This window comes from Paramormyrops kingsleyae, chromosome 22, assembly GCF_048594095.1.
Source record: "Paramormyrops kingsleyae isolate MSU_618 chromosome 22, PKINGS_0.4, whole genome shotgun sequence".
Lineage (NCBI taxonomy): Eukaryota > Metazoa > Chordata > Actinopteri > Osteoglossiformes > Mormyridae > Paramormyrops > Paramormyrops kingsleyae.
In genome coordinates, this window is record NC_132818.1 from 13,215,842 (window position 1) to 13,358,091 (window position 142,250).

General features: G+C 47.3%; 8 protein-coding genes across 16 annotated transcripts in view; 4 read left to right on the top strand and 4 right to left on the bottom strand.

The window, feature by feature from the left end:
• Positions 1-34,692: 34,692 nt before the first annotated feature.
• On the bottom strand, positions 34,693-41,491 carry LOC111849367 (ras-related protein Rab-40C-like). Of its 2 annotated transcripts, none has more exons than XM_023822182.2 (7): positions 41,053-41,491; positions 40,461-40,749; positions 38,633-38,693; positions 37,916-37,976; positions 37,677-37,754; positions 37,199-37,421; positions 34,693-36,487 (listed from the first exon to the last, which is right to left on the bottom strand). In XM_023822182.2, exons 2-7 carry the CDS (start codon positions 40,612-40,614, stop codon positions 36,198-36,200), a joined length of 867 nt encoding a protein of 288 aa, XP_023677950.1. In that variant the 5' UTR covers positions 40,615-40,749; positions 41,053-41,491; the 3' UTR covers positions 34,693-36,197. The 2 variants fall into 2 exon arrangements, with proteins under 2 accessions (XP_023677950.1, XP_023677949.1); XM_023822181.2 differs by having other exon boundaries at positions 40,932-41,491.
• A 1,375-nt stretch (positions 41,492-42,866) lies between these two features.
• On the bottom strand, positions 42,867-50,075 carry pigq (phosphatidylinositol glycan anchor biosynthesis, class Q). Of its 6 annotated transcripts, none has more exons than XM_023822070.2 (11): positions 49,979-50,075; positions 47,138-47,863; positions 46,739-46,870; positions 46,410-46,530; positions 46,099-46,225; positions 45,848-46,001; positions 45,502-45,613; positions 45,254-45,334; positions 44,784-44,898; positions 44,321-44,382; positions 42,867-43,876 (listed from the first exon to the last, which is right to left on the bottom strand). In XM_023822070.2, exons 2-11 carry the CDS (start codon positions 47,830-47,832, stop codon positions 43,724-43,726), a joined length of 1,752 nt encoding a protein of 583 aa, XP_023677838.1. In that variant the 5' UTR covers positions 47,833-47,863; positions 49,979-50,075; the 3' UTR covers positions 42,867-43,723. The 6 variants fall into 6 exon arrangements, with proteins under 6 accessions (XP_023677838.1, XP_023677839.1, XP_023677837.1 ...); XM_023822071.2 differs by lacking the exon at positions 49,979-50,075 and adding an exon at positions 49,806-49,860; XM_023822069.2 differs by lacking the exon at positions 49,979-50,075 and adding an exon at positions 49,281-49,406.
• Positions 50,076-50,173: 98 nt separating this feature from the next.
• eef2kmt (eukaryotic elongation factor 2 lysine methyltransferase) lies at positions 50,174-52,165 on the top strand. The gene is made up of 8 exons (XM_023822073.2): positions 50,174-50,396; positions 50,493-50,555; positions 50,675-50,755; positions 50,851-50,952; positions 51,044-51,177; positions 51,306-51,550; positions 51,799-51,945; positions 52,029-52,165. Exons 1-8 carry the CDS (start codon positions 50,280-50,282, stop codon positions 52,127-52,129), a joined length of 990 nt encoding a protein of 329 aa, XP_023677841.1. The 5' UTR covers positions 50,174-50,279; the 3' UTR covers positions 52,130-52,165.
• Positions 52,139-56,920, bottom strand: alg1 (ALG1 chitobiosyldiphosphodolichol beta-mannosyltransferase). Its single transcript, XM_023822072.2, has 13 exons — positions 56,637-56,920; positions 56,163-56,240; positions 55,655-55,758; positions 55,160-55,308; positions 54,989-55,078; positions 54,628-54,738; positions 53,900-54,021; positions 53,456-53,494; positions 53,293-53,352; positions 53,087-53,197; positions 52,873-52,987; positions 52,687-52,762; positions 52,139-52,407 (listed from the first exon to the last, which is right to left on the bottom strand). Exons 1-13 carry the CDS (start codon positions 56,884-56,886, stop codon positions 52,279-52,281), a joined length of 1,434 nt encoding a protein of 477 aa, XP_023677840.1. The 5' UTR covers positions 56,887-56,920; the 3' UTR covers positions 52,139-52,278.
• A 706-nt stretch (positions 56,921-57,626) lies between these two features.
• Positions 57,627-62,669, top strand: c22h16orf89 (chromosome 22 C16orf89 homolog). Its single transcript, XM_023822142.2, has 8 exons — positions 57,627-57,911; positions 58,468-58,620; positions 60,557-60,707; positions 60,987-61,104; positions 61,206-61,368; positions 61,487-61,591; positions 62,092-62,181; positions 62,272-62,669. Exons 1-8 carry the CDS (start codon positions 57,737-57,739, stop codon positions 62,373-62,375), a joined length of 1,059 nt encoding a protein of 352 aa, XP_023677910.1. The 5' UTR covers positions 57,627-57,736; the 3' UTR covers positions 62,376-62,669.
• On the bottom strand, positions 62,467-72,044 carry ift70 (intraflagellar transport 70). 3 transcript variants are annotated; one of them, XM_023822139.2, is made up of 19 exons: positions 71,905-72,044; positions 71,193-71,258; positions 70,838-71,047; positions 70,338-70,394; positions 69,778-69,913; positions 69,126-69,230; positions 68,778-68,906; positions 68,525-68,574; positions 67,672-67,824; positions 67,191-67,256; positions 66,624-66,677; positions 66,346-66,411; positions 66,118-66,188; positions 65,535-65,745; positions 64,280-64,351; positions 64,071-64,174; positions 63,776-63,854; positions 63,183-63,312; positions 62,467-62,998 (listed from the first exon to the last, which is right to left on the bottom strand). In XM_023822139.2, exons 1-19 carry the CDS (start codon positions 71,932-71,934, stop codon positions 62,862-62,864), a joined length of 1,926 nt encoding a protein of 641 aa, XP_023677907.1. In that variant the 5' UTR covers positions 71,935-72,044; the 3' UTR covers positions 62,467-62,861. The 3 variants fall into 3 exon arrangements, with proteins under 3 accessions (XP_023677907.1, XP_023677906.1, XP_023677908.1); XM_023822138.2 differs by having other exon boundaries at positions 66,118-66,194; positions 71,905-72,043; XM_023822140.2 differs by having other exon boundaries at positions 66,118-66,194; positions 71,735-71,964.
• A 3,018-nt stretch (positions 72,045-75,062) lies between these two features.
• Positions 75,063-77,881, top strand: LOC140581666 (uncharacterized). The gene is made up of 4 exons (XM_072705116.1): positions 75,063-75,213; positions 75,871-75,985; positions 76,494-76,623; positions 77,139-77,881. Exons 2-4 carry the CDS (start codon positions 75,877-75,879, stop codon positions 77,374-77,376), a joined length of 477 nt encoding a protein of 158 aa, XP_072561217.1. The 5' UTR covers positions 75,063-75,213; positions 75,871-75,876; the 3' UTR covers positions 77,377-77,881.
• Positions 77,882-120,641: 42,760 nt separating this feature from the next.
• The window catches only part of gsg1l (gsg1-like), a 23,857-nt gene continuing 2,248 nt past the window's right edge, over positions 120,642-142,250 (top strand). The window contains exons 1-5 of the mRNA XM_023821705.2: positions 120,642-121,287; positions 131,169-131,216; positions 135,700-135,852; positions 140,440-140,551; positions 142,183-142,250. The exon at positions 142,183-142,250 is cut by the window's right edge and continues 2,248 nt beyond it. Of these exons, the coding sequence (XP_023677473.1) occupies positions 120,999-121,287; positions 131,169-131,216; positions 135,700-135,852; positions 140,440-140,551; positions 142,183-142,250 (670 nt within the window). The 5' untranslated portion in view covers positions 120,642-120,998. The remainder of the gene's footprint in view (positions 121,288-131,168; positions 131,217-135,699; positions 135,853-140,439; positions 140,552-142,182) is intronic.

Consider the following 142,250-nt stretch of genomic DNA (forward strand, 5'->3'; position numbering starts at 1 on the left):
AAAAACTCATAATGAGATTCTCCTTTTGGCCGGATGGCGAGAGTCCTCAGCTGTTTTCATTCCACGCCGGGTAATTACTGCTAATGAAGTGGCGGGCTGAGCCATGTTCCGCGGCTTCACGGAGAAGGCCCGATGTCTCCAGCATCCTCACACCCAGCTGTTTTCATTAGGACGGCGCTCGTTACAAAAACCAAAGAACAAAAAAAAGGTCCCCCCACCCAACTATGAATACATCCCCCTCAATGGCATCAGACAACCCTGGAACAGCCTGACAGTTCTCCGTAGCTGATGTGCACTCATGTTCAAAGTCCAGGATGTATCAGACTCAACAGCACCCCCTGCAGGGCAGGTCTGGAATGTCTCTCCCAGCCTGGGTCTGGACCTGCATTGGGCTGGCCTGGGTCGAGCTTGAGGGAGACTGAGCTCAGTATCTGATACTGCACTGGCACCTCTGCAGGGTTTGGAACCACGCTTGATAAGCCTCCCCAAGTTAATCAGCTAATCAGCTTTTTAAATTCCACCCTGCATACCCGGGATGGAAAGATACAGCCTTCAAATTAGGCTGATATATTTTTTTTTTCATTGTCCTGATACCCAGTGCATCGGTGCAAGTTTTTGAAATGTGACTTTTTGAGTCGGACCCCAGACACGATGGCTCCGCCACTGGCTATAAACCATCCACAACTTCACAAAGGCTCGGTACCCAGTCTCCGAGCGCTTGGTGGGGTTCTGCCAAACGACAACACAGCACCGTGCCCCGTGACAGGCTGGAAGCCACCGGGAACTCTGGGTAACAACCACATGACAATAATGCCCCCCCACTACCCTACAATGAGCTGTCCCAGTGCCAGGGAAACGCGAGCAAGTCAGCAGCTCTCTCCGAAGGCAGCTCTGGTTACCGCACCAACAAAACAACTCACACACAGTATTTTAAATTATGCATTTTGCTTGTGTTGTGTTTTTTTTTTTTGGCAGCTGTGGAGCCTTTTATTGCCATTACTGGCTACATCAGTGGACAGGAATGATAACTCGCTCCATAATGCAAATGGTCCCAAAACAGCTTTAAAATATGTCTTACCATTGTTCATTGTTCCTGCCATATTCACTCTGACTCTGAGAAAATGATTAAAGTGACTTGTTAATGAAGTTGCCAATTTTTTGAGGCAAAAAAAAAAATGAGAGTGTGTTTATTTTCTACACCCATGGTCCCAGCAGCACACAGCTAAGATTCTGCTCGCATGAGAAACGGGGTCTAATGATCTGTCAAACGCACTGAGTGCTGGACAGATCCATCTCCTGAGAACCTGGGTGCTAACCTCACAGGCATCCCCCCCCCCAACACCAGAAAGAAATCCACTGCAGGCCTAACATCCAGAAACAGAGGCATCAAACTCAGAAGCAGGATGGGAGGGGGGGGGACAAATCCCGACGGGCAGTGTGCTGGACGGCCTCTCGGGGACCTTAATTGGTCTCTGGGGAAATGCTCTCATTCATAAACTCAATTGCAGAGCACTGGCCCATGGCGGTTTGGGAGATGCAGGGAGCCCGTGCTGGTGGCATGCACCTCCCATTAGGGGGCGACGTTACTAACAATGCGCCGAGGAAGGAGACGGAGTGCGGGGCCCCGAGCAGCGAGCCGCTTGGGGAATTCTCTGGGAAAGGGGCCACACGCCAGCACTTGTACAGCTATGAAGGTTATTCCTGCTTAACGCAGAGTGGAAGCTCCATGGAGTCGAAACACATTTCCTCACATCTGTTCCGCTCGATTCGATCTGCTTCCGAGCGGCGCGCTATGAGGGAGGTGGGGGGTCATGGTGGGGGGTCATGGTGGGGTGTCATGGTGGGGCCACATGAAAAGCGTCTCCCCGGCTGGGCGCGACACGGGAAGCTTCCCTGGATGCCGGCCAGCTGACGTCAGCGCGCGGCAGTGAGGGGCTCCTCGCTAGCCAGGCGCAAGCTGAGCGTGTGCGTGTCTGTGGGGGTGGGGGGGGGGGGGCTGCAGCACATCCTGTTTCCAGCCAAAATTCCGTGTGCCAATCTTGGAGAAAATGTCACTAATTACTGACTAGAGCCCTGTGGACGTGTGAGTGATGCCTTTTCATTCACACAGTCACGGCCTTGGGATGGGAGTCGGGTAGGACTTGCCATCAGATGGTCGCTGGTTTAAAGCCCAGGGTCAGCAGAGTGATGTCACCATTGGGCCCTTGAGCAAGGCCATTAACCCCTAATTGCTCCAGGGATCGCCTGAGCCTGCTGTCTCAAGAATGCACCTCGTAAATGAAAGAAAATGTAACGTAAATGAAAACAGGCAGGAGAATGGGTGGTTTCTGGTAGAGAGGTTTCATGAAGCATGTGAAATGACCCCCCCTCCTTTTTACGGTTAAAACGACCAAGCAGGATAAAAACGCAGTTTATCTAAAGGCTTTCATTACGCGATTTCACGCCGCGGTTTGGAGTGGACCAGCTTTAGGGAGGCGGTGTGGATCAAGCGAGCCACCCCAAGGTATAACAGCAGTTCTGCTGCGGAGATCTTCACCCCTGGCAGCAGGGTGCCGTGTCGCCCCCCCCCCCATCGTTTACCACGCCGCGATCCCCAGCATTTACCCCCCGAATCTGGCCGTGTAGAGGACGGGGCGTGCACACATGCAGTAATGCCGCGACTGTTTGTAGCTGTAAAGCAGGATGCACACCAAAGCAGTGGCAAGACACTAGAACGGACCAAAACCAACGAATGATCCGCTCCCATCGATTGTGAAAATTTGCACTGGAACACGTCGGCATGACTACAGGCAATGACAAGCAGCCCAATCAGAGAGCTCAGTTTCACCGACTAGCTCTGATGCCGAATCAGCATGCTCAGTCGGACAAAACAGAGCCCACAGGGAGCGACGTCATCCGACCGTGCCGCACGCAAAGACGCGACAGGCCGTCAGCGATGCTCACCGACGCCCTGACGGCTTCCGATTCGCTGTGTTCCAGGCTTGACAGGTTCAGTGGAATTCTCCGGAAGTTACACACCACATGATTTTACCACTTTTCTATTTATTTCATAAAGTACAGATTTTTTTATTCTTGTTAAGCGTTGGAAAGTTGAGTGAACAACTATAAATGAAAATATAAGTCAAATTAAAAAGTTTCCTTTATAACACAGAAAGAGTGTGTAACAGTGCATGTCTGACGTCCTATTAGCTGGTTGTGTGGTGATGGCATAGTCAGATTCCAGACTGTCTTTTAACTTTAAATACACTAGTTTCATCCCATGAAACACAGCAGTAATTAATGTCCCTTGTGGAAAGAATGCCTCAAATTTTCTCTGCTGTTATAACTGCTACAGGAGGTGACTTTGATGAATCAAAGATATGACATTTTCTTGCTAATAAAGGTACTCAAATGGTGAATATATTTAAATTTATTTGTTAGTAAAGAATATTGAGTGCATTTTTAGTAAGCTAGTGTTTTGGTTTTTCCAAATGAAGCTACAACCAAGGCCAGACACAAAGTGTGTCCATTACTGTTTTACACCAATTTTTATACATTTTCTCATTGTGTAACAATACCTCGCCACTTTTGCATCATCATTCCCTCGACCAATCACCATCGTTGTTTTCCCCCTTAATCCACACCCCTATATGATAAGTTTTGTCAATCATCTTTTTTACTGTTTGGTGCCTCGGCTGAACATAAGGGTGACGTGACCATCTCTACTCAGTTTTTTAAATGCCCAGCCATGATTGATGAACTCAGACGAATCCCTTCCTTGAGTAGCAAACCTTGGCAGCTTCTACTTGTTGCAAATTGTCTGGCCAGGCGGTTGTCCTTCTACATAGTGATAAGCTGCAGCACTAATAAAGTACATATTCATACACTAAAGGCTAACAAAACGGCTAACAGATACAGAAACTTCTAAGCCAACACAAGGTGCTCATTCATACTTGTTTTTTATCACAATGTGCACAGCAGTAATTGGTCTGCATTCTCTAAAGATTACAAGGTCAGTCTCTGCACAGTGTACATCAGCTTTTTAATAGAGTTCTAATGATTATATTCTCTATGCATTATGAAGTGCTGAATAATATTCCATACTAGTAACATACAAATGTAGAAAACGTCAGTGTGTGCAAAAACGTTTGCCTGGTAGTGTTTGTGTCTGCAGGCATCCTCCTCACACGTCGCGAGGAAAGTGCACTTTTGCAGGCCGTGTTTCCATGGCTCAGAATGAGTATTTATGATTATAATTACACTGATATCTAGATACGCCTGATTCTTCCTGGAAGGCCAGTAGCTGCAGTTCGGCTAAGTACCATCTCTAAATTGCTGTCGATTATATGCATGTACGTGCCCTTCAATGCACCGGCATCTGATCATGTGTGTACCCCTATCACAGTGCCCCCTGCTGTCCGGGATAGGCTCCTGCAGCTCTTCACAGTTAGATCACGTTGCCATGAGTGACTCGGCACGTCTTTCCCGGTCAGGGAGGCCGACAGCCAGCCATTAGCGGTAATGAGGGGAATCAGCGAGGGGAGCGGACCGGCGCCAAGGTGAAGGAGTAACTGAGAGCTAACGGGCCCCCTTTGCCCACCCCCACCCCCCGCCACTCCCTGTCACACACCTGCCAGGAGGAGACAGTAACATCAGGGCTCCATGTGTAATTAGGCGTTTGCTAACAGTTTGTTAACCATTCGTTAACTGGTCATTAACCGTTAAGGCTGAGCACCAAACCCAGCAGGCGGTGTACCGTCTCATTCTGGCAGGGTCACTCAAGGTCACTCAAGGTCGCTTTTCTGTGACGTGCCGGGATGGCGGGGCCTGGCCACGCCAGAGGGCCTCTGGGGCAAGGGGCTCTCTGGAAACCTCTCAAGGGGTTATGACTTCATCCCATAGACATACTTACCTCTGTTTCCACTCGCAGAAGCCCACCACTGATCATTACCCCCCCCCCCCCCCCACACTCCATGGGGTAGCTGCCCCTCCCTCCACACTAATTACACGTTGGTGGCACCTGCTGGTCGGCCTGTGGCTGATCACAGCTGCCGTTCGTGCTGGATTCAGCCCCCGCGGGCGTCCTGGTTAAAAATACCCAGCCAAATGACATCTTGCTAATAAAGGACCTGTCCCCCCCCCCCCGCAGATCTTCATAAGCCTGCTGAAGGTCCCTGCTCGGTGAGCCATGCGCTACTGGCAGGGCGTTTACCAGAGGGGGGGTTACCGGCTGGGTTCGACGTGTCCCAGTGCCACTGTGCTTCAGGGGCAAGTTTACCGCCCATTTATTCTTTGCGACTTGGATTAAAATGCCAGATCCCATGCCTTCTTCATCGTCCAGCCTTCCTCTTCCTCACTCGCTTGTGCTACCGTGGCGTCTCGCAGCACTATGTGGGCAGTGAAATACAGTAACAAGGAAACAGGGATAAAAACCAGGAGGTTCAGTAGAAGTCGCATTTTTATAGGATTATTATCTTTGATATGAGGGCTTGTCTGTACATGTGCGCCATGACACCTGACCAGGCGGGTCAAAGGTCAAGCTGTGCTCCACGCTACGCTGACACAGAAGGTCACAGGGGATGTGTACTATCAGCTGACTGTGTAAAATCCCTGATCTGGGGGGAGTCCACAGCGGGCTGGGGTCACTGCAGGTCAACGGAGAGTAGAGTCAGAGACAGATCCCCCAGCACTGCAGGGTGCCCCCCCCCCAGCCTCACGGGGATGTGACTCTCCTCCAGGTTGGCCCTGAGCTTGGGAGCTGATTTCCATGACGAGCAGATGCTGTAGGTTACCCCAGTGAAAATCAATATGTTAACCAATGAGAAGCCAATGATTGGTGATCTCACCTCCCTGTAGTCCAATCACTGACACTAATTCAGTGTTCTGTACATTTGTGTCTCCCATGGTGCTGTAAGTCTCAATGTCATGGGGCTTCAAACCTGAACAGGATCGGATGTGGTTCATCATAGGCTATTATGGAAACAGAGCTCTGGGGTCTTTAAACATACTTCAGAGTGACAGTCCAGACTCATCTGGGGCAGCTTGGCTGGGAAAACCGGGGTCGATGCTGGGAGCCCCTCTCATTCCCAGCAAGGCGTCACCGGCATCCAGCTTACCCTCCCCCCCACTCCATGGCGACGAGCTCAACTCGAGTGACATCCCATTCACCCCCATGTGAGACGCCGAAACGAGGAGCCCGTTTTCACCGCAAGTCCCCCGGTCTGCTCCCCGCATGGCAGTGTGGCTCATCACAGGGCTTTAAGGGAGGGAACGGTGATAACAGGAAGCATTCCACCACAATACGGCACAACGAAGGCTTTCGTTCATCGCACTGAGGCCATTTGAGAAGGAGCCCTTTGTGGGAGCGATCAGCACGTCCTGGACACCTTCCGTCTGAGCCGAGGAGCCGCCTCAGCAAAGGGGAGGAGTGACAACAATGACAACAATGACAACAATGACAACAATGACAACAATGACGCTTCACCATACATGGAAGAGGCGGCAAGACTCGCAGCCTGGTGCAAGTGCAGTAATCTGTCTCTTAATGTTGAAAAGACAAAAGAGATGATAATAGACTTCAGAAGAACAAACACTGTCCACCCACCTCCCACCATTTATGGTGCCGCCGTAGAGAGGGTCAAAAGCACCAAGTTCCTGGGTGTCCACGTCACGGAGAACCTTACCTGGTCCCTAAATACAGCCTCCTTAGCCACGAGATTAGCCACGGCGTCTGCACTCTCCTCTCCAATCCTCACCACATTCTATAGGGGAACCACTGAAAGTCTGCTCTGCAGCTGCATGACTCTGGTACGGGAACTGCATGCTTTCAGACTGCAACACTGCAGTGGATAGTGAGGGCAGCGGAGAAAGTCACTGGGGTGTCCCTACCTCTCCTGGGGACATCTACCGCAACCACTGCTTTCACTGCGTCAGTAACGTTGTGGAAGACCTACTCCACCCACTACATGGACTTTTCTCTCTTGCCGTCTGGTAAACGGTAACGAAGCTGTGTGACCGCTTCAAACCACAAGCCGTCAGAATTCTTACTGCATATTCATGCTAAACTCTCTTCCTAGCCAAATGCCATACTAGTTCACCACCTCACTGTATTCTTCCAAATAATTCCATTAAAATCTCAATGGCACTCGCGCTTCACCTATAACACTCGACGAAAGCCACAATAATTTCCTTTTGTGCGATAACTGATGTCCAACATGCTGTTCATTGTCCTTCTATTTAAAGCATGTGTACAGAAAGTCTTCTATCGTATATTGTTGCGCCGGTTAGTGTCGTTTTTGTCCTTGTCATATTCTGTTATATGTTGATGTGTTTGTTGCTTTGCGGCCCATGGAGAAACGCCGCCTCGTCTCACTATGCACGTGCGCACAGCTGCCGATGACAATGAAGCACCTTGAAGCTTGAACGGGGGGGGGAGTAAGGAGGCTGGGAAACGGGCCGGAGAGCATCGGCGTAGCCTGACGGCGAGAGCTGGGACACGGCACCTGCTCCCAAGATGCTATTATCCTCTTAATCTGAATTCCTTCTAATTAACGAACGGAATGTTACAATAATTAAATCAGTGTATGCAAAATTAATGCTAATGTTTGCTCAGAGCTATTAAGGAGCTTTTGCATGTTTTATCCTCCAGGTTTTCCTGATTGTGGCACCATTAAGTGTGATAAATACAATTAAAAAAATGCTCAAATTACCTGGCGTTTAGGGCGCGATATGGCAGGGGGACGGAGGTGTCGCGCGTTACGGAATTAAGGCCAATCTAATGGCATAAGAATCAGGACAGTAATATGAGGTTTGTTTAGTATTTTCATGTGGTTTGAACTGCATTGATAGGGATGTAGTTTGGTGCTCAGAGAGATCGAGAGTGAGGAAGATGACAGGAGCTGTCATGTGGCGAGACAAGGAGACCCTCATCCCTCGTCCGAGGCCAGCAGCTGTGCTCATGGGGCCCAAGATGGCCAGACAGCACGGTTCCGGTGACAGGTGTGCATGATAGAAGTCACGCAGTGCTCCCCAGATGTGGCGCCATCTGCTGGAAGGTAAAGGACAGACGGGTAGCGGTTCACGAAGGACAAACCAGCACACGAGCGTGAGATAACAGACCAGCCGCAGAAGGAGGAGGTGACGCTGTATCTCTGACATGTTCAGTGCTCAGCATGGAGTGTCTCTAATACGTGTCTGAGCAGAATCGTAATGCTGCAAAACAGCCTCCTTCTCCGGGTCGTGCTGACCCATGTCACACGTGTTTGCATTTGTTCCCGGTCCCATGATTTATGACCCGACTTCTCTGCCCTCTCGCAAGCCATCAGCCCCACCCCCAACCCCCCCTCCCATGCGCTCCCATCGATTCCCATTTATATCTGAGCATTGCAGGCAGGATAACGACTGGCCAGCGACGACAGAACCAGACAGACAGACAGGAGCAGAAGAATCACACTGGCCACACAGAAAATGTCAGTGCTGATTCTGTGTGCGACACTAGGGACGGAGCGGCTTTGGAGATGGAAGGGGTATGAACCCCCCCCCCCCCCAGGGCCAAGTACAGCTGTTCATTGTGAGTTACCAAACTTCTGCTTCCATGGCATCCCATCTGCACTAACAACCCCGCACATCTGCCAGTTAACAGCCAGGGGGCGTCAGAGAGTCCGGCAGTTAATGGGCAGGAATTGAGGGACGCGACCCCGTGCCATGAGCAGATAGCATCATGTAGATGCCGCTCCAGCATCCTCTGCCATGCAGGCATCACCAGAGCTGCCTCAGAAGGTGGACCGGTCCCACTGTCCAAATGTCATGTCTCCAGTGATTTCAGACTCATGACCTCTGACCTCTAGGCTCCGCCCCCACCTTGTTTACACTACAGGCAGCTGCGGATTTTTTTCCTTCATAATTTATTCATCTTCTACTCCTTTCTCCCTCTCTCCTTCTAGCCCAGATGTTCATCCACCACCCTTTTCCTGTTGAGGATCCGAGAACCTTCTGGATTAAATCTTGGACGTGGAAACAGTTTCCACTCCTGTGTGGTGTTTCCACCCATTCGTGTGCTGATGGTGTGTATCTTAAGGCTGACACTGTTTTTAAAAACCTTGCTGAATATCATTCCTTCATATTCCAGTAGTCAGATGACCGTCTGTTTGGTATTTAGAGTTTAATGTGTTTGAACGACTTTAAAAATAGACATCTGAAAATAAGACTGACCCCAACCTTACCTCTCTCTGCAGCAGCAGCAGCAGGGAGCCTATCAGTATGTGCTATTCTGCTCATCACACGCACTCACGCAGACAGATTCAGCTCCCAGCCAATGCCAAGTTGAATAGCACTCCCTCCCCCCACCACAGAGGGCGCTCTAACCAGAGACACACCCTGAAAGTCATTATGGAACGACCCCAACACAGCTTCCCCACAAACAGGCCATGTTATTTTGATATTGTTCATCTCTGGAACACAAAACAAGCCCTGTTAATTCAATGTAATAAACTCCTCTTTTTATTTGCATTAGTACAGAACGTTTACCATATTCCTTCGAATAAAAAGTGGGATTCAATTAAAACCCAAGTCTGAGATAATGACCGGGGGCCTGATCAATATAAATAAATAAAGGCAGGGCCCCAAATGCAGGGTGGGGGGAAAACGAAGGTGGGGGGGGGGGGGGGCTCATTCATAAAAGCTTCATAAGAAGGGAAACATTCGTACGGACATTTATACGAAGATTTTGGGATTTATAAATAAACAACATAGATAAAACATATGCTTGCACAGTTACAAACAGTCCAGAGCAGTCGCACGAACATTTTGGAAGAAACAGAAAAAAGCTGAAACACAAATGTGTATCTAAGCTGCATTGATTCAGTTTTAGCTCTTAGTGAAATTTAAGTTAATAAATACTGGATTGTTCTTATTACAAGCTATCAGCCAATTGTTTTTGCACACACTGACATTTTCTATATTTGCATGTTACTCGCGTAACATTTACTAAAAATATGCTCAATGTTCTTTGCGAACAAATAAATTTATGGTATGTTCACCATTTGAGTACCTTTATTAGCAAGGAAATGTCATATTTTTCATTGATCAAAGTAACATCCTCTAGCAGTTATAACAGCAGAGAAAATTCAAGGCATCCTTTCTACAAGGGACATTAATTACTGCTGTATTTCATGGGACGAAACAGTTAACTAGTGCATTTAAAGTTAAAGGACAGTCTGGAATCTGACTATGCCATCACCACACAACCAGCTAATAGGACGTCAGACATGCACTGTTACACACTCTTTCCATGCTATAAAGGAAACTTTTTAATTTAACTTATATTTTCATTTATAGTTGTTCACTCAACTTTCCAAAGCTTAACAAGAATAAACAATCTGCAGTTTATGAAGATGGTAAAATCCTGTGGTGCAAAAACTTTTCACTGTACTGTATCTTACAGACAACTAATATTCAACATCTGTTATATTGCTTTAAATGAAGGTCTATTCACATGTATTTCGTAGAATTATGTCGAGGCTGGGTACTATAAGGCAGGGTAAGCTGTCATGTTCTTTGTTTAGGTCATATCCTAGTTTTTCGGTTCAGATTTTGCTTGCAGCTACATCTGTCTTTTTAATACTTGTTAATACTTTGTTAATACTTTGTTAATACTTGGGTTATCTCATGTGTTGCTTTTATGCCGTGACGCCTGGGCGTATTTGCAGCAAACTCCGGTACATGACTGGTCATACTACGCACAAGTTAAACTGATCATATGGAATGGATGAAAAGTAAACTTTTAAAAATACTCTTTAGAAATCAATTACTGCTACCGCTAGCCAGCTGTTAAAATTCCAATGGCTTTGCAATATTGTAATGTGCCGTTACACAGTTCAAGAGCACATTTCCAATAAGTGTAGCCAGTATGTTTTACAGGGTTCAAACTGAAACAACGGTAGCGTTTGATTCATTCATATATAGGATTTGTACTAACAGCGTAATGCAGTAAAAGAAAGAGAATTAGAAATAAATTCTGCCTCTAATATAAGCCTGCCTCAAATAAACCCTTGTCCCTTCTGCATCTTAAGACCTGCTTGTAATACAAGGCTGACTCAAATAAAGGCCTGTCTCTTCAAGGCTTAGGTAAAATAAAAGCCTGCCTCTAATACAAGCCTGCCTCAAATACAGACTTGTTCTTCCTGCAGTTTAGGTAAATAAATGCTTGCCTCTAATTCAGTCCTGCCTCATATAAAGGCCTAACCCTTCGTGGCTTAGGTAAAATAAAAGCCTGCCTCTAATACAAGCCTGCCTCAAATACAGACTTGTTCTTCCTGCAGTTTAGGTAAATAAATGCTTGCCTCTAATTCAGGCCTGCCTCATATAAAGGCCTAACCCTTCGTGGCTTAGGTAAAATAAAAGCCTGCCTCTAATACAAGCCTGCCTCAAATACAGACTTGTTCTTCCTGCAGTTTAGGTAAATAAATGCTTGCCTCTAATTCAGGCCTGCCTCATATAAAGGCCTAACCCTTCGTGGCTTAGGTAAAATAAAAGCCTGCCTCTAATACAAGCCTGCCTCAAATACAGACTTGTTCTTCCTGCAGTTTAGGTAAATAAATGCTTGCCTCTAATTCAGGCCTGCCTCATATAAAGGCCTAACCCTTCGTGGCTTAGGTAAAATAAAAGCCTGCCTCTAATACAAGCCTGCCTCAAATACAGACTTGTTCTTCCTGCAGTTTATGTAAATAAATGCTTGCCTCTAATTCAGGCCTGCCTCATATAAAGGCCTAACCCTTCGAGGCTGAGATAAATAAAGGCCCCAGCCACTATTTCAGTAAATATGTTATATTACATTTATTTGTCAGATGCTTTTGCTCCATCCAACATACTAGTGATGAGCGCTTGGGGTCAGGGTGCAGGGTCAGCCAGTGACCCAGGAGCAGATGGGGTTAGGGGCCTTGCTCCAGGGCCTAACGGTGACATGATTACTCTGCCAGCTATGGGATTCGACCCCGTGACCTTCCAGACATGGGCACTGATCCCCACCCCACTACGCCACACACTGCCAACAATGTGCCGCATATCCACACCCCCACCCACCCTCTGTTTTTTCCTCTATATCTACCTCTAAACCTCTGGTCAAGCAGGAGTAATTAACATTCAGACCGAATCAAAATCAGAATAGTCTGAGAGACCTCGGCCAATCGGATGCTGTCGATCCATGCACGTGGAAGTCGTGCACGTTCATTGAGTCGGGTGGATGTCTGGGGTTAACTGTGTGGACTCTAGGGGTCTCTGTCAGAGGCCCGCGTCCACTGTGGGATGGCGGGGCTGTACATCACGAGATGTGGGGGGGGGAGGGGGTGTTGGCCTGTAGTGGCAGAGAAAGCGTGACGCATGAAGTGGGGCCAGTGTGAAGCTGTTCAACCCCCCCTCCTGTCCACGGGAATTAATGAGGCCAGGATCGGCGTGCTAAATCAAAGAATTAATTTGCCCTCCCCATGCATCGTACACGTCTGACAAATCCAATTTCCGACACTCCAGCCAGTATCCACCACACCCCACTGAGCACAGGACCAACACCAGCTACTTGGGGGTGGACTTATTGTTTCTGGGGCCCCAAAAAGTCACCCCCCCAGGAGATAATTCAAAAGCTAAATCAGGGTCTTGCGAGCTGAGTCAGAAGACAGCATCTAGCTAGCTTCAGCATCTCCTAAATACGGAACAAATTTATTTAATATTCGGTGTAGTGACTGTTTGTCACCAACAGGGGGACCCCAAACCCCAAGGGCCCAACACAAATGCGTGATTTGAGTGCCGGCGAACACCACCACTGCAGTAACAGGGGACTCCATCAAGAACTGTCTGGAAAAATGAGCCGACCTCATGGCGAGCTACCCGATGTACGTTGCTGAGGATCTCATTCCCGCCGGAGGTGTGGTACTTTCCGGAATGAGAGGAAAAGGGAACTGAGGCATTTGGTACGACCTGCGTGGGGCGGCAGGGTGTCATCAGTGGCCCCATCTGCTCCCGGCTAGTTTTACTCTTGAAAGGGAACCGGCAGCAAACCTTCTCAGCCTTGTTCTTAACGAGCCGCAGCCCAGAAACTTCTCCCAGCCGAACCACTGACTGCCACCCTCTCCAATTACGGCTCCCGGCCCACTCCGACTGGCCCCCCCAGTCTGGCTCTGCTCCTTCCTGTCGTCTTGTCCACTCACCAGCATTGGTCATTATGAAACACTGAGAGGAGTTAGCAAGACAATGCCGCAGGCAGTTACAGCGGGGTCCAGAAGCGGCACCCCTGCCGCCATGTCTGCCTGCTACCCATACAGATGCCGGAATGGGACCCCATTTAACCTGACAGCCTGCTGCTACAGGCCAGGAACCATACCCTAACTACCAGTGTAGCCCTCTCCGAGATCCAGGACTCGGAACCTTCACATGATTTGCCCCGCAATAGCCGTAATGCGCATATTTACCTGCAGCAGAGAGTCAGTAGCAGAGGGAGAGGCACCCGCACACACTGGCGGTGTGGGGATAAGCCGAGAGAACCTGGGATGCCAGCGCAGTAACAAGTAGCAACAGCCAGGGGGAGCCCTTAGTTACTCTGAACCTGAAACAGGAAGAACAGATTAGAGCAGGGGTGGCCAATCTTATTGGCAAAGGGCCGCTGTGTATGCAGGTTTTTGGGATAACCTGTAGGTCAGCTGTTCAAATCCAGGTGTGAGGACTCAGCCAATCAGTCCTCTAATTAGTGATCTAATTAGGGAGCTGCAGCTGCAGCGGCCCTTTGCGGATAAGATTGGCCAACCCTGGATTAGAGACCAAATTCCGCCAGAGCTTCATTCAGGATGCAAAACAAAAGCAGCTTTCATCAGAAGTAATGAAACCGATTAGGACTTGAGATGACTCAGGTGGGGGTGTATGTTAAAGGGTGACACGTCCCCCTCCCACAGGAAAATTCCCATCCCTTCCCAATCCCACAATAGAGTTAGAAAAAATCCAGTGCCATTCCAATCCCGGGTGAGGGAAGGGGGGTGATTTTAGGATTGCAAACCTAGCTAATCAACTAGGCTAATATCACAGGAAGACCACAAACACAGCTACAACCATGCAGCAACACTCCTTGCAACTGAATCCACACCCGCCAAGCGTATTCTAACCCGAGACACAAGCACACCTTTCTGTCACTGTATGACCTTTCACCTCATGTGCAGTGCACACGGCAGGTCCATCACCATGCATCCGCAAATCGAAAACTATTCTCTTACCTTCTATGTTTCACCTCACACACGTCTGGTCGCGCTTAATGTGAGATATTCCATAACGTCCATATTCCTAACATTTCGGCTTTGATTTTCACCAGGAGAGAGTCATTATGACCAGACATGTCTGAGAGAGATTCATTGGTTATTGGTTGCTGTTTTGGAACATTTAGCCACGTTTATAATGACCAATTTTGGGAACTTAAAAAGTCAACGACACAGATAGCATTGTGTTCAAAATAAAGAAAACAGCGTTAATTTACATTAGATCACCATGTAAAAACTGGCCTGTTAATATATTTCCCGCTTCCTCTAGTGTTTATGTGTCCCCATATCTGACACCAAACCACAGCAAAGAGGAAGCAGCCCATCATCAGCTCCCCGTCTCGCCACAATGACCATTTGCAACCTGAGTTTCTGGCTAAATGAATTGCTAGCGAGTGGCATTGGAAGATGCTAGCTAGCTAGCTGGTTAGCAGAACATGTCACTTCAGCATCTCCTAAATAAGGAACGTGATTATTTAATGTTTAGCGTAGTGACCGTTAGTGGCCATCAGGGGGTGCAAATCTTGGGGGCCCCACACGAATGCCTGATTTGAGTGGTGGTGAATACCACTGATGGTTACGCCTCTACCCATGGGACAGTTTGGGCATCAAACATGTTCAATGCAGGGTCTTCCTCCCACAGAACCCAGCTGGAGTTCTCCTTGTCCTCACTAGGCCTGGCTGCTTTCATCCACTCCTCTCTCCTTGACCGACTCTGCACTCGCTAATATCAGCTGGGAGTCCACAGTCCAGTGTACTGTCCGTCTGAAAACGCGTTCCATACAACCCAGCAGCATGAGGAGACAATATAAATATAATGAAAAACAGGAAAAGAAAATTGTTCCATGAAAAACACCTACGAGCAAGAACAACCATTTCATCTGAACATATAAATTAATTTAGCGTTTATTCCATCTGGCCCTGCGGAAATCCACACATCGATCGTTATGTTCATATCGAGATTTGCATGCTTCTTACATTTCAATAAGCAGATTCTCAAACTCAGCTGAAATCTGAGGGAAATCATGCTGCTGAAGCATCTTGTCTCTGGTGCGACTAGGATGTCAATGCAGGGCAGCTTCGCCCGGGAACCTCCATAAACCTACCGGCCCTCTTCAGAGGCGGCAGCTTGTTGGAGTTGGGTGACTGCGTCTCTGCATGTAGCTATGTCTCTGTAACTAACTAACGGTGGTAATATTGACCCCATGCACCAGCCAGCTGAGGATGAGAGGGACTTACAGGGGGAGGGTGCTGAGGTGGCGCAGTGTCTCTGTGGTCGCTTCACAGTTGGAGGGCTGGCGTTCTGAATCCCTTCCCTGCCCTGTACATGCGGAGGCGTCGTGTTTTGTCGTGTTTCCTCTGGCTGTTCCGCTTACCTCCCTCAGTCCAACGATGAACTGGCCTCTCTACTTGACCCGCCACGTGCGTTTGCCCCGTAATGGAGCAGAGGCAAGGGTTTAATTTGTTCCCTTTAGAAGGAAAGTCTTAGCTTAGTAGGCTAATCCTCATGGTTACACTCACTGACAGGAACGGATACAGCAGTCGGTAAACAAAGGGATGTGCGGGTTTAACCGGCCTGATGTACGACGGATGGAACCACTGCAAATGGCTAAGGGGGATGGGCAGGGGCAAGTGAAAAGTTGGATGAAACCACTGCAAAAGGCTAACGGGGGTGGAGGGTACAGGGGAGAGGCAGCCTACTCCTCAGCAAAGAGAGCTCAACTGGAGGCATGAGGGAAGGGGGCTGTGGATCAGTGCTGGGCCTCCACGGCGCTAATTAGCACTTAGTGGTGAGTTTCTCCGCACTGACGGTCTCTACAGGGAGGGGGCTTCCTGGTCTCTCCGTTCACTTGCGCTCTTCAACTGGGTCAGAGGTCAGTCATTAGTAGAGGCGAGGAACAGCGCAAACGGCGGGCCGAGTTGATGATAACGGCACCGGTGACGTTAATGAGGACGGAGGATGACACGAAGCGGCCCGTGAGGAGAAGCAGAAGCCCGCAGAGAGAGCCCTCACAAGAGCCTTAATTAGGATTACTGCTCTGACTCGGCCAGCCTTCAGAGCGAGATAATGCCGGACGCTAAACCCCCTGGGGCTCCGGTTCCACTAATTACGTGGAGGTAATCAAGGTGGCCAATCATCGACCCTTTCGTTAACCGAGCGCTCAAAACGGCATCAATTAAGCGAGAGAATAAGCAGTGAAAGCACTTACAGGGAACCTAGGACCGTCCACATCCCACAGGGCCCCGTGACGACTCGTGTGGCAGAATATCATTTCACCGCTTTCCCCAAAGAGACTTACAACTACTTTGATGTAATGATGATCCACAGGCTGTATGTAGCGTCGTTGTACTGACGCAGCAGAGATGTTGCAGGGGCTGAATTAGCATGTAGCCAGAAAGTGAGCCAAAGTCAAACATTCCTTTGAAAAGGCTTAGCAGACGTAAGCAATTAGCAAGTTTAGCGTCGTCAGCATTTAGCGTGTCGTGAAGACGAACTCCGCCGGGCAGGAAGCCGCCACGTGACACCGGGCCGCTCACAGGAAATGCTTCTATTCGTCTGAGCAGTTCCCTAATAGCTGGATTTGGGCCTCGTCAGAGGGTTACCCCACGTGGGCCGTCAGTAGCTATTGGGCTCGGAAAAGCAACTCATGCTCCCGCTTGGTGGCTCACATGGCCGATCTCCTCTCCTTCTGGATGGCTGGACACCCACAGGAGCAGCGTCCTCCTGATGTTGTGAACATGGAGCCAAAGAAAGCTGGTGACGGACAGCCACCTATCAGAGGAGGGGGCGTGGCCACAACACCAATCACACACAAGCAGGTGCCAAACACACGACAGCCTCCCACTCCCACGTTTGCTACCCAGACACTGCTCCGCGGTGCCCTGCCTCACATTACCGCTGGGCCCTTTCATTCCATCTGCTCCAACAAAAGCAAATCAGAAAATATACCCCAAAGCGACTCAAGTATTACGGACATAAGCACTGAGAGGAGGCGGATAGAGTTTGCAAAGACACCCCCCCCCTGTTTTCCCCATTTCCCACATTACGTAACCAGTGAGGTGTTCCGGAGCTTTCCGGGTCGTCACAGCAGCACTAAGCTAGCATTAAATTCAAACGTATAACGCCGCGATGCACATGGCATCATACGTGGAACTTTCCGGGCTGCGTTCTCGGCCCCGCAAGATGGCGAATGCCTCCAAAGGACATTTATTCGATGGGGGGGGGGGGGGGTGCGCTCATGTGTGGATGTTCGCCGACACAGTGACCAGACGCCATCCTGCCGAGAGCCTCGGAAGGGTGTCTAGGCAACCGGATAAGATTAAACGGAAATAACGAGAGTGCATTGCGTTAGCGCTGTATTAAGGACATGCTGGCGCTGCACTGACGCTAATCGCCCGTTAATAGACTGATGGCGGGAATGCAGCGTGTGGTGCTACGTCCTAATGGCCGTGTGAATCCCGACGCCCTTCAGGAACGTGTTTCAGTCAGACCGAACTGCCACAGCCAAGCTGCACAGCACTAAATAAAATCCCAAACCTCCTCCTCAATCACACTGACCCAGCAAACATGCCAGGTATGGCTATAAGTTTATTCACAACAGCACAGATTAGACCGGCACACTTCCTGTGCCTGTCGGCCTTTGTCAGATCCAGCAGCCACGCAAAAATAAGGTGGGAGGGCAGGTGGTCTTAAGCTGGGGGTCTCCCTGTCGCTGCCCATCAAACAGCCGTGGTTCTCCATAGGCAGGGAACGCCTGGATCATGGGCTAAATGGATGCGGAGCCAATTTCCAGGGATACAAGCCGATTGACTGGACTGTGCCGCTTCTTTTCCGATGCTCTTACCTTACATAAAGACAGGAAGTGACATTGTTTACGCCACTGTTCCTGTTGTCATGGAAACCCAAAGACACATGACAGGTGACTGAGAAAAGTGGTTCGAAAAACAAATTAAAAGTCGTAAGGCAAAACTTGAAATGAAGTAGTTTTGCTGTGTAAGCATTCCCCTGCCCCGCTCCTAGCTAGTGCCAGTTAGCGCTGGTTGTCAGACGAGGAAGCTGTATACGTGACAATTTAGGTGGCACCAGCATCACAAACACAATCAGGCACCCCTTGTTTCGTCTGGCCTCGTCTCCAAGCTGTTTGCCCCCTCCGTCTGTGCCGTAATTGAAAGCCACTGTGAAAAGGGCAACAGTTCAAGACTCCGGCTACGGCCGCGATACCTCACTCCAGAGAACCAGCCGGTTTGGCCTACCGTTACCATGACAACCCTCAGTCCGGTCACCATGGAAACGATGCTCTTTTCAAGCGAGGGAACAAGATGCACGAGAAACCCTTCAGACGTCTGAGTCTATAGCTTCTTTAATAAACATTCAAAACGTGCCTTTCATTCGAGATTTAACAAGAAAACCAGGCTAGGACATTCATTACAGAATGCTTTTACTCACACTCGCATGAATTCATGGGATTTCAAAAGGACATTTAAACATAAATTCAAGGGGGATTAAGAAAAGAATAAAATGATCAATTGCACCTCCTGCCTAAATAATAGAAAACTATGTTTCTCCCAGTGCAGCTCCCCTTTTAAACAGAGCGGCAGCACGGCTGTAAGTCATGTAAATCACCTGCCAATCTCTGATGTCCGTCCACACAAGATCGATCCAGTACGGGCCACTGAACTCATGCCATTGATTTTTAGGTGGCATCAACAAATGCCGTTTGTTAGCGTTGCTCCATCAGGCTAACGCATGCGGAAAATTCCATCGGAAAGCCGTGCTTCTTTGTGGGCTCTGTTACGGAAAAAAAACCATTACGGACTATTAAGGACACAAATCAACGACTAGTGTAATATAGATTTTCTTAGCGCGTTATGGCGACATATTAAACCAGTTTGAAAGGCACAGCTTGTCACATATTAGGTGGAGCGACGGAGGCAAGCTTTGGCTAATCACACGTGCGGCAGGCGAGCCGTCTTGGGGTAGAAATGTCCGGAAGATAGCTGAGGGAAAGAAGGGGTGCTGAACCTTCACCTCCATGACCTCAGGTTTCATGGAGGCCAATAACTGCATCCACAGGAGCATGTCGTGCCTGGGCGAGGACCTGGGGGAGCCGTCTCTTTATATTCCCTTGACTTAATGCACCGTGGCCCCCTGGTGGACAAGAACCAAACACACAGGGGAGGCTGAAGAGACAATTACAATCCTCAACCTCAGATCAACGCTTTTCGACTGGAGTTTCCTCCCAGAAACCCTCCCGTTAGTGTTTTTAATCCAATAACTTGCATGGGTGGGGGGGACGGGACAATGTGTGCATAAGTAAGTTAAGCTTCTACGCCTCTAATCAGAAGGTCGCTAGTCTGAATCCCATGCTTGACAGAATCAGAATCACTTTATTTCGCCAAGTATGTGGCGAGTATCGCACGATTGACATGTAACATGTTACACAAGCTAGATAAGTACAGATTATTTACATAATAATTTATAAAAAAATAAATAAATAAATACAAATAAAGTAGTCCGCAGAGGGGGGGTGGTGGAGGGAATATTATAAAAAAAAATTAAAAAAAGATAAGTACAGATTATTTACATATATTCAAGGAAACGAAAATCAAAGTGAAGGATAAAAACAAAAATATGACAGAACAATCCTGTCACTGTTGGGCTCTCGAGCGAGATCCTGAACCCCCCCCCCCCAGGTATACTTGGGCTCACCTTGCTGGGCCCTGCTGGGGGGGGGTCCACCGCATGTGCATTGCGCTGTATTAAGGACATGCTGGCGCTGTACTGACGCTAATCGCCCGTTAATAGACTGATGGCGGGAATGCAGCGTGTGGTGCTACGTCCTAATGGCCGTGTGAATCCCGACGCCCTTCAGGAACGTGTTTCAGTCAGACCGAACTGCCACAGCCAAGCTGCACAGCACTAAATAAAATCCCAAACCTCCTCCTCAGTCACACTGACCCAGCAAACATGCCAAGTATGGCTATAAGTTTATTCACAACAGCACAGATTGACTTGCACCTGGAAAATTAATCACAGAGCACAACATGATATAATAACAAATTATTAAAAATGAGCCAGAAATTAAGGAGTTCCAGTTCACAGATTTAGACAAATTTATCAAATGAGAACGGTGTCCCTCTCAGCGACTGCTGGTCCGCATCTGTGGAAGACCGGGGCCAGACCTGGACCCACTCCTGGCTGACCTGTGAGTGTCGGCCAGCACGGATTTCACCTCAAAAACACATAAAAACACATTTTCATTTTACTGTGTCCACATATTTATCTACATAATTGTACTAATTTATCTACAAAATAATACATATTTTTTTGTATTACTGACTTACTATTTAATTGTACTTTGTTTTCAGCATGTTACTTGGTATTTGCATGTTTACTGGTGCCCAGAAGGACATGCAGAGTAAGATTTCCATTATATACAGTAGTGTGACTGACTGTTTACTACACAAATGGCAATAAACTCTTAAATCTTGAATTAAGATATTCTGACGGTAAAAATGTCTAGGGTGAGTTCTTGAAAATTATCTCACTCATTCACTGGTCTAATTAGAGCAGGGGTCTCCAACTCCGGTCCGGGAGAGCTACTATCCAGGAAGTTTTCTATCCCACTTGGCTTCTGATGAGCCACACCTGCTCCTGGTATTTACCTGAGAACAGGTGTGGCTCATCAGAAGCCAGGTAGGATAGAAAACCTACTGGATAGTAGCTCTCCGGGACCGGAGTTGGAGACCCCTGAATAAGAGAGTGTAATAGATAAAATGATCATTCCTGTTGCATAAATTTTTTATTACTCTGTGGTCTAATAAAAAAAAAAAATCACCAACCAATCTAAGCGAAGGAATCACAGACCTCTGATCACGAATGAGAAGGAAGTGTGAAGATGTTGGCTAATCAGCACCACCCTTCGGCAGACACACCCCTCGTCTAAGGTGTTCATTTGTTTACCTCCGGAGCTCCATTTCCTGGGCCTCATCTATCTTCCATAACCATTATGTAGCACAGGGTCACGCTGGGGAACTATACTTTTAAACTTTCATTCTGATGAAGTTTCCTGAGATCTTACAGGTTTCTGGGGAAGAAGCTCAGGTCTTGTTTACAGTTCCTCCTGTCAGGAACAGCCATCAGCTCCACGGTGATTAACAGGTGACCCACAGAACGGGGGGAGTGACTCGGAGGAACCAACATGCCCTGGAGCATCTCAAACAACCAAAATGAACAGGCTGGTGGGCTGAGGGAGGCAGAGAGCACGAGAGGCAGTGGACGCAGCTCAGAGACCAATTTGTCAAGAAGGAAGATGCTGCTCCCGTCCCAGAGGCCCGCCCACACAGTCCCCACTCATCAAGGCAGGTGGTGACATCACTTCCTGTCAATGTTTTGCAAGCCCTACTTGTAATCTGTGCTCCCCCCCCCCCCCTATTGTTCTCCACATTGTTCTGGGGTTAATTCTTCCTTCGCTTTGTTCGCATTTCAAATTCTAATCGGACTTTGCACAGAACGTTCCAGAAAACAAGCCCGCAGCACGACAGTGTATTTCTGTGATAGATTTTGTGTGCTGATGCTGCAGAGAGGGGTCTGGTATCCAAGGCACACAGGATGGGCCCCAAGCAGAACTCGGATGCTCACACAGGCGTCCACCACCGCCTTACTGCAAAGGATGGGGGGCCATGGGGGACACGGCTGCTGGAGGGGGGCGATGCAGAGAACGCCTCTCACCTCGTACCTGCACTCATTTAACGCCCGGCCACCTGACGACTGTCAGGAAGCCTGTGGATGATCACTGGAAATGACTCTGCAGACTCAGGAAATGAAGTCATTGCTAATTGGAGTATTTTTTACCAGGACAAAGCAGGATGAGGGCGGGAAATTCGTTGTGTAGTCCCAGAGCACACCCTGGCCAGCAATCTCCGAAGGACCGAAGTCTCTAGCTGCAAGATGTGCTTCAGCATTTGGTCAAACCACATCTGGAGCATTTATCTCTGTGCTGTGCTGAGTCTGTGCCGGTGTTCTAATAATTAAGAATTAGTAACAGATTAGTCGACGGGTGACTGGCACATGACAAAAATCACAAACACACACCAAGGAACTGATTCAGCACAGAGTGAAACGCGCCTCTTAAAGGGCCGGCTCACCTTTTGGAAGCCTCATCCCGATTCGGCCTCAAAAACATTGCAGACCTTGATAGAACTGGCCCACATGTCTAACAGAAGGAGGTACAAGGGCCCCATGGGGGGGCGATTGCTGATATGCATCACTCCCGCCCACTTCAAACCGACAGGATCCGATAATGTGGCCAATGGATGCATTTAATTGGCAGGTTGCGATAATCTCACACGCCATGGGTTTCAGTACCTCGGCCCACTCAGGATGGCCTCATTAGCCTGTTTACTGTTCCTTCCCTTATAAATGACCCCCCTCCTCAGCACCATCCCACCCTCCCCACAGCATGGCCCCTGGCTCGTTCCTGTAGGCGACCTGATAACACAGACCCCCGTAACTCACAGCCTGTTTGATGGCAGCACACCAGCAAGTCTTTTCACACTGCAAATGTTTTGAGGTAAAACACCATATCTAGGTGAGGAAGCACTGATTATTCAGTATTAAAAATGAATGATTTGTACAAACGTGACAAAAGCAAAAGCATGTCTCCAGCCACCGTGTCCTGCTGGATGCTAGGTGAGGTTATCTCCATGGTGTTGGAGTCTCTCTTTCAACTGCTGCACAAGCCCCTCCCACAGAGCACCATGTGACTTGAATGTAAAGAAGCTGATTGGCCCAGCAGGGAGTCAGCAAGGTAAGCTTATGGCAGTTAGTGTTAAAGACATGCAACACTAATGCTGGGTAAGAACAAAAATCAAAAGGCATGTCAGCAAAATGCTAATTTGACAGGAACCTTCAAAAACAGACCTTACCAGCTTCTAGACCATATATTTGTTAATTCCACAAGGGAAAGTGCACAGACACAAACACTCTCTCTCTCTCTCTCTCACACATACACACACACACACACACACACTCACACAGAGGAACTGCCACAGGAATGATAGCATAGATCATCACACAGTACTCAGTACTCATGGTGTATTCTGTACTTGGGAAGGTACTCATTGTGTACTCGACACTTGAAACAGTAATCCCTCACTCTCTTCTGCGTTTCTAAGAATTCCATGGGACAATGGGGTGGTAGGGGCGGGGGGGGGGGGGGGGGTGGTGGTGGTTGGGGCTGAACAAGACAGAAGGTGAGGGGTATGGAGATAGCAAGGAGAAGCTCGACCCGTGAGTTACAGCTTTAGAAGCAGGAACAGAGAGATAAGTGAACAGTAGTCCCTCTGCTCACAAGGGACACCAGGCCTGGAATGAATATGAAAACCACGGAAAGCATGAAAAGGATGAACGTGAGAAGAAGAGTAAAGACAGGCCTGGCGTTTCCCCAGGAGCACAGCCATGCTGCCTGCGGGCACCTCCCTCACACAGCCATGCTGCCTGCGGGCACCTCCCTCGCACAGCCATGCTGCCTGCGGGCACCTCCCTCGCACAGCCATGCTGCCTGCGGGCACCTCCCTCGCACAGCCATGCTGCCTGCGGGCACCTCCCTCGCACAGCCATGCTGCCTGCGGGCACCTCCCTCGCACAGCCATGCTGCCTCGGGGCACCTCCCTCACACAGCCATGCTGCCTCGGGGCACCTCCCTCGCACAGCCATGCTGCCTGCGGGCACCTCCCTCGCACAGCCATGCTGCCTGCGGGCACCTCCCTCGCACAGCCATGCTGCCTGCGGGCACCTCCCTCGCACAGCCATGCTGCCTGCGGGCACCTCCCTCACACAGCCATGCTGCCTGCGGGCACCTCCCTCACACAGCCATGCTGCCTCGGGGCACCTCCCTCACACAGCGGCGCTGCCCATCACCACCAGAACCACGCTGAAGCTGGGCGGCTCCCTACTGGCCACAAACAGTCACTGCACTAGGGGGGGCTCTAAAGGGATTTTTTGGAGTGGAGCCTCAGAGGTGCTACCACAGAGCGGCCCGAATCGTCTCGTAGGGGGCGGGGGGGGGGGGGTTCTACAGCCGAAATGGCGTGCATCCCTGCCGACGGGCCACATGCAACGTCCTCTGGCTTTTCGTCCGCAAATTCTGCACCATTATCTCCGCCATCATCAGGCAGGGAGGCGGCCCTCAAAGACCCGGAGAGGTTTACTGATGTGTCAGAAGCTATAAAGTGCGTCGGATCAGATATGCATGCTCCGTGTCGTTAGAGGCATGAATTATTCATGAAGAGCAGTCGATGGCGCCGGCCGCCGCCCGGCTCTGACCCTCAGCACCGAGATGGGGCTCCGGGGAGGCATTCATCCTGATTAGATCCACCCCGCAGATAAACAGATAAAGCACAAATCAGATCCGTCCGTGTGCCAGGAAGGTTACAGTTAACGGGCATCTGCAAAGTAGCACAAATAGCATTAATGGCTTGTAAGCAGATCAACACCCCCAACCAATGCTCACATGTTTCCTTAACGTGTCAGTGTGCAGTTTAGGGTGGCAGAGAATCAGCTCCGAAATTGGCACCTGACCTCTATTCAGTACCAAGGGCCTCTGGCTGGCCCTGGGCCCTCGCACCCCCCCTCTAAAAACTACCCCACCCCCTGGACCAGGTCAAACCCCGCAGCAGATGTGTGCCATCTTATTTGTTTTGGAGAGGAACGTAAAATACAAATTGGTTGTAAAATTGCCTCGTTGCTCCGGGGCACGGCCTGGCCACCGGCCATCTGCAGCAGATAAATTAGCGGGATCTGATTACGGCATGATTCGGACGCTGACAAAGTCTGTAGAGGAGCGGAGTAAGGTCAGTGCATCTGGGATGGGGGGATTTATATACAATCTGTCCCCCTGCTCTTTAGAGGAGAGGAGTCTGCCCTCTGCTGGCCGGGCAACGCAGATCAGCACCCAACAGGCAAGTGACCAAAACAAGGCAGTTCCCATGATCTTAGGAAGGCCAGCCGGAAGGAAACAGGCCGAAACCGCCCACATCCAGTTCTCACCCGAATCAACTGTCCCCAGTAATGGGTCTGATATCCCCATTTTGTCCGTTATTGCCCAGCCGCTGTTATAGCGTCTCTCCAGCCCGCCGCTGACAGAACCTCATTTCTAACAATCCAACCTGGGTAAACAGGACGGTCAAATAAACTCGACGTGCGAGGGTCCAGGGGATGCCCAGCGGCTGTGGGCAGGAAGCATAAGTAACAGCAAGAAACGGACCTGACATCTCATCCCAGTAGCCAGTAATCATAAAGCTGGCTGAGGCAGATCTTACTACCATTAGTACCACTGCAAACGTGCACCTTTCCAGGGCGATTTCGATACCCAGCACTGTTTAACAGGCCCCCGCCTCTTGGAATGCGGAAGCCGTGCCCAGACAGACATACACAATTGATATTGAGCCCCAAGCACATTTGGTATCAGTAATATTATTGCCTCTGCAGCATTTCTCCTAAAAGAGAGCAGCACGAGAGGTTACCATGGCGGCCAGGGACACGGATACGCGACGCACCAGCGGGGGGGGGGGGGGGGACTGTACGGGCTCACAGAAAGGCAGTATGTTAATGTGAGTGTTGGGGTGGGGGGGTGGATGGCGGTTTTGGGAGAGGTGCCGGATAAACGCCGATAATGAAGCAAGCACTGCCCTCAATTTTGGTGCCGGGGGGATGTAAACTGTGATCGGAAACGGGGGGGGGGGGGGGGGGGGCTCTTTAATTCCGGCTTTCTAAACACTGGGTAGGAGTGCAGACACATTATTAACCGTCATTCAATTAGGCCGCCACTGCAGCCTCTTTCTGTCTAACAGTCATTAAAAACCCTTGCAGAGGCACCAATAGATCCTATTAATTGCGGCCGGCGCCGGCCAATTAGCTCTGGCGGCACTGGCGAGGCCGCGGGGGCTGGAGCGGGCGGCGTCGACCCATTTCCCCTGCGCCCATTCACCACCCTAGCTCCCAAAACCCAAAGACCCAGGCCATGGCTCCCCCTAGAGGGTGTGTTCAGTAGTGCAGCTAGTCAGCTGTGCTGACAGTCTGTCAAATGGGCTCCGCTTCTGGCCTCCCCCCATTCATACTGCATACAGCAGGCGTCCACGACGATAAGGCCACTCGGCAAGCAGGGCACCGTGGAAGGGCCAGTACACCTGACACAGTTCACGACAATGACATTAAGAAATGTGTAGCCCAATTCCATTCGCCACCAAGCCATGACATGTGACAGGATCAGTAAGTGTGCTATATCTATGGAAAAGTTCTATTTTGAAAAGCTCTCAGCTGCAATTAAAATGTCTAAAGTAATTTCTGGCGCCGAAAATGAGCTGCTAGTTCACTGGAGGAGAACTGAAAGTATAACAACAGAAAGCTGCGCATGTACACGTGTCCAGATGGTTTGATTATACCTGGATGAAGACAGTGGCCATGTGCGCTGTCTGCCGTGGGATGTTTACCTCACGCGCTGCTGTTTTTTTTTTTTTTTTTTTTACCGGGATGCTGCGTCGCATTCCCCCAGAGCCGGATTCCGTGTCCAATCTGTTTTTATTATTATTATCATCATCGTCATCATCATTTATATTCTTTTATCGTGAAAATCTTTTAAACCCCCTAAGGCAGCCACTGAGACCGCGTTGAATTACACTGCGGCTAAGCCCTCATCTAATCGGGTAGCACGCGGGAGGAACCGTTCGTGTGGGCGGCGTCGGGACAGACGTCGGGCTGGGGACCCGGGATTAGCCATACTGAAATGAAGACAATGAGCCCCGATGTATGCAACTGCGCCCCCTGGTGACAGAACAGCGGCGTTCAAATAAACGGGCATTGAAATGTAGGCTTTAAACATGAAGTCAAGGTAGTTCCGAATGAAGGGATCTGAGGCCCCCAAATATCAGTGGTCACTGAAAGCCCTGAAAGTAGTTCTTTATCAATAAGCACTGCAAAAATGTGTGAGATATCTACTGGAGAATCCCAGCATCAGACTCTAACTGAGGTGATGGTGCGTCTACCTCAGACACGCAATGCAAGGGAAGAAATCATGCAATAACTGCATTATATCAATCAAGGACAGAAATCACCACCGAATGCGTCCTATCCTGCCGCAGACCCGGTCCCCTCTCCCATGCAGGGCAAAATTACCCATTCTGATCTGGTCGCACTGCACTAAAATGATCCTCCCTAATATCCCCATGAATATTTCATGTGGCGTTTAGCGCAACCCGAGTCAGTGCGTGCGGTGTTTTCATTCACCTCGAAGCGGATCATTTTGCGCCTTGACTGAGAGTGCTGTGACTGATCGGGTTAATTCACGGATCCCGGGACCACGTCCCCTCCCCACGGAACGGCCAGGTCCGCATCTGGCAGTAAACCTCGATTAAACTACCATGCACACAGCTGTTATCTCACCCGAACACTTAACAGCAGTCTGCAGTGCCAATATGGAAAATGTTCCCCTTTTTTGCTAAAAAGGCAGAGTTTCTATCTCCCTTTTGCGCTGTTAATTTACACTATAACAGACTAAATTGCGACCCGGGTCCGTCGGGCTCTAAACAGCGTGTCTCACCGCTGCCATCTACAGCCATCACCCTATAGCACGACGGACGTTTTCCAAAGGCGCTATAGAGACACATTATTCAGCAGGTTTAATCTTGACGCGTGTTATAGTTTACGTCTCTGCCTTTTCCACTTCCATATTTTACAAACGTACCTCTACTCCCCGTGTCCGGCTTCCTCTCTTTCCTGCGGTAGTTACACGCAAATCACTCGCACTGGCACCCGATCGCAACACAAACGCTTGTCCTCCAAAAACACAATTATTAGACATTAAAGCTGGCAGGATTTTCTGGCAGTGATGGTTTGATTTTTGCCAAACGATTGCGCAGCACATTTGGATCTAGCGGAGCGGAAGGACTGAAACGGTTTATACACGCAAGATGATTAAATAACATTTAAAACGAACAAGGTGTATTATATCTCCAGGTGAAACAACTCAAAACAGTGAGAAAGACAAATAGGTGTGCAAATTTCAGTTTACTTTTGCACTGTTTATTTCATGGTAAACTTCCCTGGTGTTTTTTCAAAGGTGTGCCTAAAAATACAACCTGAGCTGGGTGTTTGATGTTAGGCCTACCTTTTACTACGCAGCAATATGAATATGTAGGATTATCACAGACTTGGGGAGGGGGGTATTTTGCACCGCAAAGGCTGCATCTGGTTTGAGTCGTGATATAAATGTAACATACCGCTGGAGACTCTCCTTGCCTGTAGTCACCGTTCTTGCCCTGCCTGCTGAGCACCTTATCTCTCGTTGTTCACGAAATACTGTCCACAGCTGCGAAGGAGCGGGAGGTGCAGGATTTAAAAATAAGTATATTATTACAGCGCATATGCGGCTATAGTTTCATATTTGCCAGGGAAACAATTATAGACGACCTGAAAGTATTTGAAAATGTAAAATAGCCATACTGTTTAATTCAGGCAGACATTTATTTCCCTCTCCAAATGCCCCGCACACTTAGAAAAGCACATCGAGTACTTATAGCCTATGGAATAATTTATTAAACCAAATTATGCAATTTCAAAATGTCAACACAATCCGTTCCGTCGGTGTATCTTCCAGAGGCTCTGGATGAGGGTCGTTCCTATTGCACCACCTCCTCTATGGCTGGGTCATGAGGGGGAACGGGGGGCTGTCAGACTCCGATCAGTCACCTGTCCCCCCATTAATGGACACCAAAAGCATGTCCAGGGTAAGTACGTGGGACAAGATCCAGAGTACCACGTTGGTGCTAGCAGTCGATACTTAGCCTGAGAAAACGTATTGCAGTTTAATTATATAAGTGACCTGGCTTAATTTCATTGTATTCTGTGTGAAAATGGCTACACCAAATATAGGTAGGGTAGATGTGGGGGGTGCAGAGACACGTCCACCCCCAGTCTTGCAGGGAAAAGACTCATTTATATGGGGCAAAAGTGAAGGAGAGAGACATCAGAGAGAACTATCGTGCTCACACACTGGCAATAAACTGTATTTTGAAAGCACAAATATGAACCATACAGTGGCCCCCAGATAAAATTATATATCCACTGAGTATTTCTCTCTTGAGCTGGGTTAATGAATTGGAGATTATAAGGTTGAAGTTCAATATATTTAGTGCTGTTTGCAATGGAAATTCACTCTTAATATATATCTTCACTGGTGGGATTACCGTGTTGTATTACTTGTAAACAGGTCAAATATGGTTTACGTTTTTGTCAGGGAAGACAAAGACGTCTATTAATTGCATAATGGTTACGTAAAGTACTCCCATTTATATTTAGTCAGCGTCTGACTTTTGCAAAGGGCAGCCGAAGAGGAAAATGCAAATATGTACGCTGACTGCAGCGGCGCTGCGCTTTCTGCCCCCGTCGCCCCGCGCATCCAGCCGCCGTTTCCTTGGGAACGCCGCGCGCTTCCGTGTTTAGCTTCCTTAATCATTCGGATAAACGCGGGCTACGTCATGGCCGCCGGCCAGCGGCTTAAACAGGCTGGACCGCGGAGATTATTTTTAAACAAAGGCTGTTCTTCCAAGAGCCGCGGCGCCGCTGCAGGCACAGTCTCTGTGTGAACAAGATATTCACATATACTGTACGCTTCGTTTTCCTATAGCCGGGGTTCCGCTATGGTGCAGGAAATGTACTGCGGAAAACCGAATACTTAAATAAACGGTGTCTATTGGTTAGGGTTCATTTTAAAAATGCATTATAATAATGTAATAAGTAGTCACATTTCTGTTTTAAGAAAATGTGTGTTACAGGGGCCCCCCAAAGGTTTGGGGGCCCTCTTTTGGCCGCAAACAGTAACCCAACCCTGTTAGACATAAAACACAAACATACTATTCAGACTGTAATGTTCAGAGTTTTGAAATTATGTTGATGCATAACTAGCGCAGACTAATTAAAGATCCTCAATTTACGGCAGTGAACCGTTGGCACTGTACAGTCTCCGATGCTGAATCTGCGTTTGCCCGCCTGCCTACGTCAGCAGAGGTGGAGGAGTGAGATTTAGCCAGATGCAGCCTCACCTTCCACCCGCCGCATGGGCAGAGACACCACGTCGCCCGATCGGTGCTGATGGGGGGGCTTTGGCTGGCTGACGTCATGGAAACCGGCACCACTGGAATCAGTAATGTTAAAAAAGCTAAATGCAGTGTCTACCTGCATGCTTGGTCTTTTAGTTTAAACGTGCATCAAAAGCGCACTGCTTGGAGAGAAAAGCAGTGAATTCTGAATCTGCCACAGTCACATGTCTCCTTTTTGATAGCAAACTGCAGTTATTGTAACCAGGTAAACATCCAGGTTTATGACTTGGTCCTTATCCCGTGAGGTCAGTGTTTGTGACACACCGAGATGTAATGTTGTGATAATGCGCTATACAAAAATAAATTTGTTGTTGTTGTTGTTGTAATTTGTTTTGATAGAAGGCACATATTGAACATTAGGGTAGAGTAGACGGCACACCAAAGTACTGTGGCTGATGGCACGGCCGATGTTTCCAGAGAGAATCCTCAGTCTTTGGGCTGGAGACGTTCACCAGGTAACTGCTTACATGTTTGGCTGCCTTCTGCTGGGTATTTCGGCACAGAAATCAGTCAGCGTGTTTATTCTTTCGGTTTTTGTGGCACAGTACAATGAACAATTATTTTTGCATCAAAAGTGTCTGGCCACTTGCCAAGCGTTTGTTTAGAATTTAATCAGCCAAGGGAATGGCTGACGTTTTTGGCGTATTGCTACAGAAACGCTGTAGAGGTATCTTAAAGCAAACAAATAAGCGGCGAGACCTTGCACAAGATCAGTCGTTCAGACCAAAAAACACCGGAATTAAATTGTGAGAGACGTAATGGCAGCGCTTGAGTATCTCCTGCTTAATGACCTTAGTTTTGTCATCCGCTGTTAATTAGAAATGATTAAACGTAGAAGCTGTAACTGAGCAATGACCCCGGAGACTTATTGTGGCAGGCGAATCACACTTCGGTTTACATTCGCAGAACGATTCCTTTTTTTTTTTAGCCAGGCCTGTGGATCACAAGCAAAAATCCGACAGATACACGCCTCATAAAACTCCCGCTTATGAATCTCTGCCATTACGCGGCACGTTAGTTAAGCGAGGAAAACTCAAACCAGGCCGTCAAACCAGCCGTGGAAGACGGTCGTTACGTAAGCAACACATATTGCGCGCAGATTTCCAATTATTAGCCATGGTTGAGGCGTGTTTCCTAGATGAGGGGAAATAATTATGTAGTTTGATGCAGGTCCAAGGGTGTGGAGATGTTTGCTGAAGCCACGGTAGTTTTTCTGCCTTTGACTTTTGCTGGCCCCTCTTGGCCTGGAGAGTGGTCAGGAAGATCGTAAAACTGTGAAGCCAGCGGATATGGTGCAGCTGTACAACCCAGAAACCGAAACAGTGTAGCTATTAAAAACCCCACAAGCGGCTGCGAGGAGCCCCTCCCTCACCTCCAGTCCACACGGGTGTAGAACCAAAATGGCTTCTGTCAGGTACACAAAGGGACAGTGGCATAATGACAGAGGGGGATGCTGGACTTCTCGTTGCCAGTGAGCTTCGGGCTTATCGCAGTGGCCCAGGTACCAGGCAGGATGGGGTCTGGGGGCCTGGAGTTCAGTATGACGTACAAACCGCAGAAGTGAAAGAAAAAGGGAAAAATTAGAAACATCAAGTAAATTTCGAGCTGCCTCTAGAGCTGTGTTTCCCAATCCGTTCCTCGCAGACTCACAGTCAGTCCACATTTTTGCTCCCTCCCAGCTCCCAGTAGAGAGCAAAAACATGGACTGTCTCTGGATCTCCAAAGACCAGACTGGCTAGAGACATTTGAGATTTTCTTTTTGAGACTACCTGAGATTTTCCCTGGACATATAAGCTTAATTAAGACGTCACATATCTGTCCTCGACTAACAGAACATTTGTTTTTAATTACTGCAGTAATTTTTGGATAGTTGATTAAATCAGAACAGAACTGTCTCCTCCGATCAGTGGAGCGGCCGTCAGCCCCAAACAGATAAGAACTACCCTTCTCAGGCTGGTGATTTGCCACTGCCACATGGGGACGCTGGCCGTACCATCAAAATTAGCAGGCCTACAGTCAAGAGAAACACCCCTCCATAGTTTAGGGGTGTCCCTCCCCACCGGCCAAAGGTTTCCCAGGTTGGCTGGATCTTGAGGAGAGCATTATTCCCCAGCTGACATGACAAACCCCATGACAGATCCTCCAGCAGTCTCTCCCACGCGGCCTTTATACCGAGAACATCAAGACTCACAACGCACGCCTGATGGTGGGAATGTCTTCCCTGACAGATGCCACATCTATAAAGCTCTGAGGAGAAAGAGACCCTTTGATCTTTTTGGAGTTGCACCTTGTTCCGAAGTTCAAACATTTGACACTCTACATACACAGCTATAAATGTCTGTCTATTGGAAGAAACGTAGACATCAATCTTGCCACAGTGTGCTAAATACTATTAAGGCTACAAGACGCCAAAAACAGCTCCTGCCTGATGCTCTGCTCCTTGTTCTGGTGTCTCAGCGCGTTTACGGAAAACCACCCAGGAACAGAGGTGCACAGTCATTTATTCATGCCGGTGATTCTCAGAAACCGCACCGTGTCTCAGTCATTCCATGTGTGTTATATCTCATCTGCAGCTGACTGTCACGGCGGTCATTATTTGCCTCAGGTGGAACCTAAAAATGCATGGAACGACTAGAGATCTTCAGAGACTTTGGGAATCTTCTAGATGATGTCCCCACACTGCTTGGCGGACGTAACTCACATACAGCCACCTGTTGTGTCCTACTGTGGTTCTCCACTCACCTCTCCTGACCTTCTGTGTGGCTCAGCAGCTCGGACCTCATCCCTTGTCCTTCTGGGATCATTACAAGATGAAGGACGTGCCTTAAGTTCAATAAACTGCAGAACCCGAGGGGCAAAGACAGACCACCATGCCTTTCACTCAGAGAAGTGCTCCGACACACAATGGATAATTTGTCCTGAACATTCTATGAGCAGGCAACATGGGCAGGAGACAGGAAACATGGGCAGAAGAATCCCGATCATGTCCGGACCAGAGGGGGGTCAGGCCTGGGGGATACTGGGGCTCAGGACTGGAGATGCAGACCCTGATCAATGTGGGTAAAAGGTACAGATTCAGGAAGAGACTAGGACTTGGTAGACAAGCCCAATCTATGCAAAACAGCGAATAAGTGTAATCCGGTCCGAAATCACTGTAGACCTTCACAGAATCCCTTTTGGAAACACGGGGACAGGACACCTGGACAGGTACAAGAATGTTCTTCAGCCAGCGGAGCGTGACCACCTCCCCCCCAGCCTCGTAAACACCTGAGGCTTTTCTGAATGCCCTTCATCCTGACACAGCAAGGTCACGTCAGCACAAACACTCCTATCGCAACATTCCCCAGAACGCCACAGGCCCTCAGCGGAACTTTGAAGTGGAATTAACTGAATTTTAATTTAATCGCAAGCGCCGGGAAGCTTCAGGGCCACAAAGTTGTGCAATGGCGGAGGTTACGAAAGGTCATAAGTAGCTACAGACCGCGGAGGCCTCCAGCAGATGGAGCTCAGGAACGGACTTAAAACCAAGGCGTCAGCATCTGAAGGGTGAGCAGGGCCTGCAGAGGACAGACCGATTTCATGCACCAGTACATCACCCGACCAACCAATCAATCCAGGGTCAACAAGCCCAAACGGATCAAAGTGAACGCAAGTGTTGCAGAAAGAGGTGACAAGATGGAGATTCTGAAGGGTAATGTAATGAAACTGACCTTCTACAGACACACAAGCACGTCTTTTATCAGACAGCTGCTTATATGCTTAAAGACAAATTATATTTTTATGGGGGGGGGGCTTTCAAATGTGTTTTCCCTGTTTGAGGTAAGTGGTTGGAAGCTGGATAAGAGAACATGCCACTCGAAGTGCTTCTACTCCAATGAGGTGACAGCATCATCTAGGAGTGTAGCTCCCTTTGCCCTCCACCAGATGGCAGTCGATACTGGATCTACTGACCAATCAACAATTCCTGACTCTGGATAAACAGCGTGTTACCAGTGTTCCTGTTGGGGTCTTTTCTGAAATGATTGTCAGCAGTTGCAGTGGCTCACATCTGCGGGGTATTACTGCCACCTGCTGGCTGAGAAAATTACAGGCAGCAAACGGCAGAACACTTGCGAACTCTGCAGTATTGTCTCACTACACCTGCCGTTGTTTGTTGGGGGTGGGAGAGGTTGCACAAAGAAAGAGTTTTACCCATAACTGGGACTTCCTAATATAATACAGAAACAGCCAGATCATCCATGACCTATCAGGACAGACCAAAAGACAGCTGAACAGTGTCAAACATTTTATTGTCGAAAAACTTTCTTACAGATATGAACTGTACAGTTTAAAATTAAAACGTTTCCCCATTAAGATGTGAAAAGCACCTTTGAAAGTCACACAGCAGTACAGATGTACAGACTAGTGTTTACAGTTAACATTTACACGTTACCCTTGAGGAATATGATGGCACCCTCAGAGCCAAATCTCTGTTTGACCGTCCTATTACTGTTAACCACACCTGGTGGCGGTCAAGCTTTACGTAACTAATGTCGGCTTCGGCCAATGAAGCTCCGAGTAGATTTAAAAAAAAAACTGTGAGAGAGCCAATCGTAACATGTGTACTTTAATCTGCTCACACACCACTGGATGAGGGACACTAGGGACCGAGGAGTAGCAAAGCAGAGGTTTGTTTAGTAGAAGCTGTTAAAATCATCCAGGACACAACATTCCCATGTTCAGAAAGACCCCCACAAGCCAGCTGCCTGTACACACACACACACACACACACACACACACACACACACACACACACACACACCAAGGTAGACAAAAACACACAAACTCCACACAGGCCAATCAGCAACTGAATGAGATGGAGCTTCATTTGCTGGGCTGACAGAGGGCGGGGCTTGTCCCTGAGATTGACAGCAGGGGGAGTGACTGTTTCATGGCTGGGCATAATCTCCCAAGGTGAGCAGATGCAGTGGCAGGCGACTCGGGATAAATGGCAGCTGCGTGAAGAGTGAAGTGCAGCACAGAGGAGAATGCGGCACACAGGCCAGCGTTCAGGCACAGGAATGGCAGGCGTTCAGTGCTGGTCACAAAGCAAACAGCTCGCCGGCAATGAAGCATGTCAGCCTGAAACGATGACAGCAAGGCATCTGTGAGGCTGGCAGAAGCCGTATAGGAATGTCACACAGCCCATTATGCTTGCCTGCAGGGGGAGGCTTCTGGGAAATTCAGTGGAAAGCATGAACGCCATCAGCTTGGTTTAAAAAAGCTTAACACAGAAAAAAAGTTTAAAAAAAAAAAAAATCCGGGAAGAGCTTCACAGAGTGGAACCTGCATTGTGTGTCATCCGAGCGTGATGGATATGGAGAACGGGCAGTGGGCTCTGCCTGCCATGAGGAAGGAAACACAACGGAGCCAGAGACCCAATCCGGTCCTCAGGGAACCACAGACAGTCCACAATTTTGCTCCCTCCCGAGCAAAAATGTGGGCCGTCTGTGGTTCGCAGAGAACCGAGCTGGGATACACTGTCTTAAAAGAATCACGAAGGGGGCAGACTTTAGGGGGCAGGCTGGGATGAGAGCTGTACAAATTCCTTGTCTCAACTGACATGACCAGATTTCACTAACACCACCAATAATAAATTATAAAAAAAAAGACCCAAAAGTGATACACCAAAGGCCATTGTTATGGTCCGGAACAGGAGGCGGGGCTTTACAGTTCTAGCTCTCCCATTGGTGGGGCCAACCCGACACAAAGGTCTGGGCCTGTGTGCTCCACCCACTATGAGATCTTGCAGTTGCCCTTGGTATAGTTCTGGGGGGGGCTCTGGGGCAGCCGTGTGGATTTGGAGCGCTTCAGGCTGCTCCCCTTGCTGCCCCCGCCCCCGCCGCCGCTACCCCCGCTGGCCAGGGAATACGAGCGGCCGTGCATCATGACCGCGTTCATGCCGTTGACCATGGAGAAGGACTTGAGGTGGCTCTTGATGGCCACGGGCAGGGGCAGCTTGTCGATGAGGTGGACGGGGGTGCAGGACACGATGGCGCGGCAGCACAGGTCCTGCAGGCTGAACACTGGGGGGGGGGGGAGGGTAACCGGAGGGTCACACACCCATGTCCATCCGAAATCATTCAAGCAATAGAACAATCCTACCCATAATGCACTGTGTCAGAGTATTAGCCACACTCTCACAGGACATCCTTTACAGTATAGAGGTGATAAAGAAAAAACAAAGACCTAGCAAAAGTTCCCCCCCGGGATAGACCCACTATACCACTGATGGAAGTTACAGCATTACTCATTAAGATTACGTTTAATTAACATTAGAGATTAATTAAGACTCCAGCGCTAGAAAACCACCCTGATTGGCACAAAGAGACATTGACATAAACCGCCTCCCACTGCAGCCAGAAATCTCTAGACCTCCAAGCACTACTGGGACCGCAAGGTCCAGACCCCCACCCCCACACATCATCACACTGATGTAAAGTTTACCTAATTCAGGAGCCAATCACTCACCTGGGATCAATAGTAATTTAAATCAATTTCTCACAGTCAATTACTCAAACCCCTTCTGTCCTTAAGTCCCACTCTACAAGAAGGGGGATAGTTACCCCCCCAGTCCACGTACAAATCAGATGCGAGGTAAGCACACCGCTCACGAGGAGCAGGGTGGTGCCACCAGGTGAAGGCAACATGGACGCCGGTCTACATCTTCGGCAAAGATACAAATACAGACAGAGACACACGAGACCCGGTTTGGGAGCTGAAGGGGCTGGAGATACCTCGGTTGGGCCTCCAGAACTTCTCCATGCCATGCCTCATGAGCACGATGCGGGACAGCTCGGTGAAGGACTCGATGACATTGAAGTTGCAAAGCGGGCTGACCTCGAAGAAGGTCATGGCGTTCCGCTCGGCGTAGGCGCGAGCCTGCTCCGTGGGCACCCGCCGCTTGAACGCCAGGTGCAGCCGGTTGCCCACCAGGATGCGCGGGACCCCCGGGGCATGCTGATCGACAGGGGGCGGGGCTGTCATTTGGGGGGCGGGGCACAGGGAAACAAACACCCACCACACATAGGACAGGCGGGAAATAAACCCACCCAAAGCTCTTTCCAGAAAGGAGGTAGTGAGGTGGCCATAGGTATTCTAGCGGTGGGGGCATTTTCCTCTAAAATGAGGATACTGCAGAGACCATCACCCCTTCCTCTAGGGGGGGTTTGTATGAGGACCTCTCCAAACAGGAAAAAAAAACAGTGCCCCTACCTCATCGATCTCCCGGATCCAGCGGTCGATGCCATCAAAAGACCAGCGGTTGGTGATGTCATAGACGAGCAAGATGCCCTAGAGGAGGCAGCGTGTGATTTACTGATCCGGGGCTGACGGCCATCAGCAGCCTTAAAGGCACGGCGCCCATTTAAAGGTCACACTCTGGCTGGAACAACAGAATTCAGGAAACATGGAAAAGACAGCACACACACAGACACACACATGGGGGTCCTCACCTGCGCGCCGCGGGAGTAGGACCGGAAGATGGTGCAGAACCGTCCCTGTCCAGAGGTATCCCTGGGGGGGAGGGACAAACCACCATGACCCCCATTTCCTCCATTTTACTCACACAGACCTCTTTTCACTCGGAGGCTGAACCGAGATGGCATTTAGCTGCAGGTCACAACCACCCTCAACGGGTGTCGACCAGCACTACATTGTTGCTATGACAACAGCGTTGTCTAAGCGACAACACAAGAACACAAAGAGCCGACCGAAAGAATCCGTTCGCAACATGTCAGCCAGCATGCGAGAAGATCCGGCTTGGTAACTTCATCTCTATCTGTCCACAGGAGGGCTCAGCTCCTGTCCAGGACAGTCACCTGTCTTTCCCCTGTGGTCCTGCACCTTGCATGGACATTATTAAACTCCCTCTGCCTCCCTCGCACCAAGCAGCCATTTGGAGCTCGTGAAGGTGCAGCGATATATACACTGAGCTCCAGGAAGAGCCAAAGAGGATATTAGAGAAATAAATGAACAGACCATCATGATACAAAGGTCAGTGTGAACAGAATCAGCCCAAAGCCAAAACAAATTGCTCTGGAATATTACAGTATCTGCACAGAGGTCTGGTTTAATTTACGGTGTCCTTGAAGGGACACACAGCACCTATCCTCAGGCTGTTTTTTTAAAATGGTTTGCACACACTGAGCATGTCATAGACGGGGTCCTACCACAGCTCCAGTTTCACCCGCCTCCCATCCAACAGGATGGTAGTGGTCTTGTAGTCGATCCCTGGAAAGGAAAAGAAATCATGACGACTAAAAAATAAGGAAAAGACAGAAGTGGAGAGTTCAGGTTCAAAGTACAAATCCAGACCAAGATTTTGTTTCAACCAACCAGTTGAGTATAAAGTCACAGTCACAGAGTACTCAGCTGGTTGGTTGAAACAAAATCTTGGACTGGATTTGTACTTTCTAGACCCGAACTTTCCTCCTCTGGGAAAAGGCAGGACTGGTCACCTTCAGTCTGCCCATCCAGTTCAGAGAGCGCGTCAAAGAGGCCCCCACTAATTGCCGTTGCTTAGCACACCTGTGAGACCGGCTGTCATCGGGGTATTTATAGTACCGTCTCAAACACCTTGTGACGTTTCAGACAGTTGTCACGGTAACAAACAGTGTTCTCTGCCACATGGCCTAATGAGGATTTCCCAGCTTCTGCCAGTGAGATGAGTCAGAGTCGACTTTCTGTCATCCCTGGTGCCTCACAGGAAGTCATATTGCTGCTTTTGACAGGCAAGTGGGCAACCGCTTCACAAATAAACACAGAGCAGGAGGAAAACGAGCGTGTTAATCACATTTATTTATTGATACTCTGCTGTAACAATGCTAGGATCAGAGCTTTATTATTATCATCATCATCATCATCATCATCATCTTCAGCAAGAACAACAATAATAAAGATGTCCCATAAAGTCTTGCGAGAAAGAACTGACAAAAAGTCAGTAAGGGATTAAATGTGTAAATTAAGAAATATCGGAAAGGCTGAAGTATTGCAAAGACTTTACTTTGAGTAACACACTGAGCCACAGTGTGGCTGTCTGGCAGGGTTTAACTTTCCATCCTAATATGGCCAAAAATGCACAACTCATCCAATAAGAGCAGTCTAAATTCTTCACGTGTACACCAAAAACAAATCATACCTATGAGCTGTAAACACTCAAGTACATACTGAAGGCAACGTCATCGGGCCAAGTGAGACGTTAGTACAGCACTGTGACCGATTAAGTAAGCAGATCTCGCTGAAGCTGAGCGACACAATCAGGAAAGGACACGCAGGAAGTGCATGAAACGAAACCAAACTAATTACACGCGTGTTTTATTTGAAAAATCTTGCACAGACAGCGCAAAGTGGCACCGAGCACAATACAGCTCCACAAGGGGGGGATGAGCATCGGCAATGCTTCCACTTCCCCACCCCAAAACACATTTACCCCGTGAGGATGATGATATACCAAACGCCAAACACCTGATCCCCCACAAGCAAGCGCGCTTTGCCTCTCAGTGGGGCATCTCCAACAATTATGTCTGGGTCCCGACCATGGTCGTAAATTACGGGGGAATTGTAGCCGCCCCCATCCCCCAATAATCAAAACAAGCCAATACAACCCCCTGGACCTCCTTAAATGGGTGGAGACCCCCCCCCATCACATGCATTTACTTTATACAAAATGCGTGGTTGGTCACATGCATCAACACACACGTCACACCGTGAAAAAGAAATATGTGCATAAAAACTTGCGAAACGTGGACCGGAGCCTAAGTGTCTGAGTATGGCGGCCACACAGGGGATTAGGCGGACGGCACGGCGAGGTTAGTGATGCCACAGAAACACGGTGCAGCCGTCGGAACAAAGCCGTCCTCTCCAGGAGCCCAGTAATAAACGGCGTGATAATTGTCAAGTGCCTTGGGGCAACTGTGTTGTGAAGGGTGCGATATGAAAATAGTGAAAGGGCAGTGAACACACACGCGTAAGGTGCCTGTCACTGTGCGAGATCCTCACCGCTACTGTAGGCATAAGGGGACTCGGCCGCACTATCCTGCAGGCTGTCCAGGATCTCCCTCTTGCCCACATCGCTGTCGCCCACCAGCAGGAATTTCAGCAGGTAGTCGTAGCTCTTGACGGGGCTCCCCTGCGTCCCCATCCCGTCTGCCATCCCCCGGAGTGCAAGGTCAGGCTGTCCTCACCCGCAGGCGCCCCGAAGGCACCAGGGCAAGACAGAAGCAGCGCATCTGCGCTTAGAAACCTCCGTGAAAACCCCAAGCCTCACTGCGCGGAAATGATACAGACTCTGCGCAAAAAATAACAAATAAGTCGAATAATTAATATACCAGTTTATAAAGGCGGAAAGTTCGCATTAAATTGTTTGATTTACAAGCCTACGGTCATATAGTGCCCTAAAAACTCAAAAAATAAATACACAGTTAAAAGCCAATAACTAATTAAACGAGTCCCTAGTGGCTTGGATCGCACCTCCCGATGTCGCTGCCAAGCAAAAAGCGTGGTTGATGGAAAAAAAACAAGCGGGGAGGACGCGGGCGGACTGGTCCTCCAGCCGCGGTGAAGGTGCCTCCTCGAACCTCACACCACACACCTCTTCAGGGAAGCAAAGTGGCAGCAGCTTTCAGGTCGGCCGGAGACAAAGAAAGGGGAGGGGGGTCTGCTCCTGTATGATTCCGGAGACACGGGATCCAGCCAGAAGCAGGCATCAGACACCACGGAATCGGCCGTGCGACGCGGGGAGCCGCCGCTGCTCCCGGATCTTAGGACTAAGCTGCGACTCCCTCCGCAGGGCTGCCGACCGGACTGTTGCCCGTCTCACCCGCCCCAGGGGGCGCAGTCAAGGTCCAGCGCTGCCTCAAGCGTATTCCTCGCTTCTCGACACGCTGAATCAGCGTTCACCCTCCGGTTTATTGCCAACCGAACCCGATCTGGCAGAAAAAAAGTGCTAATTCCGGTACTCAGTCACCCCGCTGTCTTCCCACGCCGAAGCGACTTCTGTTCACTGTCACGGCACGAGGACCGCCCCCTTGGCAGACAAGCCCCGCCCCTTCTGCTTCCAATTGGTCAACTCTGTCCATTAACCACCCCATGATTGGTTAGTAGTGCTGGCAATCAACCGGAATGACTTGCTTGCGTTTCTGACACAGACGTGTTGGAAATCCGCGGCGCTTTATTTTTCTCACGATATTGTCGACTTGTATGTGTAATGTTTTGCTTCAGGAACAGCATCTATACGAAATATCATTTACACATACGAAGGAGATAAGTTGATACGCTATGGAGAGTTTAATACACATGTTGATTGATTCACTGCATACTACGGATACGTTTCAAACGCTAACGGAAGGTGAGGCAGAAGGGGTTAATGACTTGCGTGCAATAGATCGCAGGCACTCAGGTCAAACCAGTTTCACCCAGAAAAAACCTCACACCGAGCCCTACTTTTCCTTTGTGGGTTTCCTGTTGCCTCCACAAAGGTTTAGTATCGGAAAGTAAATCAATTCATAAGGAAATCATCGCAGTTATTCCTATAAAGAAACCATTAGTAGCATAAAATGTATTAAATTGAAGCAGCTGATACAATACGTACGGTGATATGGTGCAGTTACTCTACCCTGTCTCTACACAAAGCAGAATATAGACTGACACCACACCAGGACTCCAGGAGAGTAGCATCTGAGTCCCCTGGGACACATCAAGTGGGTTTTCTCCTGAAAGGGTGGACAGATCATGGTAATGGACAGCGGGCTTCAGCACTTAAAGCTAAATCTCACCATGGGGAAACCCTCCCAGACCAGATTAAAATGCAAATGGGTATCACTTTCCTTTGTGCAGGCCCATTAGATTACAGAAGAGGCAACCATCTGGCTAGGGGGTTTCTAGCCATTAAAAAGCTTAGGCAAGATCACACTCGGCCAAAACGTGCAAAGCAAAATCACACACAAGAATACTTCTAATTCCATACCATTCCAACACTCAGCGATGAAGACAAGCCATTTGATCCCAAACAGAGAAGAGAACCAAAATCAATCATTTCCCGTTTCACTGCATTCAGAGGTTTTTGTGGGTTTCACAGATAAAACGCGATTGTTAGAAACACAGGTGGCAGCAACTGATGGTGTATATATTTTAAATTAACATATATTAATGAACTTCAGCCTCCAAGCAGCCCACAATTAGACACAACTGTGAGCATGGGAAACCTCACTCAAGCTAAACATCAGTATGCAAAGCTTGTCCGGCTTATTCTCGGTGCAGGATGTTTCTCAGATAAATTCCTTGATCGGAGCTTCTCATGAGAAACCTGCTCCTTCCATTTGCCCAAAATGAGGAAAAAATTTAATAAAATATATAATAAACAGATCATAGATTTATATACACATTATAGAAAAAAAAGATCCAGAATAAACTTTTTCTTTCAGAAATTTTTATTTATGTCCACCAAAGTCCAAGGGGGAGGGAATCAATCTAATTTACTTTATCATCAAAATTTCTAATCAAGTAGGAATTTTTTTCACAAACAGTCATGGTCATATGACATTTTGATTTCTATAAGACATTCTTTAGCATGTTTGAATGCATAATGATTGGTTGACTAACAACTGCACACAAAACAGGAATCTGTCATTGAATATTCATTAATGAAAAAAAAACCACACACACAGCTGACTCACTTCTTGCGAGTCAGTTTCAGAGCTGTGGGTGGCCCTGTCAGCGAACTCCATCAGGAGCTCACAGCAGGTCTGTATGGGAGCCCAGGCTTTACCAAAGGAGGATGGAATGCAGCAGAACCAACATTCAATCCTTAATAATCAAGTAATAAAATTAATGAATCATCTCATTGGTTCTAGCCAGTGGTTCTATGTCCCTAGAAAAATCCAGTATTTCTGGAACAAATGCTTCTCCCTCTTGCACTTTTAGTACAAAAGTCATTCTCAAAAGAAAAAACCCCACTAAAAATCTAAACAGAATATTCAAAAAGATGGAAATAACTTTTAAGTTAGAATTTGGCAAAATGCATTTAAGGTTTAAAAACTAGACAGTGCAGCAGTATCCTGTTATGTAGATTCCCACTATGAGTGATTGCCAGTGACATCACACTGTCGGGATGGACAGTACTCATTCCACTAGAAAGAGCCAAATTAAAAAGCCCATCTGGGACAGCTGACAGGACGCCTCGCAGCCAGGGGTCCTATCAGTGTTTGCTGGTGTTTTGTTGCCTGCTACCCCCAGGGCCGACCTGACCCCCTCCCTGAAAGGGCTCAGTCGGCCTTACTGCCCTTGTGCCTCCAGGGATAGACCAACTCCCCCACAAAGAGCTTCTTGCACAGGGCCCACCAGGAGTCTCTGGGGTAGCAGCTGTAGGTCGGCATTCTGTAGGACTTCAGCACTTTGCTCAGCTTCAGCGGGTTAATCTGGGAGCAACGAGAGATGGAGACAAATCTCAGTCCATACCTGTGTCTTCCACCAAGGCACCCGGCACAGCAGCCAGTCAGACATGGATAAGCCCCTCCCCACCGGCGTCCACGGCACAATAAGCCCCTCCCCACCAGCGTCTACGGCACAATAAGCCCCTCCCCACCAGCGTCCACGGCACAATAAGCCCCTCCCCACCGGCGTCCACGTCACAATAAGCCCCTCCCCTCCCCACCAGCGTCCACGGCACAATAAGCCCCTCCCCACCGGCGTCCACGTCACAATAAGCCCCTCCCCTCCCCACCGGCGTCCACGGCATGATACAGCATTCCAATTGCTGCTCCATCGACTCAAGCTCTTAAGTTGCCCAGTGATCATTTACAAGTGACAGTTTTTATGTCTGAATAGAGCCGCCTTTGTTGTGGCGCAGAGGGAGAACTTACCTCCATCATGAGATGCAGAGGCTTCCCCGACTCCTTGCACAACACCCTGAACTTCACACCTTCTGTGGAGCACATTGACAGGCGCGCACAGGAATTAATGCCTCTTCTGTGATGTCGATAGGATTCACGCCCAGAGCAGCCTTTCTAAAACTGTCGCTGAGGTTGCTGTCAGACCTCATCGGCATTTCCATGCAAACGTAAGCAGAGCCATGACAGCTCAGGAATGATTTACAAGTAATACAGTAACCATTCTCTAGAATGCCGTCCCATTTACAAATGCCAACATAGAGGTTAGTCATCAAGAAGATCCACGCCCAAGAATTCACCGTTATTATTTTTTAATTGCCCGCAAAGGTCAGCATACTTAAGTTGGCATCACCCGTCCGCCAAGCAAGAAGCCAAGTATTTGTCCTAAAAACACAAGCGGCTAAACCTGACGCGGGTGTCACCGCCGGCTGCTTACCAGCCAGTCTGTAGGGGCGACAGACCCGCAGTCCCACAGCAAACAGCGGGAAGGAGTTGATCAGGTCCACGCTGAGGTGTATCACACCCTGAAACAGCACCACCACCAGGCGGAGCTGTGAACAATGGGGACATTAGGGAGATGTGATGAATTCTCACCCATATTTCCTACATGTTGTCCCCAGTGCAAACAATGTCTCAGAGCGATGTCCTGTATGGTCTACTTTGTTCTGCTGGCCGTACTAGCATGTGAAAACAAGGACTATAAACTGACACAAATTGCTCTTTTTGTCACTAGACAAAAATAATAGCAAATACTATATTCATATGTAAAATTTCCTATGGTCCAGTGTAGATATCAGGTAAGACTCTGGGCAGTAAACAAGTTCTGTTGTTTCCTGTTCATATCTGTTGACAAGGCTCATGTGACCTGTGAACCCAATTGCTCGCTACGCCCCCTGGTGGACTCACCAGAGTGAACACCAGGTAGTAGAGTGCCGATGTGGGCAACAGGAACAGCAGGATGGTGAAAAGCAGGGTGCCAATGAACAACTGCAAGACCAACAACGCTGATTTGTCCCCTGAGTAAATGCACATTCTGCTGCTGGAATAACATGACCTCTGACCCCCCCCCAAAACCCATTCAGTGATGCGATGAGAACTTCATATGATCCGTAAAGCAGAACCCGTCATTGAGACACACAGCCGACAGTGGGCACCTGGTCCAGGTCGTAGGAGCACGAATCAACACGCTGCCTCAGGACGTTCCACTTCTTCCCCCTGAAGAGACGCCACAGCGCCGACAGCCCGTAGATCTTCAGACAGTACAGCCTGGGGAGAAAACCACTCTTACTGCCCTTAGTCTCCTTCTGCTGCTCTCCACCAGGTTCTTCATAACCAGGATTCATATAGCAGTGTGGTTTTTTTTTTTGAGAAAAGGTGCGATGCTATTTAAGCGGGTTAATGTAGTGTTAAATAAACAACACCGCAGATTCCACTCATCCCTGGGGAGGCCTGTTAAGCTAAACCCACACGCAAGGAGGTTTTTGCAGAACAGGTTCTTACCTCGCTCCGTACACATAAAAGCAGTAGATGTGGAAGGTCAGCAGGGCCACGATGTCGGACAGCACTGACAGGGCGAAGGTGAGCCCCAGGCAGGCCGTGAGTCCCAGGTACCACAGAATCATCTCGATGAAGGGTGACAGGAGGTGGATATAGCCTGAACGGGACACACCAAACACGACGGCGTTCAGAAACAGTAGGCCGGAGCCTTCGTGGTCCGGCTGCGATGGCGACGGCGTGGCCACATCACTCACTGATCCACAGGTGGATGTGGTAGAGGAAGAAGCGGCCCAGCACCTGGTCCAGAGCCCGGTTCATCTTTAGGCCTGCTGGTACTCCCATCAGCCACTGCAGGAGCTCCTGGAGCTCTTTGGCAACATGCTATGATACACGCAGAGAGAGCGGCCAAGATACGGGCCCCAGGGGAAAAAAATCAAACTTCAGACAGTTCGTTTCTACTGCTCCATCTATGAACTTACTTTGCCTGGCCTACAGCTCTGCCTGATAGATGCATCTGGAAGCATCAGAATAATCACGAGTCAATGTGAAGTGAAAGTGCACTTACATCTGCCGCTGGCACGAGAGTGTTAGCCAGCCAGCCAATCCGGTTCTCTCTGTAGAGCCAGGAGACAAGCAGGAGACCAAGCGCAACATCCAATAGGAAGGACACGAAGATGTTCGCTTTTCTGCGAGAAAGAGCATCACTTTTCACAAAGCTACATGATTCAGCACCTCTGTCTCCCAGTTCTGTTTCGTCTACTATCAAGTACGATTCCAGTAAATTAAGTACAAATTAACCAACATTAAATGCTTGAAGAGGAAGGATTGGTATAATATGAACTTCTCAGGAGATCAGAGGAACGGGTCCTAGCGAATCAACAACCCATCACCCACCTCATGAATTCTGTGTGCCGCACAGCCCTCGATGGGGAACTGATGGTCTGAAGATGGTCCGTTCTGTAACTCAGCTGGACGCAAGTGGACAATTTACTGGACACGAAACGCACAGGCCACACGTTCAAGATGCTACAGGGAGGAGAGAAAGAGAGTAACTACTCAATTTATTTATTCCCATAAATAAAGGAAATACTTTGTAGCATTTAATAGGACAGCTCCTGACTGAGGATGAGAGAGACAGCATTGGGTGTCCTCCTTACAAGAGAGCAAACAGACTAGCTGCTTGGCTGAAATAAACCAATGCAGCAGGAGAGGGGATCCCTGAGGAGAGACGGGGATCCCCCTGGTGCCAGGTGGGGCGACGGCAGCACAGTGCGGGTTCGAGTCTGTCCACACCTGGCGTTCAGCAGCCGGTTCCAGAGCGACAGCATGCAGGTGAACAGAAGGCAGACAGGGACAGAAGCCTGCTTCACGAGCTCCGCCACGATGCTGGCCTCCCGGCCGTCCGACTGCCAGTGCGTCAGCTTCAGGGGCCCATCGTCGTACCGGTCCAGGTGGTACAGGGGTTGGCTCTGAGCCACGGTCCAGAAGAGCTCGTGCAGCTCCGAAGGTCCCGCCTGGGCGCCCGGGTCATGCCCGTCAGCATCGTGCAGCTCTGCCAGCATGACCTTCCTCTGGTCATAGTGGATGAAGATCACCTTGTCTTCTGCGTCACAGTCAGTATCATCACCTGCACCCTCTGGGGCAGGAGGCGTGTCTCTGCGCACCACCTGACAGCTGAAGCCCCGCCTCCCAACCTCCCTGCTCAGCTTCAGCCAGCGACCCCGGGGGAAGATGGCGCTCAGGTCCTCGAGGAAACTGTCCATACCCTCCTGGCCATCCTTCGGCAGGCTCCAGGAACCCAGCACTGCCAGATCCACCTGGGTCTGGCTTCGCAGCTCTCCCAGGTAGTTCTTCACCTGCGCTGGGATGAACGGGAAGTGTATGACGGCCAGGACCACGGCAGACTGCTGCCCCGGGAGCCAGCGGCCCACCAGGAGCCCGCTATCTGCCAGGTTGCAGCACTGAGGGAAAAAGATCTTCAGGACCATGGCTCTCTGTGGCCAGTCACCAAGGGCAGACCTGCATGGTGGGGAAAGCAAGTGCATTTTAATACAAGACAGACATAGCCCTCTTTGAAATAGCAACTAAATAAATATGCAAGAGCTGTGAACATTTGCATGTTTTGCTCGTTGTGCAAGTTCTCGCGCATAACATAATATCTAAATATCATAACATAGCTAACAGTGACAGATATTGATACCTGGTTACGAAACTGCTTAGAACGTGTACTGCATAGCACGTGTTCCCTTGGGAAGCAAGCAGTACTGCGTGCATGCCAAAATGCGTTAACGCACTTTAGCTTAAAAGATAACTTCAGTTGGTAAGGAGCCCACCGACGGTCCCCCGGTTTCTATGACAACCGCACGCCACTGTGCCCTGATATCTTTACACGAGTAGAAGTAGAATTAAATAGTGCATTAATACATTTTATGGAGATTAATTCATAAATGCCCTTCCTTACTGCATCGTACTACAAAACTGTATGCTATTCAAAATACAGATTAGCCAACTAGCTAGTTAGCCAAATTAGCTAGTAGTAGCGGCCCTTGTCGCAAACCGAGCTCTACCCCAACTACTTACACCTTCAGCTTCTTATTAATTACTTAATTAATGCGTACCTGGTTAACGGAGGCCGTGACACTTTGTCGAAGAGTTTCTGGACTAGTCGGACCAAGCCGCAAAGACGCTAGCTAACCTCTCGTCTGCAAACACATTTAACCGAACCGCACCCAAATTAAGAAACCAAAAAACAAGTACCCAGCTCATGGCGCAGCCTTCCACGCTCGCCGAACGCGTCAGTCTGTCATATTTAATTATCCAGATTAAGATCGTGGCACGGCTACCAGCACAAGGTCCCTGTCGCCAGCTACGCAACTCTTACGGAAACCCCGCAAGATTATGCGAAATAAGCGTAGCGGCTGAACGATGAAGGACGACGCGCCGATACGCAAAGCGTAAGAATACGTAAAGAGCGTAGCGAAGCCTCCCTGCTTCTGCTGTAATGCTGCTTTCTTACAAGTGGTGTTCTCGGTTAGTTACATTGGCACGTGGTTCACGGTTTGCACCAATTTTGTTCAGTCATTCTGGTAAAATTGCTGCGCAACCCTTATATTAATACAGTCCCTAAATTATTAAACGTCCTGCATCTGTACTCCGTTGGACTATATTGTGTGTGACATCTAAACACCTCAACCACAAAAATTCTAGCTGAAATTATGCTCAGACATCTTGCACTGTGTTGCAGTTGTTTTCATGAACTGGTCACATCATTGGTGGTGTTCATTTCTATAGTATCTGATTCACTGTGTTCAAAAGTTGTATGAGCACAAGGAAATTTTTCAAATGTGCTGTATGCATCTCAAGGCCCCATACATGTACTCAGATTTTCTTTTATATTAATTTAATCTCAGGTACTGTTAATATGCTCAGCACTCACCCTTTCCGTGTTCCTAGGTGCTCTGCTGCTCCAGTGAAACGGACGACTGTCTCTAACAAGTGACAAAGCACGAAAAAACGCGGGCTGGACCGAGAAGCATGCTGTGGACCCTGATAGCAACCCTCACTGCCCTCATGATAAAGAACACTCTGTTAGAGCAGTGGAGATTCCCTCCCCAGTAGTCGTGTTTATCTAAAAGCACAACAGAAGGCCAGTGCATAGCATGTTCTGTGCTACAAAGGTGGAGTAGGCTGAACAAAGTGGAATTCCACACCAAGGACACAAAACAATGAGTGGTGACACTTTTCCAGAAAACACTTTTCAAAAAAATCCAAGAGATCTTTATTGTCAGCCCCTCAATTATCAGCCCACAATGTATACGACTGGGATTAAATCTCCCTGAGTCCCATGGTGCTACATTTACACATTACTTAAATGACATTTTACATACTAACATGTACACACTGACTAGACAATAGCCTTCACATTATTATTATTATTATTATTTATTCACTGCATGCTTACTGGGTGCTGTTGTGGCCTCACACTGTCGGGCCTGCAGCGAGGAAGGTTTAAATCCCTTTAGTTTGTTCCTGTTAAGTTTAAGTTTTCTTTCTGTCACGTGGGTTTCCTTACGCAATCCAAAAACACAGTTAAAATAATTAACGTATTGAAACTGTGCATAGTACATGACTTACTGTGTAAGCGTATGTGCCCTGTGATGGACCCCATCCGGGGTGCAGCCCAGCCGTGTGCCCTATGCTACCTAGGATGGGCTCGAAAACCACAGTGAGCCTGACCAGAATCGATGGATGGACGCATACCAAAATGTGAGGCACGGCAATATAGATGTCGCCTGTTAAACTACATTTCCCGAAATGCACCACAAATGGGCATCAATCACGGAAATGAGAACCGCATTCAACACATGCTTAGCAGTCAACACTTGTGTCGTGCTGCAATGTTAATAGCTAGGGCGCATGCAAAAGATATAAAGCAATGAATGATAAAAACGAACGGAACCATTATGTCGACGTTCCCACAAAGGATAACATTATATCGGGCTTTCAGGTCTCCTTCTTTGCGATGCGAAGCTTGGCTTTTTACCCATGGCGTGTAAGTAGTGTTCTGCTGTCTGTCCAGCATAAACCGTTAAAGCCCGGTTTTTTCGGTACGGGTTCGGTAATGTAGCGCTCTGTTCCGTCTCCCCAGAGCCTTGAGATGAAACTGCAGGGTGATGGATCATCAGATATCCTCGTAGAAATTCTAAAACAGGTACCGAGGCTATCCTGTTGCCTGTCCACAATGTTACGCATTGTCTTGGAGATAATAAAACATGCATTGTCATACACAATGCACATTGAATAGTTTTTTTCTTTCGTTTCTTTCCACAGACATGCTTTCATAAGCTATGCCGGAAAACACCCCCATCGGTTAAATACCGGAGACTGTTCCTCACAGAGCTGATCAAAAGGGTTAGAGAATAACTAGATTTCAAATTTTCCTCTTTGTAAATAGGATCTGTATTATTTGTGTCTTATCTAAATTTTTGTGCTTTATGTCTCCATAGCACGAAGCTACAGGCTCAGAGCCGTTGGACGATCTGTACTGTGCGTTTGCTGATGTATTGGGTTCGGAGGATGAATCTGTGTGCTACAAAAGCTATTTTCTGGTACACGTGCCAAATAATTACTTCATTCTTTACAGCAGCCATAACAGGCTCGGTGTTTTAAGTGAACGCTGGGTGCTGTTTTCTTCTCTAGCCAGCAGGGGACGCCATCAGTCTTTCTGAAAGCGTGGCCGCCATCTCCGAAGGTACCACGGGCCTGGTCACGTGGGAAGCCGCTCTGTATCTAGCGGAGTGGGCTCTCGAGAACGCGCTGATCTTCAAGGACAGGTAATAGAAATGGGAATGACACAGGCCTGTTTTTGTTTGTTTTAAACGGACTCTGATGTGTTTTTTTCTTACTGCTGTAGCATGTATTCTGTCTCACCTGCCCCTCACTCCCCATCCCCCACCCCCAGGTCCCTGCTGGAGCTGGGCAGCGGGGCAGGCCTGACCGGGGTCGTGGTGTGCCGCTCTTGCAGCCCTGCTCGCTACACGTTCAGCGACTGCCACCCCTGCGTGCTGCGCCGGCTGCGGGACAACGTGCAACAGAACGGCCTGGGGGCCCCAGGCGGCCCCCATGTGGCTGTGGAGGAGCTGGATTGGGCGGCGGTCACAGACGAGCGGCTGCAGGAGCTGCACGCCGACACGGTCATCGCTGCGGGTGCGAGGCACTCTAATGATGGGGGGGGAATGTTTCAGAAGGCCAGCCAAACCATTCTACCTGTGAATAGCTGCAGGGTGCTGTGTGGCTGAGTGGGCCAGGGTGCTGTGCCTATGAAGGTTGTTGGGTCAAATCCCAGGGTTGAATTCTCTGAGCAAGGCTCTTTGTAAATATCGGAGGGCTACAGCCCCCCCCTTTTAGAGCCAATATATGTAACAAAGACTGACTGGTTGCTCCTCTGGTTGTAGATGTGGTCTATGACCCTCACATCATCAGCAGTCTTGTGAAGCTGCTCCTCAGGCTTTTGCGGTGTCGGGTTCGAGTCCCCCCCGACATCTATATTGCCTCCACGGTCCGAAATCCCGATACGTACGACCGCTTCAAGAGTCAGCTGGGTGAGCTTCCGACGGAATCTGTCCGTCTGCCAACAAGAGCCGACCGGGAGATTAATGCAGAAACTTTTTTTCTCCCCTTGCAGACGGAGCGGGGATCCGGTATGAGGTGGTTGCTGGGCCCAGTTCACAGCTTTTTCCATACAGCAGAACCTCACAGATAGAACTTATCAAGCTGTATCTATGAAGCCAAACGTGTAATAAAGTATTTATTTACATTTTATATTTCCTGTGGAATGCTGGTCTTTTACTGGGCTGGAGGTGGCCCCCGGTGCTGGCTCCTATCACTGCAAGTCCTTCTGATTATAACCCCTGTCTTAGGATGGGGGGGGGTCTTCAGCTGGCAAGGAGAGGAAGCACTGTCTGGTCCCAGCTCTCGTCCCACCGCTGCTGCCTGCTCTCCTGTAAATTTTTCCGGAACCGGGCCAACCGGCCCTGCGCGTTGGGGAGATCTGACAGCAGTGACTGGGGGGTAGAGAGAGTCTTGGGGTCAAACTCTGACACTAACATACAAATACCAGTATAATGTTGAGTCTACACATTATAGAAATCCACATACCCCATAAAGAGATACATTTCAAAGTCTGATAACCTGTTCCGTTTCCACCCAGAAAAAACACCACAGTTAATGATTCTCAGGCTCTTGGCCTAGAAAAACACCCTCTCCCTTTGACTGATGCCCAAAAAATGCCAGCCAGATTCGCAAAAAGACCCAGTAAACATCTCCTCTGTCGCAGACTGTACCTTAATCTGCTGTGCCAGTTCCTCAGAGTCTTCGAACATGAGTCCATTCTCGTCGTGTTTAACGAGCTCATGGAGGCTGTGAGAGGCAAACTGGTTATTCACTGGCAGTGACAATCACAGTGACCCCCAAAACGAGGGTCAGCTCAGCCGAGAGGCTGCCATGCTGGCTGCAGTGAGGGGACCCACCACTGGAAGCGTACGGCGCAGACGGGAAGGCAGCAGCCGAACATGTCCACGACCTTCATGGGCAGGTCCAGGCCGCTCGAGGACGTGTGCAGGCAGACGCCCAGGTCAGCGGAACCTGAGAAAGCAGGTTGGTCTAGCTTTTTATCGGGTATCGACTCGTCGGGTCTGGAACCCAAAACCAAGACGTTCTGTCCGGCAGGCGGGAAGTGCTTACCGAGGAGGACGGGGTAATCTTCCGCTTCCAGCCACGGCGTGCAAATCTGCACGTGTGCAAAGCTTAACTGCTCGATCAGCTTCCGGTAGTGCTCCTTCTGAGGACCTTTCCCTGCGTGCGGACACCATGCTGTCAGGAACTCGGCCGCCATTTGCGGAGACGGAGGTGATGTCACACGCATCTCTCAGGCGTCTGTACACACCTACCTGTGATGACACAGACAAGGGCTGGCAGTGCGGCCCCACCCTTGATTGACGCCTCGTAATCTGTTCAACCAATCAGATTAAAATTTGAGTTATCCAATCAGAGTCTGTAAAAGTTGAGCTCCATTCACTACAAGCGCAGTGCGGCCATTTTGTCAGTTATTACCTTCCAGAGCTTTCAGCAGAACAGCGAAATCTTCATCCTCTGTAAAATGACACATTCGTGAGCTGTTAGCTGTTCAAAATGCACAGATACTAGCCTATTATTGGACAATAATGTTGCATGAACCACAACCAAGACAGCAAAAACAACCACTCACAGACAAAGGTGGATACTTCAGGTACAGGAAGTAAAAATCCAGACCAAGATTTTGTTTCAACCAACCAGTGGAGTATAAAGAGTCAGTTACAGAGTACTCCACTGGTTGGTTGAAACAAAATCTTGGTCTGGATTTTTACTTTCTGAACCCGAAATATCCACCTCTGCTCACTGTAAGGGAGCACCATCAAAGATCATACTTCCTCAAAGACCCCAGATACAGGCCCCCTCTAACCCCAAACTTCTCATTTAGGACCTTTAATCAGTATGCTTTGTTGAGGTGGTACTGACCCGTCCAGCTGGTGCTACTCAGCAACAGGGCAGGCCGTCCGGCACTGCGGGTCACACGGCCAGTAGTGAGGTTACGCTCCGTGAACGCAGTCCGCTCCACGCCGTCCCCGTCAGAACAGCCGCTATAAACACACACCATGAGTCTTCATGGGGGCAAAGGCCCCTTAATGAATGGTAACTTCTCCGATGGCGGGAGACTCGCCAGAATATCCTGAGCCTTCCAGTAAGTTCTTCACATCTAAGAGAAAACCACGTGTGCAATATGGTAGCCTCTGGGTAGAGCTGCTAACATGTAATATACATCAAACTTTCTTTATCTAGTTTCAATTTGGATGAAAGTTGTCTCTGGTACAGCAGCTAATGCTAAAACACATTACGGGAAATTAGCCCTGATTTTCCACTTGGCGGCAGTTTTTGGAAACCGGCGAAACCCCCAGATTGGAGGCAAATCGGTGTTTGCTCAATGCTGACAAATCGGCGCTGGATCACTGTATGTGAATTGTTCAAAAACATCACCCACTTCTCGCCTGTGTTTTCATGACAAAACGTAGTTTGGAGTCAAGACAGACTGTGTGATGTGACGCCCTATACACCACAATGACTTCAAGATCCCCAATTACAAGACGACAAGCTGTGTAGTGTGAACAGTACAGCGATCTGACGACTTCGAAAGTAGTGTGGCGTCAGCTTAGCATAAGGCCGCTGGCTGTAGATCACGGCAGGCCCACCGGGGCTGGAAAGGGCTGTGGGTCTCCCTCATCTTCACAAACAGCCGGTGCTGCTCCTCCAGGGAGGCCTCCTGAAACATGGCGGGTGGCTTGTCGTACAGCGTCGTAGCCCTGAGGAAAAAAAAAAACACCCTACAATGATCTTACGGCTTCGCAAACACGTTGCTCGGTTACCATTGTGACATCACCAGATTGAAACCCCTAAATAATTAATTTACGGAATGTAGCCACAAAGGTTCTAAGAACAGTTTTTGACAGACAGATGGAGTGAATCGGGGTTTATCACACGTTCATTGTAGACGCATCCAAGCCACAGTGCTCTCGTGCGTCTATACATCTGCACCAATCTTTGGCTGCTTACTTAATGCCCCAGTTCCTCTGCAGGTCATCCCTCATGGCGTTGGTGACGCAGAGATTGTCGCTCGACAGGCGCCCAAAGAACTTCTCGTACCTGTCGGCGAGAAAGCCACGGTAGCCAGAGAGTCTCTTTCGAATCCAACCCCATCCCCGGCCGCACAGTGACAGCGCTCACCATCTGGCGACCCTGACGATGGGGTGGCCGTCCCCGTGGCTGAGCGCCATGATGGTGTAGCCGTAGTTGTGCCAGTCCATGATGAATCTGCTGCCCCTCAGGGAGCAGACCAGCCAGCAGATGGCGATGCTGGGCAGGCCAGGTGGATTCTGGGAAGGGAAGGCCACAGCTGAGGTGAGGTGCCAATGAGATCATGGAAATGACTAACATCTTACACCAGTGCTTCTCAACCCAGTCTACTGGGACCCTGAACACAGCCAAACCAGACAATCAGAAACACCAAACACCTGGTACAGGGGTGCGGGGAACTGGGAGGGAGCAAAAATGTACACTGGGGATCTGAGAAACACTAACTTACACCTTCCAATAGGACACTAGCACAAAATGTGAAACTTAAAATCTGGAAAGTTGTGCTCTGTGGGTTAGGAGTGCATTAAAGACTAATTATTTTAATTCCTTCCATTTAAGGCAGCTTGAAGAGAAGGGAAGACGCACCTGCAGCAGCACATGCGAGTGTGCGCCGGTCTTCAGCAGCACAAACAGCAGCTGCATCGACTGCTGCATCACCTTGGTAACGTACTGCAGGAGTTTGGGGCCAACTGCAATATCACAGCACATCCAGTGAGACCTGCTACCAGAGGGCTTCAATCCATGTATGAAGACTGAACTGGAACAGGGGATTAACAACTAAGGGAAACAGTTTAATGTATTTTTCATTGGATGTTAATTTAAAAGTTATTAAGAGTGACAATAAAGCGGTTAACTTTCTGACCAGGCTATACACATGGGTGTAAATTACTGGGGGGATGGGGGGGGTTGTAGCCCCCCCCAATAAATCAAAACCAGCGAATACAACCCCCCCAATCATGTTTCCCCCATAATGGGTGGAGACCTCAATCCCCCCCCCCCACAAAGTTCCAGCCAAAGTTACACCCTTGGCTATACATACAACAAGCTGTACTAACAGCCCATCTAAGAATTTATGTTAAATAAACCACTGCACCTGCAAGCCCTCTCATTTCCGAAATGGGAACAATCTTTATTTTCTTGTTTTCTGCGATGTCTCGGTGAGGTTTGGTTCCTGAAAGTAAAACACCTTCAATTAAACTCATCATCGTTCAAGTTTTATTGCCACGGGTGTTCGAAGGAGCACAGTTTAATTTTTATGGCAAGTTGCAGGGGACAGGACAGGTGCGGATGGGCGATTGGGCAATAAGACAAAAAGGTAAGAGTGGAATATAGGAATACGTGTACAAATTAGTAAAAAATACTACGCAATGGGGATAAGGGTGTGGAAATAATCACAGAAGTAGTTTCCCATGCAAAGTTGTACCTTCATTCACTCAACACAAACAGACCTAATTATTATGGTTAACAAGACAAAGAATAAGCAGGCATCGATACAGCTGTGACATTAAGTCGCCTGTTAATATGAGCGAGTGTCAGCAGATCCAGCACTGTTACGGAGACCGTTTACCGAGGTAGCCGACGAACGACACGGTGTAGCCGTGCCTGGCCAGGGACGCGGCGTGGTACTGCATCCGCGGACTGCGCCCGATGTCCCCCAGCACCAGGACGCACACGCAGCGCCAGGGGCGGCCGGCCAGCCAGAGAAGCAGCGCACATGAGAGGGAAGCTACCGCGACGGACGAGCACACCGAGCAAAGCCCGGCGAGCCATAACGCCGACACGCAGCCCACAACCAGGACAGCTGACAGCGGCGCCATCGCTGTTTTATCACGTGATCGAGAGGTGCGCTTCTTAAAGGCGCAATACACATTTATACCCCAGACAGTCAGATCATTCTTAACTACGCCTTTATTTCGAAACAATTTTACGAAAGGCTTTTCTCGACACTTTTAGAGAGTGTTCGTGATTTGAGTACTGACCAACATTTTTGAGATACTTCGCTTCTGTATTACTGATATGAAATGGATTGTACACCATTTTCAATCTGTTTTACAATTCTAATCCAACTACAAAATGTTTAATGGGTGTTTTTTCCCCGTAATCAATATTTCATTGTTTTTAATGGAAAATATTTAAGTCATCCATTAATCTAAAATTTACGCACAAGTTGTGCTGTTATTGTGTAGTTCTGAAATGCGTGTGATCATTAAGAAATTCGGAGAACTGTCCACAGTCCACAAGACAGTACCCACAAAACTTGGCATACTTATTAATATTACGTGTATAACTTGTAAATGTAAAAACAAAATTCAAATGAAGTCAAATGCATAATATACTGTTAATTACATTACATGTAGGATATATTAATGTTTATCATTTGTTTTTATAACGATTAAACTTTTCTCGTCTTTTTCTTCGGGATAACTTTAAACATAGCGCCATAACAGAATACGTGGGTTGTGAAAATAAACTGTTTAATTAAACATATCCAGTGAAGAGTGACTCGATCCCGCACTCCACACGTGACACCTGCTTTCTCGGTTCAGTTTTCACAAAAAAACGGAGAGGGCGAGGGTGGGGGCGCTACAGGACGCGTGAGGTTACACTGAGCACAGACCTCCGCTGTTCTACTTTACTTTATTAATAATTGGAAACATCAGAGAAAGTATGGGCGGATACAGTTTGGTCGCATTTGCAGCCTTCCTCTCCGCTACGGTTGTCGCATCTAACGGAGAGGCAATAGACGATATTCTCAAAAGCTTAGATAATGGAATAGTTTTTTTCGAAAATCGGTTCAGACACATAAACCTGGATGGTGTCGCTGGGTACACCATATTGCATGGTAAGTACTATTAGTACACTTGACTGGCGTTAAAATAATTAAAATCAGTTTTGTTTATCATAAAACTTTTTGCGGCACCAATTCTAATGAATATCTGCATCATTCGGTTTAATGAATTTATGAATGATCGAAGAGTGTGACTGCTGCTCGTCATTATTCTAAAAATATCAATTTGACACAGTTACATGGAAATAAAAATGATGTGGCTTGCTTGTAACCCGGCCTTCTTCAGCATAAAGAAAAATAGTTAAAAAAAAAAAAGTTGTCATGTTTTGGTCACTCTTTTAATAGATATGGTATTTTGAAATTATGCTCATTTTGCACATTTTTATGATCTGTGAATGAAAGGTTGCGTAACAAAGGCGGAGCGCTTTCAAAGAAAACACTTTACATAATTGCAACCATCTTCGTAGGTCTAAATCTATGGTCTATTGCATGTTGTAATAGCATATGTGTAAAGCACCAAGACATAACGCATATACTGTAAAATTGACAAGAATAACTATGAAACTAAATATGGTTAAACTTAATTATGGTGCATGAAAACTTGCCGCAGCCAAGCTGAAGGCGGCTGTCCGGGTGTGGGAAGACACGGAACTCGCCGGAGATCCGAAGGTCGCCGCCGCGGCGGCTCTGACCGAGAGGTTGGACCGGGTCCTGCCGCTGGCGTACCAGACACTCCAGGAGACCGAGCCCAAGTACTTCAGAGGTGCCGTCCGCTGATGCACTACACATCCCACTGACTGGTGCTGGTACTCCTGACTGGATTTCTAGTTTTCTGTTTTAAATGTTTTTTGGACAGATAAACTGATATAGTGCTGCCCTTCATCTCCCTGGCTCTCCCAGTAAAGACTGTACCCAGTTTAGCTGTCAAAAAATCTGTATGACACTAGCTGATCATTTATGTTAGATTGAAAATGAATTTCACCAGGGGCTCTTTCCAAAATATACACTCAGTGACAAAAAAAGTTAAGCACCCAGAAGTAATGGTCCGATTTGGATGTAATTTGGGACACGTGCAGACCAGTGATGGGTAAGTGAATGATTTGATGTGCAAGGAGCTGGCACGTCTAGTCACCAGATGCAGAGGATGCCTCGTAAACACATTAGACAGCATTACCAGCACTTGACGGAGTTTGATAGGGGTCACATTCAGGCTTTGCGTGAAGCCAGGTGGTCGTATTGTGCAATTGCCTGGCATATGGGGCATGCAGATGTCACAGTCACTTGATGTTAGAACCAATGGGCACGTGAGAGCACCCACACATGTCATGAAGGTTCCGGTCGGCCAAGACAGACCACACCAAGGGAGGATCGTCGTATTGTGCGGCAAGCATTACAGAACCCCATGACATCTGCGCCTGCCATGCGGACACAGGTATTGGACTCTCTACAAAACTTCACGTCATCCCGCACCGTGTCTCGACGACTGGCATCAGCCAGACTACTGGTTCACCATCCCATGTGTAGGCTGCCGTTAACACCAGCACAGAGTCGGTTGCGTTTGGAGTGGTGCCGTTGTTCTGACCAGTTTAGCTACCTATCGAGACGTGCTATCGAGCCTCTCTGCGCATGTGCAGTTCCACCGTTTTAGGATTAAGGTTAGGTTTTAGGGGTTAGGGTTAGGGTTAAGGTAAGGGTTTTTGGGGGGTTAAAGTTAGGGTTAGGGCTATCGATTAGAACTACGGTAGCCTAACTTGACAAAGTAGCTCAACTCGACAGAACACCGTAAACTGGAGGCATGGACTGATGATGAGTGGCGTCGTACCATGTTCAGTGATGAATCTTGGTTCTGCATTACTATGGATGACCATCGTGTGTGCGTATGCCGGCGCCGAGAGGAGAGGACTAATCCTACCAATGATGTGAAGATACACATTTGCATTACTTCTGGCATTATGGTTTGGGGAGACGTAGGGTATGACTTCAGGTCGTCTCCAGTAGTGATTCAGGGGACCCTGACAGCACAGCGCTACGTCAGTGACATCCTGCGTCCGCATGTCTTACCCCTCCCGAGACAGCACCCTGGTACAGTCTTTCAACAAGATAACGCCCATCCACACACGGCACATGTGTCTATGGATTGCCTGCATCATGATGAGGTCATCCTGTGACCAGCCAGGTCCCCCGATCTTTCCCCAATCGAACATGTGTGGGATCAGCTTGGACGTCAACTCAGACCCAGCGTCAATCTGCAGGATCTCAAGGGCCAGTTACCACAGCTGTGGGCTGATTTACTGCAGGAGAGGATACAACGGCTGTACGACTCCCTTTCACATCGTATCGCCCAGGGTTGGGCCATTCTGGACTGCATTCATCAAATCCAATCCAAATCAGGAAATGGAACTGGAGTTTGGACTGGAAAAAAACTATGGGAAACAGAATTGAAATTGAATGCGCATTTCAGGGAGAGAACTATTCATTCAATTCCAACTCTAGTTCCATTTCCTGATTTGGATTGGAATTGATGATTACATTCCAGAATGACCCCAACCCTGGTACCACCACATGCTGATTCATTTCAGCACTCCGTCTGGGTGCTTAACTGTTTTGTCACTGAGTGTATTTATTGTAGGAATCGTGTTTGCTATTTCACAATCTCAGATCGTCACTACTTGACAGTCTCTCTCTCGCCGTCTGTCCAGAATTCGAGCCTCTGATGGATGCTGGGTTCTGGACAATTCCGCGAAAATGGAGCAGCACGGACCCCTCGCTGGCCTACTCAGCGTTCAGAGCCACGGAATGCTACAACGAGCGGCTTAGTGACAAATGCATCACCCTCCTGCTGGGGACATGGTACTGTCACATGTGCCCTGGTGTAAATGACAGCCCTCCAGTACCAGCAGTTTAGTAACAAAGCTTGTATTAATGCCATTTTATAAAAGGTCACTGGCTTCTTATGTACAGCAGATATGGTGTGCTTCAAATGTGTGTACTTTACCCACAATGATACGTCTTAGAAATCACTTATTTGCAAACAATAGTTAAAATTAGGATTAAGAAGTTTGCCAGCAAAATGAGGTCTTGATGTTCAGGTCATGTCTGTAGAACCTTCAATGTTTTTGCCATTGCAAGGAAAGACAATGGCACGCCCTGCATTGTGACAGAGTCCTGCAGGGACACGATGACAGTGTTTGGCTGCCCATATTACTCGCTGTCACACCAGCTGCTCTACTTCATGATTGGGAAAATGGTGAGAGCCAAGCGACGAGTCTCCCCATCGTTTGGGGACGTGACGCACTCTCACACGGCACCGGCTTGAACTTCCTCACTTTCTCCTTCCTTCCATTCCAGAGAGGATGCTCCAATATCCTGCAGGGTGAGAAGAGGCAAACACGTGCTAATCTGACAGATGAATACTACCAGGAGATCTTCTGCTCCAACATGATGAAGACCAATCAGGAGATCGCGCGGAAGAACTTCTCGGGCCACACTCGCGATATCTTCATTGAAAACAGTTAAGCGCTTGAGTTTTTCCACATCGCTGCAATGGGGGTGGCTCCTGGTTGCCGGGGGACCTATTACCATGGAGACCCTTAAAGGGAAGCAAAAATCTCTCACGTGGTGTTTTGCAGTCATGCTGTGTGGCGTGACCGGCTTCTCCGACTTCTATAACTCGGACTGGCTGCGGCACATCCTGCTGTGGCAGGACCCAGGAATGGGCTGTTTCGGGAAGGATGGTGAGTGGGATCCGGAAGAGGGGTTTTTCACCTCAAAATCAGCTCTCTACGGGAATCCCGAACAAAGAGGTTTATCTTTTAAAAGACACTGTTGGGCTCCTGCTTGTGGTACCACTATTAGTGTTTCCCAATCCGGCCCTCGGGGACCCACAGTTGGTCCATGTTTTTGCTCCCTCTGAGCTCCTTACCAGACAGTTCACATTTTTGCAAAAACATGGACTGTCTGTGGATCAGATTGGGAAACACTGAACTATTACATCCAGATTAACCTACCTGGACTTAATTCGCTGCTGCAAAAATTTGCAGAATAATTTAAATCTCTGAACGTTTTTTTTTTCCAATTTAGCTGTATCCTACAAAAGCAACAGCATGCATTTCAATTTAGAAGGGGGGGGGTGGGGTCGCCACGGAAACACTAGGCATGAAATCTGGCTTGTGGGCGGGATCTGCTTGGTGCGGCCACAGGGGCTTCACCCCCTGGGCTCCGCGTTTCCTTCCAGAGGAGCAGATTTCCCAGGCGCTGAGCCGGGACCTGCTGGAGGCCCTTCAGCAGCACAAGCGCGTCAAGAGGCGAGAGAAAATGCTGGGAGGTAGGAGATCGTGCCCCCCCCCCGCCACCGGTCGTGGGCCCCACTGCCTGGAACGCACCCCCCTCACCCCTCAAATCTTTTTACCCACAGATGGCTGTTCGAGTCACATGACAGGAGTGGCGGTGAGCGCGCTTGGCGGGTACCTGAACTACTACCTGACGGAGCAGGACTCCACAAAAACACCTGTCCTTTAAACAGAGCCCCCCTTCTCAGAGCCCCATGGCATGTGAGCCCTGTCCCCACTGTGTGTCCTGTCCCTTTAAGATGCATAATAAATAGTCACACTTTGTCATTTATGCATTTTTTTTTATTTAAAAATATACTAAAATGAAAATATGTAACTTGTTGTACAGTGTATAAGGATATACCTACGTGTTAATGGGTGTCTGTGATTCCCCCCGTAAATACATGTGATAATATCTAATCGCTGTCAAATAGTGCGAGTCCAACCAAAGGACAGCTGGTGGAATAAACATTTACACACATGGCTTTGTGTGCCGCTCTTTGCCCTATGCTGGGGTTACTGGGGACGCTGCCCCCTACAGTGGGAGGGCACCAGCTGCTCAGAGCACAAACATCAGGGCGTATCTTCCAGCTGCTTGAGGCGGGCAAGCTGAGACAGGAACCGGGACAAACCCCCACGAGGGGCTCTGGGGTGGGGGTGGGGCTGTGGGTGGGGCCTAATGGTTCCATCCGATGATCTCATACACGAGCACTTTGAGCAGACGGGCCTCGTAGGTGACTGTGTTCTTGCCGATGTGGACCCGGTCCTCCTGCAGGGGCTGCTCGATCATCGCCGGAACGTCCCTTCCATAGACTTCAGAGTAGATGAAAAAGAGTTTGGTGTAAGAGCTGATTGATAATTAACACCCAGCAGAACATTTTAGCATTAGGACAGCTGCCTACCCAACAGCAGCCGTGTTGTAGTGAACGACACCACACCGCCCCCCCCTGGTTAACTTGGCGTCTTTCTTCACCCTGCCCCCCCCCCCAGTACGCACCCTCGCAGTGTTCCAGGAACTGCACGCACTCCTGCACCACGGAGTCACGCAGCATCAGCATGTGCTTGGACATGTTCTCCAACAGGGACAGGAAGCATCGCTTGGCGTAGAACCAGGTGTCCGTCCCCAGCTGCCAGCCAATGAGATGAGCTTCAGTGCCTCGCCCCCCCATATCAGTGCCCCGCTTCCACAGGTCACCTGACACCCCCAGGAATCCTCTTGTTTGTGGGGTGTTTCCCCAGAGGTGACCATTGCTGCCAGCTGGACATGATTAATGCCGGGAACATCAACGTACTGAAAGACTACAGAGCTGCAGTGGGGGGGGGCGGTTTCCCCACAGCTGTGCTGGAGTAGTGCGAGAGCCCTGCGGCACTTAGCCTCGCTAATGATGCAGAGGGGCCTTCCACGGCTCCCCCACCCGCAGGGCCATGCCATTCCCCCCCTCTGCTTCTGCAGTAGCACCGTCTACATCACAGATGACAGCTTAAGGAGGCGCCAGAGCATTAAGGGGGAGTGCATCATTTAAAGTGTCACCTACAGTCAGGGCCCATTATCCATTTAAAGTGATACTAATGGAAAAGACGCTTACGCACCTTCTTATTGTACGGTTCCAGGCTTTTTATCACGCGGGAAATACCAAAGTCATAATTTCCTTTGGCACAGTACAGCGTCCTGCAAACACAGATGAATGACATGAGCTTGCAGCTGGTCGTATAATCCTTTTCACTTCCCTACTGACCACTAGGGGGCACTCTGTTTAAAAAATGGGCCCCCTAGACCCTGCTCCGATGGATGTACTTTACCACCAGACTCAAAAAAGTGATTTCATAGGCTTTCATTGCCATACCTACCCCCTACTCCCCCCCACCAGGCAATGAGCCTACTCACCCTATCACCAGGTTCACGATGCACAGGTGGAACACCTTTCTGTCTGGGTCGTCGTACGATATCTGCTCCTCTTCCTTCTCAATCTTTCTCATCAGTTCTTCGGCCTGCAGCAACAGGAGCAGCGTCACCCCTCAACCACGACGGCTGGGACCCCGGATAAAACCATCATTAGGGTTGAGGTCCTAGGCTTCCGGAAGGTTCTGCCATACCTCCTCATTCTGGCTCGTCATGATGTACGACACACAAAGGTTGGCCAGGACGATCGCACTGACATTGAGGATCTGAGGGACACACAGGAAACAGGAAGTGTGCTTCACTGAGCTCAGATTAAAAGAGTCAGTCGATGGGTCACAGAGATCCATCTCAAGTTGCAAAAAATCCAGACTAACACACTGGCTGTTGGATTCAGAGCATCACAGACAAAACCAAATTGACCAGCACTTAGAATTTACTAAAGCTCATCAACAATTATAGGCATCCAAAGGATCGTTCATCCCGAAACTGCAAACCAAGAGCACAGCAATGCCATGCAGGAACTTCCCAGGCGGGAGACAGACCCTGACAGAGAGCAAAGCGTCACACTGGGCCGGCAGGTTACCGATAGCTTCCTCCCGCACAGGCAGTCCTGGATGCTACACTGCTCCAGCTAGCGGACAGAAGAGCAAACACGTCTCTCACCATGGCCCTTGACATTCATCTGAATCGGACAGCAGCCGTTTTGCAGGCCACACGCGGAGATATCATGACAGTGTAGGAGGTGCTGGTGGGACAGGTGCTGTGCGGCTGTGTCTAAGACCATTTAAACCACGCATTTTGCTGAGGCCCCCTGAAATTCCGGGGCCACCTGCTGGCCGCAAACAGTCACTGCACTGAGTGGGGGATGACTTTTTGAATGGGGCCCCAGAGACAAGAATGCAGCCCCTTACCCCCGCTGTGTAGAAGCCATGTGGTCTATATTTATGGCTTAGCCACATGAAAACCATATATATACACTTCATACTCTGATATACTTGCCCCCCAGGTCAGATTCCCCCCACCGCCTTGTCAGAGGGCGTGCTGAAGTTATAGCCTCATTAGTAGCGAAGAGGCAATTCATTCATATTTAACGAGAAAAGTGGCACTTACATACTTCAAATAATGAAAACTATTCATTACAGAGCATAGATAATGTTTTAGAAAGTATTAAAACCAAAATTAAGAGATGACCCATGTGAGGATCCATCTGTGTGGTTACAGTGTTCTGACAGTCACTTTGACAGATGCAATCTGTAACCCTAACCCATCAGAACAGCGCCGGGTACCAAACGGGCCGTGTCCTCCAGCTTCTGCTTCTATCCAGCCCGCATGGAAGACTACGGTCTTCCTAATGGTTCACGTTAATGAGAAGGCGGGACGCAGCTCGACATAGACGGAAGACACACTTAAGAAACGGGGGGGGTATTACCCCCCATAGGGGGGGCTCACGTTGTCATAGTGCTTCTTGACGATGGGCTCGTAGAAGCCGATGGCCTCCCTGTATTTGTTCTCCTGCATGAAGAGCACATGAGCCACGTTGAGCTTCCAGGTGTCGTGCTCGTTGCAGAACTCCACCGACTTGCGGAAGATCTTCTCCACCATCTGGTAGTCCTCGCGGTTCCAGTAGATCTTGGCCTGGGCCATCAGGACGGGGATGTACCTTAAAAGCAGGTACGGAACAAGGTCAGGAGGTATCGGGCCACAGTGATTGAGCTCAGAACTCAAGGCAGGACAGGCTGAAGGGGAGTGCAGGAATGGGAATATGGGCTATGGCAGGGGTCTCCAACTCCGGTCCTGGAGAGCTACCGTCCAGTAGGTTTTCTATCATACCCGGCTTCTGATGAGCCACACCTGTTCTCAGGTAAATACCAGGAACAGGTGTGGCTCATCAGAGGCCAAGTGGGACAAAAAACCTACTGGATAGTAGCTCTCCAGGACCGGAGTTGGAGACCCCTGGGCTATGGGGATGAGTGAGCGGTCACTGCACAGGGTGAAAAGCTGACCGGCATGTTACCGTTCATCGGAAACTCACTTTGCGAGGACTTCATCGTATTCCTGGAGGGTCTTCTTCAGAAACTCATCTTCACGATTATGTCTTGCCTCCTGCACCTTGGAGAAGGACAGTATCAGAGCACTACGGAGGCCCACCAGTAAAATCCTGCTAACCCAAAAAAGGCAGAGCACCCCCTGTAGGCAGGGCTAAGAACTGCATGAGCGCCTTTCCTAATGGCCCTGCTTTATCTGGGGGAAGGTGCTTTACCTGCTTGGTCAGCTTCCGCAGCTGCTCCGTAAGTTTCGCTGCAATCTCATCGAATTTTCGAAAGGCCTGCCCGTCACAAAAAAAATGAATGCACAAAAAAACTGATGTACAGGCAAGGAAATGAAAAGTGCTCTGCGGCATCGCCGACAGTACTCCGACTGTTCTGCACAGGTAATTCACTGCACCATTTTCAGCGAATCGCCGAGGCTCAGAGAATAGTGTCGATTACTTGACAAGCCTTTAGGATATTAACAGGTCACAGCAACACTGAGGCTCACCTCCTCAGGAGCAGTCTGACATGTTATCATGGCATCCAGGAACTCGTAGAGGTACTGAAAGACAAAAGGAGGAGTCGGGGAAGGAGGAGGAGATCTCTGAGGGCATCTCCCAGTGACCAGGGCACCAAAGAGGAACATCAGAGTCAGCAGACACCATGGAAACGTACCTCCACAGTGCTGTTACATGATTGTGAGGGAAGCAGCAGACTTTCCCATAAAGACACTGTGTGGCTCAGTGTGTTAGGATGCTCTGTCTGTGATCGGAAGGTCAGTGGTTCAAATCCCAGGGTTGGCAGAATGTTTTCACTATTCAGGCCTCAAACCAAGGCCCTTAAACCTCTAATTGCTGCAGAGACTATCTGACTCTGCTTTCTCCAAAAATGTATGAAGCTTTGGATAAAAGCGCCTACTAAATAAACGCAGCGTCCTCCTCTGTAACTTAACATATGATACAAAGACTAACGGGGTGTGTATACAGGGGGGAGGTGAAATGTGACAGATGGACTGCCTGGGGTGCTTTAGACACACAACATGAGAGATTTCTGTGTGAGGGAACAGGCCTCTTACTGGACACAGGAACTTGTAGGTCAAATGAGCATTTTCAGCCAGGACATCTGCAGCCAGGTCAAAGTACTGCCAAAACACACAAGCATGTTATTTTAATTACAGTCACATGGGGGGAGGGCTGTTCCACGCGGGACGTGGGGGGGGGGGTTTAGCGCTCAGCACGCACATCCCTTTGAAGCTGAGAGAAAGGGTGGCGTGTGCAGAAAAACAATGCCTCACAGCTGGGGCCCTACACAGATCCACCATGTGCTAAGCTTTGTTTTTTTTTTTTGGGGGGGGGGGGGGGGGGGGTGACCCCCTGCGGGACAGCGGATGTCCTGAACACCACCAGAGGGCAGTATGAGAAAAGTCAGCGTGAGGAGCAAGTACGACCTGAAGCTCTCAGGGCTTCAGGGGCCTCCGTGGTAAATTAGCACAGTGTGCAATCATCTGCTTAAAAACAGACCCGCTCCCCCCCAGGGGTACAGAGGGGCGGACCCACCTCATATTTACAGTACAGCAGCAGCAGGTTTCCGAAGGTCACTGGGGGAAAGGGGTTCTGCTGCAGGAGGAAGGCCAGCTTCTCGAAACCCTCGCTGGGCTTGGACTCCATGTTCATCAGGGCCTGGTTGTGGAGGGTCACCGGGTCCAGCTCCTGGGAGCGGAGAGGCGGCATTTACACAGACGGGACTGAGGGCGCATGTGCAGCAGAAGACATGTTCATGCATAAAATCCCAGGAAGCAGGACTTCACTAATACTCACAAAGCAGGACTTCACTGACTGTACCCCTTTAACATTAGCAAAACAACAGCTGCCTGCGTCTGGGGCTGTGAACAACCCTCAGGGACTGAAGCACAACACCAGCCTGTTTATACTGTGCATAGTTACAGGCCACTGGGGACTTACGTTACAACATGCTCTGAATGGAAAGCAGAATAGGCTTGTGTGTGGGATCTGAATTTTGTTTTTCCACTGAAACCACCACTAGAGGGCAGTGAATCACTGGAATAGTCATATCTGTTATATTGATCATTATGCGGTTGTGCTGGTTATTACAAAATTTTAATACAGAAAAATTACATGAAACAGGTCAAGGAGAAAATATTTACATTTTCGAGAAAATACAATTAGCAAAAAGTAGCTGCTTGAATGGAAGTCAACTCACCAGTAAGCTATTATCACCTGGCAAAGCCATGTTATTTTTAATACAAAAGATAATTAATTTCACTGAATCAGTTCGGCAGGGAAACAGAATGGAAATCAGCAGACCGAGCAGCTGCATGGCAGGCAGGGCTGCCTCACCCTGGTTTGGACAGTAAGAGTTAGACTCCAACTGATTCGGAATCAGACTTACCTCTTCTGATCTAGGGGGCATATCAGTCAGAGCCTCCTGGGCAGCCTCAACTGAAAAGAGAAGGGGGGGGGGGCAATGCTGAACAGACAGAGACCAAGGCGCTTAAAGGCCCCAGCCACCAGGGGGCTCCCAGCACAGGTATTGTGGCTGAAGTCACTAGGATGTCACCGCACTCTGCTTACAAGGAGAAAGTTAGGCCACATTAAGAGGAAAAGAACACAGGCGTAAAGAAAAGGTCCTTAAGGACACTTACAGTTCTTCAGCTGGTATTCAATAGCCGCCTTCAAGTTAAAAGCCTCGATGAGGGCGGTTTCGTGGAGAACGAGCGTGTTGCCGACACTCCTCACGTCGATGCCCTCAGTTGTCATGCCAACACTGAGCTCTGAAAATATTCCAAGACGGCACACAGCACGTGACAGTCGGCTCAAATGATTTGTGTTAGTATTTAAAGTCTTTTAACAAGATTTATCTGTAGTGCGCGCTTTGAGAACTCATGAATCACAAGTGTGCGATGTTTTAAAATGGAATATCAAATAACATCGAGAAAACAAAGAAAATTATGACAGAAGACGATAAAACAGGGCAGACGGGTGCGGCATACCTGGGTGCTCCCTGATCCCGCGTTCAATGATGTCTGCGATGTATTTCATAGCCGGGCCATACAGTTTCTGGCTGTAGTAACAGAGGGCGATGTTGTACGACAAATCTGCGAGGGCAGACCAAGAGGAAGAGGCCTCAGTGCAGTGCAGAAGGTCACAGGCCCTGCAGGCCAGTGATTTCTCAGTACGTCTATGGCTTTTGTCCTGGTAGCCAGTAACCACATCCACCACCACTTAAGCCACACATTCGCATGGGAGCCCCGAGGCGTGGGGGGGGGGGGGTCCCCTGTTGGTCACAAACAGTTACTACACCACAGGAGTGGGGCGTTTAGAGGTGACATTTGAGTGGCACCCAAGAAACAGCAAAGCCACCCCTGCAGGTATCCTGACAATCTGAGGGACAGTTTTCATTGCCTGCACAGTCATGTGTGTGTGTGTGTGTGGGGGGGGGGGGGGTTACTTCTTAGCTTGTGGAGACATTATTCAGGTCCCCAAAATAGAAGTGTCAATTTTCTAAAAATCTGAATCCAATCAAAACACTAAAAATGCCAAAAGTCTTGTATCTTGTTTGGTTACTTATGCTTAAGGTCAGGGCTGGGTAGGGGTTAAAGCCGGCATTGCTAATGCGCAGGTTACCCCATAAAGCCGCATTACCTGGCCGGTAGCCCAGCACTTGCATGGAGGCTATGGACTTCTTGCAGGCTTCCTCATAGTCTCCTTCTCTGTAGAGCAAACAGCCCAGGTCCACTTCATAGTCGGGGTCGTCCGGGGGCAGCTGCTCCACCAGGCTCTGCAGCATCAAAGATGGGACCGGAGGGGGCAGAGGGGTCAGGCTGCACAGCTTACAGCCAAAGGACTGCAGGCTCGAGTCTAAGAAGGGGCCTTACGTTCACACCGTGGAACAGCAAAATTAACACATATAATTTTAGCTAAATATTCAGCAGCAGACATGACTAAAGTACCAGCAAAAGGTGGAAAGTTTCAGTCCAGAAGGTAAAAATCGAAACCAACCAGACCAGGATTTAGTTTCAACCCACCAGTTAAGTACTCTGTGACTATGACTCTTTATACACAACTAGCTGGTTGAAACAAAATCCTGGTCTGGATTTTTTACTTTCTGGACCTGAACTATACACCTCTTATTACGACCGGATTGTTTGCAGCACAAACCAAGGCTGCCGATTTTCGTACACAGATCCTCTATTTCTTTTTACCTTCGCTCCTGCAAAATCTTCCTCCCCATATTTAATAGCAGCCTGCAGTTTAATCATCTGTAAAAGGAAATAAAGCAACAGTCAAGTTATAACAGAATGAAAATAAGATTGTTTATCTCCCTCTATCTTGAAATATTAACGTCAGTGTCAGGAAGATCAACATGCATTCATGACAAACACCACAATGAAGATCAGCAGGAAAAATAAATTGGACAATATTCTGTAGCAAACAGTGACACAGAAGAGGACAGACATTGGAACAGAAAGATCTAACCCAGACCAAGATAAACCTAATTTTCACCGGGCACCGTGACAACTCTGAAAGCTGGCAGGTGACAGTAATGTCTGGGACTCTGATTTCATTTAACTTATCAGATCATAGTCTGTGAAGCCAGTGGGTAACTTATCAGCAGACGCACTCCGTGCTCGGAGCGCCGCACAGTGAAAGACATACTGCCATGATTCCGCATTGCCGTGAGGAAGGGCGGGGAGATTCGCACCTTGGTTTGGCTGCTGGGGTTGTCTAGCTGGAAGGTGGCCCTCATAGCCTCGGGGAATGCACAGGCCCCGTACAGAGACTGGGCGTAATACACCTTGTACTCCTCAACTTCGGGGTGCAGCTGGGTCAGCTGCTCGTAGCACTCAGCGGCGTTGATGAAGTCCTGCATGTGGTAGTAGCAGTAGGCCAGCAGAGATAGGGCGGCCCTGGACTGGGCATAGAGAAGGCCATCTCACAGAAGGCAACCATGGCGACCACATTACCCAGACACATACTGATAAGTATACATCTAAAGTCTGTCCTCATTTATACTCATGCGTTACGTGAGCATGTTGGCGGATTGTTCGTCGTCTTACTTTAAGGTGTTTCTGCAGCTCATTGCTGAGGATGTGAATGGCCTCCGCGTAGCGCCCGTCCTTGATCTGTGCAGGGTAGACACACAGCAGACACTCCGTCACGCACACTAAGCTCAGACATCCCAGCTCTCCCGGAAGTTACAGGAGTCTCCCGCATATTGACAGCGGCTCCATGACACCCGCGAATGATGCGCAATGTCCCGGAAATCTGTCGTTCCGATATTCAGTGGCGGTACAACTACACGGCAAGAAGTCGCCCCAAATTTAACCACCACTGTCTAGCCCCGATCATTAAATTTTAGCCGTGTAGTTGTACCGCCAAGGTAGTTGTACCCTAAGCTGGGAACTGGGATGTCTGTAAACTTCCCGATTAAAAAAAAAAACCCGCTTGAGTAACTAGAGACTTAGCTGCTTGGTCAAGAAAAGAAACTCCACATCTTTTTGGGAAAGAAAGCTTAAAAACCTTTAATAAGCCCAGTCGTGAAGCTAACCGTGGTTAGCAAGCTAGCCGACTAGCCATCTATAATATGTCACGCACTCACCATTTTGTAGATTGTGGCTGTGTATTCGCCATCCTTAATATTTGTTAACGTCATGGTTCATAACTAGGATGATTAGGGTGCAGCAGACGAACACTGTCTTTCAATAAAGAATAAATAATGCTTCTGAAATCCTAGTGTTACTGTCCATTCGACGCCACGTTAACCGTTACCTGGCAACGGCACCGGAAAAGGAAGTTCATGGGATCCGATCCTGGATCAGTTGAGCCATCGCAGCTCCCACAGGGCAACGAGCGCGCTCCTGTCCGGGATATAGACCTGCACCGACTCCGTACTCGGCGTGGACGTTTTTTTCTTTGCTAAGAAAAATATGGAAAATATTAGAAAATTATTTTATATTTTAGGTCTATAAAAAAGACAGGAGAATATGTTTTTGTTTAAAAAGAAAATATGAAATGTTATTTAATTTAATTTTAAACAAATATTTGACTATTAGTGAGCATCATAGATTCTAAAAATGATGCCGTTTATATTGAACTCTGCATTGTTAGTAATTTTGCCAGTAATCCTTACTGTGTCAGTAATCTTTACTTCAATCAATCGTTCTCAGGAATTGTTAGGTGTTGCTTAACCAAACTCAACAGAAATTAAGCTCACCATGCGGTGTCAGCCTGCTGTTATTGTAACCTTATTAACAGGAGCTGTTTTCTCAAACTTTAACTGAGGTGGGGCGGAGGCAACTCCAGGGGCGTAGTTAGAGAATAATGGATAGGGGGGCTGAGTCTTTACTGGAGGGAGGGGGGTCGATGACAAACTTATATATAATATAAAAAACTATTAATGACTTAAGCAAGTGAATGCACATTTAAAGCCCCCATAAAATAGGCCTAATGATGCTCCTGGCAGCTCAGATCAGACGACATCTGCCCTCAATTAATGTCTGCGTTAACGTGGCAGTGGGGAGATCATTACTCAGAGTTACAGACATAAACCTCAGCCCAAACAATAACCTGTAAATGATTTGTTAGATAAATCCTTACAACAAACCCAAAAAAAAATTGTTTTTGAAACAATCTGTGTAGTTTGTGAAGAACAAGTGGCTTTACAGTTTTCAGGAGATGCATCCTGTTGCGTAAATAGTATTAACTCATACAATATAGTTTATGGTGTACTATTTAATATGTAATATGATGATTTAATAGTAATTATACACAAACATTCAGAGCATCTATTCATACTAGATGTTTAAAGTTGCCTTTGGACATAAGTGTCCCAAAAGTTTGCACGGCAAGGGCGTAGATTTGGGACTTGTCCCTACCAATACTGTGGCAGTACCATGTGTGTTTATAGGGGTGGGGGGGTTCGCGGCTGATTCGGTCCCAACCAGACCTAATCCCTTCAGGGTTGCCAAGTCTCATGCATCTGGTGTGACACTCATGTTTTCAGACTCTCACTTAAGCAAGAAATGCTATGGCAAATCTATATCAATTCTAAAACCTAACAATAGCTATATCAACAACTTTGCAAATCCTATAGACTATTTACAAGGTAATAAAACTCACATACATGTAAATGCGTGTGCATGTGTGTGCAAACTGAAAATCTCACGCCTGGCCAAAGTTTTGTCAACTTGCCGCTTGTTGTAAGTATGGATGTAAATGTAAGCATAAACTGTTCCTGCATTAGTAAGGTACTGTGGGAGCCGGTCTGAGCCCAAGGAGAGGCATGTTGTACGAAGGCCTGGTGCACGCCACACAGAGCCAACATCCTGACTCCTCATTTCAGCTAGATCTCCAGCACCGGGCCCCCGCTTCAACAGAGAACGGACCCTCAATGGGGAGAATGGGTCCCATGGCCGGGCACGTCCTGGCGGCAGCCCAAACGACAGCGGGGAGCCAGCACCTAGCTTCAGCCCTCATTAATGTTAGCATGCCACGGGCTGCTAATGAAGGTGAGCCAAGGTATGAATTATTGGCTTTAGGCAATTTTGGGCTGGAGCGTTGGTTCCGCCCACTTCCAGGACGCCTTTCCCTGCCCGTCTGACCCAACCCCTCCGGTTTTTCGGCAGTAAAAAGAGCCAGCGGGTGGTGAGGCCAGATTTCCCGAGACAAGGCAGCAGTTTTGCCCAGAAGGGAGCACCCCGGGCAGCTCTGTAATCGCTGACAAACACGCTCAGCTTCCAGGAGCGGCAGAGCACGGCCGCTGCAGGCTTTCAGCTTTCGCTTTTATGAATATTTGAAATCTTTGTCTCCGTCGCACTGAAATCATAAGTTCAGGCCCATCACCACCTGCACAGTGCACACACATCCTAGCCGTACGTCTCATCCTAATGAACTAACGGCAGCCAAGTACGCGTTAGAATGACGCCCAGCTCGGACTTTTCTCCGCTGCCAGTCCCGTGTGAATCGTGTCATATCTGTTTAACCGAAGCTGGCTCGCCTTCCTTTATCACGCTTGGCACCACTCAGCGGGACGGCAGCTTTGGATGTGCTTGACAGGAGCGATTCGAAATGACAGATTAAAGAAGTTAGACACATAAAAGAGGAAAGGGGAGGGAGAAAATTGGATTCCAGGAGGAAAAAAAAACAAACACGAAGAAGGCTGATCTGCAGTATTAGTGGCTCCATCGTGATTAATTTTTAATAGCCTGCAGTATATGAAGCAGCATATCTGGGCAATCGAGGTGGTGTTTGAGTGTCAGCTCCCACCGATTATGTGAGTCAAGCCCCCGTTCTACTCAGAGCCGCTAAACCTTTCGCAAAACCGTTGGCTGATGTGCACGACGGGCACTTCCAGTGAGCTGTAAAGTACCGCCGGCTGCTAACGATCTGCCTCGCTTGTGAAATTACCGATTCACAGGCACACCGGCGCTGCGCATCCAGCCCGGTAATTATTTCACTGCTCACAAACAATGCTGCCCCCCGGACTGAGCGTGTGAGTCGGACACCCCTTCAAGTCATTCCTTACTGTTCCCAAAAGGTAATTTATGGATGTAACCAAGCTGTCAAGAGCATTGCTATTTTTGCTGCAGAATGTCTAAAAATGTGGATCTCCTGTATGAGGCGACTGTACCAAAGGACTCCTCCACAGAATAATAATTTTGACCTTTTGTCTAGTGAAAATGTATATATTATTTCTGCTAGCAGTTATGACTGAGTGTTGGAGCACCTGAATTTCCAGAATGGAGAGTGTGTTTCTGTACAGCTACAGTATAAAGTTATAATACTGTACTCCCTTTCCACGGACCATAGACTTTCAGAGAAGACACCTCCAAATCTGACCAGAACATACTGGACGTCAGGACTGGAAGTGTGGCTGTAATTTAAACCACATCACCGTGCTCCAATGAGATTTCTGCGCTGAGTTTTGGGGCCAATGAGTTTTCCTCTGGTGTGGGTGTGTGTGCGTGCGATTGCGCTGATGTGTGTGTCTGCTGTTGGTGGACGTTCACTCTCAGCAGAGAAGCAGTGTGATTCTTCAGCTCAGTCAGACGGACGGCACTCTCTCACCTCAGGAATCAGGTAGGGCCACGTCGGCCGGCCTCTCTGGCCAAATCAACTGTATCTTAAGCAGTTAAGTTTCACAGTAAACTTTAAAGTTAATGAGTTAATTAGGAAAGGCAAAAAGTAAGAGGAGAGGTGTATTTCACGGAGACAGCCTGAAGGAATGTTTTGGATCTTTATATTTACCAATGAGAACTTTAGACTAGTGTTTAGGATATTGTAACCCTTTTTTACCACCTGTTTCAGTAGGTTTTGTGTGATGCTGTTTTGCATCCCTACATGTGTATTTTGGTTTTAGTCTTCGCTTTGGGTTTAGACTGTATTCGTCCTTCTCTCAGAACGCCGTCAGCTGACCTTGTGAGCTTCGGAGCTGCTTTAAGCCCTTTAGACATAGGGGACAGATGTCATGTGAGACCCAATAATGTTCGAAAGCGAGTCCCATAAAAGTGGGATGTACAGAAGAGAACTCTGTCCCACACCGTCAGATCTTGTCCAGAAATTTAACCTGAGATTGAAAAAACAAAGTTCAGACTCTGCGCTGGGGGGGTGCTGGGGCGCAGGGAGCCCCCCGTGAGTGCACGTGGACTGGGGGGGTGGGTGGGGTGTGGGAGGGTACGGTGTTCTGTTTTTTTTTTAAGCCAGGGACTTGCGCGCTTGTGTGTTTTGGCCCTGCAGGATAGCATGATCATGGAGTTCAGGCTGTGCGTCCTGCTCCTGGTGCTAGCCGCAGTGGCCGTCACGGGCCAGAGGAGGCGCCCCAACACAGACGAGTGGAACTACCGCGACGGCTGTGAGTCCCTCAGCCTCGACGGGCACCATTAGCGCTGCCAGACCCCGACCTGCAGGACGCGCTCTTCCACAATACTATCTGTCGGATAATGAAATATACATTCATTCATTTTTATTCTGTTGCAAGATTTTATCATTCTCTTAAGACCTTACAAAGTTTCGGTCTTGGAAAAAAACACCCTATCCTAGGTTCTGAGCTACTGCTTTAATAGTCATTACTTGCATTTGGCTTTAATATTCAGCAAAGACATTTATACACAAGTTAGTACGAGTCACACAAGTGCCAACCTTGTGCTTATTATGGGCTTAGGAGAGGCTTAATTTGGTGTTTGTGTTAGATTATAGTGGAGAGCTCTGTTATTACAGATTGGAAGTGTTCGGCTGTTTGCTGATTGGATAGCAAAAGTGAACTTAAACCAATAAAATCTGAGAATGTAAGGTGGGTGTGGCACCAAGGCTCTGGTGTCCCCCTCCCCATTTTCAAAGTCTCGGCCCGTCTGCTTCTCCAGCTGAAAAAGTAAACATGCGAGGGGTGGCCAACCTCACCCAAATCCTGGACAACTGGAGGTTCGACATCCTGGCCCAGATGCAGAGCATGATGCAGAACGACATGCAGGGTCTGCTTCCGGATTATACCAGGTCAGTTGTGTGGATCAGAGCCAAGAAGCAAAGACCGATTTTACTGTTGAAAATGCACCTGTAATGGATTATCCCTTTATAGAATTTTTACATGTAATTGCTGATTGGTTGTTTTTATTGAAAATGACATTTTTCCCCATTTACACAGATGCCTTAGCCCCTCCCCTCCACAAAATCTGGCCTGCTCTTGTGACTTGAACTGGAAAATTCTAGTCATAAATCCACATCTTTAACCGCGGTGCTACACGCTGCTCGGGATAGCTATAAACAAAGGAAGGGAGAATTATGGGTAGGACAGAGGTTTTCCATCTATAATCTCCAGGGTAACCAGAACCAGCCCTAAAATAGAATGTCTTTTTATGAAAAGTGGAAGAAAAACAAAAAGCCTCTGAAGTCGTCCCCGTTTTTATGGTTTTGAAGCCGTTTGTCCCATTATCCTCGGAGCAGCAGGCTTGAATCCTAAATACCTCTGGATCAGACACATGAGATGTCTCTCTTCCTCCGTGTCTGCTCAGGATCCAGCCTTTGTCGGAAGCCCTAGATGACCTCTTCAAAGAGTTCAACGCCCTGAAGACGCATTTGGGCGATCTTAGCGAGAAGGTGGTGTCCATCGAGGCCTTCATTGATGATGTGAAAGCCGGAAAGTTACCAAACACTGCGCCCGGCGGTCCTGCTGGTCCCACCATTCCTGCCGGCCCCGTCAAGAAGAAAATCATCAGGAAGAAGGTCCCAGCTCCCGCCCCCGCTCCCTGAACACCACCCCTCTGTTCACCCAACCCCTAGACCCTCCCTTTCCAGTGCTGGCACACCTTTTGTACCTCCGCACAGCTTATATGATTGGTTCATATGGCTGCTCATTAGCATATTCAATATACCTGTCTCCCTAATGTGCATTCCTGCCACACCATGAACGAATCTCTCGTGTGAACAGCTGACAAAAGCTTAGCCATGTAAAGCAGGCGTCGGTGTCCTTGAGGAATCAGACAGAGTAGGGTTAGGAACTAGTGTATGGGCTTCAAACGCTTACGCAGACAGAGGACCGCAGTGGGCTGGATCCAAAGAGGAGTTCTGACAAGTCGAGACACGTATCTGCAGGCTGTTATAACCATCTTTTTTTCCTCATGCCTCGCACTAAGAGAAACGTCCTCAAACTGTCGTTGTCTATGAACTCACTGATGCTGTGGATATAATATATACATACTCTTTGAGACACGCGATGGCATCCCTATCTATGCAGTGAATAAATGTCATTATTTTGCATGCTCTCAGTGTTTGATTTTCAAATGTTAGGCACAACATTCAAAATGTTTACATGAATTATATAATGGAACAGAACATTTGCTGAAATACAAGCGATGAAATGTGTGTCAGCAGCCGCGCCACCTGCAGCTCAGATTAGATAATCCACTTAAAGCTGAGATGGTTTGAGCCTGGCCAGTTCTTGAGTGGGAAACCAACTAGAAAAGCTGGGTTGCTGCTGAAAGAGGTGCAGGTGTGGCCAGTAGAGGAGGCCATCATGTGGTCTGTGTGGATCCCAGTGCCACAGTGTGGGAACTGGGACACTGCTGTAAAAATGGTGCTATCCTTCAGATTAGATGGTGACACACAGTGACCCCGCCCCCTATGGGACTAGCAGCCTTACTTATTGACTTATTTACTCATTAAAGATGATGATCATATCTGCCATGAACGCTAACACCTTGTAGCCGAAAGCCACCCAGTTATTGCTCTTCAAATGGAAGGCTGGTCCACATACATTTCCAGTCAGGGTTCTGCTGTTAAAATTGAGGACACTTTTTTTCTAACCATTTGGGTTCTTTTTTCCATCTCCAAGAATCCGAAGTGTAACTCTGATGAGGAGAATTTTCTGAAGTGGGTGTGGCCAACGAGTGGGTGTGGTCAGCAAATGGGTGTGGCCAGCAAATGGGTGTGGCCAAACCTAATGCAGATCCCACAGTAGATGTTTCCCTGGCTTCAGCCTGTCCTTTCAGTGATGTAGGGAGCACGGCCAGTCATCTCACTGAGAGGACAGAGCATGAAGTCCTCACCTACCAAATGTACACAGGCAGCACCAGGCCAGTCCACAACCTTTATTAGCTAGATAACCAACATTGTATGAAGGTTTATAACTGAAAGAGGGTTTAGGTAAAAGTGCTGGCTATATTATTACATCCAGACAATGCACAGTCTCCACTGGAAAAAAGTCAATCATATCTACTCATCTTTTAAGTTTTCTGAAACATGGATGTTTGTGATACAGAAGTCATTAACATCAATCTTATTAAGCCCAAATTCTGAAATTCTGCACAATACACATCTATTCAAATCTCTTCTGAAAAAAAGTCAGATGAACAGAAATTCAGGCTTGAGGTCTCTACTGCTGGGCAAAACATCCCGCAGTTCTCTCTGTGTCCAGCAGGGGGAAACATGAGATTGAGCCAAATACACTGTTGGGGGGGGTTGCATGGAGGAGAGTCCTAGAGAGAAAATAAATTCAGAGCCTTTCAAGTGGAGTGTGGCCAGATCAAACGGTAACAGTCAAGAGGAGGACGAGCAGGAGGGCGAAACGTGGCGCTCAGCCATAGCTCCCGGCACCGCACTGGAGGATTCTGGGCATTGTTTGCATCACTGCGCATCGCTACTGTGTGGAAACAAGTTGATCTCCATGACCAATGCATGGCACCATGTCGACTCGCTTTGTATGTTTTGAGAAGGGTCAACTTGAACCAGTTCATATTTGGTCTCCAAAGCAATCCGTCCATCTCCCAGCTTCGTAGGGTGGCCTGGAACCCATCCCAGGCAGCGTGGGGCGAAGGCAGCGGTACACCCTGAATGGGATGCCAATCCACCACAGGGCACATAACCACACACAGCACAAGCCAATTAGTTATGCTAATTAACATAATTCAAATCGATTAATGTTTATATAGCGCCTTTCACATGACAGTCATCCAAAGCCACTTAACAAGAGTGTGTGGCAATCCATTACTACAGTATTTATACAAAATAGTGCAAGAAACAGAAAAAAAAGAAAAGAAAGAAAAAAACAGATGATAGGAACCAAAAACTCCCAAAAAGGGAAATAAACCTCTGGTGGTCCAAGGTCAACTGGCTGCCCCCCCAGGCATGCTAGGATTATACGATGAGAATAAAGCTGCCTTTTAATAAAATAAACTGTATTTAATAAACTGTGGTGACTGGCAGAGTCCATCAGTGAACCAGCTCTCCAAGCAAGTCGCAAGCCATGCCCATGATGTCACAGTTCATTATCCACATCCATGATGTCACAGTTCATTATCCACATCCATGATGTCACTGTTCATTATCCACATCCATGATGTCACAGTTCACACCCATGAGGTCACAGTTTGTAAGCCATATCCACGATGTCACACCTCCATGGGACTTTAGCCATATCTCTGGACCATGGATGGAGACCAGGGTACCCAAGGGAAACTCGCACCGGACAGAAAGAACATGCTAACGCCATGGAAGTGGGATTCAAACCCCCAACCATGGAGGTGCGAGCCTCTGTTCCACCAGCATCACAGGCATACACACAGTGATTCACAAGCCCACCCTTGACCTGTTCCTGTGTGACCTAACTGGGAATTAAAATAACGTGTTTTTGAAATAATACCATGATGTAGAGGCCGCGCGTGGTTTGGGGCACAGATCCCATTAGGGATCATCCCCAGCAGAGTCCCTACAGTCTCACATATCTGAAATAAAGGAAAGATTTCCTTTGGCCGATTATCTCTCTCTTGGAAAGATATCCTTCAGGTGACCTGCTTAGGGGTGGCGATTTCCGCTATTCCCAGCTTGACCCTTTCGCTCACAGCTTGGACTCCTGGAGATAGCTAATAAACACCTCCTTCCATTACCTGAAGATGCCTACGGCACTGGGACGGTGTCGGAGCTGCGTTTGTGAATCATCAGCGCATTTCCTTAGGCTGCCTCTGTTCTCACATGTCAGACCCACGTTCACACAAACGCGGAGACAACTATCTTTCAAATGTTGAGAACACACAGACACACGCGCTCAGGGGATTACCGTTGTTGTCGCATGACGCAGTTGAATCTTCCCCACAGATGAATCTCTGCATCCAGCTCAAAGCCTTGTGAAGCCATGGAGCTAAATCAATACTGCGGTTATAAACGCAGACACATGTTCATCGCAGTACCGCCCCCCCACTGGCATACAAACTACAAAGGACGATCTGGCCTTTCTCAACTTCATGCCAAAATCCCAGGCGGCGATTTATTTTGACGGTTGCTTGTGATGTACAGACAGCAATGCGGCCCGTAACAGCGTATTAAGAGCTTAATGACACATTCAGTCCCGTTTCCACGACAGGGCCCCCACCATGCACTGTTTGCTGAGCGACTACTGATGCGTCTATCGGGGCGTCCATAAACGTCATCTGCGGCAGACCAGCGGCAGACTTCATAAGCATGCGCGCGGAAGCTGGACGTCAAACACCTGGGGACCATCCACAGGAACTGTCCAAAACCCTGCCGGCGTCTGACAGCACAGGAAAAGCAGGACGTTTATCCAGAACCAACAGAAATAGCAATAAATTACACCTTCTGGTGGATTCCTCTGGTGGATGTTTAAATGTCGAATGTCTCCGGATTTAACCATCTTAGATTCATTAAAGTTGAACTGTTATTAATACGACTGCTGTATGAGACCACGACCCCCCTGCCCCCACAAGGCCTCGAACCTGTAATCTCCCTGTCACGAGTCATTATATTAATCATATGAGGATGGTGTTGCTATTGGTGATGTATGAATCTGGGTGCCACCACGTCTCCACCAGCCGGACGTGGTAATGAATGAACCTAAATTAAACACGGAGAGCTGAAATGATTCTGTTATCGCCAAGGTGCGTTACCACTGTGCCACACGCTTCCTGACAGCCCCATTATCGCGGGATCGTCCGGAGATGAGGCCGTCGCCAAACACGGCGATGCTGGGCTGATCGGATTGGCTCATCCCTACTCGTGTGCGTGTGGCTGCCCTGAGTTTCTCATTAATGTGCTGGCAGCGTTAATGCACAGTATCACATTCTCCAAAGGATCTTTTAGCTATAACATTATCCACTGTCTGGCTACAGTGCAGCCCTTGCGGGCAAATCCTTCCCTCCAATGCACCTTTAAGTTGGCTTTTGCAGCAGGGATATGGGGAATGGTGCAAAAAAAAAAAAAAAGTGCAATCATATTAAGAGAGGTGCTTTATATTGAGCTTAATCTGAGTGTCATGCTTAAACAGGCAATCATTTTACTCTTTTATTTAATGCAACTTGTGATAGGGAGAAGGAGGAGGTGACACTGCATTGTCACACCCACCACCTGACAAACCTCAGGGATGAGAACCTGAGTGCAGCCATGTGGCGGGTGATACCTCAGCACCACACCAGTGGCTGGAGAGCCAATCCTGCCACCAACCCCCACGTTTTCCCCTGTAAGTTGGAGGACCTCCTTATGGGGCTGGCTGTAGATTAACGTCATACCCAGAACGAAGCAACTGCAGGTTAAGGGCTTTGCTCAAGGGCCCAACAGAGTAGAATCACTCCAGGCATTCACAGTATTAGAACCAGCAACCTTCCATTAGCTGGCACAGATCCCTAGCCTCAAAGCCACTACTCTGTCCGACCCCTCCCCAGGGAGAAAGGTCACAGTGTTTTTTTTCTTCTTAATGCGGGTAGCATGGGATTTGAACTCACATCCTTTGTGCTACAATGCACTACTTGCTGAGCTATAGGAGAATGCATGTAAGAATTTGTTTTTGTTTATTTTCATGTAATAAGGATTCAAGATGTAATGAAAGGTGTGAAATATCGCACGCCCCCCCCAGGCACCCTGTGCTTCCAAGGGAAGCCTCAGACCCTCTATGACCTGAAGCCTGGCAAGCAGTTAGGGAAGATGGTCGGATGAAGAGGATTGCCTCCCAGCACAGCAGCACCCCCCCCCCCCCCCCCGAGGATTATGGGATGCTGCGAGGCAGGTGGGCTGAATTATGAGAGAGAGACTGTTGCTGAGCTTCATTAGACTGTCCGACAGATGGCCGACAACAGGTGCATGCGAGACGTGGGTCCTGCGTGGCGGCCGTTTGAAACGAGACACTTCAGAGCTGGATCTCCCGCTTTGATCAGGTCCAGTTAGAAGGCATCTCCAGGTGTGGACACTGGCAAACCTGACATTCTCTGAGCCTGCTCTATACCGCCCCCTATGGGAGATGCATTAACGCAGGGGTATTCATTTAATTCCCTTTTTCTCTGAGGGCCAAATTTCATCAACAACACCAAGACAGGGTCTACTGTGTCGACAATGCCGATCAGGGGTTGGGGGGGGGAGTGATCAGTCATGCAGTCTGGATTCGATTGCGGAAGGGACCCCTTAAGTCCACCAGTTTGTGACCACTGATCTAAGCTTCCGATGGCGCACTTCAGCGACTAGGATGTTTAATACTCAGATAAAAGTGTTGATGCAGCAGTAAAAACAGACATTTTTAACAGGCCGGTGTAAATCAATCATCTCTCAGCAGTACAGGGGCTCGTAAACCTCAAGAAAGCAGGTGACATGTGCGAGAAGGAGCGAGGTGTGAGAGGATGCGGAACAATCCGGAAATCAGGGAGAATGAGAGGTATTTAAGCCATGCTGGAATTCACTCTCTTCCCGTCAGAGACACGCGTATCCGTGTGATTAGATACATATAAAAATCCGAACTGCAAAGGTCTTTTAATATACTCTGATTCAGCAAAAAAAAAATCATTTATGATAAATTGATATTTAATTTAAATTCTGTAAGAAAACAATTACCACTGCTTTTTTTTTTTTTTTTTTTTTTTTTACAAAAATTGTAATCTGAGAAATTATGTACAGTTTTGATCTAAATACATCTGCATACATGTGTGGCCAGACGTACATCTATATACTACATACAATATACTGATCAGCTGTGGAAAATTTCAAAGACAGCAGGAGACACTGGCAATGACCAAAAACCAGCCAGGTAAAGGGCAGAAGCAAAATTCTAATGCCAGCGATGCCCATCCACTTATCCGGCAGTGCCTCATAAATCGGAGGACGACCTCAAGTGACCTTCAAAAAGAATGGGAAACACTAGAAGCAGGACTGAAGACCCATAAAGCAAGGAAGAAGCCCTTCATGAGAAGCAGGGAATAACCAGGCCGGAGTTTGCAAAAGAATCTGTATTTTAGAAAGACGCATACCCATAAACTGAGAAATGAATGAAACTGAAAATTTTGCTGTGGTCTCTTAATTTCTTTCCAGAGCTGTATAGTACTACTATACTACAACACTTCTACATACACTGTGTATCTTTGTACCTGGTCATGTTACTCTGCTGGCATTTCCCGGACTGCGTAATAGACTTTGATCAGGGGTGGGTCAAAGGTCTCCAACGTGGGGGCCACCGTGCCAACAGTATATCACCAAATTAAATATAGACCCCCAGCGTCTTAACGACAATCCCAGCGCATCACCGGAAACGTTCAGAGGAGGAAATGTCGATCCATGGATCAATCGCACTCACGTTCACCAGCCACCTGGAAACCGCCCCTTTTTGATTTCAATTCCCACCAAAAACTCAATTCCCACCAGTCCTTCTGGCACAGGACCAATTGCCATCCCCTTGGGTCCAATCCATCCTCCCGCCCCAAAGGTGACCTTTCCCCTTTGACACACTGGACCGGAATGAACCGGTTTGCCCTGCATCGCCATGTTTGCATTTGAGCAGCATCTCGTGAGGACAAGAAGACACATTGACCACATGGTATTACACTAATGAGAGAACCTTTTAATTAATATACATACATGTCAGCGAAGACCTGGGACTACAGAGAGGAAGACACAGGTAACTGTGAAATGAAATCAGGCTCACGCTGTCTCATGCTGTTAATTTCATACCACCCAGTAGCTGGTAATGCACAGTGGCCTCTCTCATCTCAGTCAGTCTGTAGTTAAGAGGAGCTGCTGGTTTAACTCTCACGGTGTTTCTCTGCGTTTTACAATACATTACACAAGCTGCTCACTGAAACTGCTGTTATCCTTCCTGCCTGGTATCATTCCTTAGCCACTGCCTCCAAATGATAAGCTTTTATTTCCTTATTAGATTAATTTATGTACTGCAAATGGCGTTTTTCCAAAATGAGCGGGAGGCAAAAGTAAAATGCATAACTTACTGGTTGCGTGCATGTTGATGCTCTTTTTCTGAGGCTAAATGCACTGATCATTTGTTCTGACCTTTGGAAAAATTGAAACTTTCTTTTCCGGAAGACTTTACTTGATGACGATCACAAGGTGAAATAATAATAAAAAAAAAACCTCAAAAACCAGGAAGAGCAGAATGTAAAATGCTGAATACCGCTGGAAGAACACTGCAATCAGGGCTAAAATTTCCCCGTAAAAACTCAAATGGCAGAAGCGTGAGTGATTCTGCCTTTTATACTCAGTCGGAAGCACACGGGCAGAGCTTGCCAGTACCTGACACACTCAGCACAGACACGCAACCTTTTCAGTCTCGGATGGTCATTATTAAGTGGATTCTTTTCTGCGAGGAAAAGTGAGGAAGTTCCGGCAAAAAATTGGAGAGGGGCAGGGACCAATCAGAACCTCTCAGCACGGATGATGCAAAGTTCTACAGTGTGGAGCAGCATGGTCAGCACCACTGGTACCTTGGTACCGACCCGAAAACGCGTCGTTTTTCAGCATCCGAGAGGCTTTTGCACAAACTCCAGTTCATCCAAACCATTTCTACTGACACCCCAGAGATTAGATTGGCTGCTCGTTTGGGCAGTGTTATTTCTGAGGAGCTCAGCTGGATCTAGACCATCTTTGCGGCGTTTCACTTTTTCCCCAACTCAAAGCATCGGAGACCTTCTCCGAATGAGACGAAGATCTTTTCTAGACCCCCGTCAATCATGGGTGTCAATCTAAAAGCTCAATTATTTTTCGTTTGATGCTTTAATAAGACATTGTAAATTCTGATTTAATTGATTTTATACTCTTTACTTCTCCATTAGCAATGGTAGTTAATAAAATCAGCCAACAATGTGAAGCCAGTGTTTCTCCTGAACCATGAAAATACATCTCAGAGTGGCACCAATTTCCCAGGGCAGCTCTCTCCTAATGCATATTTTGGCTCGGAAAGGTCCCCCCCCCCCTCCCCAAGTGGCTTAAGTAGTTTAACATGTGTTTGTGAAGCAAAAATCAAAACAAGCTGACAAATGGGCATCTCTTCCCCTTCAAACTAACTGTAAAAGTGCTTTTAGCTTGAAAAGTACATAAATAAAAAAGGCATCATTAAAAATATATACATTAGCCAATTCAATGTGTGTACCTGCTTCAGTGTTTATTCATTTAAAGTCGTGTAAGATAATAATGAAGATATGAAGCTTCAAAGATTGTAGTGGGCGGGGCTGTAAGGTCAAATAACCCAATGGAGACTGATGAAGTAACTAATAGATTAGCAATTAAACCAATCAATGGCCATCAGAGCATAAGAGTTCCACCCACACTGGTCCTTTAATATTGAACCATATAACAAACCCCCTTGACAATGATGATCCTTTAGGACACTGATTCTCAACCCGGTCCTCAGGAACCCCCAGACGGTCCACGTTTTTGCTCCCTCCCAGATCCCTGGCAGCCGGTCCATATTTTGGTTGGGAGGTCCCTACCAGGAGCTGGGAGGGAGCAAAAACATGGACCGTATGGGGGACTGGGGTACTGCCTACAGAGTTGGGGAAGTTATTCATAAAAGACAAGTTCCAGACCAAGGGTTTGTTTCAACCAACCAGTTGAGTACTCAATGACTGACTCTTTACACCCAACTGGTTGGTTGAAACAAAACCTTGGTCTGGATTTGTACTTTCTGGACCTGAACTGGATTCATTTTGTGAGAAACTTCCCCAAGACTCAGGCAGGGTTATTCAAATCACTGTCCTGGAGGTCCGAGCACTGCTGGTTTTCCAGTCTTCCTATACTTGTGAGCCAGGTGTGAAGCCTCTGACCAATCAGAATCAGTAATTATTAAACTAACTAACGGGGAGAACTGAAAACAAGGCCTGGATTTGGAATCGAGGTCCAGATTTGAAGAACCCTGGCCTAGGGTATTGGTTTGATCATTTAGGGGCTAATGCCTGCTTTTGTAGCTTGTTCGCGGCTCATCCCCATGTTAACAGCGATGCTAAGCTAACAGAAGGCCTGGTCCCCTTCACTGTGCGCATCTGGCGCTGCCCACCAGATTACAAGTCAAAGGAAGAATAAAACGAGAGCTGCACAGCCACCCCAATGCCAGAGTCAGCTCTACACTACACCGCCGAATGACACCCACCCAGCGACTGATGCTAGCGTGTACCGCGGGTTCCGGACTGAGGTGGCAGTTAATGGAGTGTGCACTTTCTCCGGAGCATCCTGGGGTCACTTCCGTTTGATTGGTGTTCTCGACAATGGGTCATTGAATTCCCCAAGATAACCGTGGTAACAGCCCTCAAAGGCAAGGGCCCTTTCAGGACAATGGCCTGCGACAGAAAAAGCAAGATAACATTCAATGTAATTTATGCACAGCTCCCATCCAGTGTAATAGCGCATGGTGCCTTAAAGTGCCATCAATCATTCCTACCAAATGTTTAAAAAGACTTAAAGATGTAGCTTATGAATGTGGTAACGTCTAAGTTCTGGTTTTATATTGTTGCTTGTACCTCAGAGGAAACCTATAAGCAAGCACCCTTGATGTATTTACATTTTTATTCTTTGTGTAATCAGCCCTGAGTCATTCAGGAAATCAATCAGTCAATCAAATTGATCGATCACTGTATACCACATACAAAAGTGAAGCAGCAGATTTTGATGACTCACGCCTGGAGGGGCAGTGACGTGAGAGCAGGGACTCGCTGTTAGTAATTAATCTCACCTTCTGGTTTGTGTGTAAATCAGGCATTAATTAAAATGTGTTCTAGGGCCACACTCCAGCAATTGAATAATTAATAAATGTATTTGCAATTGAATATTTACAATTCGAATTAATTTACAATTAACAAAGCATTTGAAATACGTGATGAAGTTACATGTATTCATATAGAGGTAGAGAGATAAGGAGCAAGCACTGACTACAGTGCGTTGCCGCACCGACCACACGACAAACCACCTCAGGGATGAGAACCTGAGTGCAGCCATGCGGTGGGTGATACCTCAGCACCACACCAGTGGCTGGAGTGCCAATCCTGCCACCAACCCCAGATTATTTTCTGTAAATTGGAGGACCTCCTTATGGGGCTGGATGTAGATTAACGTCATACCCAGGATGAAGCAATTGCAGGTTAAGAGCCTTGCTCAAGGGCCCAACGGAGTAGAATCACTCTGGGCATTCACGGGATTTGAAACAGCAACCTTCCAGTTACATGATATAGTTGTAATATTAATATAATGATGGTCATTAGTAATATGTGGCTTAGTGAGTTAGGCCTCTGTGCCTGTGATTGGTAGATCGCTGGTTTGAATCCTGTGCGTGGCAGAGAAACCACATCACCTTGAACAAGAGCCCTGGGAAATGGTCTAGGAATGCCGGATGATCTTCTTCTGTGTCTCCTCCAATCGCTCTAGCAGGCTGCCTGAACCTGTCAATCAAGGCCTGGATGAATAGCTGATTGGCCAAATCACTTGGGGATCATCACTGAGAGGAGCCACTGGAGCAGAACATAAACAGCTCTGTTTTTTTCAATCCCCCGACTGCTCTGCCAGCCTAAGTACCCCACCCGAGGGTATTAGGAGCTCGTGGGCGGCCTTTTGTCAGTGTCATTCAAAATCCCCCAGCAATCAGGAGACTGAACGCTACGATGATTTTACTCCTCAATGCTCCAACAAACAGGATGTGTTTGGACATAATTGACTGCTGAAGCAACTCAGCTGAGCTAACTGTTACGCTAATGAATGCAATATAGTGCTCAGGATGCGATTGGTTCAGAGAGAGCTGAAGGACCAAGGTCAGACTGCGCTGCTGCTACAGTACATGCGACTACATTCATGTATGTAACAAGAGAAACTCAGATTAATTAAGCATCCTAGGAAACAATGAAAACCTTAAGATTTGTCCTGTGTTAACGAAGCCACGTTACTGGACTCTTCCCTCTCGCTGCCACCGCTGCCCTTTCTGCCTCGTATAATTACAGAAAACGAGGCGAATGGATAATTAGCCCCGGGAATCAGCCTTAAACGCCAGTGCTTTGTCTAAGGCGGCCGGGCACGGCCTCTCATGCCGGCACCTCCAGCAGCGCCCGTGGCTTTCCGCTAAGGATGCGATGGGATACTTCATCCCGTGATCGCGGGAATGGAAAAAGTGCACCAAAACACGCAATTAACGACGAGTTAACAAATTAGGGTTTGGGTTAGGGTAACCCTTAGGCTCATCCTAACCATTACCTTGCCCCATGATCACGGGGAAGGGTAAGGCATGCCAAAACACACAGTTAACAGCTAATCGGCGAGTTCAGGAGCTGCTGCTTAGCAGTGCAGCTAGAGGGGCAGGAGGTGATGTTAACGCGGCACTTTAGATGAGGTCTGTAGGCCAACCTCAGACCTCCAGGTTAATAAGTTATTCCCAGATTGCTGAGTGTCTGTGAGTGACAGGCTCTGTCTGAAGGGGTAAACCTTTGAGAGCACAGGATAGTAATTTACTGTCTTAGTAATATTGAAATTGCCTGACTGAGGTCATTATTCTGAGGGTCAAAGATAAGCCGCAGCTGTGTGTGCAGGCTCACGACTTTAACAAGTCATAGTTATTTCAGGTTATTTTTAAGCGAAAGATCACACTAAATGCTTTCCTATTTCTACAAATAAATTCATTTCCTATTTCTAGAAATAAATTCAAATGAGACTCGAGAGAGGCAGGCCCTGACATCCAAGAGAGAGGTAGGCCCTGGGATCCAAGTGAGACAGGCCCTGAGAACCAAATAGAGACAGGCCCTGGGACCCTAGAGAGGCAGGGCCCAAGACCCGAGAGAGGCAGGCCCTGAGATTCAAGAGAGGCAGGCCCTGACATCCAAGAGAGAGGTAGGCCCTGGGATCCAAGTGAGGCAGGGCCCAAGACCCGAGAGAGGCAGGCCCTGGGACCCTAGAGAGGCAGACCGTGGGACCCGAGAGAGGCAGGCCCTTGGACCCTAGAGAGGCAGCCCCTGGGACCCTAGAGAGGCAGGCCTTGAGAACCAAAAGAGAGGCAGCCCTGGGACCCTAGAGAGGCAGGCCTTGAGAACCAAAAGAGAGGCAGACCCTGGGACCCTAGAGACGCAGACCCTGAGACCCTATAGAGGCAGACCCTGGGGCCCTAGAGAGGCAGGCCTTGAGAACCAAAAGAGGCGGCCCTGGGACCCTAGAGAGGCAGGCCTTGAGAACCAAAAGAGCGGCAGGCCCTTGGACCCTAGAGTGCCAGGCCCTGAGACCTGAGAGAGGCAGGCCCTGGGACCCCAAGGAAAGCCTCCAACTCCTGAACTGGCCAAGGTGAAGCTCAAATGTTTATTTTGAATAGACCACTTAAACATACCTTGAGACACTTGTACTAGGAATCTCACTGCTAACAGATGTGGGTTATCTAACATCTTTATTTCACTCTTAGTAACTACGCTGTGTGCTGCAGCTTTAATAGGTATTACCTTCCAGAGCTTTTAGTCATAGCTGCAGTTCATCAATGCAGAATGTTTCACCCATTTCAACCTAACCCATAATATTTGTTTTTGTGAAATCTACATTTAAGGTGTGACAGTTGTGTTTGCGGTAAGAAGAGTAAGTGAGTCTGTGGTTTGTGATGTATGTACTGCAAGGTTTCACAAATAACCCCAAAGGCTTCATATATCATATATCAACCAGGGCGGCAGTTTAATTAAAGAATGACCTGAGGACGTTTATTCATGGAGTCGTTTGTTCTTGTTATTGTTATTAACTGCTTCTGCTCATCATGCATCACACTGCATATAGAGCAGTGCTTTTTTGAAGGAGACACAATTCATCTTAATTATCATACATTGATGTCTTATTAGATAGCTTCCTAAATGAGTGCTGAAACATATCAATATAAATTAATAATTATGCACACATAAACAAGCTCGCCCTTTCCTGAAGTTTTCAGTGGTTTGAGGCTATTCAGCCCATAAAATATCTCTACAAACCAGACATATTGTTCACATACCGATTGGCCATATATATATATAAGGACCACAGACTGATGTTTACACTTAAAATGTGTTCTAGGGCCACATTACAAGGTAAATGTAATGATGCTCACAACATGTGTGTAAGACATTTATTTTCCTTACATTATGCATACATGTCACGCTGGTGGAGCAGGTGAGCAGGAAAGCAGGCGAGAGCAGCCGGATGGACGGGCAAACGGGGTTTATTAGAGACGACAGGGCAGACAGGCATGAACATCCACTAACAATACACGACAGATCTGGGAAAACAGAGGAAGACGCGGACTCATATACATCAGACTAACCAGAAATAACAGGACACAGGTGATTACAATCAGGAAGTAACACGAGGTAACGAGGGGGGCGTGGCACACACGAGGATCGTACGAGCCGGGCGTGACAATACAGCTCTGGAAAAAATTAAGAGGTCACAGCAACATTTTTAGTCTCACTTATTTCTCAGTTTATGGGTACACTTCAGTTTAAAATAAACATGTTTTGCAAACTCCAGCCTGGCTCTTCCCTCTTTCTCATTAGTGAAGGGCTTCTTCATTGCTTTATAGGTTTTCAGTTTTTATAGTTTTTCTAGGAGCCTGTTATGAATTGTTTCAAATGCACTGCTATAACTACTTAATGTTTCCCATTCCTTTTGAAGGTCACCTGAGGTCATCCTCCGATTTATGAGGCACTGCCGGATAAGTTGACGGTCATCTCTGCCATTAGGAAGTCACTTCCACCCCATTCCTGGCTTGCCAATGTCTCCTGCTACACCTTGTTCTTGTGTACTGCTCTTAGAAATTTTCAGCCTGGAAGCAGCCTGCCACGCAGCGTAGCCTTCTGCCAGCAGAACCAGGGTTAAACCAGGATTTAACAATGCAGATTTTAAAAAAATATGGAGTGCTCTCTTAATTTTTCCCTGGTCTGTATTTATACCACAGCTTTGGTAAATACTTGTTTCTTATTGGTCCAGAGAGGTCACATGGGTAACTGCACAGGTAGTTCCAGCCGCCTAATAACAGCTCTATATTAATGTGTTTTAATGTTTTATTAAACATGTTAATATAAAAACCGGTGTGACCTTTTACTCAAATAATAATAAAGTAATTAATAAGTAATAAACTGAAATGTCGTTGATTATTTTCGTGTAACCACACACCCCGTGGTGATTTATCTCTTACATATACGGCTTTTCGAACCTTGGTGGCCAATGTCACGTGGTCGTCATGGCAACCCAGCGAGGATCACAGGTACGGGGTCCAGCACGGTTGATGAAACTTCCCAGAAGTCTGACCTCGCAGTTCTTTGAACTGCTGCCAAATGTTGTTCTACCCCCGGGGCCAGGATGCTGGCATGATCTCGAGTCCCGCTCCCCTAAACCCCCTAACCCTTACCCAGCCTCCAGGCTCTTTACCTCAGGCTGTGACATCCCCCCACAACACCCACGTCTCCCACTTCTTTGCCAGCCATGTGATGCTGTGCCATAATACCGTTAAAAAATATAAGCGGTGGTTAAACCAGCACAGTTCTCTCTGCCACAGGGCACCACAAAATCACAATCGGGCGCCAAGACTGTGGATGTGTCTCACCGCAGTGAAAAACAATAAATGCCAATATCAGAAGTCATTAATTATGGATTACAAGTCATTACTTCTTTGGGTTTCATTTGGTGAGTCGATACAGTTTTAATAAAGTAAAGTTTCCCAAGTACACGGGAACAATAGCAAACCCGAGACATCATTTTAATCAGCTAAGTAATTATGCAGTACTCAGTGGCTTTTCATCAAAATATGGTAACTTATAATCACTGGGTAACTCTGGAAAACATGCTTTTGCAGATATTAGACTCACTATTCAATTCCTAATGATCTTTAAAAAGTATTTGTTGTGCATCATGTGACTCTATTATGTATGAGATGAAACAAACCAAGAACTGGAGCCTCACACTTAAAAAGTCTAACATCTGGACAGAATATGGAGGAAATATTGCAATAAAAGATAATCACAAACTGATTTAATTTAATTGCCTTTATTCCTGATTTTGAAAAAACATTGAAAACTGGAAATGAATCGATTTATTATTAACAAACTGAATTAATTTAATTGCCTTTATTCCTGATTTTAAAAAAACATTGAAAACTGGAAATGAATCGATTTATTATTAATAAGCATTATGAGTCACTGTCTGATCATGAAACTATGTCCTGTATCGGTAGTTATGGAGGAAAATTTCTAATGCATTCAACGGCATAAAATATTAAATTCGCATTATTTGCATCATGCCTCATGTGAGTCACATGACAAACAGAAGCACAGTCCACCAAAAAGCTAAAACATGGTGGGGGGGGGGGGGGGGGTACTGATCAGTGTACTGTTGGGGGGGAGCATGATCAGTGAATTCCCATGGCCCAGGGTTCGAAGCCAGCTGCCTGTCACGTCTTCTGTCAGGTGGGTCAGACAGTGTCTAGGTTGCTTGGTGGAATGGAAACCGACACTGGGATTAATTCACTGACACTTCTTAAGGACCCCCCCCCCCCCAACCTAGAGGACTAGACAAAGAACATCCATCCAATCACCTTCCAGGTGCTTATCCCAGGCAAGGTCACATGGATGACCTACAGGTCCTTATTGAAACGTGTTTCTTACGGCTGACCTGAGAGGTGCCTGACAGTAATTTATCAGGGTTCCCAGGAGAGCTGATCATAAGAGGAATGAATTACCAAGAAATGTGCTGGGGAATCCATCACCTCTGTGATATTCTGGGCATGTTCAGCGTTGTGATGTGGGTTACTCTCCGGTCAGGGCAGGACTGGCCATCTGGCATACTGCATACTGCATACTGCCAACTCTCACGCATCTGGCGTGACACTCACCCTTTCTGACTCTAGCGTTCGCACAAGAAATCTTACGGCAATACTATATTATTCCATTATAAACCTATAATCAGCTACATCATAAGCGGTGGGGTAGTTTGCGACCCCTACAGACTATTTACAAGGTAATAAAACTATTACATACATGTTAATGTGTGTGCAGACTTGTATCGAATTGAAAATCTCACACCGGCCAGCTGACCAGTGTTGGCAACCCTGTATACTGGGCATTCTCCTGGTGGTCCACTGGGTATGTGGGCCAGCACAGTTTATCATGGGGGATCCCAAAAAGTATCACTTGGCAAGAGTTGTCATGGGGGTCACCAATTAGCAGTCAACACCAATTAGCAAAATTTACCGTGGGACTGTGGGAGACCCCAACTTCCAGGGATGATGTTTAATCCCAGTCCAGCCCTGCCAGTTAGCACCGATCGAGCAAGCTTCATGCCGTAAACATGCAAACATGTTTAGTTACTGTTTAAGCAAACGACTCTTTTATTACTCATTTATTCTGCTGTAAGTTTTACTGGGGTAATTTACCTCACTCTAGGGAAGAGCAGCAGAGTTCCTCTAAGCCTGAGCTGTGCACTGCCTCTACAGCGAGGGGGGGCTTGTAAATAACTGGAGAATTGGAGATCGATTTCAGCCCAGACGCTGGAGGTGAGGTGTAAATGAGTCCTGGAAAGGTGACGGCTTTGCTGTAAGTGGGGCACAACGTGTGACCCGTCTGTCTCTGCCGGTATCTCCCAGGGTGCACTCTGCTGCCCCCCCCCCCCCCCCGAGGCCCTTGGGGCACTTGGATGGATGAGTGACATTACCAGCGACACCCAGGTGCACGAGGTCCCACAGCGAAGGATGACCCGCATGCAGGTCGAGAGCAAGGCATTGTGGGTAATACTGGACCGCAAGCTTCGAGTGCTGTAAGGTGAAGGGGTTCGCGTGACACTTTTGAACAGCGGACTTGAGAACTTCAGCTGCAAGAGAAATAAAATGCAGGACATTATGAACAGATTCACTGCTCAGGATAGGGCTTTCTGATACGGTAACACCTAAGGGCTGTTACATCTTTCCTCTTTCTAATCTTAGAAAGTCTAAAGTGCAGTTTAAAATGCTATATAATCATCCTGCTTAGTACTGCTGCAAGATACGGCCTGTTCCTGACAAAGTTAATCTTCAGTGTCTGATTGGACATTCTCAGATCAAACGATCTGGGGCTGGGCAGCGCCTCCTGCTGGCCGTTTTACCAGCAGGCTTCAGCACTGGTAGGCTTTTAGCCCCCCCCCCCCCCACATGAGTATGAAAGGGTAAGGGGGTATGGCAGCCTCTAATAGTGGTTAAAGGGAACGTGATGGATAGCAGGTTCTCAGCTGAGTCATGGAACACATTCCGTCTCGCTGCCTCTGAAATCGGAAGACAGGGGGCGCTGTTGGAGGCCATGACCACCGCTAATCACAGATGCTCAAAATCAAGGCCTACAGGAGACAGGTATGGAGCGATGTAGTGAGATATTCATCAGTCAGAGGATCCAGTTTATGAAAACGTCACACAATCATCCATCCATCCATCCATCCATCCATACATCCATCCATCCATCCATCCATCCATCCATACATCCATCCATCCATCCATACATCCATCCACTTTCCAGCCACCCACTCTGAGAAATGTCGGAGGGAGGGATGTCACACTACAGGCCATTTAGAGAAGCCGCTTAGCCTGACGGCATGTGATTAGACTGCAGAAACCAGGGAACCAACTGGCAATCTGTGTGACATAGCAAAAACATGCAACCTCCACAGACAGTGCGAAGGCGGGATTTGAAGAACCCCCCCCCCCCCCCCCCCACCTGGAGGAGTGAGGCAAGCCTCCCACGAAATGTCACCGTTAATAACTTCTGTCCGTGGTGAAACAGCTGTTTGGATTTTTGGTGTTTTCAGCTCGCCAGCGTATGTCTGAGCAGAGTAGCTGAGCCCCCCCCCCCCCCCCCCTCGCTCTCCCTCGCTGATGTTTGTTGTCAGAATCGGGCTCTGCTGGGACCCACAGCTCACCTGCTAAATCTGATAACCCTCCGGGCACAAAAAGCTCTGTTAGTTGCACACGCTGGTGTCACGCACCGAGGGCCGTGTTCCGCCGGGGAATCTGCGGGCCGGCGGCTCGGCCGCCTCCCCATTCCGCCACTCGGTGCCGGATCTGTCAGCCAGTCAGGCGTCCCCAGAACCCACCAGTCCATTGTATTGCCTGCCTGTTCCCTCCGCAAAATAAAACCCAGTGTCCCATGAACCACTGCAATAACTCCAACTCCAAGGCAAACAATGTCTAACAAAATCACCCCCCCCCCCCCGGAGAGGAGAGTACTGCCCAAGGGCCCCTGGTGAAATCGCCCCACCCATCCTGGATGCCTCCTCGCCTGCCTGTTATAATTACAGCTAACAAATGAAGCCCTGCTTCCTGGGGGGAGGGGGGGTGGTTTGTCGAATGGCATCACCAGTCCCTGGATTGGACCGGCAAATGAAGGGGCGCTGGTCCACAGCACCATTTGCGGTTTTAGCCGTGCGGGAAATGAGAACCGGGCCTGATTGACGTGGACTGGGAACGGCCCCCGCCCTGGAGAATCCGGCGGCTACAGAGCCCGGAGAGCTGGGACGACGGTGCCGCTTTCTGCTAATCAGCGTTTGGATTCCGAAAACCTGCATAAGCATGACATGAATAGAATATGATATGATGATATGAAAGAATATGATATATACAGCACCAGTAAAAATTTGGACACTCCTACCCAAAAAAAGGTATATTTGTACAATTCTCTACATTTAACAATAATTATAAAGATATAAAAACTATAAAATACATATATGGAATTATGCACTGACCAAAAAAAATTTTTTTTTTACTATTATTATGTGTTAGGGGAGTAGCTCTGCGGGATGGGATTCAGAAGGTTGTTGGGTGAAATCCCTGGGCTTGGGTATCTAAATTTTTGACTAGAACTATAAGATAACATCAATATGAGTCAATCTGAGCCGTGAAACACACTTCTGGGACGTATTATATGCTGATACGGTAGCCGAGGGGTTATTCTCTGCGTGATGTTCATGCTCCCGCCGGGGCCAGACAGTGACCCCAGTCAGGCCCGTGTTGCACGCAGCCCACGGTGATCCTCCCCCCCCCATCTGACAGTCTCAGAAGCTGTCAGGGAGACGTTGCGTTCCGGATGAAAGAGGGGCACGGCTCCCCCCTCTGAATTTTGTGATGTGCCATAAAAAAAATTCAACAGGACCCCCCAGGGTGCTTTTGCTGGTGGGGGGGTTCTAGCTGACAATCAGGGCACAAACTGCATGTCACAGTAACCCTCCGTGGCTAATGACTGCATAATTATTCTGATTATAACATTTTTTTACTTAACAGCTTAATCTGTTAACGATTCGTATATTTCTGAGCTCTGTGAACAAATTCAGAACGTTTCACTTTTTTTTTTCCAGAGTACGATGAATACACAACGGTACCTTGATTATGCGTTAAACGACCGTGTTGAACAGGCCAGAATGACCCCCAGTTTGCGCCGGTATGATGTATGATGATTCAGATGCCAATACAGGCAATCAGAATTGCAGTTTAAACTTCTACCACACTAACAAATATCCTCAGGCTAATTTACTGTATTCGATACATTGACGGGAGCCCAGGAAGTGAACCGTTCATTCTAAATTAGTCAAAAATAATCAAATTAATTTACATTTTAATTACTTTCATTTGACCAAATTACATTACAAGCCATGCAGTGACTCATTAACGCCCCGCAGTGACGTGTTCAGAGCCAGTGCCAGGTCCCGTGCAGTTAGTATGTTATCCCCGTGTTCAGGCTAAGGCCGCTGTGCAACCATGACATGACAGGAACGGCGTGTGGGTCACTGTCACTCAAAAAAGAAGGGAAAAGTATATTTGAAGGAAGGAAATGAAAGTTTACCACTTAACCACCATGCTCTATCAAAAGAGCACATCAACTAGATTCAGATCATTAGTTTGCATAAGTAGTTATCGCTAGTAATGGATTGGTTAGGAACGGATGAGTGGTCAACCTCAGAACGTATACAGACACTATTTTTATTAATAAATTGTCAGAACAAAAACTTCATGGCATGGGTGTATACGGTATTGACGTCATTTATTATTAAACAGCCAATGAGGCGTCGCCCTTGGTTCCATCCCATAAATTTCAGTGGGACATTGATCTTTCACTGCTGATGGCAGAAATGGGAAAATCATTAGATTCAATTCTGAATTCTCGTTGCTTATTTCTGACCAGTCTGATACACTAATGCACGAACTTCACTCAGAATGAATCCGATCCGTCTAGACTCTGCCAGGGGCACCACTGGAAATGTCCCTCCTCCTTAGTGTAAAACTGTTTGTGGCTCACAGGGGGCCCCTAATCCTCTGGGTCCCAAGGTGAACACTGCCACTGGGACCTGACCAGGTAGAGGCCAGACATGGCTATGGGACAATGCGGGAGGGGGGGGGGGGCTGTGTTACAGCGCCGTGTTGATGTTTCACAAACCTGGAAGCGCGATGGAGGCCCAAAAGCAACCCCCCCTAATTCATTTTTATTTTCTGTATCTCTGCCACTGAGGCAGCTTGGACTGGCAGCATGGAGCTGAGGTGAGGTGGTCCTCAGGATGGGGGGGGGGGCGGTGGAGTGGTTGGATTGCGGGTAAAGGAGCCAGAGACCCTTAAAAACAAACTTCACTGTGGTGACACCCTGTCCCCCAGCGGCACGGAAAATAACAGCGAATATCATGGCCGCAGATCGACTTATAAACAGCAAATGTATGTTTATAAGTATGTTAAAATCTGCGGGGTGGTGAAACGTGACCCTTCATTATCTTCACTTTCTGATGCCGTGCTGTCCTGACATTTAGCACCAATGACAGAAATTAAAAGCAAAATATGAGCAGGCCTCAGCCGACACATGTAATCCATTTTGCAAACTCTCTCGCAAGTCAGATTTCACGCAAGTCGGATTTACGCCCCCCCCCCCCCCCCCCCCAACACCACCTTATAGTGAAAAACACATATTAATCACAAGAAAAGATAAAGTGTGAATTTACTTAGAGGCATATGTAGCCTTTTCTCGTTAGCGCTTCCGTAAACTTGGAACTTACGGATTTACGTAAGTTGTATTTACGTATTTTAGAGCTGCCTGAAATAAACGTGAAAGACGGAGACTGCGGGGTTTAGTTTCAAGCACGATGGGTAATGGGCGCCATACATCATGGCTGCCCCCCCCCCCCCCCGAGAGCTCGACGGCGCCTCCTGGCACATCACCGGGGAGTGAGGGAGCCGGTACCGGCGCAGGCTGCTCCTCCCATCTGGCTATCGTGTGCGACCCGAGTGAAGGACACGGATCCGTCAGGGTGGCAGCCAGCACCGTCGCAGCCTGAATTACGTAGCAGACGTGCAGTGTAGCAGGAATGCGGCACCCCTGCTGGCTGACATATTCACAGCCCCCCCCCAGCATCGCAACCTTGCTTATGAACCCGGCAGAGGATGTTGATGATCTCAGGTGATGTTCTCACACCTTGCTTGTTATGATCAGGCCAATACCAAATGCATTGGACCTGGTCCTGGAAAATTGGGGGGTGGCAGGGGTGAGGTATTATGCAATGAGAAATAAAAATTTGGGGTCAGGAGTTGTGGGGCCACTTAGACCCATTTTTAATGTCTATGGTCATACAGCAGATGGAATCTATGAATCCACACCATTATTTTGGTCCAGAGATGAATGCTGTGATCATTTGTTGACAATTCCCATTTTTGTATCTGGCTGCAAATCCTCAGCATTAAAATGTTATTTATAAACTCACACTTTTTTCAGCATCATTTTTCTGGTCATTACTACTAAAATAAGAGCGTCGACAATGGACTCTCCCTGACTCGCAAAGAGAGATATCTTAAGGGTTCATTATGATACCTTGGGAATTTCAGCCAAAATTAATTAATTGTGTCGTTTATTGCCCTGGAAAACGCAGATGCACATTTCATTAACACTCCCAGGATCCCCCGAGAGTCCTCGACGGGCACGCTAGCCCGTAATCTCCAGGCTGCCGGGGGGTTGCCACCATGGACCTGTTGACTGTGACGCAGGGAGTGGAGGAGGAGGAGCAGGAGGAGGGTGGCTGCCTCGCATTCACTGGCTGCCCTGCCTTGTTTGTTTTGAGGAGGACTTGGCTGGAACCCGCCGGCATGTGGGCCGTGCGGGGGGTGGGACTCGAGCCACCTGACGCAGGATACCGGGTGCCGTGTTCTGCGACCGCAGCTGCCCCCGCCCCTCTCCCTCACCCTGCACCGCCCCCACACCCCCGCCGCTAATGGGCATCGGCCGCGCTCCTACAGCTCCCGTTGTTCTTTAGAAACAGGCCGACCATCTGTCAGTTTTATTTTGAGGTGGGACGCGGGCTCGTCCTTAAAGACATACGCCGCACTGCACTCTGGGACTGTCATGATGTCACCCTCTGCTGTTCCTCACCTCCCCCCCTCCAGTGACAGGAATTCTCAGCCCTTCCGGCTCGCGGCAGCCTGGCGGGCGCAGCGAGCCCCAGGCCTGCCTGTGTGTTGTTCCCGGTGCCAGCCGCATGCTGAGCACCCCATGACGTTTCAACAGTCGAAATGAAAGGAGGCCCCCTAGTGCCTGGAGGACCTGGTCAACCTCGCACCGGCAGAGGGTGCGAACACTTCAGGTGTTTAATATTGAACTTCCATATGGCGGGAGCTAATGAAGTAACCTGAAGGAGCCCGACCGCAGCGCACGTTACTGCAGCAACCAGATGCTTCACGCCAAGAGAGGCTGCGCAGGTAGGAGAGGAATAAACCTGGGCAAAGCAAAGCTAGCTATCGCTAATAACGCATCGGTGCAGTCTGCCTTAGTGTTTCAATATCATTGTTGGTACCAATTCATTCCTCCCTGTGTGCGTGATTGTTTATTTATTTGTTTGTTTGTTGATTTAACCACATTAAATGAAATAGCTGAGGGACTCATCAAACTACAGTACTCTCAGTATTTAGAAAACATCGGAAAATGAGCAGAGAGCTTCATATTTCAGTGGGGCTGTCCAAAATCCAGAAAGTAGAAACATCGGGAAGGACATTTTTAAGCTGTCTTGGCACTTGGCTGAAGACAAATCTGCTCGCTCCTTCAGAGCACGTCTGGGACACTCATCCACTTATCACCTGCTTCACCTGTCCACTTGTCACGGCAGCGTCTCTAGCTGGTTACCCCCGTGCTGCTCACATCTGAGCTCCACCTTCAGTCTCATCTTCTTCCTTGTCTCTGAGCGTTATAACAGCTTTGCTCCCATGCGCCACAAAGCCTGCCCTTACATACCCTCAGCAGAAATTCGGAGGTATCGCCTGGAATCAAACATACTCTCCTTGTATAACAATTACATCATCGCATTAACGTTCCGGAAATATCTGCAAGGGGTGAGACTTTAAAATTGGCCCATGACACCAAAGGCAGAGACTCATAAACCATACGATACAAAGACAGCTACAGTGTATCTTGTATGACTGTAAAGCTGTGATTTCCCCTGGATTATGAAGGTATATTTCTGTCTATCTGTGAATCTGCCTGTCTGTCTGTCTGTCTGTCTGCCTGTCAGTTTATGAATCTGTCTGCCTGTCTGTCTGCCTGTCAGTTTATGAATCTGTCTGCCTGTCTATGGTCTTTGTCTGGGAATCTGTCTGTCTGCCACTAATTCAGCTTAATAATTAAAGCTTAATTAAGTTCACCTATAACACTTCCTGAAAACAAACTAGAGGATGCTCACCTGCTTAATAAAACGCCACCCTGCCAACCCGTTTATATCGGCTGCTGCTGTAGCTTGACAGAAACCAGATGATTCCACCACAAAATTTCACCACAAAAGATTGCTGTTATCCATCCTGGAGGACGGAATAAAGAAGGAATAAAGTCATTTAATGCACGCAGGACGTGCTCACATGTGACTTTTAAATTGCCCTGGCATATTCTTCACTGGGAGAAAAGTGCTGTGCTTAACATGATTTTACTGTGTGTTTCCAACATCAAGGTCCTTGCAAGGATTATCAATAGAGAACAAACAGAGAAATTAATGTCAATCGATCTTATACAGGTCAATATTTGTTTTGTGGCACTTTATTTGAGGTGTTCTCTGGAAGGATGTCGTAATAAAGGCTTTAAATGTGAAGCCGTCACACTTTCAGGTTTAAATACCGCAAGCCACAACTTTGTTAAGTGACCCTGTGAGGATTATGTAGCTGACTCCCCTGCCCCGCTATTGGAGGATTAGAGTGGGGGCGCAGCCCCATCAGCAGCCAATCAGCCGACAAGCTCCACAGACATATGGCATGTACTACTGGAGTCATCAGAAGCAGGAAATATCAGTGACCTCTGGTTACTGCTCAAAGCACATCAACTGGAAATATCAGTGACCTCTGGTTACTGCTCAAAGCACATCAACTGGAAATATCAGTGACCTCTGGTTACTGCTCAAAGCACATCAACTGGAACTATCAGTGACCTCTGGTTACTGCTCAAAGCACATCAACTGGAAATATCAGTGACCTCTGGTTACTGCTCAAAGCACATCAACTGGAAATATCAGTGACCTCTGGTTACTGCTCAAAGCACATCGACTGGAAATATCAGTGACCTCTGGTTACTGCTCAAAGCACATCGACTGGAAATATCAGGGACCTCTGGTTACTGCTCAAAGCACATCGACTGGAAATATCAGTGACCTCTGGTTACTGCTCAAAGCACATCAACTGGAAATATCAGTGACCTCTGGTTACTGCTCAAAGCACATCGACTGGAAATATCAGTGACCTCTGGTTACTGCTCAAAGCACATCGACTGCACTGCGAGGCCCAGACCACTGTGCCCATTTACTAAAGGATCAGTCATGTGTGGTTTCACATCAATGACCAAATGGGTCTCTGTCTAATGAGAGATGGTGTTAATTGTTTCTAAGGATCAATATGACAGCCCAGAATTCAGTGTGAAGGAATGTCACAAATCGGCAAACTGGAACAGTGAATGAAGGGAATATTGCTGGTACTGGATTTCCTGCTTATCAAGGCTGCAGATCGGCCCAGTTGCAGTGATGTGCCTCGCAAGGTCATGGATCAGCCCAGAACCCCTGCGACCTGCCTCCCAAAGTCGCAGATGAGCCCAGCTGCTGTGACACGCTTTGCAAGGTCACCATCTTTTGGGATCATAGCCAGTGAACCATTCAGAGGAAAATGAAAGATAACAGTCAATAAGTAAAGGAGATAAATCAGCCAGTATTCCCATATGTCAGAAATATGACCGCATAGTACAACCACTTCAATTTGTAGCCATCTTTCTTTGTTCCTTGTGCCTTGTGGACAGAGAAGCAGACTGTCCACCACCCCACCCCCACTCTAAAAACCTCAAGGCCCCATCATGGTCACACCATGGAACGGGAGGACTCTCCAACCAGCCCCCCCCCCCAAAAAAAAACAAAGCTTCACCACAAACGAATAAGGATCTCCCCATCAGTCACATCAGCCATTTCACTATACACAAGCGTGCAGCTAGAGATTTTGGGCCCCATGAAAGCACATCCTATTGGGCCCACAACCCAGAGGGGCCCTTGGATTGACCCTAACTCCCCCCCCCTTAGTGTGCCCCTGGTTATACACACCACAGAATATTTTAGACAGGTGCAGCACGGACGTTTACTGGGCCGCCTGCACGCGGTGATTTTGTTTACTCACCCGTAACATTCGGCGTTCTCACCCAGGGAAATGCACAAATTATACAAATTACATCGTGAAATGTCAGTACTATAATACCATCAAAGTTTGTGAGGGAGGGAGATCCATTACTCAGGTTGTTGTTTTACCATGATATATAGTCTGTGTGCAGAAACTTGCTGATTAGTGTAGTGATTTACATTTCAAAATCAGGTTGGAGATTGTCTGTATAACTCACATGTTTATCCATCCACCCATCTTTTAATTTCACATAAATATATAAATCAAGCCGTTGGTTTCTTTTTATTTATTGCAGAATATTTCTTTCAGGAAGTTCTCTCTGCGTACCATGTGTATTTCTATGTTTGTTCCCCTTACACGTTTGTCTGTGCATCTTATGCACCTCGCATGCTGTATGGACGAGAATTTCCCACTGGGATCAATAAAGTTTCTCTCTCCTATCCGCCATCCATAACTGCCTCCCCAGAAGAGAACTGTGGCAAGTCTGGACTTGCAGTCTAACCTCCCCCAAGCCACCACCGTCCCCCCCGCCCCCCCCACCAAGCCTCCGCATTTACTAACATTACTCGGTGTTGCTGATTGCACAAGTGGCCCTGTTTCATAGCCTTGCAGGATTGCTAAAGTTTTGAAGGCCGACAGTAATGAAGCTTTTTGATTAACAGACATTAAATCATGAAGATGCAGCAAGTTTTTAACAAACTGAACTAAATGAAAATGAGTTCCAGCTTCATCTGAAGGCGGCTGTTGCAAGGACTCTGGGGGCCCTATAAGCGGAAAAAAAACTCCATGGCCCCTCCAACTCACCCTCCTCCCATCACCTCAGGGTAAAATTAATTACTTTTATTTTAGCATGACGTCTAAATTAATAATGTAAACAGAGAGAATTTAATGAACGCAAGTCCTTTATTTTCATTCCTGTGCAAAACAGGATATTCAAATAAAGTAGATTTTTGCAATGCATTATGCAATCAGCTGCCCTTGGGCCCCTTCCCAGCTCCGGGCCCCAGGAAATGGCCAGCTCTGCTTGTCCTGTCGCTAGGCCATTGTCTGAAATACTAACTTGGCCAGATGCGAATTGATTCTATTACGTATTTTATTTAAAAGGATTGATTTTTTTTTTAAAGCATGTGGCTTAATCTGTACGGTGCTACAGAATAAAGGTTGCGTGTAAATCCGTGTCCGAACTGTAAAAACAGCATCTGGTAAAACGCAGTAATTGTCTCACACGGGATCACACCGGGAAAATGTAACATGTAATATTTTTCTTCTGGAGCATCAAAATGAATTTTGGGGGGAGCACAGAGAGACATCCCAGCAGCTAAACATCAGTATGTGGACATTAAAGTGGGGGGGGATGGGGGCTTGTTTAACACTCGAAAGCACAGGGGTGAGTTTCCCGAAGCCTTCTTAACGCTGCGTCGTTCGTTAGTTCTATCTTTTAACACAGAACTTAAGAACGACGTAGCGTTAAGAACGCTTCGGGAAACTCACCCCAGACCGGTCCAGAAGACACCAGCTCTTTGGGACAGCTCCGGGATTCGTGGATAGGCGATGAGAAAGACACAGGTTACCCCCACTACCCGAAAGTAGCGATACTGTTACCTTGGTAGTGCACATTATCTTTGACAAAACCAAAGTTACCCATGAAATGGAGAAAACCGAATGCGATTGGGGCAAACTCTTTATTCACTCCAGCCACATTCGCTATAAGACGACTTGGTTGATCTCCTAGAGCCCTTTGCAGGCTGCCTGCCAGAGATTTAGTAGGACCTTTCAGATTTAATCAAAGCGTCATTAGTGTCAGCAATAGGCTGGGGTCTGACGTTCAGGATATGGCGGAAACTACAATTTTTTAGAAAGAAGAAACATTTGATAATATGTCTATCTTCACCGTGTCCATTAAAAAAAAACCCATTCCGTACCGGTGTAATGGTGGGACAGCTGGACTGTTTTTCCTTTCAGACAGGGTCGATAGGGCTTCTCCAGTACCGTCACGCATGGCCTAAATTATGACCAAGCTGCAACAGATGAACAAATTAACTACTCTCTGTGTCCCTCACTGAACCCATCCTACTTAAGGCTGTTTGTCTGACAGAAACAAACAAACCTGCAAATGAAAAGGTCTAGAAAGGAGGCCAGAATACTATAATAATTATGCGAGCCAAGTAAGAAAATGTCTCCAGGTTTTAATCGCTCTCTTCAATCGGCCTTGGTCTGGTTTTAATTAAACGCATTTGAAAAGAGGCAACGTTCACAAGGGAAACCAGCGCCTTCCGTGTGTTTGCCTACCCCCTGCCACCGTGGCCTGTGTGTCACCTCGCCGCCGGTGACACTCGGGGGCTGATGTGTCACGGCATATGCTCTCATGTCCCCATTTAACGAGGACAAAACGCCGGATCACGTGTTTCCCCCGACGCCTCTGCCAAGGGCTGCTGTAGGTAATCTCATCTTCTCTGGCACAGACGTTTCATATAGCCTACCCCACCCCCCCCCCACCTCCTCCCTGGCCGCAGACTACGATGGTGAGCAGTCGGTGACCGACGACCAACTTGTGGTGCGTGTCTATAGGTCTCCCTGGCCACACTATGTGCCCAACACATCACACATGCTGCTCAGGAAAAATTAAAAGGGGAAAAGTACAAAATTACAAATTACCTATTTCATAAGATGATACAAGTGCTTGTGATATACAAATGAATATGGCAGTTAGTCTGAGGCAAAGGCAATCCAATAACGCCGGGCGATGAAAACATAATTTGAGTCTTCGAGGCATAATATATGATGCCCGTGACATTCGGCAGTCTTCCGTCAAATTTATCGCCAAAATCTCCTTTCGGCATCTGGAGTGTCTTATTAGTAGGATACTTACCCATTCCTTGGGTACAATTACGCTACAAGTCACCCGAGAATTAAAATTTGCATTTATTTTCTGCAATTCTTCCAAGAAAAATAATGGGAATATTTCATATTTGTTTTCTGGTAGCAGTGCCCTTGTAATAATAATAATAATAATAATAATAATAATAATAATAATAATAATAATAATAAAATAATTTTAAAGCTTGCCAGTCTGAACTTGAAGTTCACATTACTTCCTCCCTGGTGAGTTTTTTCATATCAGTTTATTTTTGACGCGTGCTGTGATTTACTGGAACTAGACACTTACGTGACTGACACTGGCCAGCAAAAGCCGCTGTGACGCTCCGCGAGGCCGATCCGCGATCCGACGCCGTCCGTGACTCACAGCCACGTGAGTTGGCGATCCAGTCGGTTATTAATGCGGAGTCCGCAGGCTGCCATTACGCATAAGGACACCTTGGAGGCGCTACCCTCAACGGGCTATTAAGGCGGACGATCAATGTCAGCCTGGAGAAGACGTAATTCAGCGTGAAAAGCTGAAATTTCAGTCTCATCACTTTCTGCCCTGTATTAGGAACAACATCGCATGATGCTACCTTTATATTACACATACCCTATCCATTCATTTATTTTTATTTTAAAGAATCTCATCAGTATCTTTTTAGAACATTCTGTTTGTTGGTACTGTGCACTTTTTTAAAAATTGCAACGTGTAGCCTATTTGTCTATTTCTTTACGCTCTCTTATTTGAAGTATATATGCTTGCATTTTACGAATATTGCTGCTGTATGCACACGGGTTTTCCCCTGAGATCAATAAAGTTTTATTTTATGGCAACGCTCTGTGTTTCTACTCTGTTTCCCCAAGCATTTAAAGTACCCAATACTGGGAACCATAGTGGTCCCCAACTACTGAACATGCAACTCTGACGGACACTGGCGTGCACAGATAGAGACGAGGTGGTGCTGAAGCACTTGCCCTTTTGCCCTCAGTCCAAAAAAGTGCCCTTTTGAAAGACGTGATTTTTTTTTTTTTAAAGCTGCGCGATTTAAAAAGGTGTGAAAATAATGGCTTGATTTGTGCCCCTTCTTCAAAGACACCCGAACCCTGTCGCTTTTTCACTGTCACCGTGTCACGTGAACACGCTTGCAGTTCATTTGTTGTGAGGCGTGTAGCAGCGGCATGACATAGGACTACTTGGAGTAGGCATAGTAGGCTAACTATAGCGACTGGGAGCCACGGCGGACAACACGGCAGCTCTTTCCCTTCCCAACCAGTCAGGTAACCCATGAATCGAGTGAAATTATTCTGTTTGCCCTCTAAGACCAACCTGCAATTGTTTTGTTGTGAAGTAGCCTGTCAGAAACTGCACATGACAAACTTTGCCAGCTTGCCCCCTCCATCCATCCATATGGATAAACAAAAAAACGACACATTTAAAATGTAACCTAAACCATTTAGGCAACCCCACTCTCCATCAATTCCGACCTTTTTGCATACACTATTGAAAATATCACGTTATGCTATAGGCTACATGCCGTTAGGCAGAGGGCTCTTTTGAGCCCATTTTTCGTTACAAATTTTAGGATGATCTCACGGAAATCTGTGAATAAATACAAAGTTTTCAAACTGAAGTCAGTGACGGGAAGACATCACACTTTTTAGAGATGGAACTGCAGAAAAACCTAAAACCTTGACATGATTATGAATAATAGAATTATGGACGTTTCTCCGTTTTTGTGGATTAGCCTTTCCATAACTAACGTCAACTACTGTCCTACTTTGGTAAGATTGAAATTAATGTCTTTGACTGTCTTTAGTAGGTGTCTCCTGTGAGAAAGTTAGAACACCGTCCAACTGTCTAAAGATGCAGTCTTTAGCCTAACTGGTTGTTACTGACTCAGCGATGCTCGCAGACATTTACGCACTGTGTTGTGACCTGATTGTGACAGAACAGTGACGTTGTTATTGGTAGTTTGAAGGGTACGGTGTTGGGGGTGCATGTTAAAAGTTTTGAGAAGCACTGGTTAGACATGTTAATTTTTTTTGGTGTAACATATTGGCAACATTAACACATTAATTTGCTAAAGGAAAAATAGGCAGTTTCCAATTGCCTGTGAAAACGACCATTCTGCCCTGTTCTTGTAATGACCACAGTCAGTCTTATTCGTTCTCATACATTTTGGTCTATTTTTAGAGAATGTTTTGAAATAAAAGTTAAATTGCATTTAACCTGTGCGTTTTTTTATTATAAAAAGAAAAGGTTTTCCACATATGCAAAAAGTGCCCTTTTTTCCCCCTGGAGCACTTGCCCCCCAAAATGTCTGTGCACGCCACTGCTGACGGAAGTTAACCAACCATCATTAACACTGTGATTTACCAATACAAGCTGCCTTCTGCTGATTGCTGCTTCCCATTTATCTTCAGTCATATGCGTTTCTACCCTCTGTTCCGTACCGAGGTCCCGTCAATCCTTGTCATTTATTGATTCGGGAATCGGGGGGTTATGCCGGGGCGTACCTTTGCTGGTGTCTTTTATGTTGAATGTGCTGCTTATCTGCAAGGTGTTCCTGATCAACACAAGATGGGAGCTATGGTAGTTAGGAAGCACTGATCCTTTCATGTCGCGTTATTTGGGTACCGGGTCCGACACTTTGGCTATAGCGCCCTGATCGACGCAGACGCAGAAAACGAGTCGTCGTGTCGGTTGGTGGAGGGACGTTCAGATGCCACACCACACGTAACCTCAGTTTCATCTTACTTCAACCCCAGCCTTCAATAAGAGAATGATTGATTACTAAGAATTTTGGTCGTGCATCTTAATGAAGCTTCTTTCATCAAACTAAGAAATTGAAATACAGTATTGCTATAGAGAAGTTACAGGTAGGATGAATATGGACAGGTGAGCTTCAACTAAGTTTGATTTAGTGAAATTGTCTAATTAATCCTCTAAAGTATTTTTGCTGAATGTCAAGCTAAAAATAAACTATAACAAAGTAATATAGCCAGGAAGGGAAGTGGGACGCATTGGAAGGGGCAGGCGTGCGGGTGAACGACACACCAGGGATCTGAATCTCCGTGAGACCTTCAATCAGCAGGGATCGTGGGCGGTATTAGATAAACATGCTATTATCATAAGAATCAGCATAAGCATGCAAACACAGTGAGAGGAGCCAGACGGCACGGACAATGATCAAAGAGGCTCTGCCCTGCATATTTATTAAGGCGGTCGTTATTTTCCGGTCTCACGTTATTCATTTTTAAGTTCATTGCAGAGAATGTTATAAATATTCACTCTCCTCAAATGATTAAAAATAATTTTGTATTTGTACCTGAACCGCTTATCCGATGTGGAAACGGGGGAGTTTGAGGGGCTAATCGCTCTTGGTGATTTATAACAAGTTAGTTCTGGGCTGTAATGCTGCCACTGTGAATTTAATTTCTATATTATTTTTCTAGTCTTTTGATGCTGCTTGTTCCTTCTTGGTGCCGGTGTTCTGACAAAACGTCCTACTTTATCAAAACATCCTACTGTAGTGCTAATCGATAGCCCTAACCCTAACTCTTACCCTAACCCTAACCATAACCCCCCAAAAACCCCTAAAACCTTACCTTAACCCTAACCCTAACCCCTAAAACCTACTGTAACACTAATCCAAAGACGGTGGAACTGCACATGGTCAGAAAGGCTCGATAGCACGTCTCAATAGGTAGGATGTTTTGTCAGAACACCTGTCAGCTTTGGGGAGAGCTCCAAGCCTCGTTATTTGTCTCTTTCTCTCCATTGAAATATTCTGAACATTGGAGTTCAGCTATGTTTTTGGGTGGTATCCAGTAGATCATGGGTTCGAATCCCATGTCTGGCAGGGTAATTATCTCACCATTGGCTCCTTGTGTCACTATGGAGATGCGTACAGTAGTGCTTTACTTTTCCTGCTGTGCAACCAGTGGTGGTTCTAGTTTGTATGACGCTCTGGGAGAATCCCCCCCCCCTTCAGCCTACCCCCCCCTGCAAACAAAAATTATGTATTGTGTGTTCATCTCCCACCCCTTGCCTCCCCCCCACCACCAACAAAGAAAACACCATTTAGCAGTAACTGTAATTTTTATTAAGACATTTGGAACAATACAAATAAATAATAATTTAAACTGATGTACAACTAAATTTAAACCTTGGGGGCAGCACAGCGGTGCAGTGGTTAGCACTGGTATCTCACGCTGCTGGAACCAGGGTTCAAGTATCTGCTGTGGCACCATGTGGAGTTCGAATGTGCTGACGGTGTCATTGTGGGGTTGCTTTTGGGGGCTCCACTTTACCCCCACAGTCCAGAGATAAATAGATGCTGAGGTTGATTGGAGACGGTAAATTGTCTGTGGGTGTGCCCTGCAATGGGTTGGCACCTCATCCTGCATTTCTCTCTGCCTTGCGCCCATGGCTTCTGGGATAGGCTCCAGACCCAGGGCAACTCTGAATAGAAGTGGTTACAGAAGATGGATGGAAAATTTAAAACTATAAAAAAATTATACAGAATGTGAAACATAAAAGAGAAGAAACAAATATAAATAATTTGTAGTATATAAATAAAAATGAGCATGAAGTTATTATACTATTACCTTATCAGCTATGAAACATACTAGCGTTGTACTACCCTTAAGTTAACCCAGCTCCGCCCCCGTCCCCATCTGGTAAATCTGGTGTGGTGGCCTGCATAGCTCACAAACCGCAACCAGGGTCCCTCTTTCCACAAGGTTAATCAGCCCACATGGTGGTGTGATATCAGTGATGTGATGTGCAAATGAGTGATAGAAAACCCGTCACACAAATATCGTCATTCTGATTTTTTTTTTGTAAAGAGCCCCATGCCACCCCTGGGAAGGTGCCACCCCTGGGAAGGTGCCGCCCTGGGAAGGTGCCACCCTGGGAAGGTGCCGCCCTGGCCGGCTGCCAGTGTCGCCCATTCCGACATCCGCCAGTGATTATTGTGTAACCTGAATGAAACAGTCACGGAGGTAGAGGCGTATATTTTAATCTAAGCACAGCTCATCAATATGTTTATCCCAGCTTATGGTATAATAACATAAATGATATTCCAGTAATGAATGTTCCAGTTATGAAATTCTTTATGCTTAAGACTGAAATTTTAAGTTTACTTTTCCAATCTTGGTCCCCAAAGGTTTTTCTCTCCCTACCTGAGATTTTTTGATTCCTCTCCTCTGTTGTTACCTGCCATTCTTTCTTCCCCTTTTCCCTGTTTCGTGAAATGTTTGCAGTAATGGACCGCCATACTGTCTTTTCAAGTGCCCTTTTTTGACTGTGCCACGAAGGACGCTAAATTAAAAAACTGGAGTTGAACGTGGTGGAATTGAATTTTCCAGGTAAATCTGGACCCAGGCCCAGGTTGTCCATGTGTCACATTGGCCAGGTTCCTCCGCCTGGAGAGGCACCCCTGCGCACCCCCGTGGGCCGACCCCAACCTGTCGCAGACTGCCAGCTGCCTTAATGCATGCAGGCCTGTCTCTGAGCCCTCGTAGCCGCCCCAGGGTCAGAGACGCGTCCAGGCGGTCTGCGCTTGACAGCTGAATGAAATTGGCACCGAAGAGCAGCGCTGGGTGTCTGCTGGCGTTGGGGCCTCTGCTGGTGAGGGATGTGGAGCCTGAGTGGGCAGGATGTGCTCCCCTTCACACGGCATATATACGACCATACAGACCCTCACACGGCATATATATGACCATACAGACCTTCACACAGCATATATATGACCATACATACCTTCACATAGCATATATATGACCATACAGACCTTCACACAGCATATATATGACCATACAGACCTTCACACAGCATATATATGACCATACATACCTTCACACAGCATATATATGACCATACAGACCTTCACACAGCATATATATGACTATACAGACCTTCACATAGCATATATATGACCATACAGACCTTCACACAGCATATATATGACCATACAGACCTTCACACAGCATATATATGACTATACAGACCTCCACATAGCATATATATGACCATACAGACCTTCACACAGCATATATATGACCATACAGACCTTCGCACAGCATATATATGACCATACAGGCCTTCGCACAAGATATATATGACCATATAGACCATCGCACAGCATATATATTACCATATAGACCCTTTCACAGCATATATATATGACAATGTAGACCCTCACACAGCATATATATGACCATATAGACCATCCCACAGCATATATATGACCATATAGACCCTCACACAGCATAAATATGACCATACAGGTCTTCGCACAACATATATATGACAGTCTAGACCTTCACAGACCTTCCAGCAAAATTTAAATATGTTGCTTAAATGTATTTAACTGCTGCAAGAGATTGAGAGGCTCTCCTGTGAGACAAGATGCTCCTCAGACTATAAGCCCTTATACAACTGCCTCTAACTCCGTACATGGCTTCCAGAAACTTCCGGGCTTCTGCCAAGAGGCACAATACGCTGAAGAGCTTTTGGTTTCATAGCGACCGAATAATAGGACAGCCAGCAGAATTGATAAGGCATGTAAACAGAAAAGTTCCCAAAACAGTGCCGGCATGTTTATCGGAGGGGAAATAATTAAGGCGACGTTAGTTTGGCAGACTCTTACCAGCACTGACCGCTTTGAATTAAAATCCCTGCGTCTCTAAGGAGGACGAGGTGAAAGCAATTGGATTCCTCCATCCAATCATGTGGCATGAAAACGGGTTGAAAAAACGGCATTTACTGTAAAAGCCTCGCTGCCTCCCAGACCCCATTGGTAAGTCTATCATTACTGCTAATTGACTTACGGATCAACTGTCAGATACAATCCTTTTGTTGAAATATTCAATACAGAACAGCTGAAAAAAATCATAATAAACAGTAAACTGTTACCTGGGCCCATCTCTCAGTATTCCCATTACGTAATATATATGTAACCGTTAACATCTAAGATCGTGTATGATTTTGATACCTGATCATGCATGTTTGTCGTAAATTCACTTACGTACATCAATGGGCATGTTTTTATGCATGTCAGACATAGCTTTCCGTATGTTACACATCTGAACTGCTCATAGCATCAGCAAATGTGTCCGTATTTTTACAAATACAGTCAAATTGAATTAGCAGCTTTTTTGGTTAAAAAAAAGATGATAATTTCCATTGAAGAGAAATGATGGACAGTAGGACAAAATCAAAGGTATAGCTATATAAAACTCAGCCTTAATTGAAAGAAACGTGAGCTGGACACAGTCAATAAGCAGAAAATGCAGCCTTTTTGGGGGGTGCTGATTGGAGGGAATGGGATGGAATGGAAAGTTCCGGCGGTTTCTCATCACCGGCGTCAACCTGTCAGACTCTCATGGCAAAGGGAGCTAGATTAAAGCGGGAGTTTCCAGCACTAGATCCCAGTTGTTTAAAATAACCGAAAGGAGGTTTCTGTCATCAAATCCACAGCTTCACAAAAAAAAAGGAATGAAATACAGAAGTAGAGAAACCCAGACTCAATTTTAAATTGCGACAAAAGACTAAACGACGCTTGAAGTAGCCGACCGTTTGGCGTCACGGGAAAATAAATACTCCTGCTTTAGAAAAATGTGACAATGATGGTCACACGGCGCATGAACGGAATCCCTCTGCAGAGGAGAGTTTACATACATCCCTGCAAGTCAGCGTGTTCAGATCCCGGTATTTCCAGGGCTGAAATGGCATCAGTGTCACTCACACCATAGTGCTTCCTCACCTCTCTCATTCTTTGACAGTTTCTGACAGAATTTACCCATTTTTCTACCTTTTGAAAATGCGAACAGATCCCAACCCCAAAATTCCCCAGAAGGTACTGAATATCAGAATAATTTTTAAAAGACTGGCTGCATGTTTCTCTGTGCACACGCTGATCGATGCTGTAAAATGATGATCAAATCCACGTATAATTAAAACCTTACCCTAGAAGACTACTCTGTCTGTGAGAGAGTCTCTGGCTTGGGTTTGCTGTTTTTGATTTGTTTTTTGGTTTAACAAAGTGGCTCACTCTCCATCCAGTTTGACCATCTTATCTCTGGATGTTTCCATCAGGCAGCAGAAGGCAGCAGGACCGGACTCCTCAAGACCCCAAGCAGAACTCCCCCCTCCCCGTGGACCTCGGACCCGTGCCGTCCTGAATATGTGCCTGAAACAGCGCCTCACGCTGGGACTGATGCCCATCAGCGGCCCGTCGCCCCCACCAAAGCACCATCGATCCATCGACCCCTCCCCCTTCCCGCACTTAAAAAAAATAAATAAACGCAGCTGCCACAATCAATCAGGTGACCACATCGTAATTGCCTCGTTTCCCCGGCCGCAGGAGAGCGCCAGATTTACCGCCGCTCTCTGAGCTCTGTCTGCAGCCCTGACGGATGGAGCCCAGCCAGGCTTTGCCCCACCCCACCCCCCTTAAAAATGGATATGACATCCTCGCCTACTCTATCCATTATGCCTTGTCTGATGCGGATCTCTGGAGTTGGAGCAGAGCAGGCTGGGATAATCCATACTTCCCGCTGTATGTGGGTGTGAAGATGCGTGTGTTACACGGAGCCACCAATGAGCTGGACCCAGCGCGGGTCAACCCTTTGAGTGACATAGGCAGCCACCTATGACGACATCTTCTGACAGGGCGCTGACTTAGCAAGCCAAATTTCACCTTGTCCCCAACAGGGTTGCTGGCGATGAAGCTTTTCTATGGCACCACTTGGGCTCCAACCGGCAGTGAGCACCGGAGGTGATTGGCAGGCTGACTGGCCAACCGCTACGGCCGTGCTGACGGAAGGAAGTGCGTGTCAACGAAATGCGAGGTAACGAGGCGGAAACATGCACTGGGTGCGTGTGGAAAGTGACCCGTGTCGACAGCGAGGGCACGGTGAGGGACAACTCATGCGAGGACGTGGGGGTCCGCTGTCCGAAAAAGGTCGACAGCACTCGGCTGGAACATTCCACAGAACCAGAAAGCTGTTTACTGACACTTCACCATGGCAGAAACTTTACAAACGACCCCCGGTTACCATGGTGATGGAGGGCCGCCTCTGCGACTCCATCACCCCTGTACCATTACCAACAACTCCTGGTTACTATAGTAATGGAAAGCGATGAGGAATGATGTCATTCCCAGCGATCTTCATATATGCAAAACGTAAGGACATTTGTTGACCATTCAGCTGCTTTCCCTGAAGTTTGTTTGTTTGTTTTTTATTGCGGATTGACTTTTGACTCCAGTCCCACTGGCACCAGTAAACAGACGCTTCAAGCTGTCATTTCAGACGAGGCTGTTAAGGAAGACAACAGATGCTGATGTCAAGGGGTTACCCTGGGTGACCAGTGCGTGGTGATGCTCCCGCTCACACACGCTCTCTCCAAAGACGCCCCAGATGGGTTTCCTTCACACAGATAAATAAACACCAACAAAAAGTGGCCCAGCAATGCACAGGCAGGACAAACTCCTTCCAGGACGCTGCTCTGCGAGGGGGACATGGAATTGATTTAGCACAGTGCTTCCCAATCCAGTGCTTGGGGACTCACAGTCGGTCCATGTTCTTGCTCCCTCCCAGCTCCCTGTCAGACGGTCCACATTTTTGCTCCCTCTCAGTTCCCAGTAGGGAGCAAAAACACGGACTGGCTATGGGTCCCCGAGACTGGATTGGGAAACACTGGTTTAGCATAAACTGGGCAGAAACTTCATCAGAAAAATGTTTTGCATAAGGTGGAGGAGTGGCATGAAGGGGATAATCATCCGGATATGTCACCTAATGACAACAACACTAAAATAATAAAAACACTAATAGACAGAGAGACTCTGACTGCAATAATTAGCATTCTACCTTTGTCCTGTAACAAGCTTCTAAAAATACACATGCTGAACCAAGATCATTGTAGCTCTCTGGCTATGCCTGAAATTTCTGAGCCCTCGTTATATATATATGTGATGCCTTTATATTATATAAAGCGTGCAAAACAAAACTGTGGATTTCAGCTGAAATCCTGCTGCCTGGTCCGTGTTTGCAGAGTCTTCCCTCAGTCTGTTTGGGTTGCCACTGGCTTCCTCTCAGAGCCTGAAAACATGCGGTTATAGCTATCTGGCATGATAAATGACCCAGAGTGTGTCTGCCTTCCCATGGACTGGCAACCCATCCAGTATGTGTCGCCCTTCTTGGGATTGGCTCCAGAAACATCACCACCCCCTATGCAATAGGCGTAGCTAGTTATGGAAGGTGTAGGTTAATTAAACAATATTTATATAATTTACTCACTAAAGTAAAAAAATTCAAAATGAAGTATTATGTTTAAAAATGAGTTGAATAAAGTGCCTTGTTCTCTGCCTTGCGTCTGTAGCCTACATTACAGGCTCTGGAATCCCCATGACCCTGAACAGTACAAGTGCTTATAGAAAATGGATGGATGGATGGATGGATGAATGGATGGATAGATAGCACAAGTTGAATAAAAATTGTAAAAATACCAGTAAAGTTATGGGAATATTTAATGCAAGAGTATACAGTATTCAGTTTTTTATCATGTAATAAAATGCTTCCACATCTATACTGTACCACAGTAACTATATAATCCAGGTGTGAGTGAGAAGGGTTTCTGGAATAATCTTCACTTGCCTTTAATTTGATTTGTCACTTGAAGTTGGGCTAGAAAAAATATCAGTAGCGATTTATATGAAACGCTGCAAGTTCATGACACAGATTAATTTGTAAATTTCTTTGAGTTTCCTCGGCAAAAAAAAAAGATGGCAGTATGTCAGGCATAGAGCAGCAGGACGGTCAGGGAGGTGAGACATGTGGAGCGCAGGAAAATGTGATGTTTAGCAATTACTAAAAAAATAAGCGGCTGTCAGCTTGCCGCAGACGTCATTACACAGAACACAGAAGAGATGTGAAAATTCCTAATACCTTATACACCAGAAATGGCTGTAATACATATGCAGCAGAATCCAGAGTATTACCTCCAGAGTGTTCTACTGTGGGCACAGTCGTTACGACTCAAGACTGCACACTGCGTGCATGAGATGGTAAGGTGGCAGATCTTATTCAAAGTGACAGCCAGAACGGTGACATTGTCCACCAAGCTCACTCGTGTCTCGGTGCCACTTGCCACGGATTATAAATAAGAATATACTGCAGCCGTCGACATCAAGGGAAAATGAAACAGAATGGAAATTCCTGTAGGTACCTGAGGTCTACAGCCTAGCAGTTTATGGATGTTACAGGTATCTAAGTTGGTATCAACATCAAAGGGTCTCGGAGTTCCGTACCGTCCACCAAAAACGGTCCTGAACTTTCAACACCCGTCGTTCACCAGCAAATTACGTTAAGCACCCCTAAATCGAAAACTGCCAGTAGATATTCAAAGGGTGCCTGCCCCACATCACATACAGTGCTATTTAGTGGTTCTATTAATGCAAACATTTGATGTTATCTATTTTCACAGGAGTGTTTCGTGCCGATCGACAGCAGCACTGTAATTACAAGCTGTCAGGAAAATGACAGCGATTCCTAACAGTCCATCATAGCCCGTGACTCCTCACGGCTTCCAACAATCGATTAGCATAGTTTTTCAAATACATCTTTTTTTCTTTATTAACATTCATGTTTTCTCGTTTTAAACCCGGAAAGGTCAAAACCTTACAGGGTCACATCCCAGGGAGGACTTTTTACTTTCTACTAAAGGATGAAGGTCTTGTGTTTTCAATGGCCTTCGCGGGAATTGTAACCATTACAGACTGTGGCGGATATGATGGATTTGCCGGTGGCGGGAGTAAGAGGGTGCCATTTTGCAGTTTACAGGGTTCTCCTTGTCCACCTGGCCCTCAGGGAGCTCTGCCGGTTGATTGAATGTGGAGGGAGACCTCTAGGGTCAAGGTAAGTGGACATCGGAGGAAGAGATCTGTGACAATCCAGCTCAGTGACGCCAGATACTGCTCAGCAGCTGTAAGACAGAGGCAACCTGTCAGGCAATCTCAGGATAACTGATTCCTAATGCTGAATGGGCAAGAAGTATGATGAGCACAATTGGAGGGGGAAAAAATCTGGGTCTGGTGTCCTTGGTGAGAACAGCACCCAGAGGCATACTGCTGTTGCGCCCAGTGTGGTTATTTTACAACTGCGACTTATAAAACATAACGGAGAACGGGGAAAAAACAAGCCATCTGTCATGAAAAAAAATCTGTTGTTATTTTTGAATCCCCACCCACTGCCCCATAATAAATATATTTTTAATATGCAGATTTCTCTCATATCTCCTAAAAACTTAACCAAGTGATGCATTTATTTAAGCTTGTAATGAACTGCGCTCAGTTCCGAAAAACACGCGTTGATCTTCGGGTTGCATTTGAAATAGACGGAACTGAGCGGCTGTGCGCGTCCGGCGAGCGCTTCCCCCCAGGTAGGTATCCTGCGGGTGGGTGTGCAAAGCTGGGCTGTACACGTTGTTTGGCACCCAGACCGGCAGGGGAACAATATGTATTCGTAACAAGAGTATGGGGAAAATGCACTGTAATAGGACATGAGCGTGTAACGGGCCTGATAACGCAAAATAAGCGAACATCTGGATCTCTGTGTCTTTTAATGAGAGGCGAGGCGATGCGTCAAGGGGCTGTATGGACGTCCTGCGTCGGGGGAGGATCTGTCATATTTTCCGAAGCATTGAATCCTCGCCCAAAGCGCCAATGCATCTTTAGATCATTGTAAAACAGAGAAATGCTCATTGTCAATGTTACATTTTCATCCATTTTGAAATAAAAATGTTTCCTTCTTATTACTACAGACGACGACATTGCAGTATTATTCCTTGCGCTACGGTACTTTAAACAAACGTATGCTGAATATTTCAAAGGTGTCTGCGTTATTTTATAGAAACTATTTGTAATAGGTGTTAACCTTGGCAACTTGTGGCGCAGGACTGAAGCACTCAGGGATGCAAGGTTAATGTGCGGTGGGTGGAGACGTGAAGCAGCTGTCTGCTTTTGCCAGCATCTCCATCCTTTATGGACGGTCATGTATTTCGCTTGGTTAAAGCTCAGCTAGAGAGAAAACGGCACTACAGGCCTGAAGTTAAAATAGGGGTGTTTGTGCCTGGTAGAAAGTGATTACGTGTGCACGTACTTTTTCAAAAGGAGAATGATTTTAGCTAGTTTTATAATCACATCATTCTCAATACATGTTCCTCAGACATCAGCTTGTCGCCATATCAAGCTGGTTTTTGTCATCAAGTTTTATGATCAAGTTGTCAAGGTTAAACTTCTTCACAAGCAGCGCGGTGTGGCTCCCAGACCCAATAGCTGCTTCTTTGTTAACGTCCAAAGCATTTCAGGGATAAAAAACGAATTCAACTACTGTACAGTATGTAGGAGAATAATAGGCTGATCACCTGTTTACTGCGGCTCCTGTTTTCGAAGCTTGTGTCCATTCGTAGTGGTAACTAGTGTTTACCAGTAATCGTGGTATAACTCAGATTTATAGGCTATTAATTAATTGTGCCAGATACTCAATAAACGACACAATGTAGGCTACATCCTGGTCTCTTCGTTAGAGTAATATTCTATCCTCTAATAGAAATATATTGACTGCAAGAGCTAGAAAGGTGGAATTCAAATGGAAGATTATCACCTATAAAATTGTGGTTATTTTTATAACACACGGAAAAATCAGCGCGAGATCAGCGAAGCGCGTAATTGTCTTTACTGCCTCACATCTGGAGATGTGAAGTAATCAACTCATTAGAAAAGCCTTAAACGTATGGCAGAAAATCTTATAAAATGTGGAACTGCTGGCGATAACTGCCGTGATGGGAATTCACATCGCTGCACGTTGACACATAATAAAATGTCAGGCTGTGTCACTTATGACAGGCAGGGCTGAAGGACAGGCGACTCCTGTCTTAAGACACCTCGGGAAGAAAAGTCACCGTGTCTCAGAGTATCCCCAACCAGATGCGTGTGGTGAAATGCACTGTGTCTATTCCTTTATTTGCAAAGTTAACAGGTGTTATAAATGCTCCAGAAATTATTAATTATGACAAGCGACCGTGAACCGATACGAGTGCTCAGTCTAAGTGCTGTTAAAGCCGGTGTGTGTGTGTGTGTGTGTGTGTGTGTGTGTGTGTGTGTGTGTGTGTGTGTGTGTGTGTGTGTGTGTGTGTGTGTGTGTGTGTGTGTGTGTGTGTACGTGTCGCAGAGAGAAGGAGATGGGTAGGTAGAGAGTTAAAATAGAGAAGGATGGTGCGTCGTGAGGAGAGAGGGCGAGAGAGAGAGGGAGGGAGAGAGAGAGAGAGAGATCGGGGTCCGTAAAGCCTAGACAAAGATGCTGATACACACAGACACACACTGGGATGTGGGCTCAGAGCCGCTCTCTGTTATGAAGGGGAAGACTCCCAACTAAGTGTGCGGAAGATGTTTATTCTAAGCTTGGACGGTCGCGTCCCTTCCTTCGGGGTATCGATTGAACCCCGTCTTTGCAGTGCCAACTTAATTTATTTGATCTCATTAGGGAGCGTTTCCCTCAGCATTTTTTCATTTTGAGGCGGTTCTGTATGCTTTCTGCTTTCGTGTTGATGAACTCGCTCGACTTCCTGAGACGACCCCTCTAATGGACAATGAAAACCACTCGCAAATGCAGAGCGCTGCTGTCGGTGAGTTTGAACCTGGTGGCTCTGCTCTTCTCCACAACAGCGTTTATCACGACTTACTGGTGTGAGGGCACCCAGAGGGTACCCAAGCCCAACTGCAGCAAGGAGCGGCGACACAACTGCATCGATTACGGGGGAAACCAGACGGACCAGAGCAAAGTTCATTACAGCTGGGAGACCGGAGATGACCGTTTCCTCTTCAGGCATTTCCACACGGGGATCTGGTACTCGTGCGAGGAAAACATGAATGGGGGAGGTAAGAGTAGTTTACATACTTCGTAACCAGGAGCAAAACATGGTGTATCGCTTTCTGGAGTCTTATTAATATCTAAAGGACATGCAGTAGGGCGACAGGCGTGTCGTTTACCGTAAGATCCTTCAAAGGTGATCTGAGCCTTCGGAGAATTAAATTATTACAGAAATGTGATGTTTGGGGAAACTGAGCCTTTCCTACCCGAATTAAGTTAATTAACTAATATATTGGTCCGGTGCATCTATGTCGTATATAGGCTACATGACAGGTTTCATAGACTTGAATCATGTGGGATTATTTGGTTTCGATGTACTCCGGGTTCGGGGTAAACCAGCTGACTACAAGAAGGTAATTTGAATAGTGTTCGGCCATTCAGTAATCTGAATTGATTTTAACTAATCTATGTTAGTAATAACTAATGTTTTAATTAACGCGTTTTGGGGGTATTACGACACTAAACTGAGAATGCGCACTTTCATTGACAATATCAGATGTTTCTACCAATTAAGACTTCGTGGAGCTTTCGACTTAATTAACAGCAATTGATTCAAGATCGGCTCGTATAAATTAACTGAAATATTAATAGGCCTAGTCTATGTAATATTTCTAGTAAGTGGTTCGTCCCTTCGAGTTAAAAATGAAAGATAGGCCTGTAATAGTGCATATATTTTGTAGTCATCGCTAATAAGAATGTCAAGTAAATGTTCTGAGTAGCGATCGGTTTCGTAATTTAAGTTGCGTAGGCCTGCAAAAAAACACGCTACTTTGCGCTGGTAGGCCTACAATAAGTACTTAATTGCTTTTAATTACATCGCAACATTAGTTTTTCTTGATACTTCTCGAAGTCAATCAGCTGACAGTTTCAACTTTAATGTTAAAAACGTCCATCCTTCCATACATCCATCATCTAACCGCGCTTATAACATTAAAATTGGAAACACTGATAATAAGAAATGCTTGTTGGCGGGGTGCGATTTGATGAGCTAAACAAAATTACATGTTATTTTATATTCTACTTTTTAATATTTTACTTAAACGTTTAGCCTATTTTTTATGAACCTGCATTTTGGTACCACCAACCGGAGGGCCGTTCCAAAAGCCTTGTTGGTTTTTGGCATTAATTGTGTGTGTGGTTCTGTTTTTAGTTACTGGAGATGGGATAACCCTCAGCAGGAGCGATTATCCATTCCTATCGATCAGCCACTGATTTAACACATTTCCGTTTGCTTCCTTTATTGGCTCCCATTGGCCTAAAGCTGACAGTGATTGACAGCTCACGGTGATCCCGCCCACCTGAAGCTCCAAAGTCTCGTACGTAGTTTGTACGCCAGTGTACCTGAGATTTGGGAATGAGCAAAGAAGTGGACCGTCAGGGGGGTCCTCGAGGACTGGTTTGAGAAATACTGCTGTACACTGTAACATCACTGACTTCTGAAGTACAATATTGATTTTTTTTGTAATCTGCTTTATGCTTTTTTATGTGGCCGGGCATGTAGCGGAATTTAACCTTCCCTGTTAATTGTTCGCACATATTTGATAAGTAGCAGGTGGTCCTTAGAAAATCAGCTCGTCTCTTAATTAAACAGTACGGCCTAACTAATTCTCAAGTATTATTTACCAGGTTTTTTTTGTGTCGCAAGTAGTCTTCAGTGTTATTTAAAACCCACCGTCTGTCGGTGTTCTGTCGATTTATGCTGCCTTGTCGAAAAATGCTACCGTAGTGCTAATCGATAGCCCTAACCTTAACTCTTACACTAACCCCCCAAAACCACCTAAAACCCTTACCTTAACCCTAACCCTAACCCCTAAAACCTAACCCTAATCCCAAAACGGTGGAACTGCACATGCGCAGAAAGGCTCGATAGCACGTCTCGATAGGTAGGATTTTATGACAGAAAATCGGCATTTGTCTTTAGCAACTCACCAGTATGTAATACAATGTTTGTCTCCGGCTCAATTCTTATATGTAATTGTGTTATTCATAAGCACGCAAGAATTATGGAAATGTGACGCCTTCAGCTCTAAGTTTCTTTTGCATCCCTCGTGTTATGCATGCACAGCTCTGGTGAAGTCAGAAATTGTTTTGCAATGGTTTTAGCGCTGCAGTGAATACTGTACAGTGCAAGTAGCCTACCTTGTGTTTCAGAGTCACGTCAAGGTTCATATACCGTCATGTTTTTTTTTTTAGCTCAGTCCCTTGCAGTTTCAGATAAATTAATATTGTGTTTAATAAGTTCCACCACACACCGCACTCGAGAGTAGAAAATACCGCCTGAAGGAAACCGGCTATGCAATTGAAAGTGGCTCAGATAGTGGGATTTAAAGTGTCCCAGTCACTTTGAAGCCTCATGCGTCATTTTGGAGTGAAGAAGCAGAAATTAAATCTGTGGAATGACAGGGACAGTATCAGAACTGCAATGCAGTCAAAAGGGTCATTTGTTATAATGCACTATTCAATGGAAGTTGGGGAAAAACTCACTTTGGGGGATGTTAACATTTCAAAAGAAACATTAATCAACAATGTTCATGTGAAATCATCTGTTATAACAGTAATCTGTTATACAAATTTGAAATGTTGATGTTTGTGTTAGTTGTAGGTTAAATGTAACACAAATAATATCCTGAAAACTACTATGACTCATATCTTACGTGTCTCTTTCTCTGGTTTTCAACTTTCCCATTAAAACTCCTGAAGGGTATTAGTTCAAAACCACAGGGGCTGATCACTTCCAGCTAAAAATAACAGACCTAATGCCCTACCCTCAGCTCCACTCCTGTCTCGTCTGTAGTTTTTACGCGGCTGAATTTATGTATCAAGCAGCAAGCCTTTCAGCGAGCGATCTCTTGTCTGTCTGCCTTTATCGTCACGGGCATCTCACGAACATAACTTTACATTTTTGGGTACGTAAAATCACAACATTACCTGTATGAATCCAGATAGCTGGCTGTGCCTTAGATTACAATACCTGTAAAGTCAGGCTTGAGGAAGCATTACCAAGATGTGTTTGGGGATGAGATTTATACAACTAAGATTCAAATGTCACATCACCCATGCATTCAAGTGATAAACAAGCATCATTTAACGCAAAATGTCTGTTTAACATAGAGTCTTGCTGGTTATGTGCAAATCGGAGCTCCACAGCATATCCCAGCGATGAATTAAATTATTCAAGGAAAAGTCTGAGCAGGAGATAACACCCAAATCACCACCGTGCACGCTCTCAGAAACAAGAACACCAATTTGTACCTTTGCTGTACCCTTTTAAGGTACAGAAACGGACTCCGAGGAACATTTGTGTACCATTGGGCGTACATTAATGCTGTTTGTACTTTCTTGGTTTTTGGATGTTCCTCAAAGTCCATTTCTGTACCTTAAAATACACTGAAAGGTACAGGTACCTACAGCTAAGGGTACAGCCCCAGTAACAAGAAAAGGTACTCTTTTTTTTTTTTCTTGACAGTGCTGTATCCTGCAAAGTCCAGATTGTAAACACATCTATAGTGTGTCTTGTACATATTGTATATAGTTTTGGCGCAGTGCTGGTATACAGGAGTCGGGTGAAAGGCAGAGCAGTGGCCCGTACTTCGAAGCGGGGTTACTGGCTTATCGGGGTAACTTGCCGGATTTAAGGTACCACAGTTTAAATGGACTTCAAATTAGTTCACTCACACTTTGCCCAGGCTACCTTAAATCCGAGAAGTTACCCCGATAAGCCAGTAACCCCGCTTCGTAGTACGGGCCCCTGGTCACACCGTGATGCAAAGACCTTCAGAGAATGTGCAGGACGAGCAGAGGCTACAGATTAGGCTCATAAAGCCGCAGGGCTCTGCTTTATCGCTGTAAGATTCCAACATGAGAGCATTTCCACTGAGCTGTTAGCGCCCTCAGAGCAGCATCATATTTTTGCCATTTTATTAGACGCTTTTATTAAAACATTTTCTGACACTGTTGCAAATCACTGCTTGAACATGAAGGAGTTTTAAGAGAGAGAGACTGTCAAGAAACACAGGTGATTTTGTATTGAATTCACTTGCTGCAATATGTTGAGTGCAGATTGTCTAGTTTACGTGTTGCACTTAGCTAATTATCTTTTAAGGCCAGTATTACAAAGCTGGATTTCTTGCTTAGCCAGATAACTTGCCGGATTTAAGGTAGTCAGGGCTAAATGTAAGTGAAGGTGTATACAGTACAGTACCTTTAAACTGGGGTACCTTAAATCCAACAAGTTATCCGGCTAAGCAAGAAATCTGGCTTAATGGTTTGGGCCTAGAGTACCGTGTATGTTGTATTTACCATTGTTTGCACTGTTTTTATGTTGAGCAGAACCAAATGCACCAAAACAAATTTCCTGTGCATAGTAATGCTCCTAGAGTAAAATCCTCTCTGAACTGAAAGGGGTTTTGTTTCATCTGGTTTATTTTTAACCTCCATTGAACAGTTTGGCTAAGCTAGCCTCCCGATCTGCAATGTTCGTGAACATAGTGAGAACGCAGTGAACACAGTGAAGTGCAAAGGGGGAAGGAAGTGCAGTCCATTTAATGTGCAATAACAGCTATATGGATGTGCAAATAAGCAGGAGCAGTGGTGTAACTGTGTACTGTCTTACTGCATCCAGCCGGAGAAGAGGTGTAACTGTGTACTGTCTTACTGCATCCAGCCGGAGAAGAGGTGTAACTGTGTACTGTCTTACTGCATCCAGCCGGAGAAGAGGTGTAACTGTGTACTGTCTTACTGCATCCAGCCGGAGAAGAGGTGTAACTGTGTACTGTCTTACTGCATCCAGCCGGAGAAGAGGTGTAACTGTGTACTGTCTTACTGCATCCAGCCGGAGAAGAGGTGTAACTGTGTACTGTCTTACTGCATCCAGCCGGAGAAGAGGTGTAACTGTGTACTGTCTTACTGCATCCAGCCGGAGAAGAGGTGTAATTGTGTACTGTCTTACTGCATCCAGCCGGAGAAGAGGTGTAACTGTGTACTGTCTTACTGCATCCAGCCGGAGAAGAGGTGTAACTGTGTACTGTCTTACTGCATCCAGCCGGAGAAGAGGTGTAACTGTGTACTGTCTTACTGCATCCAGCCGGAGAAGAGGTGTAACTGTGTACTGTCTTACTGCATCCAGCCGGAGAAGAGGTGTAACTGTGTACTGTCTTACTGCATCCAGCCGGAGAAGAGGTGTAACTGTGTACTGTCTTACTGCATCCAGCCGGAGAAGAGGTGTAACTGTGTACTGTCTTACTGCATCCAGCCGGAGAAGAGGTGTAACTGTGTACTGTCTTACTGCATCCAGCCGGAGAAGAGGTGTAACTGTGTACTGTCTTACTGCATCCAGCCGGAGAAGAGGTGTAACTGTGTACTGTCTTACTGCATCCAGCCGGAGAAGAGGTGTAACTGTGTACTGTCTTACTGCATCCAGCCGGAGAAGAGGTGTAACTGTGTACTGTCTTACTGCATCCAGCCGGAGAAGAGGTGTAACTGTGTACTGTCTTACTGCATCCAGCCGGAGAAGAGGTGTAACTGTGTACTGTCTTACTGCATCCAGCCGGAGAAGAGGTGTAACTGTGTACTGTCTTACTGCATCCAGCCGGAGAAGAGGTGTAACTGTGTACTGTCTTACTGCATCCAGCCGGAGAAGAGGTGTAACTGTGTACTGTCTTACTGCATCCAGCCGGAGAAGAGGTGTAACTGTGTACTGTCTTACTGCATCCAGCCGGAGAAGAGGTGTAACTGTGTACTGTCTTACTGCATCCAGCCGGAGAAGAGGTGTAACTGTGTACTGTCTTACTGCATCCAGCCGGAGAAGAGGTGTAACTGTGTACTGTCTTACTGCATCCAGCCGGAGAAGAGGTGTAACTGTGTACTGTCTTACTGCATCCAGCCGGAGAAGAGGTGTAATTGTGTACTGTCTTACTGCATCCAGCCGGAGAAGAGGTGTAACTGTGTACTGTCTTACTGCATCCAGCCGGAGAAGAGGTGTAACTGTGTACTGTCTTACTGCATCCAGCCGGAGAAGAGGTGTAACTGTGTACTGTCTTACTGCATCCAGCCGGAGAAGAGGTGTAACTGTGTACTGTCTTACTGCATCCAGCCGGAGAAGAGGTGTAACTGTGTACTGTCTTACTGCATCCAGCCGGAGAAGAGGTGTAACTGTGTACTCTCTTACTGCATCCAGCCGGAGAAGAGGTGTAACTGTGTACTGTCTTACTGCATCCAGCCGGAGAAGAGGTGTAAATGTGTACTGTCTTACTGCATCCAGCCGGAGAAGAGGTGTAACTGTGTACTGTCTTACTGCATCCAGCCGGAGAAGAGGTGTAACTGTGTACTGTCTTACTGCATCCAGCCGGAGAAGAGGTGTAATTGTGTACTGTCTTATGTATCCATCTGCAAACTCCTTGTTAGCACGTGTGTGTTGCCATCTGCAGTAGTTTACTGTAGGGAGGGCTATATGTAGCACAAGGCTGTAAAACAAATATGAGTGAAGACAAACCAGGCAGCCGAGCTCTCGATTTTGATTTTATCGTGTTGTGCTTCCTTCCTTGTGTGATTTAAAGAAGCTATGGCTTATTTTTTTCACACTAGAATCTAACTTAATAACTTCATAATTTTTATTTCATAGTCATGGTGCTTTTCTCCGTTTCCCATTTAATGCATGTATTCATGAAGAATCACTACTGCATCTGTGATTTAATTGCTGCTGCTTAACTAAGTCTAGAACTGAATGGACATTTAATTTAAAAATTCATTGCTTCCAGTTTTATTAGAACAGGAAGAGTGTTCCGGAAAGGGCAAGCCCGTTTGCCTTCACATCCGCATGAGTAAGAAATGTTGAATTTAAGGATGGGTCACTAGCAATTAGATATCCCTGTGCCACATTAATGCCAGATTAATCAGTTCCGCAGTACTTTGTTTTCTCTTGTAAAAGGACATTCTTCATCTGTGAGTCGGCGAATGAAAAGTCTGAATGAAAAAAAGGTTGCCATAGAAAGAGGAGGTCAGAAGGAGTCATTGTCTTTAGTCTTAGATAAATAAAGTTTGGGGAAGAAAGGGGACACAGACCGTATGTGGTAGGCAAAGTACGGAGGGAGATGGGTGTGGTCACAGCCGAAATACAGATTCAGCAAAGTCCTCAAGGGAGAGTAGCTAGAGTTCAGGGGAGACATAGTACCTCAGGAAGCTTCCTATGGACAAAGGGTATACAGGGAATGTCAGGAAACTTCCTATGGACATAGGATATACAGGGAACGTCAGGAAACTTCCTATGGACATAGGATATACAGGGAACGTCAGGAAGCTTCCTGCGGACATAGGATATACAGGGAACGTCAGGAAGCTTCCTAAGGACATAGGATATACAGTGAACGTCAGGAAGCTTCCTACGGACAAAGGGTATACAGGGAACGTCAGGAAACTTCCTATGGACAAAGGGTATACAGGGAACGTCAGGAAACTTCCTATGGACATAGGATATACAGGGAACGTCAGGAAACTTCCTACGGACATAGGATATACAGGGAACGTCAGGAAACTTCCTATGGACAAAGGGTATACAGGGAACGTCAGGAAACTTCCTACGGACATAGGATATACAGGGAACCTCAGGAAGCTTCCTAAGGACAAAGGGTATACAGGGAATGTCAGGAAACTTCCTACGGACAGAGGATATACAGGGAACGTCAGGAAGCTTCCTACGGACATAGGATATACAGGGAACGTCAGGAAGCTTCCTACGGACATAGGATATACAGGGAACGTCAGGAAACTTCCTACGGACATAGGATATACAAGGAACCTCAGGAAGCTTCCTACGGACATAGGATATACAGGGAACGTCAGGAAACTTCCTACGGACATAGGATATACAGGGAACGTCAGGAAACTTCCTACGGACATAGGAAATACAGGGAACGTCAGGAAACTTCCTACGGACATAGGATATACAGGGAACGTCAGGAAGCTTCCTGCGGACATAGGATATACAGGGAACGTCAGGAAGCTTCCTACGGACATAGGATATACAGGGAACGTCAGGAAGCTTCCTACGGACATAGGATATACAGGGAACGTCAGGAAGCTTCCTACGGACATAGGATATACAGGGAACGTCAGGAAGCTTCCTACGGACATAGGATATACAGGGAACGTCAGGAAGCTTCCTATGGACACAGGATATACAGGGAACGTCAGGAAGCTTCCTATGGATACAGGATATACAGGGAATGTATACAGATGCATGTGGAATGTGAAGGATGCTCTTCTAATAAGGAGAGAGTAGGAATCAGAGTTTTGCAGCTGCCTTCCCACTAAATGCTAAGAAAGAGCGTAAAAAGGCAGAAACATTGAAGTTTTTATGTGATTGATAGTTGTAGCAGCATGGATATTATTTGTTCATTATGAACCAGTTTTATATCCCAATGCTGAATTCTCAGATATTTCATTTTTCTATGTTTAAGGTATAAATACTGAATAAATCACAATTTTTAAATCAGCTTTGGCCCCAAGTTGGTGACTTTGCTCCTTGTCTTATGATTCTCTTTCATTCTCACATTCAAAGCTAAGACGTTCCATCCAGAGCTTTTCCTAATTACATTTTATCGCTACGGATTATCTTCACATTGGTTCAGGCAGGAGCTGATCACTACTCTGTCCCTGTTTCACGGGATGGGATCGCCCTCTTTCTCCAAAACTCGGACAATGAAGGCGCCTTTACACAAGACTAGCATCGAGGTGTCAACCACATTGGGTTACTTATTGCCATTCAAAGGCAAAGCCAGTAATCTGAGCTGAGATGGAAACATATTGATGTAAATGAAGGAAGTCAAATTGAAATAAAGCGACGTGACGCATGTGAATGAGCCACACCATGGTCTGTTTACATTCCCTTCCTGCTAAGCGCCTTCTGTACACCCAGATCAGGCTCTTGGAAAACATCCAGCATCGTTCCTCGTGCCTTTACAGTATCTCACAGAGGACGACACCAGAGTCACCGGTGTCAAATATCGCCTTGCTGATAACTCTGCTATCATCTGTGTGGTTCATTCTTTGTAAGCAGCATGGGTAGAAAGTTTTTACAGTCTAGCTGAGATCGCAAGAAGTTTCTGCTGAGATGTATTGTCTTGTAAAGGTTTGCTCTTATAAATCGAGTTCTCCTCTCCTGAATTTTGTCTGTTTTCCACGGTGGTGACACGTTAATGCAAGCGTCGGACTGCCCTTGGTGGCTCTTGAGTCTTGAATCTGAACCCTTACGGTTGACATCAAGAATCTCATTTGTCAAAGTTCGCCAAAGCTGTATTCGCCTATTCCTTGTGTCGTTTCACAGAAATGCTCTCATTTACTCTCTCAGCACTCCTGGATAAAGTGCCTCCTAAATTTTTTATGTTAATTTTTTTATGCGCAAAACATGCTAAATTTAACGGGTGGGGCAATTGTGACCTTGAACCCGATGATGGACAGGATTCCCATATACTGTGACTCACAGGCTAGTATTCCCACCTCTTCTTGGTTACCCCAGAGCAGTTAGGGGTTAACAGCTCTCATTTACCTGGCTACTCTCCCTCCATATCTCTGAAGGTGTAAAATTACATGTAGAGTTGGGTCTTGAGAGCGGAGTGGTGTGCGATTGAGTGAGTTAGAATGCTGTGCCTGTGATTGGAAAGTCCTAGGTTCCAATCTCGTGGTCACAAGACAGGTTTCACCGGTAGCCCCTGAAAAAGGCCCTTAACCTCGAATAAAAACATGTGCTGCATAGTTAAATGTACTGTAAGAATGTACAGAGGATTTCCTGCTTTGAATCCGGCCGCAGTGTTGCGGATCTCCTTCAGGAGTTTGCAGTTCGCCCCGCTTCTCTGCCCGTTTACCTTCATGCTGTGCTTGCCTTGTGTCTTCTCAGGTGAGAAATGCAGGAGCTTCATCGATCTGGCCCCAGCGTCGGAGAGGGGTGAGTGATGGCCGTCATTAAGCCCCTCAGCGTGTCTGGCATCGGGTCCCGGGACCCATCCGATGACATATCTGTCACCCTTGTCTGTGTGGGGGGGCAGAACCTGAGTTGAGCTCAGTCGATTTTTAAAATTTTTTGGGTGCTATGGATGTTTTGTCTTTCGATGACCTGGAAAAGCTGAATTAATGCTGAGTTGAGTGCAGGAATCCATAGGGGTCCTATTTACATGACTCGCTGTGTTTTCAATCCATCAAAAGTGGACAATCTCAGAACCAGAGCCAGTTTAGTTGTAGCATTTAAAAACTATTTTAATGATCGCATTAAATGAAAGTCGAAGTAGAATATACAATCATCTACTACTGCTACTGAACATGTTGAGGAGCTATGGGTAATCATTCCTCCCTGGTACAATATACACAAAGTCCTCCATAAACATTCATTGGCACTGTAAATCACCCCGGCATGGCGGTCCGCACCTTCATTTAAGGGGCACCTTGCATGTGAGAGTTCACCTCTTTTGTGAACTTCTACAGTCATCTACTGGCACACTTTTTGGAGGGAGCTTTCCCCCCCCCCCCCAGAGCCCCTGTTCAGCCAGGAGTCAGGAGGGAGGTGTGACAGAGAGCATCACTGCTGAGAAGGTGCCTAGCGGCCACTGGAGCATGTGTAGATGGCCGTGCAGGAGTCGAGTCACGTTCTTACACTCACATTTAGATCTGCTGATTTGGCAGCTGTCAAGGAGCCAGCTTAGGTACTGCTAAGTGCTGCTAGGCTGAGCTTCCAAAGGGCGGCCAGGTAATAAGTGCAAGATAATGAGGATGATGACAACGACAACAACAATCATCATCATCACCATAAGAGCGCACCTATATGAAGACGTGAAACACCAACATTCCTGTTCCGGAATGTTCCGGAACCCTCTGTCCATCATCCTCCCTGCCACTGCTCTGAACACGAGCGTACCTCCTCCCACTCTTACATTCCCCGCACGCAGCTGGCCGTCTCATTCCACGAGAGATGCATTAGGACCGCCGGGAAACTCGTGGGACTCGCTCATTTGAATGAGGGTGATATTTCAATAAAGTAGCTAGACTTAATAGCCATTAGGCATCTTTCTCTGACTCCGTATTGAACTGATGCATTAGTCCAACAGAGTCCATCTGTGCCAGACCTCCATGTACCAATGTTGACCTGTCAGACTAACCTTGCTTTTTAAGTGCTGCTTAAATAGTAGCCAATAATTAGTTCTGAACAGATTAAGCAAGATGATACTGTAAAAGACCCACATGGTCTCTGTTGGCCTCCATCTTTCTTGGTTAATATTAATTATCAGATATGCATGAAGACGCTGTAATGGAACAAGCTCAGTGCTACCAGATCTGCCTTTTTTCACTATGGGATGTAGAAGCTTCATTCCCTTCATCAAAGTAATTTGGCCAAAGGAATGTAGTGCGTAGAATACGCAGGATGTTGGGGTGTCTGGTGTAAGGGGCTGCAAGGGGGGGGGGGGCAGGAGAGCGTCAGTGTGGAGAGACGGACCTGGCACAGTCTGTCTGTGACGGGAAACGGATGGCGGTCCTGCCGGACCCCGTCACTCTCAGTTTATTTTAATTCCTTTTCTGTTGATGATAATCGATTCTGGTGGAAATGTTCCAAAATCCACCTGACGTGAGATGGGTCCATACCGAGCTGGAGCTCTGAATCAGCACTTTGTGCTTCTTCCTGTGCCCGTCTTGGCGATACGGAGACTGTTAAACAGGAGCCCTTCGCTGGCCTGTGTCCACTGGCAGCCGGGCCCCCGGCTGATCTGTGTATTACTGAAAATGGGAGTTTTATTCGTCCAGTTTTGGGGACACCTGTCAACAAATGTCTCCAGCGAGGCACTTCTTGACAATTTAATATGAACATTTTTACACACGTTTTGATGCGTAATGTTGGCGTTTATCTCAGCCTGTCAGGTCTCCTGCCTGAGGTGATGGTGGATTTAAAGCGTTGCTGAATATTAAACACATACCTCAGAACCAGAGCAAATTAATGTGCAGTGTTTTTACGATCATCTGTTTAATAAACGAATGAAACATTAATGGCTGGAAATTAAATTATTGAGATGGTAAAACTGGTTAATTGGACATATAGTTAAAGGGTTTAATGCTTATTACCTGTGATAATTTAAAGTCAGCTTTGAAATCCAAGTTCTAAAACCGGTGCTGTCACAAGCGAAGGTCTGGCCTGATTTAGTGTTTCATCAAAGGTTGTTCTGGAGAAATAGACATGGTGTTATTCTGAAGAGAGAGACCCAGCCTCACCGTGAATCACACTGACAACGAAACTGCCAATATTTACCAAATTAAGTTAAGAATTACAGCAGGAGGGGTGTGATTTATATGACCGGACCCTGATTTCTGGCTGTGCTGTCTTGGGTGGGGGCCAAAGGGGAATCAAGGTGCAAAAATAAGTGCAGAAGTTCAGTCAGATTTATTAGGATGGGAAATGTTCAGTGCTGAAGAGGAGGGGTTTACTAAGCACTGCACCTTTACATTTACTACTCACGCAGTATACACATACGCGCACACATGCGGTGTACACACATATGCACACAGACACACACACATGCAGTGTACACACACACACATGCAGTGTATACACAGAAATACACTGTACACTGTCATGAGCAGTATACGACGCACATGCGGTGTGCACACATACGTACACAGACACGCACACATGCAGTGTACACACACAGTGTACACAAACACACAATATACACACATACACACAAGCAATGTAATGTACGTGCACACAACATAGTGTACAGACAGCCGCACACACACGTAGTGTACACGCACACAGACACACACATGTAGTGTACACACAAACACAGACACATGCACACAAATATATACAACCACACACACACGTGCAGTATACACACACAAGCACATGCAATACACCAACAGACATGCAGTGTACACACTCACAGACATACACACATGCAGTGTACACACTCACAGACATACACACATGCAGTGTACACACTCACAGACACACACACATGCAGTGTACACACTCACAGACATACACACATGCAGTGTACACACTCACAGACACACACACATGCAGTGTACACACTCACAGACATACACACATGCAGTGTACACACTTACAGACACACACAAAGTTGCCTGATGAAAGGGAAGTTTCCATAATAATGTTTTTTGTATTACTACATATTTTTCTTTTGTGTTCATTTTTACACCCTATTTAGAGCTAAGTGATTGTTGTAAAGAATTTACACAAGTTGTGTTTAATACTATTTGTTATTTAGCTATCCATCCGTCTTCCAACCTGCTTGTCCTACTGGGTCACGGGGAGTCAGGAGCCTATCCAGGAAGCAATGGGCACGAGGCAGGGAACAACCCTGGATGGGGGGCCAGCCCATTGCAGGGCACACTCACACCTATGGGCAATTTAGGAATTCCAATTGGCCTCATCATGTCTTTGGACTGTGGGGGGAAACCGGAGTGCCTGCAGGAAACCCCATGACGACACGGGGAGAACATGCAAAACTCCACACACATGTAACCCAAGCGGAGACTCGAACCCAGGTCCCAGAGGTGTGAGGCAACAGTGCTAACCACTGCAGCACCATGTCATTTAATTGTCATTTAATGAAATTTAATTCTGATATTATGTTATGGTTTTTTGTCCTCATTAATTAAAAAAAAACGATCCATCCATCCTTCCTTTCTAGGGTTGTGGGGGCTGTGAACCATGACAGCATGAAAAAGGGTTACACCCTGGACAGGACGCCAGTCCATCACGGGGCACACACACACTGACACCCAGCCAACACTCAGAGATTTCGGCCATAAATACAGGAAATTACACACAGCCTTTCAGTGCCACCGGATTGGGCTCAGTGGCCAGGATTTAAAGGAGTAGCAGTCAGCTTCGCCGGATGGACCCGGGCTGCCGCTGTCAGTGCTCCTGATTGGCCCAGCAGTTATAAATGACAAGTAGCTGTCCGTGTTTCTGACGGGCCGAGACGGTATGAAAGAGAAGCAGCTGTCAGCCAGCCGGCATGGCGTAAATCTGCCGGCGCTGTCCGCGGTGCTGGCGGGTGTGAGTGAGATGAAGCAGCCCGTGGACCTTACCGAGCAGACGGGGGTTAGAGGAAGGCCAGGGCAGCTTCTGCTCGGCGCACGACTAAATCTTGTGCTGCTGAGATGCCCCGTGTGGTAGATAATTTGCCTCCTGGCCGGCGCAGCTGTGGTGTAGACCGACGTAATGTGCAGCATCAATTTCCGATCCCGCCGTCCCTCTGTGTGTCACCTTTCGTGATTGAGTGGCTCCTTAGCCTGATACGTACTGTCAGACCACGTCTACGATCCAGGGCCCTGTTGTTTTTGCCCTCATGTCAGATGTTGTGAGATGTTCCACTATGGTGTCGCGCTTCAGCAAGGACGCACTCTCCCCGCCGCAGGTGTCCTCTGGCTGTCCGTGGTGTCCGAGGTGCTCTACATCATGCTCCTCATTGTCGGATTCAGCCTCATGTGCTTGGAGCTCTTCCACTCGAGCAGCGTGATCGATGGACTCAAGCTGAACGCCTTTGCTGCCGTCTTCACCGTGCTCTCCGGTAGGTGCTCCCACCTCCACCCACACATGCTCACACATCCATCTGTGTCCACGCAGCCACCCCTTTGCTCCTGCAGGTCGCATGATTAATTTGTTGGCGTAAAACGACCCCGAGCACATGGAAGCGGATCCACGTTGTGTCCTCGCAAATCAGGATTCCTGATGGTGCCACCAGATACTTAAGGATCCAAATCAGTCCAGTTTCAATCTGAATCAGAATCCAAATCAGAATCCAAATCTGAATAAGAATCCTTTTATTTTTCAATAGAAAAAGTACAAGGAATTGGTGCAGGTTGTGGCATTAACATACAATTGAGACAAAAGATACAAATAACAATAAAAAGAATAAAAACAGATAGGAATAAAGATAGGAATAAAGATAGGAATAAAGAAGATTCAGTGCAGGGCCTCCGTTATAATCACATAAATCACATATGATAAGCCCCAGCATGTTAAATAAAGAGGAATGTCTTAGGAGAGGTTAGCTGAGCTGAATCTGTTTAGCCTCGAGCAAAGGAGACTAAGGGGGGGACATGATCCAGGTATATAAGATTCTAACAGGTCTGGATGCTGTTCAGCCAAATGGCTATTTCAATATTAGTTTAAATACTAGAACTAGTGGCCATAAGTGGAAATTAGTGGAAGAACATTTTTAAATGATTTTGAGGAAGCACTTCTTTACACAGCGTGTAGTTAAAGTATGGAATAGTCTCCTTCTTAGTGTAGTGCAAGCTAAAACCATGGGTTCCTTTAAATCAGAGCTAGATAAGATTTTAACAACTCTGAGCTACAGTATTAGTTAAGTTCTCCCCAAACGAGCTTGATGGGCCAAATGGCCTCCTCTCGTTTGTAAATTTCTTATGTTCTAATGCTGTTATGTTCTTATATGCAAGAAATAATACATAACAGGTAGACATATAAGTGAAGGTGAGACAGCTAGACGTCGGGTACAAGCAGCCTGCGTATGTGCATGTGCTGAGAACAGGCCAGTGATGAGCAAAGTCGAAAATGCCAACCATCCGGTAAGTTGGCAAGTGCTACAGAAGGTTTCCAGCTCTCTAGGGGCGAAAATAGCCGGGGAGGAAGTGAACGAACACAAAATGCAGGTTATTCAGTGCAGGGCCTCCGTTATAATCACATAAATCACATATGATAAACCCCGACCTGCTAAAGCTCACCTGTAGTGTGTGCCTCACTGCTCTTAAAATGATCACGCTGGACCTACTGCTCTTACTAACCAAAAATTTGACCATTTGTAAGATGCAGCTGTTTGCACACCAGGACAGCTGCTGCATTTCAGCGGCAATTATGTGCTTTTCCTACCAGCGTATGGTGCCCCTCTTCCAACAATTAATGTCATTTAATTCCAGGGCTGTGCTGGCATTCCAGTGAAAAGATCACCCCCCCACACACACACACACACACACACCGTTTGCACTACACACGCGCAGTGGTCAAAGGGAGGGAGCCAAAACTGGAGCAGTGACAGTATCTGTGGGGTAAATTAACATCAGTTTCCCTCTATATTGGCACCAATTTTGGCGTTTCAGGCACGTGTCTGACATTCATCGGGAATTTGTTCCATTCATTAGCAGTGATAATACGCGTCCAATTCACACCATCATGGATTCCAAAAGCTAATTTCAAAGGCTAATACAAGTACATGATATCCGGTCCAGTTATATGGAGGGATATTACAGGAAAAGTCTAGGAAATTGAAAAGTACAAAGAGTCACTTAGGAAAGGCCCTGTGTCTCGAAATGACATCGGATAAAATGTAGCAGAGCTCTCAGTCTGCCACAGAGAGATGTTCCTCATGCTAATGAGTGTGGGAGGCAGTGAAGTAGCTAATGGCGTGGGCTCATAACCTGGAGGTTGTGGGTTCGTGTTCCAGCAGGAACTTTGATGTTGTCTGTTTGAAAAATGGCACCAGCAGTGCTTCACTGGAGCTGCTACCTGCAGGAACTCTGAGTTTCTGTGGGTAAAAATATACTGTGAGAGAGTCGACTGTGTCTTCGGAAGGGTATGGTTTTTTTTTTTCCTTTCCTAAACTGACAGTGTGTCTTGGGAAAGCCAGGGCTAATGAACAGAGTTATTGCAGCAGGGTATGGAGCCTCCAACCCCTGCTTCTCTGCCTCCTTTGTGAGTTTTGCTTTTCAAGGCACATAAGAAGCGCTTGTGGCTGTTCTGTGCCAGTCTACGCGCCAGTGCATTTACGTCACGAGCGTGCAGTTATTGGTCACCTGTGGGTAGTACGGGATTTACGGTTCGCACACACGCACACGAGCACGCGCACACGCAAGCATGGGGGTGCCATTTGCCAGGGTCATGGTGACTTTGTGAGTGCAGATCAGCTTAATTTAATAACAGCTAACTGTGGGAAAACTGTATACATATGACATTAAACATTAAAATATGATAACAGACATAGAGCTAAGAGACTGGCTCTCTTTATTCAGCAGGCTGCTGTCCTGTGTTTACAGGTCGGCCCCCTCACCTCACACTGGCTGATTGCCCCCCAGCCCCAGATTAACTTGGCCTCCTTTCGACTTCACACTGGCTGATTGCCCCTCTCCACGAAATTAGCCCGGCTACCCTCAGACTTGCGCAGTAATTCAGACCAATGGAGCTTCCCTAGAAAACAGATTTGCCGTATGTGCAGCCTCAGAATTCAGCGCTCGACAGGTGGTCAACTTCTCAGAGGTGACCCACCTCGCACCAGTAGCTGTTAAGCATGATGTAAGAAACCTAGACTCAAGACTTTGTAAGATGATGATGATGATGATGATGTAACCCAAGCCCAAAATTAAAAAGTCAAGGTCACAGAGACCCAGGGCATGCCCGTTAAATCAAATCAGCCTTAAAGTATTTTTTAAATTAGTAAAAGCTTTTCATGATGATAAGACAAAGTGACTCCATGCAGATGGGTAATGGCATGAATTGGCCGGTTTGATCCGGTTTGATCCGGTTTGTTCAGGTAGCTGACCGCATGCACAGGGAATCAGAATAAGAGCAATGTGGCACACGCAGCCAGTACGGGTGTTTCTCAATATGCATACGTGACCATGCTTGTGTTCCGGTGTAAACGTTCTACATCGTAGTCCATTGCCAAACACCATTTCCAATACTCAAAACACAAGTACACAACGACAGTAAATATCCTCAGATGTTGGTCTTGCCGCAGATATCAAGGATACATTGGCTGCATCCTCGCCGAACGAGACCGATCCCATGATTCATTGCGGCCCAAGTTCATTTTAGCAAGGCAAGTTAGCAAGACCAGTCTCGTAAGGAGCAGAGGTACGGCCTTTACGTTTTTGGTACTGAGAAACACCTTGCGTTTCGCTCTCACCACGGCGACGACGCTCGCGCACTCCAGCGTGCCGTCTGCTGCGCCGCCGAGCCGGTCAGGTGGCCGGTGCAGGCTGTCACGTCGGCCGGCCGGCTCTGCTATGCTGCTCCGCCTCGACTCTGGGCGGCCGGAGGTGCAGCAGGAGGCGAGCCGGGAGGCGAGGCGGGAGGCGAGGCGGGAGCGTGCCCAAACAACCCGGATAATAAAAAGACCTTTTTATACAGCAGTGAGTGAAGATTTCCCCTCAGGACGGGATGTATTGTCTGAAATTAATTCCCCTAAAGATAAAGACACAGCAACATGTTTCCGGCATTTCTCCGCCTCATAGTCATGGCCCCAGCATTCGTGACACCCCGAGACCGAAAGATAGTCCCTCAGATCCATGCAGGGCAGATTTACAGTTATGGGGTCTTAGAGTTAGTGCTGAATTATTACTGTTATATGAGATGTATTATGCGGGTCCGAGGGTGTTATGCGTCTGATGTACGATGCAATTATAACATACGAAGACGAGGTTCTTCTGGAGCCTCTTCTGGCATTAAAGCAGAACATGGCCGTGTCGAGCCTTTTTATTTTAACGAGCAAAATAAATCAACAGTATTAAGTTACAGAACTAAATTAAATTTGCAATATGTGGAACAAAGTACACTGCACGGTAATTGGCCATATACACAACAGGCTGGACTTAAACACGAGAGGAGCCTCGGTGTCTGTGCTATGGGAACATTACCGTGGTACTTTTTGGGGTAATGGCGCTATTTCCGGCCAAAATGCCTGGAGGCTGTTTGTGGCATGCAGCTGGAAGAACCCTCTCCCTCACATATCTGTCACTGGATTTGGACGTCACTGGATTTGGACACCACTGTAACATGTCTGGGCATAGTCACGCATGCAATGTGTGAGTATAAACGTGCACTAAACAGCCACCAGACTGTACAGCCTGTGGGTGCATGTGCTATATTACCTATTTATCTATTTTTATCACAATCTGTTTATCGTGCAATATTTACTGTATTTATCGTTATATTTACCCACTTATCTCTTTATGTTACGCTTATTTTGTTTTATATAGAAATCGTGACATTGTGAATTGTCTATTTTTGCCTTCTTGTGTGGTTGCGCGCCGCGTGATCTATCACAAACAGTTTCCTCCAGGATAATAAATTTCCTTATTTTTTTTTGCAGTGTTTGCAGTGCTGATGGGTGTCTAATCTGGTGTCGTGTGTCATTTTGCAGGACTGCTGGGAATGGTGGCCCACATGATGTACACACAGGTCTTCCAGATCACCGTCAGCCTGGGTCCGGAGGACTGGAGGCCACACACCTGGGACTACGGCTGGTCTTTCTGGTCATTGCCGCCCCCCTTCTGCCCGCACGCACCCGCACGTCCTCCCTGCACATGAGGCCAGGCCGCAACCCCACGCCGGGGTCACACCGAATCCTTTTATCCGCCACGTACAACAAGTACAAGCAATTTATATTGGCGCAGATGGTGGCAGTCTGTCATCCATCCATCTTCTGTAAGCGCTTGTCCTATTCATGGTGGCCGGGGGTCCGGAGTCAGTCCTGGAAGCTATGGGTGCAAGGCAGGGAACAACCCTGGATGCCAACCCATCACAGGGCACACTCACACACCAGTCACTCACACACCAGTCACTCACACACGCACACATATGGACAATTTGGTAACTCCAGTTAATCTCAGCATATTTTTGGACTGTGGGGGGTGGAGTACTCAGAAGAAACCCCACAATGAAACGGGGAGAACATGCAAACTCCACACGCTGAGCCATGGCGGAGATTCGGAGGCCCCAGAGGTGCGAGGCGACAGTGCTAACCACTCCACCACCGCGCTGCCCCCTGGTGGCATGAGTATACAACTAAAACCAGGGGTCACTAATTAGAGGACTGATTGGCTGAAGAGTCCTCACACCTGGGTTTGAACAGCTGACCTAAAGGTTATCCCAAAAACCTGCGTACACACCCTTTGCGGATAAGATTGGCCACCACTGACTAAAACCGTCAAGACAAAAGTACACAAAACAATAAATTGAAAATAAAATAGAAACAAGTAGAAAAATATGTCTTTGGTAAATAAATATGTAACCGTATAAATAAGGATGAGGCAGTAAGGGTGAGATGTAGGGTCTGCTGCTTTTTGGGCCAGATGGTAAAGTAAGTCAAACTAATTCCAGTGGAGGATTTACTACCGGCTACTGGTTGTGACGCGGCGGCCTGCCTCAGCCGCCCGAGCTCGCTGGGTTTCCATAGATACCACGTGAATAGCAGCCTGCATCGCTGCTAATACATGTAACTCCTATCTATATATTATGTTCACATATTACATACTGAAGTCAGGCCTAATTGTCCAAGAGCTGTATTAAGGACATTATAGGCCATTTGGCTATTAAGGGTTATACCGTTAAGCTGCATTAAATTATGTGAACTATTCTGCCTGTGATCAGATTACATTTTTTTTTACTCTCTGAAGTTGATGGTACTGAACCTGCTCGAGAGACGGACACAGCACAGGAACGAACCTACCTGAAAGGACCACAGGGTAGTGTGTAAGAGCGTTATATTGTTCACGGCAAGTTGCTGCCCCGCAAAGGATCTTTAAGCTCCTAAGCCTACAGCAGAGCTTTTGGTTGGATGACATCTGTCACTCCACAGCGCCCCCCGCAGGCAGACGCCGTGGTCACCCAATGAGTCACTTTTAGCCACATGTCCCCATGCCACCCAATCCCTTTGCAGAACTGCATGGACCGACCTCGTATTTTAACAATGCAGTGTTTAAAGCACAGATGTCCTATCAGCTGGTCCTCACTAGACCTCATGAGGCATCAGTTACTTTGATGTGAGGCAGTGAGGCAGTGAGGCAGTGAGACAGACGCTACCACGGTTAGAGGCAGGTGCCATGAGGGTGATGTGTATCAGAGGCTGGCGTGACCCTGGGAATGATGCCCTCTTCTCCCACAGCCTGGCTTGGGGATCCTTCACCTGCTGCATGGCAGCCTCCGTCACGACGCTCAACTCCTACACGAAGA

Bases quoted from the DNA above. Each gene is read 5' to 3' on its own strand.
- LOC111849367 (XM_023822182.2), bottom strand. From the start codon at position 40,614: ATGGCAGACGGGATGGGGACGCAGGGGAGCCCCGTCAAGAGCTACGAC. The intron at 38,694-40,460 runs GTGAGGATCTCG...TTTCCTTTCCAG, and splicing joins CCCTTATGCCTACAGTAGCG to GGATCGACTACAAGACCACT. The intron at 37,755-37,915 runs GTGAGGACCCCC...TGCCTCCTCTAG, and splicing joins CCTACTCCCGCGGCGCGCAG to GGCATCTTGCTCGTCTATGA.
- pigq (XM_023822066.2), bottom strand. From the start codon at position 48,118: ATGCACGCAGTACTGCTTGCTTCCCAAGGGAACACGTGCTATGCAGTA. The intron at 46,226-46,409 runs GTAAGTGCACTT...CGTGTATCATAG, and splicing joins CTCTCGTGCCAGCGGCAGAT to CATGTTGCCAAAGAGCTCCA. The intron at 44,899-45,253 runs GTGAGTCCACCA...CATTGTTCACAG, and splicing joins ACTACCTGGTGTTCACTCTG to CTCCGCCTGGTGGTGGTGCT.
- eef2kmt (XM_023822073.2), top strand. From the start codon at position 50,280: ATGAATGATAAAAACGAACGGAACCATTATGTCGACGTTCCCACAAAG. The intron at 50,397-50,492 runs GTAAGTAGTGTT...CCGTCTCCCCAG, and splicing joins TGGCTTTTTACCCATGGCGT to AGCCTTGAGATGAAACTGCA. The intron at 51,946-52,028 runs GTGAGCTTCCGA...CTCCCCTTGCAG, and splicing joins CCGCTTCAAGAGTCAGCTGG to ACGGAGCGGGGATCCGGTAT.
- alg1 (XM_023822072.2), bottom strand. From the start codon at position 56,886: ATGGCGCCGCTGTCAGCTGTCCTGGTTGTGGGCTGCGTGTCGGCGTTA. The intron at 55,309-55,654 runs GTGCGTCTTCCC...TTCCCTTCCCAG, and splicing joins ACTCGCATGTGCTGCTGCAG to AATCCACCTGGCCTGCCCAG. The intron at 53,198-53,292 runs GTAGGTGTGTAC...GTCCGCACGCAG, and splicing joins CCTTGTCTGTGTCATCACAG to GGAAAGGTCCTCAGAAGGAG.
- c22h16orf89 (XM_023822142.2), top strand. From the start codon at position 57,737: ATGGGCGGATACAGTTTGGTCGCATTTGCAGCCTTCCTCTCCGCTACG. The intron at 60,708-60,986 runs GTACTGTCACAT...TGCCATTGCAAG, and splicing joins ACCCTCCTGCTGGGGACATG to GAAAGACAATGGCACGCCCT. The intron at 61,105-61,205 runs GTGAGAGCCAAG...CTTCCATTCCAG, and splicing joins ACTTCATGATTGGGAAAATG to AGAGGATGCTCCAATATCCT.
- ift70 (XM_023822140.2), bottom strand. From the start codon at position 71,788: ATGACGTTAACAAATATTAAGGATGGCGAATACACAGCCACAATCTAC. The intron at 69,914-70,337 runs GTAAAAAGAAAT...TTGATGCTGCAG, and splicing joins AAGATTTTGCAGGAGCGAAG to AGCCTGGTGGAGCAGCTGCC. The intron at 62,999-63,182 runs GTGCGTACTGGG...TCTACTCTGAAG, and splicing joins GTTCCTGGAACACTGCGAGG to TCTATGGAAGGGACGTTCCG.
- LOC140581666 (XM_072705116.1), top strand. From the start codon at position 75,877: ATGATCATGGAGTTCAGGCTGTGCGTCCTGCTCCTGGTGCTAGCCGCA. The intron at 75,986-76,493 runs GTGAGTCCCTCA...CTGCTTCTCCAG, and splicing joins GTGGAACTACCGCGACGGCT to CTGAAAAAGTAAACATGCGA. The intron at 76,624-77,138 runs GTCAGTTGTGTG...GTGTCTGCTCAG, and splicing joins CTGCTTCCGGATTATACCAG to GATCCAGCCTTTGTCGGAAG.